Raw genomic sequence first — 137,985 nt, 5'->3', positions numbered from 1 at the left:
GGTGTGAGCAACACGTGTCAATAATCTGTGAATATCACTGACTTTAAAAAGAAATAGACAACATTTTGGCTTAGACTTGTCATTATGATATTGTTCCCATATAAGCCTTGCTTTCAGATTATTCTCCTGGCTACTGAGACGTGGTTTGTGCAGCAAAACAACGATCTTCTTCTTTAGGACAGTGATACCAGTTGGAACCACTAGGGGCCTGCCTCTTTAAGGATTTTTGAAAATGAGGTAGCTGACAATTTGAATACTAATGTCTGGTAGGGCTAAGTTAGAGATATCAAGGTTGACTGGGGTTGACTGGATACAATAAACACACTGAAAGAGACATATTGACTTCACCATAGCTCTCGTTGTTGGGCCGATGGTGGTGCTCATCACACAAGCAGCCGTAAACACCGTCCTTCTCACCACACCACTCATAGTCTGTGCAGTCCAGCTGTTCACAGGGGTTTGACTCATCTGCAAAAACAATGGAGTACGGAGTGAGGGAACTGAAACACACAACGGGTATGAGAGAAGATGCCTACAGCCACCGATTACAAGTTCCACCTTCTTCGGAACATTCTTTTTTCTCCATTATCAACCCACTGCTAACATACCACAGTGTAAAGTCGAGCGCCACTCTGAGACGTTCAATCCCAAAACTGAGCAGGTTCTCTCATAAGCTGAAACAGCACTACACAGCATGCCATTGGCTGGAGTGTAGAGGCAGAGGTCATAGACACAGGAAGTGAAAAATGGCTGTGGGTCAGAGTGCAGGTGGCAGGCGCCGAACGGGCCACTGGTGTTGGTGATGATGTTGCAGAGCTCAGCGTATTCTTCCATGAAGGTACAGTCGTTCAATCCATCACCGTTTTCACCATCTGTGGATCCACATCTAGAAAATGACACACCAAATGCTGTCATTATTTTCTGCTGCATTTTTCATTAAAACTACCTTTTTTTTATAACAGCTCACCCTGGTTGGCTTGTGGATGACTTCCAGCTGTGTCCAAACTCATTGTCATTTTGTGCCTGTGTGCCATTGGGCAAGACTTTGTCATCTGCAGGATCATTGTTGAAATTCCCACACATCCCAGTGACTCTGTTTTGGTGATTTTGGCTGATTCTGACCAGTAAGGTACTTCTGCCATCAAACTGGACTAACAGGTCACTGGCATCAACCACTATGTAGCTTCCCTGTCTTACAACCTGAGCTAAGGTTCCTATGGTGGTTGGAAGAGATACCTCACTTTCATTTACCTAGAGGGATGGGAGAGAGACAGACAAACCCCTGTTTGTGAGCTATACTGACACCAGACACTCCAGACTAACTAGAACATTACATACAATAATGAAATATTTACCTTTACTCTTTTGTTTGTTCCAATCCTGATGTATGCACTCTCTGGTTGATTTGAGAGGTATATATCCACTGCGGATACAAAGGACACAAGGTTGTTGCCACGATGATTATTAGTGCCAACTACTTGAAACTGGGTGTCATTGGTGCTGTGGCTCAAGCTCTCAGTGATGATGTAAGAACATGTGCCCTGAAAATGAGCCAGTGCCCCATCAAAGGTGATGTAGTGTGGGTCCCCCCACACGGTGCAAGTAGACATTGCATCATAACAGTCCAGCTGGCCATTTCTGATGGTGCACTCTTGTTCAGGAGTACAAGATGCAACGGAGCAGCGCAGGTCGTTGGGAGCATGACATTCACATCGCTGGGAGCAGCCCGTTGTCCAGAAGGACTCACCAGCCTGCAACATGTGAGGAAAAGAGATACACACCACATAACATGACAAATTAGTTCACATGCTTTATTATTGGCAGACATGCCCAAGTTATTTGTTTATTAAAGGATTGTGACTTACATCATAGTAGAAGCCATTATATTGGCAGCCACAGTTTTCCACAGGGACACACCTCGTCCCGCTCCTGAGGAACCCTTCATCACAAAAACATCCCTCAGAGCAAACCTGCTCGCAGGTGGCATCAACACTGCTGGCACACGTGTGGCCACAGTCGGTACCACACAGCTGATAATGGCTGTTGGCTGGACAGCTCAGTCCTTTTTAAGTGAGGAGAGAAATGGCAATTGTCAGATATTTTATTTTAGCCATTAGTCTGAAATGGATAATTTAGTTTGAAAAATGGTTGACTTACTGCATGTGGTGTTCTGTCTCCAAGGGTAGATTTGAACATTAGCAGACTGACAGGCACTGACGTAAGCTTGTATGGCCCTGCACAGAAGATCTTGACCAGCATTTCCTGACACACAAACGTCAAACACACAGTCGTTGAAATATGGCGCCGGGTCCACCTGTTCATGGCAGAAGCTGAGGGGGCCGTCAGCTGCCCGGATCACTTCACACTGAGCTCTAGCAGGGAGTTCATTGGTACACTGAGGACAGGAGGAACCACACCCATCACTGCAGGTGTAGTTGCCCGCCACCTTCCAAGACGTCCCAAACTCATCTGGAGTGTTGGCTATTGTTCCAGATGGGGTGAGGAAGTCGTCAGTTTGATTTCCATTAAAGTTTCCACAAAGTCCACATGTTTTTCCCCTGTGAAGAAGACAATATGTAAGGACATGCAGTGTCATAAATGAGAAAAAAATGGTATTAAATGGCTTGAATTTTATTAATTTTATAAATATTTTAAAAAAGTCAAGTCAAAGCATTCCACGTTTAGGTTTGTTGAATGGGATATACCTGTAACTGGCAGGTACAGAGATGAACACTGTACTATATCCATCATAAGTGACACTCAGGCCAAAATCAGCACTGACAAATACTCGAGATCCACTTGCATAGATAGACACCAGACTTCCATTCAAGAGTATAGGTAAATTTCTGTTTATTCCATTGACCTAGAAGAGAAATTGGAAGAAAGATCAGGTGTGCATTTATAAAACTGAATCCGTTTGTTTTTCTAATTGATATCATATGGCCTTGCTATCATCTCTTCATTTTCCCTCGGTATAATTCACTTAGTCATTATAATTTGATTAAATCTAAGTAATGCATAGCAGTTATCGGATGACGAAAATCAGACATGATTCAAACAACTTACTTGAACCACACGACTTCTTTCCCTGGACATACGTAATCGATAGCCCCACACATTGACAAAAACTTCAGCTGTGATTGAAACTGCCAACCCGTTCCACGGCTCATTCTTTGCTTCCACTGAAAATTGGTGGAGTCCATCTGTGTCATTACAAAGGGTTGCTAAGACATAGCGGCAGGTTCCTTGGAAGTCATAGGCCTTGTGATCAAATGTGAGGTAGTGGGGGTCTCCAGAGGCAGAGCAGGTGCCATGGGGGTTGGGATGGCAACCAAACGCACCCTCCACCACACGGCAGGACTCCTGGGGGCCACAGGAGCTGGGAGTACAGTGCACTGTCCCAGTTGCACCATTACAGGTGCATGACCTCTGACATTCCTCACCATCCCAGAACTGTTCACCACCTTGCCGATAGCGTCCATTGTAATGGCATCCACAGGATGTTGGTGGCACACACTGGTTGCCATTGAGGACAAAACCATTATCACACTGGCACCCTTCCTGACACACAGTGTTACAGGTGAAAGGGAAAGAGAGGCTGGGGCAGGTGGAGGGACAGGTGGTTCCACAGAATTCATAATGACTTTTTAGAGGGCAGGTTGGCTCTAGAGATACAAAAACAGGTTGATGAAAAAAATAACCTTACATACATTTATACCATATCAAAGTTATTCCAACAGCAGGAAAAGTGCTTACCACAACCAGTTGCATTCCTCCAGTGTCGCAGCGCTACGCCCTTCTGTTGACATATTAGTGCATAATCTCGTAGGACCTCACAGAGTGTTGATGCTGGATCATTAGAGGTTCTAATGATCTTAATGCACTCTTCCACATGCTGCCTTGGGTCTACTGTGGACCAACACTGGGTAAATGGCCCGGTTCGTGAGCCAATTATTCCACAGTACTCGCTGGAATTGTAATTTGTTGTAGAATTATTATTCACACTTTCTACACAGTGAGCAGCGAGGGAGCCGTCTCGCCAACTGTCTCCAAAGGCCTGAGAGCTGTTGACCAGGATGCCGTTGGGTGTGCGGAAGTCATCATGTGAGTGACCATTGTAGTTACCACAGAGTCCACCCAGTGAACCATTGTAGATACCAGGTGCAGTGACACGCACAAAGTGAGGCCAGACTGTCTGCACAGTCACACCAAAGGAGGTGCGAATGATGATACTGTGAATGCTGCTGTGGTAGATTTGGATTCGGTCGGATGCTGAGCTGAAAGGTAGTCTGATGAGCTGACCGTCAACCTTAAGGGCCATTGAATATTATAGTTTGTAGTTAAAAAGACTTAAACAAAGTAACATGCTGTTTATTCTTAGGAACAATACTCTGTCAAAATGGTGGAAATTTTTGTTTACTTCTAAATTGTGCAAATCACTTACATGAACCTTGCTGCTATTTGCCATCTCAATGGACACTTGTGTTCCCTCGGCCTCAAAGTTTAGCAACCTGGCAAAACCTTGTTTGCCTCTGGGCACTTTCTCTGCTGTCACCACAAAGTGAGTGTGATCAGACGATCCCATCACTTTGGCAAGAGTCAGTCGACACGCCCCAGGATACTGGTATGTCAGTCCATCAAACATCTGATATGACCCCGGGCCCCTGATCCAGCAAGTTGCATAGTTGTTAGGCCTACATCCTCTTTCTCCTTCCTCCACCCTGCAAGATTCAAGTGGACTACAACTATGTGAGCGACAGGTCATGGAGCCATAACTGCAGCGACAACGTCTCCCACAGTCCTCGTCTAGTATCACAGTTTCTCCAGAGCGGTAGTAACGATCCTCAAAGCTGCAGCCACAGTCAGCAAGAGGGACGCAGACCCCACCACTGAGGATGTAGCCTGAATTGCAGATGCAGCTCTCCTGGACAGGGAGAGGGCAGTTGTGGGTGGAATTGGGATTGACACAGGTAGCTGGACATCCTGTGCCTTCTGGCTCAAAGTGGCTGTTAGCCGGGCAGGGGATTTCTAAAAAAAACCCATGAAAATTGACAATGAACTCATGGAAATGCTAAAGTTATATTTTCAAGACTGACATTCGGACATACCACAGAAGCCTGGTCTTCTCCAGCTTGGCAGGTGGATTCCATTCTGCTGACACTGACTTGCATAAACATTTAGGGCTTGACACAGAATGGGCTGGTACCCTTCTCCTACACACAGATCAAACACACAACTCTCCACAAAGGACTGTGGGGGAAGCTGTCGATGGCAAGCAGCAAAAGGTCCAGAACTACTCTGGAGGATACCACAATGGGATACATTGCTGTATAAAGCTGTCTGATGTTCAGTACAGGCAGCACAATCCAGTCCGTCACACTGCGCCTCACATCCAGGCTCATCGTCCCCTGCAGCTTGCCAACTGTTGGCAAAAACCAGATCAGAGCTAACAACTTCTCCTTGGCGAGTTCGAAAGTCATCACCGGGCTGATTGTTGAAGTTTCCACATAGGCCACATGTTGCATTCTGGTAAGTGTAGGGCAACCTGATTCTGACGTAAAAATTAGTGTCATAAGAAACCACCAAGCCAAAGTCAGCACTGATGATCGTAGAAAAACCTGACTGATAAACCTGGACGGTGCCGTTATTGAGGTAGAATGGAGTGGCTGCTAAATTCCCATTGATCTGTAAGCACACAGATATATCAAATGAAGCAAAAGTACATTTGGTCTCTTAAATAAAGAAGTACTTAGTTTAACCTTTGTCAAAATTGCGAACCTTGGCTTTACCAGGATGTTCCTTGACAAGCTCAATAGTGTCATTGTAGACAAACACTTTCACCAGTCCAGTCCAAGAGACTCGATTGCTGCCCCGGTGCTCGTTCTTGGCCTCTACTCGATAGTAGGGCAGCCCACCATCACATTTCTCAGAGATAACATAAGTGCAAGCACCTTGAAAGTGAAACACTCTGCCATCGAAAGTATAATAATGTGGATCACCACTTATGGTGCAGGTGCCTCTCTGCACTGTCTGGCAGGAGAACTGAAAGGTACTTGGGCGGCAGATTTGGGAAAAGGAGCAGGGTTGCCTGAGACACTGCAGGCCTGCTGTGGTGCAAGTACACTTCTGTGCACAGGTACTGTCACTCCAGAATGAGTCTCCCAGCTGCACGGGTTCACCTTTGAAGGAAATCAAAGGAAATGGTCACAAAAAAGCATAAACTATTGTGAGTGGGCACTATTGCATTTAAACCATTTCATTTTATGAGAAAAAGGTTTTTACAGTATGTAAATAAGTAATATAAGTTTCGTGCTCAATATACTGTTTTATTACTGTTTGTCTTGTCAGTATATGGCTAAGGAGTGGTCACCAATCAGTAATCCAGCAGTCTGACCTGGAACCAGTGATTTCCATCATCACATGTTGGTTCAGGGTTTGGGCAGTTTTGTTGCATAAGGCTTCTGGATTGGGCTAGCTTTTTTTCCTATAAGGTCATTTGCCTTCCACTGATGAGCGTGTGGTCTTAATGGATTAAAAAAAAAAAAACTTGCAAAAGAAGTAAAAGGCCATTGCATCGTGAAAACATGAATGACCCTGTGTTATTCATGTTTGACAAAACATCCATGACAAAAGATGGAAACCTCATTGGTGATGTGCAGTGTTATTTCCAATGTTATTCAGACATATTAAATGGGAAAAAGGTCACATGCTCTCTGTAGAGACGTGTTGAATTTGGATGTAAACCGCAGGCGGAGAAACAACATCGTCAAGCTTCATAGCATTCAAGCAATCCCACGTCCGGCTGGGTTCAGGTCACCTTTTTGGGCATTGCAGAATTCTGCTTTATCACTGACAGGCACTGCATTGGTATTGCAAAAAGTACACAATAGTAATAAATCACCCTCTGTGTCTGACTTACCATAAAAAGTGCAGCCTCTTGATCCATAGTCTGTCCGGAAGGCCCAGCGGCCGGGTACATTGACATTGCTGCTCAGGCGGAAATTTGAGTTACTGCCTGTTGCAGAGCTAGACATTGATCCAGGGATGGTGAAATGGTGAGCAGAGTTAATTGTATCATAGCCAGCCTGCAAAAAGAGAAACAGAACATTTTTAAAAGATAAATGAATTAGTATTAGTGAATGTGTTTTTCCTATGAAATACTTAGTTATTGAATATGCAAGATATTAATTTGGGTTTTGTATTTAGTCATGGCAACTAACTATACATATCATAACTGAAATGAATCTGACCTGCACGCTCTTAACAGTTGAGGCTATTATCCCATAGTTCATCAGCACAAATGAATACTGGCCTCCAGAGATCAACACGGCTTGGACAGTGGTGCGCTGGAAAATATGAATGGATTATCATATGTACAGTTTTCTTTTTACAACAATTCAGAAATATTTTGTTTCATCTCTGTCCCGGTGTATCCATTTTCCAGTTTATTGTTTTCACAATGAATCTAAATGACCTGCACTTTGCGGGAGAGCATAATGCCCATTTATGACATTGTGTTTTGCATAAGAAAAAAACTAAGTAAGTACACTTACTGTTCCTGAATTTGGAAAGTAGGCCACCTCATACCATGTTGCAACAAATACCCAGTTCGCATTGAAGCTCATACTTGGAAAATAGGTGTTAATGTCCTGTGTAGCTTGTTGGAGGATACTGCCGCTGGTGTATTGATTGTAGTAGACGTGACCATTTTGTCGGTTGTCCAAATCTGTCCAGAATGGAGCAATGAGATCTTTTGATCCATTTAATGGAAACCGTTGAGGTGTGAAAGAGGTCCAAGCAGCATTAAATGTCAGGTGTCCATTCTGGTTGACCTGTAAATGAGAAAAGGAAACAGATTTGGGGGGGGGGTTCAATCAGGACACAAGAACTAAAAATCAGCTAAAAAAATCTACAGGTTCAGATTTGACCTGCCACCAGGACTAATATAATAATCTATAATAGTATTGTTTGATGTTTCACAATAAAAACTACTGCATTTTATAGTAATCAGGGTTTTTGTATGTAAATTTAAAAAAATGTATGTGCAGTTTTGTTGTATTTTAAGTTGTTTCTACCCAGTGGTGGTGGTTTCATTCGACAGGGAAACATGTAAAAATGTCTACATCATTTTATCAAAGTTAATTTTACAAACATAAATGTAATTATATGTCCGTCCGAAGTAGACAAAGGGTCTCTGCATGGTAATCCTTGGAGAACTCCCATCATCTGATGGAGAACTTGCAGTTCCAGATATCGGGTAGAGGGTTCCTAGGAAGAAACAGTAGGTCAAACAAAAGGGACACAAATATGGTACATTTGTTTAGAACAGGACTCAATAGGTGTTATTCTGCAATCCTTGTCTCCTTGTGTTATGTATTTGATTTCCCGAAAATAGAATGTAAATGTAATGGGTGGCTGTGGCTCAGGAGAGGAGCGGAGAGGATTGTCCACCAAGGTCGGTGGTTTGATACCCGCTTCCCCCAGTCAGCATGTCCTTGGGCAAGACACTTACCCCTAAATTGCCTCTGTCTGCAGTGTATGAATGTGACAGAAAAAGAGCAGTAACTAGCAGCGCTGTGTGAATGGGTGAATGTGACTTGTGCTGTAGAGTGCTTTGAGTGGTCGATAAGACGAGAAAACACCACAGTATATAAATACAGTCCATGTACCATACATGACAATGAATGTGAAGAGTGTAAATTAATGAAAATCTAATTTCCACTCCCTGACATACGTATGTGGTGTAGTTGTAGACAAAATATTAGAAATACCCCTGATCATCATGCAGTACAGTTTGACAACAGCACAAACAAGAGCATTCAGATTACACAAGATAAATCTCTTCAGAACAGTTTTAATAAAAACTGAACATTAATACATTTCATGAAGATATATTTTATTGAAGGGCTGTGGCATCAGATTAGTTTTTGCTTTGTCTCTCAATAATTTTGCAGTTTGTAATTTGTTCTCATTTCATTATGTACTGCTATTTCTTTTTTTATTCCGACTCCACTCCCCGTTCTTTCAGCCCACATTAAAATTCTGTGTAGCACAAATCTTTCATCTTTGCAGGACACATATGAATGATTGAATTACTTTCATACACTGAACTGATGAAGATCAAATTTGAAAAAGACTTAATTTGATGTGAACTTACTCACAACCTGAGGAGTCACCAAACCTGTGAGGGAAACAATGAAGACAGATGAGGAAAATCAATGCAACAGTTCAGGATGATTAGTTAAATAGAATTTAAAATACTTCAAAAAATATATATATTTTTTAATAGAAATGACTTACTTATAGTCCCCAAAAGCAGTAGAAACAAGATTTGATTTGCCATGGTTGGCTCTCAAATCAGATCTGTTCAAACACAAACAACTTTATTTACATTATACAAAGCATAACTTAAGTACTGATTCAAATACAGTTTGCATAATTTAAGTAGGAAATTAATGATTTTTTTAATGTTAGTATGAATCACTTCTGCATTCAAAATTGGACTTCTTGAAATAATCACCTCTTACCATGTAAGGTGTCTCTCTCATCAATGTGGGACTACAGGGCTGAAACAAGGCTTTATATAGAAAAACGCTGGCATGGTTCCATAAACCAGATTTACAAGTTAGAGATTTGTTGAACGTGTGTTTTCTTGTTTCTATTTGGCTTTTTCAATGGTTTAAATGGCTAAAATCAACTTGTCCCCTGACACCCAATTAACCAAACATATCTGTTGTGCTTCAGGAGAGATAAAAAATTTGGTGGAATGTTCAGCATAAACATATAGGAAGATGTAATCTAATACTCCGATATTCTATCAAGTGCTCGAGCCTTTAATGAGTTGTCAAAAGGATATTTCTCAATGCCAGTTTACAGTACAGTAGAATACAGTACGGTAGTGGTTAAAGGCCATGCAATAACTTTTACAGCCATAAAATGGAATATATTGCACCATGTCCAATGATTTACTCAGTGAATAATTCTCAAAATATTAGTGATGTGAAATTTCTTTTCAGTAGTAAGACTCAAGGTCATATTGTCCTTATTATGGGTTTCAAGCCAAATTACACACTGTTGCAAGATCAGGTTTAGATATTTGGAACCTGAGAAACAGCAGCAGTAAGCTTGACGTCAGGCTTTTGTTTTTAACAATGCTCAACTTTCATTGCATGTTGATTAATTTTTAAGGTGAAGACCGATTCAGACATTGTATTGCATTACCATAACATGACAATAAAATCATTTTTAATGTACACGTTTATTCTGAAGGTTTGGTCTGAAGTTGCACCAACAAGTTTCTGTTCCCAGCAAGTTGATTTTAAATATCATAGAAAAATAGCAGGGCAGATGTTGCTGTCTGGAAAGGAGGGAGCCTAAATATGAAGTTCTGAAGCATTATCGTTTCCCCCAGAAGACGCTTGGTAGCAATGTTAAGAAGTGTATTAGGTACAAGATAATAAGTGTCGCACTGATTGTAATAGACAGAACCATATAAATGAGTCTTATGTATAGCAATGTATAGCTCTAATGACACCTGCAGCGAATGTACTTAACTCAGCTCAAAACTGATGTACATCAGTCTGGTAGAGAACATAAATTCCTAGATGCTCCTTGGAAAAAAAAAAAAAAGGGCAACTAAGGCAGCTGCACCTTCACTTTATGCAAGTGCAAAAACATTTTGTCCTTGAGGAATTATTTCTTTTAAATTCCTTCATTATTTGCCAGCTGTGGCTCAGGAGATAAAGTTTCCTTGCGCAAGACACTTAACCCTAAATTGCCTCTGAAGGCCGATTTGACAGAAAAAGCACTGTGTGAATGGGTGAATGTGACTTACTGTATTATTCTTTTTCTTTTTATGTAACATCTATTGCTATCTTTTGTTCATTATGTTGAATCTTTTATAACCTTTTATGGTTGCCTTTGTTATAGTAGTTGAGTTTTTTTTATAATAAACTACCGTTTGATGTGCCTGTGTGCCTGTGGTTAAAGGTAGTAAAGTAGGCAGTAAACCAAATTTTCCTCTCACGGGGCAATTACTACTGGCTTGATTGAACCTGGATTCCCAGCTACCAATATAATTTCATCATGCGGAAAGAACAGGAGCAGATAAAAGATGTTATCGCTTTCATAAGCCACAATCATCCACAGCCAAGTCTGGTCGTGTACTCGAAGATGCCACTTATTTCCTGCTAGCTTCAAAGAAAGAAAGGGATTGTCTGAAGAATTTCACCGTCCCTGTTGTTATGCAGGCGATCTTCGCTAATCTTGATGTTATCAGCAGTGACATCAGATGTGTCTCTAAAATAAATGATTCAACAGGGAAAGACAAGTGAAAAAACATTTGAGTGGAAAGTCAAGGCAGACTAAAATGAGATCTGTACTCCATACTTAAAATGCTTCATTTATTCTTTATTGGTCGTAATCATTTTGTTATAATTATTTTGTATATGACAGAAATTTAATGATGAGAATTGCTACAAAGAAACTAAGGATTCAATCAATAAAAACACAGTGAAAAGGACGAAGGAGGTTTCAACTTTAGCATGCTGTATGTTGGTGCCCCCTACTGTTGAAGAGCAAAATTACTTACACAAATACAGATAACAAGGACAAGGCCTCTGAAATAAAGATACAAACCAAAACCAAATATATCATGTTGTGTGATTTTAAAATATGGTTCATCTTTGGTCTCCCTAGACCAGAGTTTTGGCAAGCAGCAAACTGACAAGTAGGGTCACCAGTGAGGTCAACTGGCCTGGAGCACAGCTTGCTTTCGGTACACCCCTTAAGCGTGCTGGAGAGGAAGCAAAGTTTACAAAACATGAGTTGATCCAGCTCTGTGTCATCTACAAGAATATACAAAATGTGTGAAAAGATTAGAGAGCTGTACTTTTTGGTTCGATCAGGTTTAGTGGTCCTAATGAGATGCCTGTAGTGTCATGGTAGGATACGTCCCTCTCAACTCGCCTGTGGTGACCCGGGTAGCAGTGCTGCAGGAGAACAACATTAGATGATTCTGCTGATGCACCTGTTGTTAATCTATCTATTCATCATACATGCGTGTGATAAGAACTACCGAAAGGGCGACAGAATCCACATGCAGCGGTACTTACAGCTGTGCAGTTGTTGTGTCTCAAAAGACACAGGTGGACCTGGCAGTGCAGGAAGATGGATGAAAAGTTGGTAAATGTGAACATCCTGAAGGAGAAGCGGGCCACAGTGGAGACGCCGTTCTGAACCAGGTCTACTGTGCCATCTGCTGGATTGGGACACCTGGAAGACAGGGGAGGTGGCCGTGTGAGAGTATGAAGTAAGGTGACATGGTCACGTTGTAAAAAAAAAAAAAGAGAATTGGTGGAGCAAGTGAAGAGAGGTCTTTTCTTTTTGCTCCAATTACGTTTTTTTCAGACTTAAGGAATCACGACTCAGAAATTTGCATGTTAAGACAAAATGAAGAAACAATAGCTATTTTACTCTTCACTAATGAGATCCCAGCGAACAGGGTAGTCGGCAGAGTTGACTGGCGTGGCCCAGCAAGTGTCCAGAATGGTGGAGATCTGCCGTGGATCGACTCCTTCTGTCCGCACCTCCACATACATCTTCTGGTCTACTTCCATTTCAATGTCGGTGGTACTGGTGAGGGGGTAGTGGAAGTTGGCGTCCTGGTAGGGGATCATTCTCGTGTGATACTGCCCACGGCCAGTTGGAAGCTTCTTCCTCACAATGCTATGGGGAAAAACCGACACATGATGGTATTACACCTTAGAGGGAACAATTTATCGACAGGTATGTGTTAACTCAGAGAGTCTTAATGGTAAATGCTTTAAAATTTTCCCCAACAGAACAGGGACAGGCTTCACTGATTGATCTTTGTGTTGTCAATTTAGATGACACCTTCGTAAGTGGAGGTGCAGAATGCGTAAGATTTCTGACAAGTAAGGGGCATGTTTTTTATTTGTCACTGGAATCACCAATGTCATCAAAGAGCACCACTGCTGTTGGAGATTAATGCTTAAAAAAGAGTTTGAGGCGCAGATGTAGCACTGTTTAAGAGACCTATTTTGGAATAGGTAATAATTGACAACCCGAAGCATCACATAATTCACAACAGAACATTATAGAGGAATGCTTGATATAGAAAATCACTGTAGTCTTTTTGATTTAGTTAGCCAAACCTCTAAGTCATGAAATTGATCAAATAAAACTTGTAAAGGAGATTGGACTGTCACCTCTCTACAGGGTTAATGCCCACAGCCATAGACAAGGCCTGAGCCAGAGGGTATACACAGCAGAAAAGCAGATGGATGTTCCTTTGGCGGCTGATTAGGCCATCATGAGGATCCACATCCCCCTGGATGGTGTTCTCATAGATGAAATGGCTCCCATTGCTCTTCAAATTGAAATAACAAAATGGCGTTAGATTATTGTAATTGCAGCGTCTAAAATTGTATTTTGTATGTACCGATAACATAGGTGCATGGACTGTACCTTGAGCATCGTGCCGCACAGCTGCTCGTCGTTGTTAAAGTTGAACACCAGTCGTCCGTCCTGTAGAGAAGCTTTACAGGAGTCGTCTTGGAGATGGAGGGCGCTCCGGTGGAAGCCGGCCTCGAACAGCTGGCAGCGCGACACGGACATAGTGCCTGAACTACTGACACAATTGATGGACGAATCTACAGAAGAGAGTTAGACATAAAAAATAGTCTCTGTAATTTTTATTCGCAATGGATCAAATGCCTCCGGTATGTGAAGTTTGAAAGGTGTTGCTCTGGTGGTGGACAGATATTGAAACAATCGTTTCGGTTTATATTTAACTGTGTTTTAATTGTTTGAACATTACTCCTGAGAAGTTAGGTTTTGTCTTTTTGCCTGACAAACGCCTCAATTTAAAGAGCAACATAAAATAATAACCATGAACAGCCAATGAGAAGGGCCCGCGATGGTGTCTTTTAGCTCACTGTTTTAGTTTTACTGCCACAAACTGGTCTCAGGCAGCTATTTTTAATGAATGAACTTTGAGTGGCCAACAAACAGATCTTTTAATGCATGCTTAAAAAGGCAGTTAGTTAAAGTTAGACAATATCTAATAACAATAATATAACAATCTAATATATAACAATGCCTCCTATCACTGTGATGATCTAAGTTGACCTCACCATAGCTCTCGTTGTTGGGCCGATGGTGGTGTTCATCACAGAAGCAGCCGTAAACCCCGTCCTTCTCACCACACCACTCATATTCGGTGCAGTTCAGCTGTTCACAGGGGTCTGTCTCAGCTATGGAAATAGTGGGGAAAAGGACGAGACAAGAAGTAATGAAACTTAAACGGAACAATAAACAAAAAATATATATTTTCCAGAAGTAGGACAAATGGTTTGCTCTTTATGAACCTATTGATTAATTTTCTTATTTATCATCTTATTTACTATTAATTAGCAAAGTGCAAAAGTACCACAGTGTAGAGCCGAGCGCCACTCTGTGATGTTCAACCCCAAAACTGTGCAAGTTCGCTCATAGGCTGAAACAGCACTACACAGCATGCCATTGGCTGGAGTGTAGAGGCAGAGGTCATAGACGCAGGAAGTGAAAAATGGCTGCGGGTCAGAGTGCAGGTGACAGGCGCTGAATGGGCCGCTGGTGTTGGTGATGACGCTACAGAGCTCATTGTATTCGTCCCTGAATCCGCAGTTGCTCAATCCATCACCATTCATTCCGTCAGTTGATCCACATCTAGAAAAGACATTATACATTTAAAGGTTGAAGCGACTTTGCTTGACTTTGTTTATTTTTGCCACGGCATATTTTTCTACAATATTTGTACGTGGGTAATCACAAACATATTGCACATTTGCCAGTACAAAGTGTAGCTTGCACAATTTGCTTTGATAATGTGTCGAGGTGAGGGAACCTACATTAACTAAAGGTAGTGAAAGGTTTTCAACTGACGATAATATATAAATGGTGGAATATCCGACAAAAGTTATTTTTATAACAGCTCACCCTGGTTGGCTTGTGGATGACTTCCAGCTGTGTCCAAACTCATTATCATTTTGTGCCAGTGTGCCATTGGGCAAGACTTTGTCATCTGCAGGATCATTGTTGAAATTCCCACACATCCCAGTTACTCTGTTTCGGTGATTTTGGCCGATTCTGACCAGTAAGGTGCTTCTGCCATCGAACTGGACCAACAGGTCACTGGCGTCAACCACTATGTAGCTTCCCTGTCTTACAACCTGAGCAAAGGTTCCTATGGTGGTTGGAAGAGCTACCTCACTTCCATTTACCTGGGGGGATGAGAGATTAGAGGAATTTGTTGTCAGTTATGTTTGCATCAGACAGATTTAGAGACATGTTCATCTTGAAAATAATTAAGGGCTTACCGTTACTCTTTTATTTGGTCCAATCCTTACATACACTCTGTCTGTTTGATTTGAGAGGTATATATGCACTGCAGATACAAAGGACACAAGGTTGTTGCCACGGTGATTATTGGTGGCTGCCACCTGAAACTGTGTGTCATTGGTGCCGTGGCTCAAGCTCTCGGTGATGATGTAAGAGCATGTGCCCTGGAAATGAGCCAGTGCCCCATCAAAGGTGATGTAGTGTGGGTCTCCCCAAACGGTGCAAGTAGACATTGCATCGTAACAGCCCAGCTGGCCATATCTGATGGTGCACTCTTGTTCAGGAGTACAAGATGCAACGGAGCAGCGCAGGTCGTTGGGAGCATGACATTCACATCGCTGGGAGCAGCCCGTTGTCCAGAAGGACTCACCAGCCTGCAACATGTGAGGAAAAAAAAATAAGCACTAGTAACACAAAAAAGGCTGAGAGGAAAGGAACAGGATGATGAAATCGTTAGTGCCCCATGTTGTGTACCACACATGTAGTCATGTCATTGAACATGAGTTTACTGTTACAATAGTTACATAGGTACTTTGATGGGACACAAACTTGTCACCCATTCTTGCCAGGTTTTCACTCAGTCCTGCTACTTGCAGCTTTGCTAAGATGTTGAATTTCAATAGTACAAAAAATCTTCTTCAGTAGACGTGATGTGTTGTCTCCACTTGTGTATGAAATTTGTATATATATATATATATATTTGTAAATGTAAATTTGTAAATGTAAGCATACTGATATTGATGGTTGACAGGCACAGGAAGTGGAAATTCAGCTATTGATATATGAAATTAAAGAGCTGCTTCATAGCTCTTGACCGAGGGTCAATGGCCAAATGTGCAAAAACTGAAATCTGCATAATTCATCTGACTATTTAGGACAATTTGATTATTACATTTTCAAACATCTGTATACAAATCATTTGTTTCATTCATTAACATCTATATGACTTACATCATAGTAGGAGCCATCATATTGGCAGCCACAGCTTTCCACAGGGACACACCTCGTCCCGCTCCTGAGGAACCCTTCATCACAGAAACATCCCTCAGAGCAAACCTGCTCGCAGGTGGCATCAACACTGCTGGCACACGTGTGGCCACAGTCGGTACCACACAGCTGATAATGGCTGTTGGCTGGACAGCTCAGTCCTTTTTAAGTGAGGAGAGAAATGGCAATTGTCGGATATTTTATTTTAGCTATTATTCTTAAATGGATAATTTAGTTTGAAAAATGGTTGACTCACTGCAGGTGGTGTTCTGTCTCCAAGGGTAGATTCGAACATTAGCAGACTGACAGGCACTGACGTAAGCTTGTATGGCCCTGCACAGAAGATCTTGACCAGCATTTCCTGACACACAAACGTCAAACACACAGTCGTTGAAGTATGGCGCCGGGTCCACCTGTTCATGGCAGAAGCTGAGGGGGCCGTCAGCTGCCCGGATCACTTCACACTGAGCTCTAGCAGGGAGTTCGTTGGTACACCGGGGACAGGAGGAACCACACCCATCACTGCAGGTGTAGTTGCCCGCCACCTTCCAAGACGTCCCAAACTCATCTGGAGTGTTGACTATTGTTCCAGATGGTGTGTGGAAGTCGTCTGTCTGATTTCCATTGAAGTTTCCACAAAGTCCACATGTTTTTCCGCTATAATGATGATAATGATTATAGAAAAATTCAGTGAAATAATCAGGTTTAATCAATCAATGAATCAAAATGTATTTGCATTGCACCTGCAATTAATGCATTTAATGTAGGTTAGTGATAATAACAGATTTCAGACAGGGAGCATAGGGTTGTGAAATCTGACAAGCAATCAACATTAGGACACAGAAATAATTGTAATATGTTTTCTCCTTCTGCTCCTAATCATAACTTGATTTGAGCTGTGCTGATTGGCAGATACCTGTAATTTGATGGCACAGAGATGGACACTGTACTCCATCCATCGTACGTGACACTGAGGCCAAAGGCAGCACTGATGAATGTGCGAGATCCACTTGCAAAGACAGACACATTTCCATTCAACAGAACTGGAAGATTTTTTGTTATTCCATTTACCTGCACCATTCGAAAAGACAAAATTAGAAAAGCAATGCATTTTTACTTATACTGAACAAATCAAATTACACAAATTACACAATGATATCTCGTCTCAAGATAAGGTATAAATTCTTCAACTCACCTCTACCATACCTCTTCTGTGCCTGGACATACGCAGTCGGTAGCCCCACACATTCACAAACACATCAGCTGTGATTGAAACTGGCTGCCCGTTCCATGGCTCATTCTTTGCTTCCACTGAAAATTGGTGGAGTCCATCAGTGTCATTGCAAAGGGTTGCTAAGACGTAGCGGCAGGTTCCCTGGAAGTCATAGGCCTTGCCATCAAATGTGAGGTAGTGGGGATCGCCAGAGGCAGAGCAGGTGCCATGAGGGCTGGGATGGCAGCCAAACTCGCCCCCCACCACACGGCAGGACTCCTGGGGACCACAGGAGCTGGGAGTACAGTGCACTGTCCCAGTTGCACCGTTACAGGTGCATGAGCTCTGACATTCCTCACCATCCCAGAACTGTTCAGCAGCTTGTCGATAGCGTCCATTGTGATGGCATCCACAGGATGTTGGTCGCACACACTGGTTGCCATTGAGGACAAAACCATCATCACACTGGCACCCTTCCTGGCACACAATGTCACAAGTGAAAGGGAAAGAGAGGCTGGGGCAGGTGGAGGGACAAGTGGTATCACAAAGTTCGTAATGGCTGTGTAGAGGGCAGGTTGGCTCTAGAGAAAAACAAGCAGATTGATACAAAAAGGTCATTACGTACTTTTATACCATATCCAAAGTTTTTGCAACAGCAGGAAAAGTGCTTACCACAACCAGTTGCATTCCTCCAGTGTCGCAGCGCTACGCCCTTCTGTTGACATATTAGTGCATAATCTCGTAGGACCTCACAGAGTGTTGATGCTGGATCATTAGAGGTTCTAATGATCTTAATGCACTCTTCCATATGCTGCCTTGGGTCTACCGTGGACCAACACTGGGTAAATGGCCCAGTTCGTGAGGCAATTATTCCGCAGTACTCACTGGAATTGTAATTTGTTGTGGAATTATTATTCACACTTTCTACACAATGAGCAGCGAGGGAGCCGTCTCGCCAACTGTCTCCAAAGGCCTGAGAGCTGTTGACCGGGATGCCGTTGGGTGTGCGGAAGTCATCATGTGAGTGACCATTGTAGTTACCACAGAGTCCACCCAGTGAACCATTGTAGATACCAGGTGCAGTGACACGCACAAAGTGAGGCCAGACTGTCTGCACAGTCACACCAAAGGAGGTGCGAATGATGATACTGTGAATGCTGCTGTGGTAGATTTGGATTCGGTCGGATGCTGAGCTGAAAGGTAGTCTGATGAGCTGACCGTCAACCTAAAGGGCCATTTAAAAATGAATGAATTTGTTTTATTACATTCTTTCATATATCATATTTTTTGTTTTTTATAGGCAAGAAATTTAAAGGGCAATATGTTCTAATTTCATTCGGTAGTGTATCCACAAATTCATCAGCTCTTAAATTTTAGTCACTTACCCGAACCTTGCTGCTATTTGTCATCTCAATGGACACTTGTGTTCCCTCTGCCTCAAAGTTTAGCAACCTGGCAAAACCTTGTTGGCCTCTGGGCACTTTCTCTGCTGTCACCACAAAGTGGGGGTAAGCAGACAATCCCATCACTTTGGCAAGAGTCAGTCGACACGCCCCAGGATACTGGTATGTCAGTCCATCAAACATCTGATATGACCCCGGGCCCCTGATCCAGCAAGTTGCATAGTTGTTAGGCCTACATCCTCTTTCTCCTTCCTCCACCCTGCATGATTCAAGTGGATTACAACTATGTGAGCGACAGGTCATGGAGCCATAACTGCAGCGACAACGTCTCCCACAGTCCTCGTCTAGTATCACAGTTTCTCCAGAGCGGTAGTAACGATCCTCAAAGCTGCAGCCACAGTCAGCAAGAGGGACGCAGACCCCACCACTGAGGATGTAGCCTGAATTGCAGATGCAGCTCTCCTGGACAGGGAGAGGGCAGTTGTGGGTGGAATTGGGATTGACACAGGTAGCTGGACATCCTGTGCCTTCTGGCTCAAAGTGGCTGTTGGCTGGGCAGGGGATTTCTAGAAAAAAAACATGAAATTGAAAATGAACTCATGGAAATGTTGAAAATTCTATTTCTTAATAATGTTGAATGAGTGACAATCAAACATACCACAGAGGCCTGGTCTTCTCCATCTTGGCAGTTGTATTCCATTCTGCTGACACTGACTTGCATAAACATTTAGGGCTTGACACAGAATGGGCTGGTACCCTTCTCCTACACACAGATCAAACACACAACTCTCCACAAAGGACTGTGGGGGAAGCTGTCGATGGCAAGCAGCAAAAGGTCCAGAACTGTTCTGGAGGACACCACAATGGGCCGCATTGCTGTATAAAGCTGTCTGATGTACAGTGCAGGAAGCACAGTCCAGTCCACTGCAATGGATCCCACATCCAGGCTCAGCGTCCCCTGCTGCTTGCCAACTGTTGGCAAAAACCACATCAGAGCCAACAACTTCTCCTTGGCGGGTTCGAAAGTCATCCGTGGTGCGATTGTTGAAGTTTCCACATAGGCCACATGTTGCATTCTGGTAAGTGTAGGGCAAACTGATTCTGACGTAGTGATATGCGTCGTAAGAAACCACCAAGCCAAAGTCAGCACTGATGATCGTAGAAAAACCTGACTGATAAACCTGGACAGAACCATTGCTAAGGGAGAACGGGGTGGCAGCAAAGCTTCCATTGACCTGTCAGCACAGAAACATGCAAAAACATCATTGTTAAAAATACATTAAAAAAAATACTGTATTAACAGGGTATACAATATAGATATTGTGAATTGAAGTTGTAATTGCTCACCTTAGCTTCACCGCGATGTCCTTTGACAAGCTCAATAGTTTCATTGTTGACAAACACTTTAACCAGCCGTGTCCAAGCGACTCGCGTGCTGCCCCGGTGCTCGTTCTTGCCCTCCACTCGATAGTAGGGCAGCCCACGACCACATTGTTCCGACAGAACGTATGTGCAGGTGCCCTGAAAGTGAAACACTTTGCCATCGAAGGTGTAGTAATGTGGATCACCACTTATGGTGCATGTGCGTCTCCGCACCGTCTGGCAGGAGAATTGGAATGAAGATGCCCGGCAGATTTGGGAAAAGGAGCAGGGTTGCCTGACACACTGCAGGCCTGCTGAGGTGCAGGTGCACTTTTGTGCACAGGTTCTGTCGCTCCAGAATGAGTCTCCCAGCTGCACAGGTTCACCTTTGAAGGAAATCCAAGTGTTCTTTGAAAGGCCTTGCACTGTAATGCTATTTGACTAGTGTTACAGGTCAACAAGTTTTGCCTGTATTTTCAGAGCAAACAGTTGAGTGGTGACAAAAGAAGGAGTGGGAGTATCTTTGGTAATCACCTCCTGGTTCTGGTCTTACCATTAAAAGTGCAGCCGCTTGGTCCATGGTCTGTCCGGAAGGCCCAGCGTCCGGGTACATTGACATTACTGCTCATGCCGATAGCAGTAACATTTCTTGAGAATGATCCAGGGACGGTGAAATGATGATTGGAATTGACGGTGTCATATCCAACCTGCAAACACATGTTTTATAGGTACATTATCATGAAATGTATGTGTTATCTTTTTGTACATTGCCATTGCTGCATTCAGATCATAGTACAGCATAGTAATTTAGTCTCTTACCTGTACATTGCGGCTTGTCGCGGCTATTTCCCCGTAGTTCATCAGCACAAATGAGAACTGGCCACCAGAGATCAAAACTGCTTGGACTGTTGTTCGCTAAAAATAATTCACTTGTTTTTATTTTATAAATTCGATTTGGTAAAACACATTTACATAATTATATCATGTATTTGCCCATTTTTAAAACCAGTTGACTTACTGTGCCAGAGGTTGGAAAGTAGGCCACCTGGTACCATGTAGCAACAAAGACCCAGTTAGCATTAAAGCGCAGTGTAGGGAAGTAGGCATTAATGTCCCGTGTAGCTTGTTGGAGGACACTGCCACTGGTGTATTGGTTGTAGAAGATCTGACCAGTTCTTCTGTTGTCCAAATCTGTCCAGAATGGAGCAATGATGTCTCTGGTTCCATGCAATGGAAACCGTTGTGGTGAGTACGAAGACCATGTATTAGCAAAGGTCAGGTGTCCATTGTGGTTCACCTGGAAACACATAAACCAGTTCTTGCTAACAAAGGATTCGTAGGTATCGACTACAGTCGATAACAAATTGCATGTAATCAAACATTGACATGCACATACGATTGCCATAGAAGTTTACTGAATAACGTGATGGATGTAACATTATTGTGACAACAACGAACTCTAATACTTCTCTAAATCATTTTTGCCGATTCATGTTTGCCTATTTACAACTATGAACTTTTGTTGCAGGTCATTTTTTTAAGAAGTGGAGTAAAATGTGTTATTTTTCTCCACAAAATATATGAGAAAAAGTCTTCAAAGGACGTGGATGTGAAGATATGAATTTGTACATACATAAATCTGGCGATAGGACTGTCCAAAGTAAACAAAAGCTCCTAGCAGGGTAATTCGAGGTGAACTTCCATCATCTGATCGAGAGCTTGTTGTTCCACTATTTGGGTAGAGGGGTCCTAGACAGAATAAAAGATGTGACATTTAAAACAAAGAACAAGCATATTGGCCATATAACATACTAGATAATCACACCTAACCATTCATATCCATATTTTATCCTATATACAGAAAACTCAATTAAACACGACTGAATATCTTGTTTTGGCTGAGTGTTTGTAAGGGCGCGTCAGTATGCCGCGTCAGTATCCCGGGTTCAACCAGAAGGGCCAGTAAAACACTGTAAAATCATCTGCCAAATAAAAGGGCACTCGGTGGGCGCATACCTACGCCAAGGTTAAAGAAAATGAAAAAAAGATAGTTCTGGATCTGCCCATTAATCCAGATCTGCACTAAAATGTAACAGATTCTTCTTTGGGCTATGCCCCACCCTTCCACAAAATTTCATGTAAATCAGTTGAGTAGTTTTTGCACAATCTTGCAAACAGACAAATAGATGATGAAAACATAACCTCCCTGGAGTTATCTATTTGACTATGAGTGAGTAAAGCAAATTGTTGCCTGAGGTGTTGAAGTTTGGCGCTACTGCACACTCCACATGCTTAGCTTTTGCTTTGGCGAATGTTGAGTAATTGTCACACTAACAGGAAATGTAAACTGTGTACAATTTTATAAAAAAGGTCAAATTATTAGAAATTTTACCCAGCATTAGATGCAACTAAATATATGTCTATTCTAATTCCTGCTAACAGACAAATACAGTGGTGGTATTAGTTGAAATCCTGCTTTTACTGATGATTGACCTGAATTATGACTGTGAAGAGTATGAACAGACTAAAATTAAGAGCATATTGAAGTTTCAACTCACTTGTCTGAGGAGCCACAGTACCTATGAAAGCAAACACATAGATATCATTGGACAAAAACCTGAGATCCGTTCATGAATTAATATAAAGGCATCAACAGAAATATAAAGGATTTTCATTTAATTACTTACTTATCATCCCCAAAAGCAGCACTGGCAACAAGATTTGACATGCCATTTTCCAAAGCTCAGAATTCAAACCTGATAATCAAATATGATGAATTCAATTCCAGGGAAAACAAAAAAAACACATTAAGAGTGCTTACCCTGCAGCATCCTGTATATTTTCTAAATGATTTCAATGGCAAAAGAAATAAATGCATGATTATCCATTAAATGTCCGTAGTACAAAATAGTGGCATTCATGTGCAACGTTTTTATCGACGTAGGAAAAATTATTTCAGAGAAAATAGCATAAATGTGTAACAAAGGCTAAAGCTTTATGTATATAAGCTACATATAAGTTATTGCCAAAATATAGGTAAAAATAAGCACCACTTTTTAACAAAACCCTATCATTGTGCAACATAGCAGGTATGAAATATTGTTTCACTCATACAAAATAAATTAGTTACCTGTTCACATGTGCTGCTTCCGTTCTTCTATCCCTCATCCCTCATCCCTCAGCTGGGCAGTGAGAAGTTTTTATACCGTGAAAGGTGGCACAGAACCAATGAACATGTGGTCCGACCAGTTTAGGGGTATTTCAGATCCAAAAACTAATTGCTTCCTCATCACTAGTAAATTAAACTAACCCGTATCCAGACAGAACTATGAGGAAAAAGAGCAGATTATAAGATAAATTATTTTCCCACAATTTATTGTTTTATCTCTGACACTTCTACCTCTGCCCTGGTATGACGGAGGTGAATGGAATTTATTTTTGAATAATAAATTATCAAACATTAATTAGAAGAAGAAAAGAAATCAACTTTACTGAGTTAATGTCCTAAATATTCTTAATAATCTGCAGAGTCTGATTTCTTTTTAGCGCATTATATAGTATATAGTAATAATAGTTTAGTAGTAATAGTTTTTAAGGAATGAGACAAGAAGGTTTTTCATGACAGAAACTGAATTTAAATTGAGTTTAAAAGAGAAGGTGTGAGTAGACATACTGTGTATGCCACTAAAATAATTTCTGAATAGGTACCGTCAGATTTCCAGACAATAATTGTCTATAATAAGTGAAAAACAAAAAGCCTTCTCTATTCTGTACCATTACATCTGCTGTTTGTGAACCTTCGTACTGTTTACTGCCTCTTCAGTGTACGTAGTCTGGCATTTATTTGCCCTTTTTCGCTAACACGAAAATGTTTTACATGTTTTTCTGGATCCACATAAGCTTCTGTGCTGTAATAGTAGCTGCTACTGTTGCCGCTACTTCTGTAGCTGCTGTGTGTGAGGTGTGAGGGCCGGCCAGTTTTCCTACTTGATACTTTTTCAAGGGTTCAAGATTTTAGTCTATGTCTAGTTGACCTTTTTTTTGTTCATTAGATTATTTCAGTAAATTACAGCTGCCTTGAAACTAGGTAAGTAAGTAATTACTCCTGATGAACTATTATTATAAATGAAATAATTGATGTAGGTGTGTCAGTCAGCGCTGGTTTACGAGAAATCTCAGCCATGCAAAGAAACAATACTTAAGATGCCTCTGAAAAATAACACACTTGCATAGTTCTCACAACAGTTGATGTGGGGCTGGCACAGTGTGACAAGTTAGAGATTGACAGCTGGCTGTGATTCAAACAAAGGACCAGGAACTGAAATATAAAATACTACAGGAAAAAAAACCACAGCGTTTGCTTGCCAAAGTGAAAGTATTGGAGCTGCCGACGCAGATCGAAAGAAATGGACGCTGACAAAACGTCAAAGTTTCTCAAGCAAAACTGGCAGATTGGCAGGAATTGTGACATGAGTTGATCGTATGTCCACTGAGTGTGCATCGGCTTTTCCACTTGTTTTTTTTAATCTGGACCACCTTTATTAGGGCCCGAGCTCTGACCAGCAGGAGGCTGGCGAAGGCCCCTCTTGTTCCCCAACGTGTTTGATGTGGATACAACAAATGAATGAATGCATGTTCCCATCAGTCACTTAGATGTTGCACAGTGAAATGTATAATATCACATAATAGATCATTAATAGCCATGTTGACAGTGACCATGACAGTGTCATGCTCTAGATCCAGGCGTCACTAAGTGTGCCAATTACCCCACCCATCATCTCCTATTGTTCTCGAAAATGTCCACCCCACCCATCCTGCTGTACTATTCCACCCATTTCTTTAACATGCTCTTTGTCACAAACTGAACAGAACTTACACCCATAATTCACACTGCTGCCAAGATCCTGTAGGCCCTTCGCACCCAACCTCTCGCTTGTGAGCCCATTACACACATCGCCATCTCATTTGCACTAAACATCACTCACCAACTCAACTGACACGTTCCAGCGATGTCCCCTGGACAAAGGTACAGGTCCATAATGTGCGACAAGGACCGCTTCGCCAAAGCCTTCAGCCATAGCAGCACTAAAAGAGACACTAACCCAGCTGTTGTCTGAAGGCCTTTTACTGTTCATCAGTGTGTAATGTCCAGAATGTGTCCCTGTTTGTCAGATATTTATATTTTCTTGCTTTTTAATCATGTCTACTGTTTACTACTGTGGGTGTTGCTCGGCTGTTTGTTTCATGGGTGAATGTCCTGTGCTGTGGAACCAAATTTCCCCTTCTCGAAAATAAAAAAATAACCTACAAACTAACTAAAACAGTATTCTGTCATAGAATGAAACCACTGTAATAATTACATGAATGGAAAGTTGTATACATTAACAACAATTTGCTCAACCTGAGAATATTATGGTACATTCTGCTTCAGCTACAGGTAAGTCTGCGTGAACGTGATAAATAAAAATAGAACACATGATTTATCTCTCTTCTGTGAGCGTTTCTTCGTATTCGTATTGTAGTGATTGTTAATATATCTCACTCAGTTCAGATTTTTAACTTTTGTACTGTACACAAATGGTCACAAAGAGTTGACATGCAACATTTTTGAATGACCACAACTTTCTGGCAGCACAAGAATGAGAATGAGACGACAATGTTTTTCTACATTTGTCAGGACACTACTCCTGACAATGCCTCCCCTAACCCCTTACCCTTACCATCTCTCTCACACACACACTTGCAACACTGCAAGTAGTCCAGCCACTAATGCTTCAAAGGACGGTTTTAGGCTCACGCCAGCAGCAGTGGAATTTTTGCTATTTTCATTTACCGCAATGACAATCATTTTAGTTTTTATTTCCTGTAAGCTGCAGTGAACAGACAAAAATCTGACAAAAACATCATGTGATGTACAATTTGAGAGTAACCTGGTTTGCCTAAAGTTCCCAGGTATCCATGCCCACTTACTGTTTTGTAACACGGAAGGACAACATGCAAACTAGGAGATTGTTGTTTAAATCATTCCGCTGATCATATAAAAAGTCTCTGGCACAGGCATGTTTTGTAATTCGACAGGAACACGACTGGATTATGTCCATTACACACAAGAACTTCAGAGACAACAAAAACATGAAATCCACAACTAACTAAACGTACTGGTGACTTGTGACTCTTCCCAGTATATCCGTTCATCTTGCATAAAGGGTCAACACTGATTCATAAAAAAGCAGAGTATTTTCATGATACGTGTAATTGTAAATACTAAAATGTAAGTACTACCAGTAGTAGTTTTATCTTTCCTGTAATCAACGTTGACATATTCCTAAAACTAAGTATCATATTTCAAATGAGTTTCATGGTCAACAACAAATTTATTGTCATCACAGTGCCAATATTTTTTCATCACTTATCCACTTGCAGACATTTCAACCAAAGGAATTCTGCTCAGAGAATTTTAATCAGAGTTCACCATCTCCCAAATGGCATATCTATTTGAAAGCTGTTTGAAACTGGCAAGCTCAAAAGATTTGTATTTTTCCTTTGGATCAACACAAAATGAACTCAGCTAAAGTAATATTTACTCAATCTATGTAGAAAACAAAAAAGATGAACTCATGAATGACTTCAATTAAAGTCCCTTTCAAATGTGTTGGGTGGCAGGTTTTTGGACTTGAAAAATTACAAAAATGGGCAAAAACTAAAGAGACTGTAGTCTTAGTTTATTTCTCACACACACACACACACACACACACACACACACACACACACACACACACACACACACACACACACACACACACACACACACACACACACACACACACACACACACACACACACACACACACACACACACACACACACACACACACACACACACACACACACACACACACACACACACACACGGGTGAAAATAATACTACTTAATATACTAACCACCTAAACAGTAATTACAAAGTGTTTCATATGGGAAAATGGGATACACATAACGAATTATTAACGAATTTAACAGAATAAAATACCCTATAATAAAATAAGATGATGTTCAACGGTGGAATAACCAAATTAAACCGAGGGATCCAAAATTTATCATTTTGTCACATCCCATAAATGTTTTATCTACTATGAAAGAGAAATAATTTGCTTTATGGTTGAGTTTCTAGTGTGGAGGATTTCCTGAAACCTAAAGTTCATCAGGAAAGATTTTTATTTAAATTCCACAGTAAAAGAATCTAAAATGTTTGCTCGTTGCTCAGTGATGCGCAGCTTGAGGTCCATTTTTTGAGAGCTGACAAGGAAGAGTAAATTGGATATCCTTAACCAGGGGTGACATTTAATCATCTTTTAATCTTCTTCCTTATCGTAAATCAGGGTTTAGGAATTTAATCCAAGAGAAAAACAAAACCTGCAATGTGACCTGAGCCACCAGCAAAGGCAGACCTGGGGGGAGGCGGGTGATTTCCCAGGTGCACATTAATCCTAAAATTAAAGACCAAAATTTTCTCTGCACGACTCGATGAATCACATGCATGGGCTGAAATAAAGCAAAATTGTGTTTTAATGTAAATGATGATAATGAAGACCAAGGTTTTTTTTAAAGGATCTCCATTGGTTCGGAAGTCCAGTTGTTGTGTGACTTCCTTTTACTGTGGTTGCTAGACGATTAAAGCTTCACCTTACTTTTGTTTGAGTAACAATTGCGTGAGAAACTCGTGCAATTGAAGAGATGTCATCTGATTGGCTGTCAGTCACAGCTTCCTGTTGGTTCAGTGGCATGGTACGATTCCTGTACACCCACATTACCACCCTGCAAAGGGTCACCACTAGGTTACATCATGTTATTGGCTGCCTTCGATGTCGCACAAAAAAATCTTGCCCCTGTGTATATTCTCTTCTTTATGAATCTGAAACATTAGACAAAGGTGGAAAGGCCCCTCTGATCTGGCCCTGACACTGACAAAGCGTTTCTATATTACAACATTTCATGATAAAGGATAATGTGTCGTATAGAATTTTGTTGTCACAGCAGATATTCCTCAAGACCATAGCTTGGACTGCAAACTGCAAACTATAATGACCATTTTTGCGAGCGTGGCTTTGGTGTGGGAGAGGAAAGGGGAGCCGAGCAACTGTACACCGAGAACCAGAGGGTGGTAAAGATCCACTGCACATGACTGAGGGAGCAACGTCCCACACACTATAGACACATCTCCTATAGAATACAGTGTATTGAAGTTGATAATTCTAAGCACACGTCAGACTTAATGAGATATTCAGCTGGATCCAGTGCTTTGTATATTGGGGTAGTCATTTGTAGTTGGGCTGTACTTCTTTATCTGACCACAAGGTGGCGGTTTCTTCTGTTTACCTCCTACACAAACATGAAAGTAAATAAAATTCTCATTGTAAGAGTTAATTGATTTTTTTTTTTCCATCACCAAAATGGTAATGCAAAAGATTTTTCAGTGACAGGATATTGGGAGGAGGAGATGCATTGTGGTGTTAGCATTGGATGGGAAGGGTGTGTATGTATGTATGGGGGGGTGCATCAGAGATAGAGGGGCTGAAAGAGAGAGAGAAAAGAGAGGGAATGCAGGCACAGCAAAATCGAGTGTAAAAAAATCTCCACATCTGAGAAAAGCCTCCCAGTGTGTGAGCTGTGATGCTGTGGGCTGAGGCTGCAGCACGAAGACACTGGTCTCCTGGTGGTTAAACTGGTCCCAGTGTTTAATGTGGATGTAGCTGTTCAACGGGGACTTTTTCAAAACTTGGATGGATCTTCTTCTAGGATCGTATGCAATATGGAAATGCTTGTCGGCCACTGCTTTGTATGGATTCTTGTGCAAGGAATCTTCTGTTTGGTGAGTAAAAAAAAAACTGGAGGCACTGAATATGACTTAACTGTATGTCACTTTTTTTTTTTTAAATGAGCAAAGGGAGAAAAGTCATTACAATTTGAAGTGCAATTGTTTTTGCATTGCAAGGCTTCAAAATGATTAGTTACTTAGCAGTTTTATTTGCCAAAATTCTTTGTAAACTAATCAAATATGATGCATTTTTAGAATCTGCAAGGTTAACAGGCAAATGCATGAAAGGGATGCCGTCATTCACAAAAAGCCCTGTTTATTATTGATTTTTAGGAACATTATTTATGCCTGTAGAAAAAGAAAATTGAAAGTGATTATTGTGATTATTTCCTATCCCGGTATTTCTTTCTTTCTTTTGGTTCACATGGCAGGTTTTTTGCTGTGGGTTAACATAAAATATATATCTTTTGGGAATGACATGGCTTTTGATCAATTTTCCTTCTTTTTTTTACCAGCTGTACTCAATGTCTAATTTCTCCCATGGTTTTTCGATCTAGTTGGTTCTTGGGCAACATCATCATGGGAACGTCACCTTCGCCAAGAGAGCATCGCCTGAACTCAAGAGTCAAGACCAAGAGGCTTTCTCACAGAAGAACCGGGCGCATCAAATTGGGAGTCAGAACATCAAACTACCCATCGGTCCCTTATTTCCTCTTTCGAAGCAGGGACTTTGGGAAATACTTGGAGGGAATTCCCAGCCGCATTCCAACTCATCCTCAAAGGTCAAGCTTCAACCGATCATGGAAGCTCATGGAACATCTAAATTCTCCAGGAAGTTCAGTTGGGGAGACTTTTACTCGAACATCAAGACAGTCAAACTGAATTTGCTGATCGTGGGTAAGATCGTGGATCACGGGAATGGCTCCCTTGGAGTTTACTTCCGCCACAACTCCACGGGTGTGGGCAACGTCTCCATCAGCCTCGTCCCACCGGCGAAGGAGGTGGTGTTCGACTTGGAGCGCCAAAGTGTGGTCAACCCCAAAGACTCGAAGACATTCAACTGCAGGGTGGACTACGAGAAAACTGAACGCAACAAGAAGGTGATGCTGTGCAACTACGACCCCTCAAAGACGTGTGCTCAGGAGCAGACTCAGAGCCACGTCACATGGATGTGCTCCAAACCTTTCCAGGTCATCTGCATCTATGTGTCTTTCTATAGCACAGACTACAGGCTGGTTCAGAAAGTCTGTCCGGACCACAGCTCCCAGAATCCAGCCCCCGACCTGCCCGCTGGTTGAACAGGGGACGAGCCAAACACACTGGAGATTAACGTCTCGATAAATCTATGAAAGAGAAATCTAGTTTGAGCAGCTGCGAGCAAGTCTGACAGACTGGTTTTGTGAAGGGATTGTGAAGTGGAGCATTTCTCTAGACATAGTCTTACAAGTCTTACATTTTACCAAACACTGTAAAGTACGTCTTTAGGACAATATATATAGCTTGTTGTAGAGTAGAATAGTTCTATTACCCTGTTTTTTAAAGACATGCATAACTAGTGCTGCAATTTAGGATTGTTTTGATTGCATGGCTTCAATTGTGTGGGGGGCTCATTGCAATCTTCAGATGATTTGTTTTGTCCGACAACAAACCAAAATCCAAAGATAATTGGTTTACTATCACTAGTCCAATAAAAGCTGCAAATACAAGATGGAGTTCAGAGTCTTCCTCCATTAACTGACTGATGTGAATGATTTATCGTTTAATTTTCCATGTACTAATTGAATAATCATCAATAATCATAACAAAGTCATCTCTTTAGCGCTACACATAATGCCTCCCCTTATACTTTACAGAAAACAGACAGTGGAACACTTTGGCATACGTATTAAGACTTGTTAAGTAAAAGTACCATGAATAATTACTAGAATGAATTAGTGTGTAAGTAGCAAGACATTATTGTAACTGGTTGAGGTTTAGTTAATTTTAAGATGATCACAGGTTTCGTACGGAAAAATCGTAATCTGCAAACCAACTAGTAACTTAAGCAGTGAGTCAAAAAAATGTAGTGAGGTAAAAAGTACTTACCTCAGAAGTTGAGTTGTACCTCAGATTTGTTCTTAACGTTCATTGCTTGAGTAAAAGTAATTAGTTACATTTCACCACTGTAAGTCCGTTGCATTTCAAAATAACAATCAAACTTTGGCAAAAAAAAGTCCTTATCCTCTATACCTTATCTATACCACTCCGTCCTTCAAGGGTCGCAGGGTTTCTCTAAGAGATATTGAATTTAAAACCCAGAGGATGAGTTTGAAAAAACGACCTCGACTTCGGGAATTTAGGAAAAACCTGTTTCACTATACTGTTTTAAATAATGCAAATTGGGATTTGAGTTATAAAGCAAAATAAGATGCTGAAAATATACATCTTTTTCCAGAAACGTCTTCACTTTAAGGCATGATCTTCTTGATTTGACTAACATGATTAATTCCAATTCAGTATAATCCAATACAATCACATTATTCTTACAAAAATACCCAGACACAAGTTTGCATTGCATTCAATACAAAATAGTTGTGGTTTATTTTTTAGGGGGACAAAAAATGGCAACAACTAAGTGTCACTTCTCATGACCAGCGATATCTACAGGAAAGAAACGACGACGGTTCCTTCGACAGATTACCATTTTCCACCAGGTTCAAATGATAACTTCAAATAGTAATTCATGTTGGTTTTCCTCGGTGTGCATTTTCTTTCACATTTTGTCTTATCTGAACATTAAAACGTGTTCATTTGAATTTCATTTCCCACTCAGTCTTCATGCCTGCAAAGAAAACATTTGTCCCCATATTCCCCCCCCAATTTCATGGTTGAAAATGCTTTTGTTTTACACAGCTTCAAAAACACTAGTGTCTGTACAAATTCCTATGAAAAAAATAGAAATGACAGTTCATAGGGGGAAAAAAACAAATAAGATCTGTCATAAAAGAACATTAACATGCCCCGACTGAGTCATTTTGTAACCATTTCTTGACATTTTGTTTCTCGACCGTTCGTTGTCTCTTGGTTAGTTTGTCTGTTGACACCTTGGATTTTATTTTCTCTCAAGGGCGGCGGACACAGATCCACACAGAAAAATGCCCCAAGAAGAACATCCAGTTATGCGTTGCAATTTTCTGTATTCTCTCTATACTGCATTTTATTTCTGGCTATTTGAAAAATGAAAACGGACGCAGATGAAGCTTGAAGAGTTTTGTATGGGAGTACACGTTGGGTTGTTTTTGTCACTTGGTGATAAATCTTCTTAAAGGGAACTTGTTCTTATTGGTCCAGTTGGGTCTCTAGTCCATGAAGCTTGCTTCAATTTAGTGTGCTTGCCTACAGTATTTCTGCTTTACTGCTGGTAAGGGTTGACGAGGGGTAACCTGTGACTTTAGTGCAATATTTTCCCAACGTCCTTTGGGAAAATCTTTTTGACGATTTTGTCCCATTATCTGATTCTATTTTTCACTAGCCCTTAGTCGTCTCTCGGTGGGAGGGGCTTATAGTTTGGAACTAACAGGCCCACTTCTTCTTCAGTCACTCACAGGCCCACGTGTCCTTAAGATCCAGGGGTTTCTCCAACTGCTCAACTCCAAACACGAACAAAATGAAGCCTTTTGATAAAACTGACAGTTTATACTTTGTTAATCCGCACGTATCCTTTAAGCCTCGGACACTTGGCTCTTACTGGGTTCTCGTGTCCTTCTGAACGGATTCCAAAGTCGGAACTAGCAGGATGTCGTAGGATTTTGTTTTCACACGGAAAAGAGCACAATGTCAGATCTCACTGCGCCAGAGCCGCGGGGAAAAGGGGAGGGTTGTTGTGGTTCTAAACGACAAACATCCACTCCTCAAGCCCACCTGTCCCTCTTTTCCTCCTCCACCTCCTCCTCCTCCTTCTTCCCTCCATCTTTAGAAGAGACTAAATACAGCAGGTTTGGATGGGGCAGAAGGGGGAGATTTGGGGGGAGGCTGTAGGTAGCGTAGTAGGTAACAGCAAGGGGAAAGGTTGTCCCTGTGTTTGAGAGGGGGGATCTCTGGGTTTTAGTGTTTTGCATGTGTGTAAGTGTGTTTGAGTGTGCCGACGCCTTGCTGTGAGGCTGTTAGGATTGTTTGAGGCGCTTCCGTGGGGGTCCGAGGAAAGGGCACTGGGCTGAAGCCAGGGAGCGGTAAGCTTCAGCCACCAGGTGAGGATGAGACGCTACCATGGACTTCCAGCCGGCTGTTTCCATCACCTCTGCTGCGTGGCTGAAGAACGAGGTAAGAGATAAGAACAAGAAACAAATGTTAGTTCAGGGGAAATCGATTTGTATAAATAAATATAGGGCTGCATTTAACGACTATGTTCATTATTAAATTATTTGATGGTTATTTTCTAGATCACACTACTCGCCAGAATGCAAGATCTCTTTTTTTTTGCTGAAAATTACGTTTGTGGGATTGATTAGGTGTGTGTGTTGCTTTAAGGTTTTGTTTTTTAGTACTTATGTCTTGTTAGTACTATCTAACAAGACTCTTTAAGTCCAGTTAGTAGTCCAGTTGAGTCTTTCAGAGTTGGTTAGCTACAAACATGTTTTTTAGCCTAGTTTAACTTATAGGAGATTCTGAAGGCTCATGTGAGGCGGAAAATAATATCAAGACCAAAGCGTTTGGGGGTGTCTGTTGCAGAAACAGACTTTGGACTGAATCGTCTGTTGAGTAGCCAAGATGCACCACGGTCTTCTGACCAGAAGACAAAAAGTGTGGGAAAAAAGGCTAATGTCTGGAGAATATAATTTGGACAGCTTCCAAGAACCCGACAGTCTGACAAATGGAGAAACACCACAAATGTGAGATTTACACCATGGTTCCATAGTATTATTTTGTGTTCAATTTCTGCGCATATTATTTGGGTATTGGGACTCTGTCTTCCTTGGATTAACAGAACCTCAGGGAAACTTTCCCCAACAGTTCAAATTTGTGTGTTTATATTCAAAATCTCCTAATAATTATGGTAATCTTACATTACGGCCAAGATGGTAATCACCTAATTGTTTAGGAAGTAAAATGTGTGACAATGTCCCGAAGCCCAAAATTAAAAGTCTAAACCAACAATCTAAACACTTAATTTACATAAGTGTAAAGTGTTTCCCAAACTTTTGAGATTGTGAACTCTTTCCACAAAGAAATAACTTTACTTGTGACACCTAACTGCATGCGTCACAAATCTATTGGTGACACATTTTCATATTGTTAGGTCGATATTTCATTTCAAGACATCTAGTCCATCCAGTATTTCACAAAAAGGCAAAGAATGGAAAGAGGTCTTGTAAGTCGTGTAGTACAGGTGTACACCCGTTGTCCCCCTTTTCAGCGGGTATTTCTGAAACCCTCACATTTATCCTGTGACCCATCTGGAGGGATTTCAGTAGAAAGGCAATTGAGACGTTACAGCTAATTTTGGATTGCAAATGATTAATCCATTGATAACATTTTTTTTTTGTGTCAATTCAATATTAAACAGTTTTTTTCAGTTCTGTAAATATAAATAACGAACCGTGTGAAGTAAGGGGAGAGAAGCAATCGGAAGAAGTGCGTGTGAGCTGAACATTCGTATGTGTTCAGAGTTACGCATTATCACACGTCAGCCTTAGTCAACAGAGTCAGGTTGCCCTGATCCCTCAGAAAGCTGCGACAGGATTTAATAATATCAGACAGACTACTTGAGGAGGGGACATGTGAAATTAAATTATTAACCGTGACACCAAGAGCTGAGTCCAGAGGACGAGACCGGGCCCATTACAGTCAGTAATGATGCCGAGGTAAAGGAGAAAGGGATGTAACAAAAATCGACAGAGACTAAATGTATTCTGGGCTCTGGGTCGGAGTTTGTAAAACGCTGCTCGAAAACCCAATTACATGTGTTGATGAGCTCCTTCCTGCGTGTGAACTCACTAGTTGATGAAGTCGACCGCCTGCGTTTTGAGCTGGTCGGCGCTGTGCAGGTCAGCCAGGATGAGGATCTCTGCAGCGTTTTCCACAGACAAACTGGTGCACAGAGCGTCCTCGCACATGACCTTCAGTCTCTCCAGAGCATACTGAAAGAGAGGGGATGCAAGAAGGTGAATACACTTTTCTCCTTTGTTTGTATTCAAGGGATAATCGCTGAGAATGTTCAAGTGATATTTACAGATATTATCTTGAGGTAATATCAGCATGGACAGTACAGTCGGTCATGTCGCAACCTCAAATATGTATTCAGTTTTCTGAGCAAATACATTTACAAGAAGAGAATAAACATTTCAATGCTCAACTCCTGAAGGGAACTGAGCCTCGGAGCGAGACTCCCATTTGTTTTCACAGGCTGAGTGAGATCAGTGTGAAATCATCCAACTGATATTGAAATCCTGACAGCTTACTCGGATATGGTTGAGTGGATTCAGTGCACGTAGGCTCTTCCATCTTGTCACCTCACAGAGAATATGTGAGATCTCACAGTGTGTGCCCGTAATCCCGTACAGTGTGGGGAAAATCTGCAACGCGTGATAACGATGTGACTGGAGATTAAAAACAAACACTGGTGTATATATGCAGGTCCTTTGTCTCCCTCCGTCATTGTGCTAGCTGTTCTCAGAGTCAACAACCAGTTGACACACCAAGGAATGTGACGATAACTGACGGCTGGCTGGGGTTTCATCTGATTGGCCGATTGGTGTGAATACATTGCTCCATCAGGGCATTAGTCAAATGTTCACATGCACCAGCACATGTTTTCAAAAATGTTGACAAATTTGAAGCTGCGGCAAATGAAGTTATTATTCAACAACATACAGAAAGCTTTTATTTCAGCTTGTCCTTAAGCTTGTTGGGCTGACCACAACTGACCATAAGTGCTGGCAACACTTCTCCACTGGTAGTCAAGACTGACAAGACCGGATCAGGAAGCGAACCTCCATACTAATGAGACGTGGAACATCTACAATCCACAACCAAGTCCAGTTGCCCTCAATTCAACTCTTCATGGACAAATATACAATATGTCGTATTGTACCATTGTTATTATTATGATTACCTTGTCAGCTGCTGCCAGCAAGTCGTCGGCCATCTTGTCTAGGTTGGGAGCCTTGTCTGTGTAAATGAAGCACATCATCTCTTTAAAAACCTCGGGCTCCACATCGTTGATCTCCACACGGTTCTGACAACAGACAGAGAATGAGGGTGTTAGATTAAAACATGTCACCATGACACAAGCATCAACTACAGTATGTTCTTTTGTTTTAAATTTTTTTCCCTGTGTTACATGACCTTCTTCAATTGCAGATATTTAAAAATGGGACTGTGAATAAAATCACAGAACAAAATTCTGCAAAAGTATGTTTGGGGAAAGAAACACAATATATTTATTCTTTTATGGAGCTGTAAATCTGCACAGCCAGTAATGCCAATTAATGTTGTTTATTGAAACATGATAACAAGTTATTATTTATCATATCTTTTGAGCTTCGCTCTCACTCTGGTTAGGCAGCTGTTCTTCCTTTTGGTTTATTTGTGACTATTATAAGGACGACCGACATTGAACCACACAGTGTGTGTGATACTGACTGACCTTTAGTGCATAACATTTGATGAATGCTTCTGGTTTGTTGGTGAAAGTATGACCACGAAAAATGATCTTGCAGCAGTGTTAGAATTGAAACCCCATCCTGTCAAGTCTCAGTTTTAGTTGGATTTTCCTAATTATTTGTTTGAGTTTCATGTTATTTCATTGGGATTAACAGCAGACAGTTTGTGACTACTTTTGTATATATTTAAACATAATCAGAAAACAATTTTTGCCTTGTATTCTATCCAATGTTTTGTTGTTTTGTTGAGAAAACACACGTCACTCATCTCTAAACGTTCATTAGCGAGTGAAATTTTTAATCTGGACCTTGGTTGTTTGTTTTTTTTAAACCTCTGGGCAGCACCTCCCGCAATTTCATTTCTTACTGTCATGTGCAGAAATGAAAAAAAAGCAAGAAAAAAAAAAGCAATTCTCTGCCTCTGCAGCTTTGTCAGTGAAGGATGAATCCTGACCCTCAAGTACGGCAGGACAATTTCATTCCAGGTGCGCTATCATTCAGTTTCACCAAACAGCTCTGTGCTGCAGCCATTTGACAGCACACAATCCTTTACTCACTTTAACCCCACAACACAGCAGTGGAAATCTGACCTGTTAAGCCAGAGGAACAAAACAAATTTATTTCTGAGAATAAAAAAAAAAGAAGCTTCGGGACATTGGGCTCACCTTTTTGCTCTCTTCCATCTCATGCTCAAACATGGCGCTGAATACAGGGGAGCGTGCTGAAAGCAGCGATATGGAAAAAAGATTAGGACAACAGGATAAAACTTTAATGTGTGAGTAATTGTGGCATCAAGCAACAGTCAGAGGGCAAACTATGGTGGGTATGTGTGACTCCTGTTTGTACCTGCCAGGATGGCTTTGTGGGCCTGAAACTCCTGGCCAGCCACACACAGTGAACAGTCTGTGAAACGCGAGTTCTCCCACAGGCCCCCCAGCTCATCTGCTAGCCGGCAGTCAGGCACCTTCACCATGTTCATGGTGTTCTGTCCAGATATGTTGACCGAGTCTTGCACCACACTCACCTGAGAGCGAAAAATGCAATGAGATGCAAGACAAAATGCTCTTTGTGCAAAGAAAAAAACAAACTGCTTTGAAATCAGAAAATATATAAAGTTTAACACAAGGACACGGCAGCTACCTCACAAAAGAGCGTGAGCTTGTCGTCGGGTAGAAGACCGTTGGCCTCATCTAGGAGGAAGTCTCTCCGGATGAACTTCTTAAAGCCCCAGTCCTTCCCCTGGACAAAGCGATATGCTCTCTGGCTTTCTGCAGACAGCCGGGACACAGAAGTCACAAAGAGGTAAGTCCAAGCAAAGAGAAAATAAAATTTAAAAAATCCACTGAAGAATGTTTCTACTAGAATATGACTCACCCATGGCTTTGGTCTCCTCTCCCTTAGCATTGAGGATGGAAAACTTGAACTTGGCACGCACTTCAGCCTTTGGGCAGCTGACCAGCAGCAGGTAGAGAGACAGGTAGTCTTTACTCTCCTCATCGAGGCCCTTGGGATTCACTCGCAAACACCTGATGGTGGTGAAAGGTTCAACGATTAAGATCTCTAGTAGAGGGGATTGAGGTAATAATGTGTTAAATATCATCAGTTATATCCCGACTAGACCTTATTGTGATGATTAAATTACAATGAATTGAAAATACTTATTCCTACTTCCCTTAATTGCTTCTTGCTACAAAGTTGTTGCTTAGATGGTGCACATGTAAGGTATAGTTTCATTTCTTGATAAGTTAACAGTAGGTAACCAAATGTTAACTTAATTCTACTTAATATAACATTAAAAAAAGGTTCTGCTTTGCCTGATAATATATTAAAATCAGATGTAGACAGAAAGACAGTTATAAGATTTATGCTTGACTTCGTAACACTGATCAGAAAAAGGAAGGACTTTCTGAATGTTTCTCAACAAATCCACTTCCACTGCAGCCCAGTAAGACTTAAAAATACTGAACATTTAAATATGATGAAACAAGGCAGCCATGTTTCCCACCCACCATTTCAGCTTGTCATTGGCCCCAGAAGAGAAGGTGGAGCTCTTGATGACCTCGCCCATCTCCTCACGACAGAAACTGAAGTTGTTAATGGTCCACATGTAAGAGAACTTCACCACTTTGATCTGATGGGTTAATGCAAAAAGAATGAATCAGCATGAATGGTGACTCCAGACACATTTGACATTAGGACAATAGTGTTCACTGCGGGGTTATTTTACCTGTGTGTAGCACCAGCTCTCGGCCACAGGCCCGCTGGACATTTCCGCAGGGGGAGGGGGACTCGGGACTCTTGACATTGCCAGCGTGACAGGAGGTGTAGGGGGCAAAAGGGTGAAGGGGGGAATCCGTTACTTCCACTCGTCAACGTTTGGTCTTGACGTCCATCTGCATCAGTACACGCCAGACGGAAGCAGCTTGCCCCCTAAAAACAACATTTTTGGGGTGTGATTCACTGATGAAATGAGGATTTAAATACCATCTCCTTGAAAATCTGCCTTTAACACATTCTTCTTACACGGAGAGAAGCAATCACAGATAACCATGCCTTAAACAGAGCACAACACATTGAGATGCAACACACAAACACCTCACGTTTCATTAATTCAGTCGAGACTCTGTGTCGTTTATTTCATTTGGCCACGTTGCCTGCTGCTCAGGTTGGTTGTAATGGGGCTGGGAGAATTGTCCCCGACCCATCTGGGGACAGCAGGAGATCGATGGCCCATGCCTGTTCTCAGATCAATAACCGCCACAATTGCAATTAAGTCTCAGAAATGATCTGTAAATAAACAAGTTGTCTCCCAGGACGTTGGAGCCACTGTCCAAATCCAAGGTTCCCAAATTACCTTCACGGGAAGGCCACGCAGATTTGTCATGCACACGTACCTCCTCAAAATACATACAACACAGACCCTAACTAACTGCAACAGTATTTTTTAATAGCAGACAGTCTACTAAACAGATTTTACAGTTTGCACGTGTCTATTTTTAGTAGCAAATGCTAGTAGAATTGTAGCACTGTCAATTCCTGTATAAAATATTCTTTAGAAAAAATGTATTTGAATTGCGAAATCAAGTGTGTGTTGGGACAAGTTCCAGGCAACCATGGCCATAAAGAGAAAAATGAATTGTACAGTATTTAATAAAGGAATTTGAAAATGATTGCATGGTAAGTGCAATGACTAAGAAATGTCATCCCCTGAAAACAGTGCATTTGGTTTGCTGTTAAAATAACATTGGTCTACCCATATTAGCAGCATGAACAGACATCAACTTCACTGACTCTCCAAAAAATGATAGGACCTATTTCATAGGACAGAAGCTTATGGATTTAGTAGTAGTTACGACAGTATGGACAAAGCCAACGGTTTGCCACAGACTAGAAGGCTGTACATCAGCATCACAGCTTGGTCACCAGATTAAGGTGTTGTACAAGTACTGTATTGCCCCCATTTCTACACCTTTGGTAGAAATAAGGATAAATGACTCTGCACTGGAAACCCTCTTCATCCTGCTACAATGTCATTGGCTGAACAATGCGCTGCATTTCACCCAATCAATTCTATATCATACGGATCAGTTTTGTTTCGCAGTCACCATTCAATATCTTTTCCTTCATTTCATCAGTCCTCTGACTCTCCACACATCACTAGCTGATGTGTGGAGTTAAATCTGGTTAAAGCCCAGGATAAAAAACTGTGACAGCTGGGAGCAGAGCTTTCTGCTCCACATGATTACACCGAATGAAGGTGGTACATTGACGCTGATGCTGTGAATTGCTAAATCTAGATCTGGAGTTAAACAAGTGAATGCATTTGATACTTCACCACACACTTCAAGTCTGTAGCTGTCTAAAATGTGAAATGTTTTGTCGCTGAGCATATATAACATAAAGGCCCCCACAAATCCATGGTGCACAAATGAAGGTTTGGATATTTCTCCCAGCTGATTAAACCAACACTGTGTGGAACAGTAGTGTCGTGGAGGGTATACGCATTTTCAAGTGGCATAGCGAATATCCACTTCTAAATGGCCTCTGTTGCGCATCATTCAGCAGCTGCAAGACATTTTTTTTCCAAGGATAGAGGTAGAATGACCCGCCTTACTCTGTCTCTGACTGGCTAGTACTTGTTGCCTTTGAAGTTATGTCGGTTAGATGTGGAGTGGTGATTGATGAGAGTCAGTATAAGAATATCAGAGGCAGCCTTTGTTTGCCTTCTTGGAAAAAAAATGAATAAATCAACTGACCACTTGCGACCTAATAATTCTCAAATGCAGCTAAATATGGCCTTTATTTAATTCATACATGAAGCGAATTACACAAACAAAGATCTTGTTTCAGCAGAAACGCCCTTGTATGCCGCACTGGTGCTTCTTGCTAGCAGCTTGGGTAGTGATTACAGTTCAGTTGCCGCGCGGTCTACCACCCCCGTCAGAGAGGATGCCGACAGGGACAGAGATGTTGCCTCCTCGACTACAACAACTTCAGGTGAAGACATCATCAGTGAGAACTTTTTAATATCAGCACAATCGACAATACCGGGTTACTAAAGTGCATGTAAATACAGCGACTGACAATCAAACATGATTAGCATCCCGTTAGTCTCATGCCAGAGTGCTCTCGGAGACACCCCCAATTAGAGTCAATGGTGATTAAAATTGTGGATGATAGTAAACTAAATATTAGACCTAAATTCAAACACTAGCTTCTTATGCCACAGCTTTGCTTGTTTGCTTTATGACTACCTCAGCAGCCTGCTTATTGCAATGAAGGTGCAATATTCATGCCTGAGTAGGCTTCATAAAAAGGGTCACTGAGTCTAATCAACAAAAAACATCCCACATGGATCGGCTCAGTACCAAGACCGTCTTTACTAAATCCGATGAATGAAGAACCAACCAATCTTTTAGATTCTTTAACAGTGGAAACTGGTAAGATGGAGTGAGACGACGAAGACAGAGGACGGTGGTACATGGAAAGAAAATGAAAAGTTAAGTGATAGAGAAGCCAAATGGAAAAACAGGTGGTAAATGAAAGATGGGCCACCATCTGTGGGACCGTTCGAAGGGATAAATTGCCACAAAAAGAGGTTAAATGGAGAGAAAGGAAAAATAAAAACAGGAGTATGAGAGAGAAATCAAATCCAGATTGTTGGGCAGCACTCTGATGATGACGCACAATGCACTGAAACGTAAGGCCTCGCACGAAACAAACACTCAATCTGCTCTAGTGTCCAATTCATCAACCCATGGACTGAACTGAACATAGACTTAAGATGGGTAGTCCATTAACAGTGACATGACTGAAAACATATCACAATAAAGCTGTAAGTTATCTTCGTTTTTTTTTAAATCCCATTTAACTAAAACTAATTTTTGATAGTTATTTTTCAGTTTCTACACTGAAGTGTAATTTTACTGGTAGTTTATTGGAGTCCACCATTCCCGCGCTACCAACACCGGGGAGAACATGATCATTGCACTTCAATCAAGTGCAATTTTAATCACGTTTTAACTGAAAAATGCATCTAAAAGGAAAGCATTTTCTGAATTTCAGTTTTTCAGCTTCTACTGTTAGATGCTATTTAAGGGCAGCAGGCAACAGGCTGCACACTTACTGCACTTAAACTTTAACCAACTTTTCTGTGTCCACTTATGTGTAAACAGATACACCACTTCCCCTTCTCTTGTATTTCTGACAAAGTACCTACTCAGGATTTTTTTTGCTGTGGTATGAAACTGCACTTGCTGTTAACACAGAAGTGTCACAAAATCAACCAGAAGACCAATCACAGTTTCCCCCTTGGGACATGTAACCAGCTTTTGAGCTAACATGTCACGCCAGCTGTCCATGCAATGCTAAAGCAAAGTACATGGGAAATACACTCCACAGATGAACACCTACCAGCTTCAACCTGTCAACTATCTCCAGGCTCATTTGAAGCTTCGATATCAGGCAGATTTCATTGGCAGAAGAGTTAAGCTTTTCTCAACTTCTACTGCACACAGCACAGTATAAGCAGAGCAAAGCAATGAAAACCACTGCGAAGTTTGACGACACATGACATCACCACATTCAATGTGAATGAGACATTGTTTCCATTGAAGCCTCCAAAACGGCCATGGGAGTGATCTGTTTAAATAGTTTTTCTCTCCTCAAACCAAGTAACTTTGGAGGATTGAGGACGAATCAATGTCCAAAAACAAAACACAAACTACCACCAGTAGAGGTCAAAGGACGTCTATACACTAATCATCAATATAGAGTACATTGATTATCTGTGTCCAATAATCTGATCTGATTTAAAAATTACAAGGGCTACAATCAAAATCCATCAAACAGTAGACAGCAAACATTTTTAAAACTAGGAGATTTAGGAAAACAATCAATAAACCCATCAATGCTCAAAATTTTACAGTGTAGTAAGCTAAGCTTCTTCTTTTTTTACTTGATTATCCGAACACAAACCAGAAAAAAATATGTATTAACCCTAACAGCACAAGCACAGCCAATTGGTTACAGTGGTTTAATAACATGATGAAAATCTTTTCTAACCAACTGCAATTTGACATTGTATTGGCAGACTTGACTGATATGATGTTGTAATCTTATAACTCCTGCTGTTATTGAAATCAGCACATACCCAACAAGTCTAAGCAACATTTTCAGGACAGCAAGATGATACAGCAACAAAATAAGATGCAGGAGATGAAAGACGAAAAGAAGAACACCGAATGATATTTTAGGTAAAAAGATGAAAGCTAAAATCCTCCATACCTCTGAAATTACAGTTAAAATGAATGAAAGAATGTGTGGAAATACAATACATAAGGTGGCAGTTATGACCCCCCCCCCCCCCCCCCCCCCCACCCCCCACATTTCACTCCACAGACCCAAAAATGGAGGAGAAATCAATCTCTGCTACAAATTAAAGACTGGAGGTGTGGAGGCATTTCAGACGGCAATTTCCAAGGGGATGAAAAAAATTGCAACCCTTGTCGAAGTGTCAGTGAACATAATGTCTATTTCCAAAGCTTTGGTCTTTGAGGACTGCAGTAAGCCACAGCCAAACCTTAGAACTATAATTGGTACAGGTACTGGGGATCGATTGCACCACGCGTGGTGGGCTCTATGGGAGCGATTTCATATTCTGCCCTTGGTCATGGTGATCTTCCTTTCCTAAAAACTCAATCTCAGAAAGGTATGAACTATTGATTTTGCTACAGATTTCAGCTTGCCTCACACTCATCCCTGACTTTGTTCCTGACTCACAATTACACTGAGGGGGATTTGACCGGGCAACAAAGCATTAGCACCCTGGCTTCAACTGCTACCTGGACTTCTTCACTAAAACCCTCCTCACTTCGCCATACATGTGAGGTTAAAGAGTGTGCATAACTTTTAACTAAATGACTTCAAAACTGCTCAGAGAATTTAAAATCAGAGTTCAACATCTCCCAAATGGCATACTCCCATAACTGGCAAACTCAAAAGATTTGTATTTTTTCCTTTGGATCAACACACAATGAACTCAGCTAAAGTAATATTTACTCAATCTATGTAGAAAACAAAAAAAGATGAACTCATGAATGACTTCAATTAAAGTCCCTTTCAAATATGTTGTGTGGCAGGTTTTTGGACCAAAATGGGCAAAAAATAAAGAGACAGTAGTCTTAGTTTCTTTCACTCACACACTCTCACACACTCTCACACACTCTCACACACTCACACACTCTCACACACACACACACACACACACACACACCTTTAAGTTGTAGTTCATGATTTAAAATTCACTACAGTATGCAAGTAAGAAGCCTGGCATGGAGGCATGCAACCTCCTACTGGATGTTTTTCTGGCAGGGATATTGTGGTGGGATTCATCAGTTTATACCGCTGTTCATGTTGATGTGTTCACCAGCTGTAAGGATACATGAGGGGGAAAAACGGCCGTCCTACACACAGGAAGAAATGACGGTATTTGTCATCACATTATAATCACGGTTGCGGTTTTAGGCCCGTTTCCAATGAACCAGACTCACACCCTGTCCACTCTCTCAGGGTCACAGTGATGTAACACTTCTAAGGCTAAAGCTGCTACATCAAATAAAGCATCAAGTTTGCCCAAAGAGGAAATATGATTTAGGCCAAGGACGTATATTCCCTTGTTCCTGAAATCTTTATATTAGCCCCCCCCAAAAAAATAATTATATATATATATATATATAGTACCAAACGTAGCTATATTCAAATTAAATTAAAATTTAAAAAAGCCAACAAGTTTTTAAATTGTAGGAGATTGTTGATGGGAACACGAACTCAGACTCTGCAGTGAATGTAGGCGGTGACAGTAACAGGCAATCAACCTGCTAACAATAATGAAAATCGACAGTGGTGTCTGACTTTCAATTTGCTCTTTACTTTAGCTAGACGTAAACACCAACTGTGCTTCTAAAGGGGAAAAGCATACATCAATAGCAGGCTCCGACATGGTCAATACCACAGTCAAATCATCCAGACAATCTAGCATTAGCACGCTAGCTAACTCCACCGGGCTAGTTGGGCAGTTAGCCCTGTTCCTTTAGCCCCTAACCTAAGCCAAACAAAACGGTCGGGGGAAACGCCGCAGAAGCTGCGTGTCCGTGGACAACACGACAACATTTGTCGTGTGAGTTCAAGTCTTTTGTCCTTATATTGCTGCTTGAGGTTTATTTATCGACAGACTCACCTTTATGTTGGGTTAAATTATAACGGTCGCCCGGGGTCTTGTGTTGTTGTTAGCTAGCAGGCTAGCTGTCTTAAGAAGTGGCAGACATGGAGAGGGTTGTCTCACAGAGAGCGCCCCCTGCTGTATCGGGGCGGTATAACTTCCCTTGAATAATGAAAAAATGTAAATAAATTTTGTTTTCTTTTTTCTTTAATAAAAGAAAAACGACCCAGTGATATAATGTTTGAATCAAAGTGTTATTAATGTTGTTGCATTAGAAAATAAGCAAAAATATGTAGACGTTTTAATGCAATCTATGGAAGCAGTTTGGTCAATTTCTTTTTCTTCTTTTTTTCAGATTTGGCCACAGACCATTCTTTACATACCACTTTTCTAAACAAGAATATTTTTCATTTCCACCTTGCCATCAATCTAATCTGGTTTGGTTTAGTTTATATGGACATATTTTGCAAATTAAAGACCCATATCTTTCTTGTCAGTGAAAATTAATAAACTAGTTATAGCTCCGTTATATAGGTCATTCCCATGGATGAACTGCATGTGTAATTTTACCACTGAAAATTCATTATCTTAATTGAATCAGCAGAGAAGATGAGCTATTGCCTTATGCCAGGATCATTATGCCAAGATTAAGAGATATCGACTGTTGAAGGTTGAATTTAATTAAGGTGTGAATGGGATTAATCCCTGGATTCATCAGCTCAGCTTGTGTCTTGAATACATCTTTATCCTCTCATGTTCATGAATCAACGTTTTTGCATTAACCATTTTCTCCTGATCAATTGTTCAGACAAACTTCAAAATGTGAACCATCGTATTTGGTGAAGTATTCCTTTAATACAGCTACATTCGTTTGTTTTCATCAGTTCAACAGATTTCTGTACCAGGCGAAGAACTGGACAACATGACCTGACAATACGACACGACCCTCTGCAAAAACATTACTTTCTTTCTTCTTCGCCACTCCATGGGGGAAATATTTTAGTAAAGGTGTCGGTTCATCATTGGCTTTAAAAAACAAGTGCAGAAATACCAAATGGGGAACTTTATTTCAACATTTGTTAATTTTTTAAGGTGTATGCACACTCTTGTTTTATACTGTCGGATTTGAATTCTTATGCATAAAAAGATAATAAGCCATAATGACAGCACGGTTACCAGCCAGAGAATGTTTGCACTACATACAAACAACTGAATTAAATTACAGAATGGGAAATAAGAACGGCAGAACGATATACAAACAAAATTCCTGGTATAGAATATGTAAGTATATATTTACAAATTTACACAAATCTTGATAAATCTGATGAACAGTATTACAAACAGACAAATCAAATGCAGTATAGTATGTACAAGTCCAAGAGATGAAACACAGATTTTTTTTAACAATAAAAGCTATACATGAAAAATTCAAATCCCCTTTTTAGGGATAACAACATTTCCACTAGTTGCAATGGGGATCAAGAGCTTGCGCTGCTCCATGCGAAGAAATTTTTCAATGAGCACTTCCACCGGCACCTTGTCATTCACATAACCCTGCCTGCAGAGTGCAAAAAATACACAGCAGTCAAGTTAAATGGAGAAAAAAAAACCGAATGCAATGTCAGGCAGTTTTTACAGTTGGATAAACTAATTAAAGGTGAGAGCGGTATATTAGAGGGATACTTCAGAATCCCTCTAATATACCGCTCCATGTTTAGTCAGACTAAACATGGAGCTCAAGCTTGCCATCTAGAGGTCAGTCAGTATAATCCTTGTGTGGCAGTGTTTGGTTTTTACTTCTACTGTACTTTGTCTAACAGCATTACTGCCATCTCTTTAATTCTTGCTCCTCTTCTTCGTGAATTGATGTGATCTATGCTGAATGTTTCAGAACTGTGGTCATTTAATTTAATATTACATTCAGGACACTCATATCTAGTAAACTGAATTCCATCAGGGTAGTGTTGTCCCAAATCAGGAAACATTTAGCAGCTAGAGAACCACTTTTTTTTCTCCGGAGGTGGCGCTTAAAGCAGATGTTGGATTTACATTCATCACGGTGCAACACAAATAAAAATTAAGGCCAATGTTGCACCATGTCTGCAATGTGTGGATTTTGTTCATTGATTTTATTTAACCCAAAATGGAAAGATGGAGCTGAAACTTTTTTTGACTGAGATATTAGACTAACTTAACCAAATAACATGTTTAACTTAATAGTGTGGGCAACCTTTATGTACTTTTTTGTTTTGGGGAAATACGTCTTATAATAATTTTCTAGGGATGCGTTTGTCAAATTCACAAGGAGTCATTAATCTTGCTCTAAAAGCGAATATTTGCTCACTTAAGCCAACGAGACACTGACCTTTTCAACAGCAGGACAGCATCCTCCACCTCTATGGTTTTTCTCTTTGCATGACCTGCATATGTCTCCAGGTCGCTCGCCAGCCGGTCAAAATATTTATCCATTCTGTCAAATCGATGAAATGCATCAGTTATCTCAACACTGACATATTCACCAAATGACCAAACGGAAGTCAGCAGAATTTCCAACTGGCTTTGAAATCTTTTCCGGACTTTTCAGTTAAGTGGTTCGAAAACACTCACAATCCACTTGTTGCGTACTTTGTTCAAAACCTCTATACTGTAGTCATATTTACTTACATTTCACTTAGGACAGGATACACGTCGGGGGAGACCTTCGCTTTTGCGAAGTGTCTGAACACACTCATAAGGTAGCTCTTAGGAAGGCATGCTGCTTTCTTAGCTGGCCGCCTCTGTTGCACCCGCTTCGGTTTAGCTGCAGGTAAAGCTTCACTTGAACTACTGGTGTGACAGCAGACAAAAGAAGAACTGGTCGGTAACATGATACGTGACAAATAAAAACTCATTCTGACCTTCTAGAGGAACACACAATTTTTTTTTTTAAAAGTCCATTCGGCATTTCACATTCTGCATCCGTTTAAACAGCCCGAGAAACATTTTAATACATCTTGTTATATGTATATAAAACTGCTGGCAGTTTTTCTAATTAAAGGGACCAGAGTTGCAACTTGCCTGGCTTCAATATTCTTCTGGACAGAAGATGAGGCCTGAGGCACAGGGTAAAAAAAGTTCCTTTTCTCTTTGACAAAGGCTGGGGTCTTGCCGCTGAACTCTGGAAAGGTTAGAAAACACAGTAAAACAACATTTTATACTCTCTACTCATTTGTTTGAAATAAAAACACCTTTGTCCTAGGTCACTTTTAGGGAGACTCTAGACTTGTAATCTTTTCGTAGAGACAAACCCCAACTATTTGCTAAACATCAACCTTACCAATGACCCCAAAATCAGCTTCTTCCCAACTGAGGACACATTTTTTTTCCCAAATTAATTTGTTCCTAAAAGGTAGCAGAACCACAGAAATATAGAGACTGACCTGCACTCTCTTCATCTTCTTCATCCTCCCAATCATCTTCCTGTTCAACAGGATCCGGAGCAGCAGCCTCTTCTTCTGATGAGGCATCGCTCAGGTGTCCGCCCTCTACAATATCATCCATCACCTCCAGAAAATGATGGGAATTATCTTTACCGGCATCACACTCGGGATCTTTCTGTCCTCGAGTTGAAGACTCAGCCAAGTCAGATGTCCCGGCATGAGGCTGCCTGCCCTCACACCATCCTACATTCAAACAACAACACTTGAATAAGAAAACTGACTTTTAAATATCTTAAATAACTTCATCACAACCAGCACAATGTATAATATGTTGACAATAAAAAATTGTATTATCTTTCCCATTCATGACATGATTCATCTATAATTTTGATAACCAGTGTTTTTTCTAGTGGATTCTTGAGCCAAAATGTCAAATGTGCCCTGGTCCCAGCTTTATAAAATGTGACACCATGTGTTATCAAAAATAATAACAATTATGAAAGGGAAGGAAACCAAGTAACAATCATAATTTTAGTTGCCTACCTATTATCCAAAGTAAGAGAGGATATTTTTTGACCTTACCTGCCTCTGTGGCATCGGGCAAATACCCCTCTGCTTCTGTAACAGGCATAATGAGTCCACCCTCTGAGCGATGAGCCCTTCGACTGATGTGTTCCGAGTAATGTTCCAGCTGTTCTGATGCCTGCTCACCCTCCTCTTCCTCCTCCTCTTGCTTCCCATCATGCTCATCTTCGGTCTGAGATTCAGTCACATACTGGTCTTCCTCAGATTGAGAATGAGCTGCAGGAACTTCCTGGTCACTTTGATAGTCCTCTGCATCGCCCTGGGCCTCAGCCTGAGACCCAGCTTCGGCATCCTCCTCAGATTGAGAATCAACTGCACCTTCTTCTTCTTCTACAGTTTGAGAGTCTGGTGCAACCTCCTCTTCCTCCTCAGCTTCAACATCCTCCTCTTGAGAATCAACTGCACCGTCTTCTTCAGTTTGAGAGTCTGGTGCAACCACCTCTTCCTCAACCTTAGACCCAGCTTCAACATCCTCGCCAGATTGAGAATCGACTGCACCTTCTTCCTCAGTTTGAGAGTCTAGTGCAACCTCCTCTTCATCAGCCTGAGACCCAGCTTCAACATCCTCCCCAGATTGAGAATCGACTGCACCTTCTTCCTCAGTTTGAGAGTCTAGTGCAACCTCCTCTTCATCAGCCTGAGACCCAGCTTCAACATCCTCCCCAGATTGAGAATCGACTGCACCTTCTTCCTCAGTTTGAGAGTCTAGTGCAACCTCCTCTTCATCAGCCTGAGACCCAGCTTCAACATCCTCCCCAGATTGAGAATCGACTGCACCCTCTTCTTCAGTTTGAGAGTCTAGTGCAACCTCCTCTTCCTCAGCCTGAGAACCAGCTTCAATATCCTCCCCTTCTTCTCCTTCAGTTTGCGAGTCAATCACAACCTGTTCTTCCTCAGACTGAGACCTGCTTGCAGCATCCCCTTCAGTTTGAGATACAGCCATCCCTGTGGGTTTGTCCTGGGTTGCGACCACGGAAAAGCTGGAGATCATGGAATCAGGCTGGGTGTAGAGGGCTGTGTTACAGTTGACAATGTCAGTGGTGATGTCAGGTTCACTGAGCAGGCTGAGGCCCAGCGTGACGCCCTCAGAGAAGGAGGTCTTATTGAGATTCGGTGGCTGAGGTTTACTCTCTCCTGGGTGACAGGAAGGGAGATAACCATGAAGGAAATAAAACCATTGACACTTAAATATAGTAGCTGCAGATAACTTGCTATTCTTTTTTTTATACATAATACACAATTTGCTCATCCCTTCCAAAAAGCAACACGATATCTTTGTTTCCTCCAAACTGCACATGTCGCTAGGCTGAAATTTTAAGTTTACTTTTAAAGATAGTGTATAACATCATAATAAATTAGAGGGTCACTATGATGCATAAAATAGTCTGGTGGTCTAAGTGTTAATCAATCAATCAGTAGAAAAATATCTAAATGTATACAATTAATAGCTTTTTTCAGTTTTAAGGAAAAAAACAATCCTCAGTTACAGATACTAGCTTGCTGCTCCTTGTTTTGAAGCATTAGGCTTTATGGCTGCTGGTCAGTGTCCGGAAGTAAACTCGTAAACCAGAAAATTCAGTAGGTTAAGAAGAGTAGTTTAATCACCTTGATCATCTCCCATCTGCCATTTATTTACAGCTGCGCCAAATTCTTCCTCTGTTATTTTTGGCCGGTTCTTAACTCTTCTCTGCAGGCCCCGGTCCTCAGTCCAAACATCCACAAAGGGTGTTTTCAAACTCAAAGAAGTTGAACTACTAAACAGATTAGACAGAACATGCAGTGATGAGATATTCACTCATTGTGACAACAGCCATCTGAAGATTGTTTAAAAATTTACATGACATTGTAGTTATTATAGTCCGTTTACCTCGACAAAGAAAGTGATGAATGATCACGTAAGGACTCTTCATTTTCCTCTTCAACATCTGTAAACATAAGAATCTATCAGCAAATCAATAAAACATGCAAAGGCGACCGTTGATTGAGCTCAAATATTTCAAAACAACCTTTCCAGTCTTGTAGCAGAAGCAGCAAAAGTCCAGTGAATGCATTTATGAATATATGATTAAGAATCATAGGGATCTTATACAATCTCTTTTAATCATCGGAGCCCATTAGTAGCGGCTTTAACCTACCACTTCCGCCTTTAAGTCGCTTCTCAAAAGCGGTCACGTTGAGGCTCCGACGTGGTCTCTTTCTGCTCAGCCCCTTTGCGATGCTTGCTGCGTTGCCGATAGTTAGATCAGGTAGATCCAGCCCTGAGAGCTCAATGCTTAAAGTCAAGACAAAAAATACTTGTTACACACACACACACACACACACACACACACTTAACTAACATAAATGCTGCTGTTGAAATACTAAATGTCAATAACACCCAGCTAGGCGCACAGCTCACCTCGAACGCTTGCTAGTGAGGCTGGAGTTGGCTGAAGGCAGCTGGGCCTCTTCTGACGCAGCACTGTCGTGAACCACCGGGGACTTCACGGGCTCTGAATCACACGATGGAGGACATGACTTTAAAAGGGCAACAAAGGGCTGCAACATGATGCAGGAAGAAAGAAGTGTCCCATGCACACACCTGTCCGCAGGATGTTCCTGAGTATGTGCCTCGGCGTGTCTCCATCGTCGAACACCGAAGTGTTTATCTTCCTGAGCACCACCGAGGAGGCCCTGCCTGTGGCAGCAGGCAAGGATTTCCTGGTTATACTCTGGCAAAGAGGGAGGATACATCAGCTCATGACACACCAACATCATAATATGTCAGCGTGTTAATTTTCCTCTTCTTCCTCACCTCACGAACTTTGTGTTTCAGGCTGCGCCTCAGGATGTCCTGCGGGGTTTGGGCTCCAGCATCTTTCTTGCTCAGTCTACTGCTGCGCCTGGTCCCGCTGGTACTCTGCACTTTGGAGGTACTAAGACGAGACAGCTCAAAAATGAATTTAAGTCATTGAGACTAGAGCTGCAACAGTTAATCGATAAATCGCCAACTATTTTGATAATTTATTAATCGATTCAAGTCGTTTCAACGCTAAATTCCCTGATTTCAGCTTCTTAAATGTGAATATGTTCTCAATGACCTAGGGAATCCTTGGGATTTGGGAAACACGATCTTCATTTTTCACAAACACTTTATGACATTTTAAGGACCAAACAACTTTGGTCTCTTATGATTATGAAAATAATCGTTAGTTGCAGACTTGATCAAGACTCATTCAATCTAAAAAATCAAGACTGTCTGTGTCCACTTCGTTTGACATTACCCCCCAACTCCTGTCTCAGGTCCTTTTCATTAGTTCCCATAGTTTTACCCAACACAAGCAGCCAACTCAAGCTAGGTCGACACCAGAAAGAAAAGGGTGCTGCCCACGTACCTGCGGGTGATGGGGGTCCGTGGCAGCTCCGTGCTGAGGATATTTTTCAGCAGGACCCGAGCAGATAAATCCTCCGTGTGATCCATGTAGAGACGCAGCGGCTGCTCCTCAGCTGGTCAGCTGCTGCTGCTAGCTTAGCTAGCTAGCTAACAAACGTCTCCGAGCGGTAAACTGGAAGCGTTGACCGCGTTCAATTGCGGCTTCTCACCAAACAGACGATACTTGTCGAAGAGCACCGAGTCCAGCAGACGAAGCGGATTCACGGGTGGTGTCATTTGTTACAGGCTTTAAGCAGTTTAAGTTTTTTTTTCTTTAGCCCTCTGTTTACTGTAAAGCTGTCCGTCTCAACCGACTCTCTCCTCACACCGTCCCGCGGTCTTTTTTTAAGTGAAGTCTCGCGAGAACTTGTTTTTCCCCCTTCGACTCGTTATCGCCACCAACTGGAGAATCGAGGGAGATGCAGGGGAAAAAGCAGTAAAACGTTTTTTCAAAAAGTGCCATAAAGATTTTTGACTATTTTATTTTTGTTTGCTGAATGAATCAAATGAAAATCTATCTCTTCAAAAATATTTAAAAGTTAATTAATTGGTTATGGTTTTATTTTCCTGTCTGGGTGCTGTAGTTCAAAAAACAAAACTTTTTGTCGTCTCAGATGCGTTCAGATGCTCCTATTTTTATGTTTGACTGTGCCAAGAGATCCTCAAAGAGTTATTCTTTAATTAGTCTTTTAAAAGGCTAATCATTTACCAGCATTAGATCTGCTGAGACTTTCAAAGCATCTTTGTGACGTACACTGTCTTTGAAGTTAAATAATAGTTTTGACCTTGTTCAAATCCTGACATGCTTAAACGTTAGTTTAACACTAGAATGATAGATAACCTTGTGCTGGCACTATTAATGATAGTCATAAAACACTAGTTCATTACCCCGTTTGATCACATTTGTTTTCTCTCATCGTGTTCAAACAAAATGTTCGGTACAGATTGCGATGTTATGAATTAGATAAAAGATTTAGTGGTTCAAGTTGGTTTGGTTTAAGAAGTAGTTGGAAGTAGTGGACAGACAGACATTTAACCAGGGTGTTTTCGTTCATACCACTTTTTTTAATAATAATGCGCCTCAAAATACCCCCGTGCCAAAAAGTACTAACATAATCTTCAATTAATGAACCCCCGGAAGCTGTGGTTTCTGAATTTTTCTTTGTCTCTTGGAGTAACAAAATACAAAACAAGTGAGAGGTGGGATTGCAATAGTTTTAATGATTTACAACATAATCAAAAATAAATTGATAATTTAATAAAACAGGTGGCTGCCTGCTTTATTCATACAGTCATTGACAAAGTGGATGATCCCTTCCTCCATTCACACTGGAACAAAACTAGCTGAGTGAGTGTAACGAGCAGCGTGATTCGACCTTCATTCAGTGTCATGGGTTTATTCGTATTTGGCAAAAAAAAAAAAAGAAGTGCAAAGGCTTGTCACACTGACAACAGTGTCAGAGACAGAAATGCGAGGACGCGGTGGCTTAGAAATCAGGTCTGTCCTTCTTCAGCTTGGAGTAGTCCATGTTAATTGCGAAAAGCTGGGAACACAAAGAAACACAAACAAATGTACACAATCAGTCGAAGGCAATATGGACTTTGAGGCAAGATAATAGAAAAGATATGGGTTGTCCTTTACAGAAAGAGGCGGGTACAAGCGGTCACAGAGAAATGTGATAACAAAACAAAATATTTTTTAATGTGTTAAAATAGGTGCAAAGAGAGTTAAGTATTAATTGCAGAATGCTTTTACTTTGTACTGCTGATTGTGCTCCAATTTGTTCCAGGGCTCAGGGTTGTTTGTGCGATCCCATCTGGTGACAAGAATTTTTTTTTAAATTATTACTACTAATACAAGTATTCTTGAGGTTATTTATGTTCCTCGTACAACATGTTATAATCATGAATACACTGAGGTTTAACAAACATTTACAGTTTGTGTTGAAGACAACAAAAAATTGATCCACAGCAAGAAAGTAAAAAAAAAATATTGTATCTGGTACTCACGAGACATCTGGGTTTTTCAGAGCCAGTCGAGCCAAGTACGTGGCGCTCATGGTTACCCCGCCACCGATGAAGATGAAGAGGGGGATCAGCTGGTGGGCAGAGCAGAAAAACACTGAGAAACTTTGTGTCAAGACAAAAAAAACATTTGTCCACATTATTAGTTATTACCACAGTCTACACGAGTGGATTGGAATCTTTTGGGCTTTGGACTTCTTAAAACCAAAGACTTTCAGTTTGTGACCCCTAGTCCCATGCACGTGTTGTTTGGCAGGGAAGCTTGTCTCCAGAAGTGCAGTTTATACCCGTCGTGTGGCTCCATAATATGAAATATATGAATTCCATATTTAGTATATGTTTTATAAGTTAACTACATGTATATATGATTTAAGACACCACATTGTTTCACAAGAAGGACAGTTCACACTTTGTAGTAGTGAACAAACACATATCCAGCCAGTGGCCTATTAATAACTCCCCCTGTGAGAAACAGTACAGTCTCCACATGCGTCGAGTCATTCCGGCACGGAGACCATACAGTACAGAGTACAGTACGTGCTGCAGCCACCTTCATGCATGGCTGTAGTCCTCTCACGCAGACGCACGCCTGTTTCCGCTCTGATCGTTTCCTTCAGATTATCATTACATCAAATCGATCACAATACTGTCTACTGTAAGAATGTTTTTCTGCTTCATCACAGCAGGTGGATTTTTTTTTTTTTTTAAGCTTTCAGTTGGTTTAGAGGGTGACAGAGCAAAACCCATAAATGGATGAGAAAATAAAATTGTGGATTTGGAGCTGGAGGTGGATTCATACGAGCGGTACTGTCGTAAATTGGCCTATATTGTCGATCTAAATTGAAATCTGTGGCCCCAGCTGTCGATAAATGTGACATCAGATGAATATGCCGCATGCTTTCAGCAGCCTGGGCTGTATACCACATGTTTTCTGTCATCGTAATCATTACACGAAATGCAGAAGGCTGTACTTATCAATGTCATCGCAGCGCATCGGATAATTAACCAGCGATCACGGGGTCAGACGAGCACGCGCGCTGCGCTCACACCGCGTCCTCCCCGAGACACATTTCAATGTCACCGGGTCCTTCACACATTATAAGAAAAACGGACACACTGCTCGGGACTTACAGCTGGGTGGCTCTTGAGCTGTTTGGCGACGGTACCAAACACAGACATGGCGGACGAATCTCCCACACACAGAGTCCGTAAAAGCCAAAAACCTGCGGGATGAAGTGCGCGCTGCGGCGGAGAAGAAGGAGAAGGAGAATCGCTTTACGGTTTCCTACAGGCCCGGACGTACAGTGAACGGCACACCACCTCCTCTGCCGTCAGCCAATCCCAGGATGAGACGACACAACAGCTGCACATCTGTGCCATGCTGGTGTTGGCCCATGTAGACATATACGTTTATATAGCATGGTGCAATTCTTGATTATAACTATTTTACAATTTGAAATTTGATCAATTTCAACCTCAAGAAACAAAAAGCATTAACCCCACATTATGCTCACACACTGATTCATAGGTAAAACCCATTTCTGTTTAGGAGCTTTCGATCATATCACATAATCTCCATCAGTAATTCTCCAATTACGGTCCTTGAAATAACTAAATAACACTAAAATGTGCAAAAGACAATGTTCCAGTGACAGAACCCATCTGACATGAGACGAAAGAAAATTAAAAGCTATTAAAAGCTATAAATTGATGCAATGGCACAATACAAAGTGTAAAAAAAACCACCCTGTACTACGAAGAAGGATTTGCAGTTATCAAGGTACCTTCAGGTCTCTGGGTTTTCTGTCCTACGAAGCTGGTTTTCTTCTTACTGGGGTAAATCACCATGGTCATTTCAAGATAAGAGTTCAAAGCCATCACCAGTCCAACTACTGACCAATCAGATCACTGGAAAACCAGAGTCATCATTGTACAGGATCCTGACGGAGACAAGAGTTTCAGAGTGGTATACTTACCGCGAGCCAGGAGGCTCTGAAACAATGGTATATGCACCTGTAGAAGCCACAAGTTTCTATGATATTGACAGTCAGTCTACGGAAAAGGCAGTAGCGTATAAAGATAAAGGCAATGTCACAAAAGTATGACATCCCTGTGGTGCAGAGAATAGATGCGGGGAGGGGCCCAAATCCAATTCGAGCTCAGGCCCCCATAAAGGCTAGGGCAGGCTCTGGATATAATCATATTAATCTTTCTGGAAAACAAAAAGCACAATTTTTGGTTTGATGGTGGATGGTGTGGTCAGTACAGGTCTGTTTAATGTATTGTTGTGTATTACACAACTTCTCAAGAGTCCCTCTCCTTTCCCTGGACCAAAAACCCAGAGTTAGACCTGAAGTTACCTTGATAAGGCACATCCTGCTTTTTAGTACAAAAACCTTAACGGAAATCTGAGATTTTAACAAAATCTAAAGTGGGACAAGGGGAAAAGGCGACTTACATGTCATGAATTGTAACAATGAATTGAATGAAATGAGGTCTGTGTCGTCGTAAATGTCATGGTGTCACCACACCAGCTTTCACACCCACTCTGTTGGTTTGACATTGTGCACGGAAGGCAGTGTTACAAAAAACTGCACACCTTGCATATGTTATCACTGCAGACACTGGAAATTCAGACCACAGCATTAAGAGTTATGACTCAAGATTAAGGTAATAATTCACAAACACAACACGTTATCAATCATGACTTTATGTGGACAGAAGAAAGGACCTGAGATAACAGCACGTCCTCGGCTTCTACGCCGACTCAACAAAACGAAGACATTGAGGCCTATTTGGAAACAATGTTTGAATGTACCGGCATTTCACCCAAGATACTAAAACTAGTAGAACTAAGTCAAACAGAGTAGTTATCTTCCCATCCACGTCCGCACACACAAACAAAACTCCTGTCAGACACACAAACCCCGGACTAACATGCGTTCCTCCACATAAAGGCCTCTCCTGGAAGTGCATAAAAATCCACCTGATACAATATTTGATGTAACACCTGCCTCAATTATACCGACAGAATGAAACTAAAAGTAACTTTTTTTTTTTAGCTTATGTTGCAGGTTATTGAAAAAAAACGGTGTAGAAAATACATATTACTATTCTTAAATTTACAATGAAGTACAAAAAGTGAATATAAAACTAAGAATTGCGACTCAAAAGTAGCAGTTCAATTTTGTGCAAACATGTCTACCAGAAATAAAAACCTCTATCTGAACATCAACTTGTCAGCTTGGCAGAAGAAAAAGAACATCTTCAGAGAAATGCTTAGGATGACAAATCTATACCACTAAAACTGGTTAGGTAGTCAACTAGGCTGTGAAACCTCAAAACTATGAACATACAATCAAGCACACTAACTAGAACATCAAGGAATAACAGGTTTTCATTCTTTAACACGTGTACAAACTTACTTTTTTAAACAAGAGACAACGACAAAAATAACACCTGTAAAACTTTTAAAGCAGAAATGCATGAGCTGAAGCATTTAGGTATTGACGCTACCCAAGTCGACTGGGATATTCCCTTCAGTCTACACTAATCAAAAAGTGATTATATTGAGTCACTTTTTTTCTTTAAATCAGGTAAATTAAAAAAAAGTATCCATCTGATTTGTCATGCTTTTTTTTTTTTTTCCTTTTCAACTTGACCCAGACTCCAAACATTTTGGACAGCGACGGCACACCTGCCGTCGAGAGTTTAAAAACCAGTATCAAATAAAAAGTCTATTTCATGGCTTCTTTGGGGAAACAGAATTATCTGTGCAGCAAGTTACTCAATAGATCAAGTTCAGAGTAAAGTAAGTGAGCAGTCCCTTCACTGGACTGCAACGTCTCGCACACTCACAAGTTTGGCCCAAAATAAATCTTTGGATAATGAAAAGACAAAACTAAGAACAGCTCTAAATTTAGAGACGTCACGATGCCTGGAAACCCACCACAAGTAACTTATAAAGCACACCTTTGGATTGTGTATGAGTATGATAATTTTTCATCAAGATTCATCATCTTTTTTAACATAAGAAAAGTTTTTTTTTTATACCTGTGAAGCAAAGCAACGGTACCTTTCTACAATAAAGCAACAATGACTAATCTGTCACTGAATGATTTACACTAGGCAAACTCGTTTCCTCAGAAAGAGATCTGTAGCGGTGATCAGAAAGCGAGGCCCTGCCCAGCACTTTCTCCCATGGGGCCAGTGGCGACAGGAGGATCGGAAGCAACAGCAGCAGCACGGTTGTCAGACGATGACGCCTGGCAGGAGCTCGTTCCCTGGTTTGAGCAGCCACCCAACGGAGAGACGGCAAGGCTGCGGAACAACAGGTCCATTGAGGGCAGCAGGGGCTTCAGGAGGCTGACGGGGCAGAATGCTGAGCCCCCGTAGGGGGTGAAGTTTACCTTGTTGGGGTCCGGGCAGGAGGAGAGGAGGGTCGGCTTTGATTGGCGTGGAGTGCTACAGAATGAGAGGATAGAGACAACGTGAGCCCAACCTCGTATCCATCTCAGTGTAAGGGTTACAAAATGTGTGATCATATACGTGCACATGTTCAACAGGCAAAATAGCTATATAGAAAATAGCAAAAGCTGTATCCTACTCAAGATCGTAACATGTTTAACAAGCCACAATCCCACAAGAGGAAAAAAACAACAAGGGGAAGTATATTATTGAATTAAACCAAAAAATAACAGAAATATTGAAGATGGGACTGTTAGGGTGGAGGCAGTACTCTTAAAGTGTAAAACAATTATTTTTAAATGTCTAACAATAGTCAAACTTTTTCTTACAGTTTGATGTCTTTATTTTGTATGCATCAAAGATGAACAGGACTTGCAGACAAACGACTAACAACCACCAGAGGGCAAACACTGACTCAGTTAGAACTGATACAGCAAAAACTGTATACAATACTGGCTCGCTGTTACAAAGAGCCCAGTAATACATATTTCTCAGTGTAGAGGAACAAGTCTCACTAGTGTCATGTACCTGGTCTCCTCCCAGACTCGGACCTTTTCGCAGCCTTCTGGAGGTTCCCTCTGGAAGCAGCAACTTTTGTTGGGCCCTGGAGAGGAGGAGATGAGCAGGGGCAGGGAGAGGTCGGCCTCATTCTGGGTAGAGAACGGAGACAGGAGGCACATCTCGGCGCTGTCTGTCAAACCTGAGAACCAGAGGGAAGGACACGTTGAGGCAAGGTGCACACATTTCTTGTGGAGACAGTAATTCATAATTCTTCTCAATATATGAAAGGAGTAAAGTTAATCTCAACTACTGTGGAAACTGAATAGTTTAAAAGTATGTATAGTTAGACATGGTCAAGTCTTTACTTTCACAATGAAATGAAATGTATTCATTTTATTTGATTCTTTCATGTCTCAAATACAATAACACCCTGTGCTGACAAACTAACCTTGGTGGAGGTCCACAGGAACGTCTTGAGAGTTGGGCAAGGAGATGGAGATGTAGTTGGGAGAGGAGCAGGGGGAGGATGAGGATGAGGACAGGGGCGTGGTGGCAGGGTCACTCTGAGAGCCACTGCTGCAGCTCTGCGGAGGGACCGGAGCCCGGTGACCATCTGGAATCTCAAGGAGCTGGCGAGCAGGAAACAACAGTGTTTATCGCCGAGTTATGAATATTATCAACGTTATTTATAGTGTCAAGTGTAGGATTCTTGAGCTTTTTGTAAGTAAATCAATTCCTGAGTTTTTCCATGTGTAATCTTTGTAGGGGCTGAGTGGCAGTCACCCTGTGCTGAGGATGCAGTGGCTGGCAGATAAACATGCCCTCCAGCTCCTGGTTGAGGCCCTCCACACTACAGCGCAGTCGAGGGACCAGTGTAGACAAGGGAGCGAGAGGGATGGGAGTCGACTGAGTCTGAGGACACACAGAGTTAAACAGAGCTTAGACTGCGTCACTCCTGAGGAGCAAGTTCAACACATAAGACACTCGATTTTTCACAGTCTTGTCAGCTATTCTTGTTTCCTCTAAATGAAAAGCACTGTGTGTTACATTATTTGGGAAGTGCTGATCCCGAAGCCTACGTCTGTGATTTAGACAATATAAAAGCATGTGCTGGAGATATTGCTGAAATTCAGCAAATTCCACAATGATAATCACAACTGGCAAGCGTGCACATCCTTATTAAAATCTTATGAAACACTTATGAGATGCAAATTGGGTGTGTAAACTTTGTTTCCACTTTACTATGGTACCACACACTTTGGTCCGAAACCACCTCTGCAAAGTCAAGCGTAACAACATGCAACAAGACAGTGCAGAGCAGCTGTGCTGAAAAGAAGAATTGCGCATTTCGCTCTGAACAGCAGAAGCAGTGAGACGTGGCCGTCTTCCTGTTGCTTCAGGGTTTTATTTCATTCACTTCCTGCACCATTTACTTATTCACTTTGATGAACGTAAGCAGTGCCTGGAGACAAGCTGCACTCGTAAAAGAGGTTTTGAACAAAGTGTACACACATGTATGTATGTATGTATGTATGTATGTATGTATGTATGTATGTATGTATGTATGTATGTATGTATGTATGTATGTATGAAGTAAGTAGCACGGTGTGTTTGTGTGTGCCGATGATGATTAGATACCTGGGTAGTTCCTAGGCTACAGCTCCTCTGAGGATTGCCTCGCTGGCAGTTTTTGTCATGTCCCCCTGAGACTGGAGGTTTGTTGCGCTGCTGCAGTTGTTGTTTTAGTTTAGCAATCTGCAAAGAGGGTTATAATCAGTCCGCAAGACTCGCACAAAGACACAGATCAAGTCCTTAAAACACGTTACACACTTTGCGAGATCCATTCAGTGGGATGGAGTAGGCATTTGTTTTTGGTGGTGATAATCTGATGACATGATGTTCGGATAAAAGATATTACGAGGAGCTAAGCTCTAGTGAAAAACGGGGAAGTTTCTTTGAGATGAGGTCATCTGATCTCCTGTTGCTCAATACTGTCACAATAACTGAGTCAGGCCTTTGTTCAACAGCTCGCACCGTTTGTTTCAAAAACACAAAATTGCCCAGTTTAGCCAACCTGAGTTGAAAAACACACGCGTTGACCGGTGAAGGCAGATACTGACCTCCCGCAGATGCTCAGCGCTGCCCCACGACACAGAGCGTTTGTGGCTGCTACTGCTGCTGCTGCTGCTGCTGGTGCTGCTGCTGCTGCTGCTGCTTCCTCTCCTGCTCTGGGAGTTATCTGACCACGAATCTGGGGTCTGGGGTGAAAGGAACCACAATATGGTCAGCTGCCATGAAAAAGAATACCGTCAAGGTAGAGGAAGCACGTCACTAATGAGCACGTATATTGAAGCTTTGTGCTGAAGCTTGCATATGAAAAACAAACAAGGAAGCTGAGATTGAAGTCACAAATTGAAACAAGACTTCAAACCTATTGCACCAATAGTTTCACACCAAGCACAGATCAGCTTTTCATGCTCAAAAGCAGATGTGCAGCCACATCACATCATCCCCACCCACAGACTCTCTCCTCGCGCTTGTAGAGCAAGACAGCAGGAGAAACTGAAAAACAAACAAGGGGAGGGTGGGAGGATGTGGGCAACCAAAGAGCAGTGGCGAGTGCCTGCACACAGAGCAGAGAGGATGGGTGCAGCCAAAACAGCCTCGTCAGCTGACTACAGGGACTGTTCTCATGGCTGTGGTTCTCAGTGTGCAACAGCTCTGCAAGCACCGGACACTCCCTCCCTCACAGTTTCACATAGAAACTGTGTTCTCTGCAAAAAATGCAAACTGATCTGCCAACCTCACCAGACACCTTGACCATTAAAAAACAAAGTCAGTAGTTCTGACTGAGGGGGGGGAGGGGTACAATTATCAATTCCATTAATTTCGTTGTGACAAAACAGCCTTGATTCTAACTTGCCAGCATCATTATATTCACACTTTTCATGAGGATCAGACCTGAGTGGACTTGTCCTTGCTGCTCTGACCCTCTGGTTCTTTCGGCCAGTGTCCCTGCAGGTACGGCCCGATGATGGCGTCCAGAGACACCGTCCGCCTCATGCCAGAGCTCAGCTGGTGCAGTTTGTCCTTTCCAGCTGCCGGTGTTAGGAAAAAAAACTTGTGTCAACAGGTTAAATATCGCCTGTAAATTCTCAGTTTTCATTGTTAAATAAAAGTTCTGTTGAATTTTAAGCCTAGCATAACTTTACACATGTATCAGAAAACACATGTAATATTACTGCTACACAGTGCTAAACTAAACATAAACATATCATACATGACAATGTCAAGTTAGTCTAAAAGGGTGCGACATAGTTACGATAAGAAAAGGTTTAAGCTACATGACGTCACCATTAACGCATGTAGCTCAAATTATATGTTCAATATTTGATAAATAGACAAATCCTTTGCAAACGTTCAGAAAATCGATTTATAGTGAGGTTGGTGTTTTTTTCAAAAAGGGAAAAATGCCAAAACTTTTGCTCGTTCCAGCCTCTCGAAACACTGTGATTTCCTGTTTTATATACGAGTCTAAACATAATATCTTTGGGGTCCGCAGCTGTCACCCAGGCCTCTGGGAACTTCTAATAGGCCTTTTCTCCTCTATTTTGTGATATTTCAAAAATAATTATTTGATAAATTCACAAGATATGGCCTTCATAAACTCCTGTTTGAGCTATTATTAAATATTAATAAAGAAATAACCGCTAGCCTACATCAACTCCATCACTCTATTTCCATATATTGTAATTGTGTAATTTATTCATTTTATCATAGAAGTCTAATGACAGTATGGCAGACACATACATTAACACTTTAATATCCACGCAGTTAAATTTACGTAGGGTTAAAATACACATTTAAAGTTAATTGCAAGTTGGACAAAACTTGTGACGTTGATAGAGATGCTGCACTGACTCCCACGTTGACGTGGTCGTTCGGTGACAGGACGCTGCCGAAAGATGCCCCCTGACCAACGGGGCTTTCCTCGATCATTTAGTGGCAGCTCATCGATCGGGGCACATGACAGGTGTTGGGCCCATACCTGACTTTCCGACTCGCCGGTGTGACCGGGGCTTGCTGGCCAGCTGATAGGGGACGGTGGCCTTGAGGGGCTGCGGACCCGGAGCAGCCGCCCGGGTCTGGCTCTGCCCTGCTCCGCTTCGGCCGGCGGACATCTCGGCGGCCGCTCGGCTCCTGTCCTGCCCGGGGGAGCTGAGGGGAGGGGAGGGGGGGGCGCTCTGCAGGAAAACCCGTGGCAGTGGCTGTCCCAAGTTACCAGCTGCGACCCCTTCCTCCTCTGGTGGTGGTGGCGGTGATGAGGAGGAGGATGATGATGATGATGATGAGGATGAGGATGATGAGGATGATGACTACTCAAACCCGTTACAAAGAGTCAGACTCGACTCATTTAAACACCACTTCCGAGTGAACACGACCCTCGAGACGGACTACAGTTCCTAACCGCTTGTGTTAAAGTCTTCGGCGGTGATCATACTTCTCTCTCTCTCTCTCCCCCTGGCTTGTGTGCGAGTTAGCAGCCTAGCAGGCAAAAGTTTCTTTGTGAGGAGGTTGAGATGTGTCGCGCAGTTCTCGAACAAGGAAGCGGCTCCAGTTTGGGAAAAAAAAGAGTCACTCTAACGTCAACTGCTGCGTCTCCCGAGCAAACCTCGGAGTATATTTCATTGTCACTCTTCGGGCCGAAGCGTGTTTCGGTGGCCCACAAGCTCGCGAGGTGGTCACGGTTGCTCTGGCCCTCGGTGCTCGCTCGCTCCCTCGGCTCGCCGCAAACTCCAAACACCTCCACCAGCAGCAGCACCACGCTGGTGTGGGTTTAATTATGTCAGGGGGCGGGCCCAGCTGCGAATCTCACTTATGATTGGTTGGCGGAGTTCCGGACTTCAATCTCATTGGACCGCGCGCCATCAATCCATCACGCCTCGGACAATGAAGTTTGCCGTCACCGCCCCCTCTGGCATATCTCATATTAACTTAGCTTCTGAACACTCACCATTAACCTCGACACTGAAAACTTTTTAAAACTCCATTAGCTGTAATTGATCATTTTAAATGTTCTCCTGCAGCACGTGTCTTTAAAGTCCATGATCTGTGTGTTTCAGCTTTTCAACTACAAATAAGCAACATGGTGGAAGACTCACACATATCTTCTTTTTTTTTAAATGTCCTATTTTAAGTATAAAAAGTTTAAGCATCATATACTCAAGAGTACCAAAACTAAAGGTGCTTATATAGAATTTCCTAATTATATCATGATATTATTCAAACTTTGGAGTTAGAATCTAACTTTTTTACTGCCAGAAGACTAATCCATGATAATATATCATAATTTATAATTTCCTTATATTCTTTTTCAGTTTTAATCTAGATCTGACAAAAGCTTTAAAATAAATGTAGTGGAGTAAAACGTATGACAATTCCCTCTGAAATGTAGAGTAGATTTATGAAGTAACATAACATGGAAATACTCAACTTTAGTCCTAGTAACTCAACACTGTACTTGGGTGCATTGCTTGAGTAAATGTACTGTTACAACACCTCTGCAAATCATGCAGCCTTTATGTTTTCGAACATTCTCCTGGTAAGCTGCGGGGTTTTTTTTGTTGTCGTACAGAGAGTTTCAAGAGTCTGGTAATAGAGTTTCATATCATAGAAAAAGAACAAATAGTCACTGGATACCTAATTGTAAAATGTAATGAAATGTTGACAAGAACAGCACTATAGCATTATTTGTGAAATAGTTTGATGTGATATAAAGTATAAGTGATTTGCAGCAAATGGGCTGTAATGCACAAAACCATTGTTTTGGTCTTCAAACGGTTTAATTCATTCATTTATAGGCTATTATTATTATTATGCGTCAACTATGACGAGTGCTATTTAATCACCCCAGCTTGGTGCGTGAGTGTGTGCACCATCTGGGTGGTTTTGGGTGGTGTGTGTGTGCGCGTGTGAGACAGTGTGCATTTTGTGAGAGATAAATGTCCAGATTCTGTGTAAAAAGGGAGTGCCAATGGTGGGACAGGAGATGGGGGCAAAGATAACATGACATGCGGTTTTACAAACAGCTGCTGGACCTGCGCCAACGGGCTCGCCGTGTCATCCCATACAAACCAAACTGGCCCAAGATTACACTCGCTTACGCAGGACCACAGCCCACGCTGGATGACTTGCTCGTGTGTCTGGCACAGCAGACTGGGGCGTGAGAGTGCTTAATCACTCATGGGGGAAGTGCTGAACCATGTGTCCCAGCAGCCTGCTCATATGTGCACCCAGCTATTGATGTCCCTTTTACAAAACGTCCAAAGACAAAAACATGATATCTTAACCAACTTTTTTTTTTTTACAACCCCTCAGTATCCATTCATTTACAGCTAGGCAGTTAATTGGACAGTATGTCGATGAGGAATGTGTCCCCTACATAATGCATTTCCAAAGGGCCTTCAGTTGCTGTTTGTTCAGCTCTGTGCATTTGTCTGTTTTAATGAATGAATGATCCTAACCTATGACCCCACGTAGGCCGTTTCAAACCCATTTGAAGAGAGACAACGTCATGCTTCACAAAATTAAGCTACAGAGGGGGTGGGGGGCATGAAGACAAAAAGTTACCGAGGCATAGGGGGAACAAGCTTGTGTTGGGTTTTTCTCAGACCTACAGTTAATGAAATCGCTGTGACGTTTTCAATTTTTTTCAAGAACAAAATCCATTCTTCTCCCTAGTTGATTGTTTTTGTGTCTTATTTTTTGCAATCAATAATCTTAGACAGTCAGAGTTTGCAGTAGCCAACGCAAATTGTGACGAATATTTTTGTTAGAAGAAAATGTATGTGTATGAAGCTTCTTCTACAGCCTTGCACAGCATTATTTTGCATTCCTATAATACTGTTTCTCAAGATGGCTAAAAAATACACATCCAATTCATACAATGTTTGGAAAAAAAAGGCAGTTTTATTGCAGTTTTAAATTACAAAACATAACTTAACTCTCAACATATCTGCATGAGATTGCAATTTACAGGAAGGTAAATTATACAAGTAAGCACTCAATGTCATAAAATGAATTATGAAGTACAATGAAAATATCAAAAATGAAGACAAAAAACAGATGACACACATACGCACATTGCTCAAACTACTCTATCAAGCCAGGTTTGTAGAAAAAGACAAGGAAAACATTCCTTCTGCATAGTCACAATGCATTTTGCATTTGTATGCAATAGATATTATGTCTGCCTGTTTTTTCTTTATGTTCCCATTGTAGTGCCCCTGCAAACCTTAGTAACCTGACAGGACTTTTGTATCACATCCCCAAATCTGTATCTAACCTACTGTATGATTGAATAAAGTCTATACTGTCATCCATCCTAATATCATGAAGCTGTTAATTTTTTTAAATAATTTTCATCACAAAATCCTCTCTGGCCACATGTTTTGGCTCAGCACATTGAAAGCCTGTGGACAGTGTAATATAATATCGCAAAAATATTCTTCTGTTGTAACAGGTCGTCCATCCGGCCAGTCATTTTGCGATGGGCAGAATAAGACACTGACAGACTGATAAGACACAGACAAATGGACAGGTACATACAGAGCAACCCTACGGTGAGTTTTGCTGAATGTTGCCAGTACAGATACATTACTGTAATTGCACAAAATCAAGTGTCAGAGTGTAAGAGTGGTCAAATATGAACCAGTTGTTTGCATTCCAGGAGGCTTAATCATGTCAAGACAATGAAAGACAGTGAAACTGAAGGAGGCTGTCGGGCAATTCAGCAGCTATTCCTCTGTCTTCGTTGGACAGTCCCACACAGAGAGGGTACTTTTTCTCAAACGCTTATGAGGGTTAACTAGAGAGAGTGCTGGGCTCAGAGCGTAAAGGTAAAGGGACTCACTTGAGGGCCACAAAAGAGAGCGCAATTGACACCTACCAAAAGTAGTCTTTTCGTTTTCATGTTGAGTTGTCTCAGTCCGTGCAGTGGTTGGCATTGTTTTCTTTGGCGCCCCCTAGCTGGGAGAGAGGGCAGGACTGTTTTCTGTGCTGATGTTTACCAGACACTCACTTGACTTGAGGCTATTTAGAGACTTGCAGCCCTGGAGTGAGGCCAAGGACCCACACAGGCCCATCATGGAGGGGGTGTAGTTCTTTTCTGGAGGGGTTGGGGCACACATATACAGGCAGAGTCAGTTGAAATCAGTTTGTGCTTACTCACTTGTTAACTCACAACAAGTTTGCCACTATGCGACTGAACGTCACCTGTGCACCAGGCTCCTCCGTTCTGTTTCCCCTCAAACCTCTGCGAGTCTGAATCCAGGCTGAGCTCCACTGACAGCAGCTCTGTGCTGGGGAAACTCCTCCTACGGGTCAACAGAGGGACAGAGTTAACACTAATGTCGCGCACTTCCAAGGAGACCTGGAAATGTGTGTTTTCATTGGTTGTGAAGCAGAAAATAAATAAAATAAAATATGGCATGTATTGAAATTATATTTAAAAAATGACATTAAATTGACATACGTATTTCTATTGTTTTGATTATTAATTATTCTAGTGGTGCACTGGAGCCTGGTTATGTGTCATATTAATCAAATATGAAATATATTGTGTATTGAAATCAATGTAGATTATGTTTGTGATATGTGCACCGTAATCTACAGCATGTATAAATAGGAATCCTCAGTTATACCAGGAGTCAGACCTGCGGAACAACTTGACATCCTCTTTGTTGTTGTATGGCTGGAGAGCTGGCCACTGGTTGACGAGGGGAATCGAGAGGTTTTTGGCCAGGTGATTGGAGTCACATGGAATCAAGCTTGTCCTGACAATCAAAAGGGGAAAAATATGAGTAATATAAGCATTTGACGACAGGACTAAGAATTTATCAAATCCACCCTTGTGGATCAGCCTTGCCTCAAAAGGTTGACTTTGACTTATAACCTCTCCAAAATCTCGCCTTTTGGTGACATTTTTCCTCACATCTGTTGCACTCACAGTTGCTCCTGGAGCTCCAGGACTATGGCCTCCAGTTCCTTCTTTTCCTGATGGCTCTGGCTCTGCAGCTCATCCAGCCGGGCTTTTAGCCTCTTGTTTTCAGTCTCCGTATTCTTCAGCTGGGACTCGCGCAGGCGCACAAGCTCCTCCAGGTAACCCTGACAACACACATCCACGCTGAGTGAAAAGACACATCCACCCTCAGCTGACTCAAATACACCTATTTTTTTTGTTTTACAGACGGAACAAACAAGTTTGTTCAAACACAAGACGACGGCCGCCCACCTTCTGAGCATTGACGATCTTGAACCTCTGCTCCATCTTGCGACACTTTGTGCTCCAGCTCTCCTCATCCGGGACCAGGGGGATGTAAGGGTGGTCAGGGACACTGTCGTCACTTGTGCTGCTGTCAACACTGTGTCGATCGTCATCATCACTCAGGTAGTCATAGCTATAACAGGAGCAGTCAATTAGATTGTTGTCAAGCATTCAGTATCTTATTGACGTTGTATGTACAGTGTGCCTGAAATAATGCAGATTGTATTTAGTGGGTAGCAATGATCGATTGATTTGTTATTGTGGTATCTCCACATAGATTTAAAAATGCATCAATAGAACAATGTATACTTCATGTTAACATTTATTTGCTATTGAAAATGTGTTGTTATTCAAACTTTGTACAGTTCTGAAAGAGTATAGTAGTTACGACAAAGCTTTTCTCTACGTGTCGACGGAAATACAGTACCTTTGTGTGAATTTCAAGTACGGCGTGTAATCAATCACTGCGGAGGATTTTCCATCCAAGGCCTCCCCTTTCAGACAGAAACTGTGGAAAAGAAATCCCACGGGAATAAGACCAAAGAATTTATACACAACTAAATGAAACTGTATATAGGTCAACTTAAAGGTCACCTGAAGTCTATGGCTCCCAGACCTATGAGCATCCCTGTGAGGACCGTGGCTTCCTCTCTGAGCATGATGGCTCCTTCTGAATAGAGCCTCCTGAAGAACAGACAGGTACGAGCTGGTGGGAACATGGTTCTAGTAGGGGTAGGGGGACACAGCTGTGTAGTTAGGGGTCTCTAACCTGGTTGTTCTGCTGTCCCTCAGGGCAGTAGAGATGTATTCAGACAACCTCTTCTCCATCAGGGCTACTCTTATCCAGGCTCGGCCCTGTAGAGGTCACCAAAGTGTGAGACAAAGAAAACACCTTCAAATTTGCAGACTAGCATTAAAAGAATATACATAACAGAATCATTATTATTATATTGCATTGATTTGTTTTGGTATATGTTTGAACAGTCTTTACTTACACATTTATGATCATTTAACTCGCTGTAGCTACATATACAACTTTCAAAGTGACCAGGTATCGTGATGCACCAATCCATTAGGGAAAAATTTTAAATGATATGATTAGTGCTACATTACACAAAAATTGCTGTAACTCTGAAAATTGTCATAACGATAAAGTCTACAGCAGCCGTTACCAACCTGGGGTCAGGACCCCCACAAAGAGTCCTGACATGAATCTTTAAAGAGATTTGAGCATCAATGGTGTCGCTATGCACTGGAACTCTTCATAGTTTTTTGGTTCCTCTCTCTTCACTTTACTTCATTGATGTCATTATTCATATTGTTATCATCATTACCATTATCAGTGTACAGTATGTAGGACTTGCCTTGGCTCGTGAGGTGCTGATGTTTTCCATGCTCTCGATACTGCTGATGCAACTGTTGGGGACTTTTGCACAGGCCAGGCGGACGTAGTCCCAGTAACTCCTCTGTCCATCGAACCAGCTGCCAGAGCCTAGAGAGAACATGTAACATGGACATTGTGTATAATATATATATAAAGTGCATTACTTTCAGCACAAAGAAACATTACAACAATTCTTGTACTTTTCTTTATGTCCGTTTTAGTATTGACATAGGAATCTAACTTATTCCACTCAACAAATAACAAATAAATATTCATATCTTGCTTTAACTGATTTAATAATGGCAACATTTTTGTGTTGTTTTCTAAATATCCATTTTCATAAACAGCTTTAGAAACTGTTCAATATTATCTATTTGTTGTGTAACTTTTTTTAAGCTTCTTTGTATTTGAGATCTCTGACAATAAAGCTGTTATGGATTTCTTTCTAACATGCAGTCGATCTATACATTTTTCTCATAGGTCCATTACCTTTAAAGCGGTGGCTGAGGATGTGTTCAATGATGGCTGCGAAATTTATGAACTCCTCAGATGAATCATCGATGGGCTCGGCAGTGTATTTCTCCAACAGCGTCTTTACTGAAAACCTTTGTGTGGCAGAGAGAGAGGGAGCAGAAGCAGAAAGAGAGGCTTTAAACACAGAGTTTGGTTGCCAGTTATAAAGTCATTATGGGAATAAATTAGTCAGCAAACAGATTAATGGATTACTGCTTTCTTTGTTTCAGTTCACTGTAAGAGGAACAGATCAAAGATCAAACTGTAATTGCTCTTTTTGCTATCTATACACGATTAAAATGATCATGAAAGTTTTCCGCCAAGGTAATTAATTGAGTGAAAAAAGTCAGGATGATAATTACATATATAAAATGGATAAAAACAAAAGCAACTCAAATGTTAATGTCTATGTTAATGTCCGTCCGTTGGGATTGGTTATGGGTGTAACTCACATTGTGCATCCATTTCCTACCCATCTACTGTGAGGAAGATGCTCGGGGGAGAAGCTTTTCAGGGAGCTCCCACAACTCAATTTACTTTTTACTCTGCAGCTTGAAAGTGTATCAGCATACCGGTATAACTGGGGTGACCTCATGCCGTGATATACAGTACATGTATGCACCACATACCATAACCCCCTGTTCTGTGATAACTCAAATTCCAAGTTTATCTCATGCAAAGCTTCTCCCTCTCCTGAAATTACCACTCCTACATATTTTCCGAGAGACTGAATAATTAAGCAGGTCCACTTGCTGCCAGAACACCTGCCAAACGCTGTTTGTCCTGTCCAGTGACGGAGGGAGATGTGCTGTGTGGTGAAAGGGGCCATATGGGCCCCAATACCTCCTAGTAGACAATAGGCCCTGAGGAGAGCACAAGAAACAACCACGTGCAACGTCAGATACGTTGACAATAAATTCAGATGCATATTACTCATGGTTTGCTGTCTGAGGAATCCGCAAGTTAAAGCTTTAGTGACCAAATGTAAACAGTTTTTAAGTAAAAGACACTTACAGTCCACAAAGTCAGTTTGTGCGTGCGTGCATGTGTGTGTGTGTGTGTCCATAAGACAATGCTTGTCCAGACAAAAGCCACTGAGGCAAGTCATTTCACTCCCCATTGTTCCAAAGGCCACAATGTCTCATTCAGCTGGCCCGACTGTGGCCAGATACCCGACAATAACTGGCTGGCTATTCTCAAAAAACAAGCACAATCCCGTGAGTATTTCACTGCAGACGCACCTGACTGTATGATATCTGTGGTGAATACATCCTTTCAGATCTACGTCAACTGTGACATGGATCCTGTATGACTGGACCTTGCAGTTGTACATGATTTGTTTTACGTTTTAAAAAGACCCATGAAACAGACTTTTTGTGTTTGATTATTTTTGATGGACAAAAATCATGGCGGAACCAGGTGACAACCCACCGTGACCCATTGGTTTGTGAGCCACCGCTCTTTTGTATTGTTTGACATTTTTTGGACATTTTGAAACCAGACGTAACCATATTTGGAGGAGCCGGGGGGTAGGGCCTGACAAAGAGCTTGTCCACTGCACGTCCACCTACACATGCGACCTGAACACATTGGACGGTACTGGCTGTCAATCACGCTGTCCACGCCCAATTGCATACGGTGCTTTGTTGTCTAAGTGAGACCATCATTTACATTTACTGACGTCTTTTTGCAACCAGTGGAGTCGGCCTCTGCCGGTCACTCATGAGAATAAAGGTTTCAGACACTTCAGCATTGGCTTCACTTTCTGGACGATGTGACTATGTCCATTTTCACAAACAGTCTATGGGAAGAACAAGTAGCATATTCAGATAGAGAGCAGACATGCAGCCTGGGCTTACATCACATAGTCAATTGATCCATTGTCATTATAAACATATTGAAGGTTTAGCAGCTGCTTCTATCTAACTGTGGGTGATTTGAAACAGAGGTCAGACTCAGCTACAGAACATCATCTGCGGTCTTCTGAAGGTCTCCTCCACCTGAACGAACGCATGTCTACTGAATCCCACCATGAACACAGGCTGCTCATTGGTGAATGTGTGTTTTCACTGAGAGTCTCAGAGGCGGGATACGGCAAAATGTCCATCTGTAAGTGTTTGAGCTCTTCCAAAGCCCTTTGAGGATATACTTCTACGATGTGCAGGCCATACACTGCCTGCCTGCGCCGTGGGTCCCTGGGGTGCCAAGCTAGTCCTTGCCCCAGGAAGGTTGTCGTCATAGCAACCACGCCATCAGCTTGTAGATCATAAATCGCCCTGGCAAGGATGACAATGCTAAACTCACAGAGGCCAGACTGTCTGTGAGCCCTACATACAAATAAATAGTACTTGTCATGTTAAGTCATTGGTGCACACACTGGCCTCTGGTTCACAGAGTTCATTAAACAGACTTATTACAGGGATCATGACGTAAACGTGTACGTCAAAATACGTCATATAAACATATATTGTCCGTGGGGAGAATAAAACACCAGGATTAAATGTGGTGTAGTCAAACGGACAGAATATATAGGCTACTCACATGGCCACCCAGAATCAACATCTGTCATATCAGAGCGCTGCACGCACTGAAACACAAATCAGCATCTCCGACAAGGAACCGACCTGCAGACGGTGATGAGGTTCGTCCTCTCCGCCGCCACGTTCCTGGCCGAAGCTTTCTTCGAGACATCTCCCATGGCCATCGCTGCCTGCACACAGCCGGGCTCCATCCAGGAGGAGGAGGAGGAGGAGGCAGCCCTGATGTCAGAGGACCCCTCCCAGTCGGACCCCTCCCCTCCCTCCACACTCACCGCCGGACGCCGGAGAAGATGCCGCGGAGGACACGGCTTCAATCATCGGACACGCAGCGACAGCGTTGTTCTGCTTTTATTATAACTCCACTACACAGAGGACTGGATTACAGCTGTGCGTTCTCCATCTCCATCTCTCTCTCTCTCTCTCTCCCTCTCTCTGTCACCGCCCCTTTTCAGTGACCTCATCATGACGTGGCTGGATCGTCTCAGCAGCGTCACTGACGTGTACTTTCACATGATATCGTGTAAAGACCTCAGTCATCGTTCGCATGAGATAGACTCCCCTGGTATGAACATCCAATATAGCTACATACATGTGGCCTACAGCAGACTAGTGCTGTTTATTCAAATGTTACAAGACTAAAATGATAATATAAAAAACATCTGATGGGTCAGTCATTACAGACTTATGCTGTGCAGCCAAACATTATTTGGATCCCAAAGTTTCCAAACATAACAAAAATGTCAGGCTGACTCTTTGGGCAAATGATAAAAATAACACTGAAAACAATTAGAATATTTAAACATAAAGAGACATTGGCTTGAATACTTAGAACAAGAGGATATACAGTCCACATGGTAGGATTTTACTAAGAATTGCTGCTATGTTATGTAATGTAAGATATATTTATTAGAATATAGTATTTTTACCCTATATGAATTATAAAAAACAGTAATGTGCTGCACAATCAAATGCTGTAAGAAGAAAATACAGTACTGCCCTACATATATTTCATGTGCATTCGTCCATGAAAAAACCTTTTTGTAGTATTGTAGTTTCATTTTGTGACAGATATTTCTGTGGTTTCATTTCTGAACATGGGTTTACGGTATAACAGAGGTGATATCATCTACACCACCACCGCAGTCATCATATTGGATCATTTCCTCCCTCTGTGATTTCTGATCAGCCTCCTCCTCCTCATCCTTCAGCCTCTTGTCGTTTTCCTCCTCCAGCCGCCCCCTGAACACATTGTTGTTGAGAATCTTGATCCTGAACCAAGTTGAGTTGAATCAATTGTAAACATGTCATCAACAAGCTCAAAGAGACACTTAAACCTTTTCTCTCAAATGAAGTGACAGTTGGTCGCCACCGCATGTTGCTGGATTGGGGGTGTTGGGGGTTGTGATCTTTTTGTCCTGGTGCAGGAGTAATCACTCATGCATATCTGTGTGTGTGTGTGTGTGTGTGTGTGTGTGTGTGTGTGTGTGTGTGTGTGTGTGTGTGTGGTGCTTTTTGTGTTCCAATGCTTCATATTCCTGTTTTGACCAGATCTGAGCTGTGAAATGGTAAACTGTAGTCTCTAACCAGAAAATCATAATCTCATCTGGGCAGTTTGCTTTATGCATTTTAAGCATGTCTTGACACTGTAACACACAATTTTGAAATAGCATATCATTGAGAACATTTTCACTTGCAATGTCTTTATTTTAACAACAGGCTACAGATCTTGAATATCATTCAAGCACTGGAATCAAAGTTAGGGACAGCTGGGAAGATTTAGTTTAAACCCCCACACCTGCATATTGTATAAGTCAGGTCTTGAACTAAGATAAACCCGATCACATCTTTAGGTTTATTTAATTCAAACTGGTGGGGTGCCCCTTTAACCAATAATCATATCCCCATGGCTCTATACTGTTCTGTCTTGAAAGCAAATTGTTTCTTCACCTCGCTGGATTATTATGCAATGAAATATTTAAATCATGTGGGTCTTTTCAGATTCCAATATGCTGTTGAGTATTTTGCAGATGTGACGTATACGACGCAGAAACACGAGGAACAAAAGATGTCCAGGGCCAAAAAGTGTCAGTATGAATCAATATTGATTTACATCTCCACGTTATCCACTTTACTCAAAAAATGCACTTATGCTCATGTATAATTCAGTATCCTCCCCAGAGATGTCATTTTGAACTTGCTTTTGTTGATTTTCTATTAAGAGTGTCAGTCTGCTGTATATCAAAATAGGTATCAACATAATCTGAACATAATCTTACACTGTACATCATATAAACAGAGAAGCAGCAATATAGATTGCTATTTACTGGCGCAGTTCCCTGTCTGCTAATCGTGCGAATACTGGTGGCTTGTGCTGCATGTTTAGTCAGTCACGCTCGAGGTCTACGAAACACTCAGGTGCCTCCTGCCCCCGAGCCAAGGCCTAAGGGGAACGTGTGAAATTCTGGACGGTGTTGTGAAGGCATTCAGGGCAGAGGTGACACGATGGAAGGAGTTGGGGTTTGACCTGTGAGGGGCCAAAGGTTTGTGTTATCAGCCCTCAGGGTCCTGAAATACTGATGAGTAGACAACATGGAGTGACAACAAAGGTGCAGAGAGTCTGCCTGCCTGTCTAGACGTGACTATATGATGAAAAATAATTCATCTGGGACCATCGGCTTTTTGGGAAAACTGATATTTGTAGTGCAGTGCTTTGTAATGTATAAAATATAATGTGTGGCTGCTGCCTGGAAGTCATTATTTGTAAAAAAAAAAAAAAAAAAAAAAAAGGGAGGATACAGCAGATTCTGCAACACACAGCCGTTTGAATTGGGGTCAGCCAGTCGTGCATGGAAAATCCAACACAGGAAAGATGTGAAGTGGGAGAAAAATTAACCCTCAAGATCTCACTGTGTGTAAACACTGTCTGTACTTTTCTGAATTCTCTGCAGCATCACATCCTCATTTCTTTAACATAATTTCAAAGCATTAAACAAGTGATGTACAAATCCTGTACACTGACAGAAATTCAATAAACCCACAAGATATCCAGCACAAAGTTTCCTCCAATCCTTATTTTGATGTTATTTTGCGAAAATTAAAATGTGTCTGTGACCCGCTGGAACCCACCGACAAAGCCTCAAACCTCTATCATTGTTGACGATCTTCCTCAGCAGCTGTCATGAAGGTGTGCATGTTGGAATGTCCATTTTCCTGAGCACTTTAAGGACTTCTTGTTCAATCGGGCTTACAAGTTGAGATCGAGAGAGATCATTATGACCAATGACCCAGTCACAAGATTGTCTCCAGCTCCTTCAGAGATAAGGAGCTGTCGGCGTCTTCTGCTCCAGGGGTTTGGGTTGAAGGTGCCCCGTGACTTCTCCAGTCATGATTTCCTTTGCTGGTTCTGACATGTCTGGCAAAAACGCCCGAGGTCTCAGTATCACCAGGAACATATCCAGGTAGGCTGGTTTGTGGGTGGAGCGAGGTGTGGCGTGGCGGCCTGACCCCTGACCCGCCGACAGCACCTCCACCTGATCCCATCACGCCTCCTGTGAAGGAAAGCGCTCTGGGATTGGCAGCGGACAAGCTGACACTGTGCATGGTGGTGTGTGACATCATGCCGCCGTAGTAGCAGCTGCCTCCGCCGCCGCTGCTGGTCATCCGGGTTTTCTGTTTGAGGTCAAGAGCGAGGCTGCGTCTCAACCACGCCTTCTTCACCTCTGCCTGCACCTGAGAACAAGAGGGAGGAGGCAAATAGAATGTTAAAATCTATCACAGTCTGAGTTCTTTAAAACTAAATAACAGCTTCATTACCTCCCCATTGCAGAAACAGTAGATAAATGCCACGAAAAATCCCTGGAAAGAGGAAATGGAGATTTTGTTAAGAAGAATTACACCCACATCAGTGTTTGTCATCAGTGTAGGAGTAGGATGGCAAAGAATATTTGCAAAAATACTGAAAAGTCACTGCGTTCTTTCATGTAGAAGGTTGATTTTGTGTATTCTGACCTGGGAAGAGTTGAAGAACATCTCATAATGCATCTGCACCTGCCACAGCAGCCCGGTGACCTCGGTGTAGGGAAGAGCCATGAACACCATGTAGTGAACGCCAAACAAGGGCATGAGGACTAGCGTGGACTTGAGCAGCTTCCTGACCATAAAGAGCAGAAACATTCATGTGGCGATTTGTGAGGGAAACAAATTATTACACGATCAGTCTTTTCAGGTTATCGTTCTTCAAATGAACAATTACCGGTACTGCTGTCGAGGATCCAGTTTACCAGTGTTGGTTTCCCACAGTTTAGAGGCCAGAACTCGGATTATATTGACAAAGAGGAGGAAGTTCACCTGCAGGGGCAGAGAGTCCAACCTCAGTATCAAATATCCATTAACAGTATTTAAATGTTAATTCCTTTTCCTTACAACAATGGCTGCCAGAATGGGAACTTGATAGATCCACTTCAGGTTTCCAGCACTGATGTCCCAGCATCTGAAAGCAGAGACCGAAGAGATCAAGCAAGAATTTGTGACACAGGTGTCAAGTGAATATTAGACACTTGAATGCGTCACACGACTTACTGTGTGTCTGCCATTGATGCTCGTGCACTGACCCAAATGGACACAAACACAGCCGGGACACCTTAAATGATCACAGAGGACGGAAAAAGAGAAATCAGCAGCGTGATGATTAACTCTAGCTCCATGTGTGACAACAGTGTCGCCTGCTTACCCCACCCGATGATGGTGAGGGCCCACAGGTAGTTCTTGTCAGAGAGGAAGGCCATGAAAATGAGGCTATGTAGGTACAACCCCTCCACCAGGATCCAGAAGTGATTGGTCGCCAGGAAATACAGGAAGAGAGTAACAGCAACCTTACAACCGGCCTGTGGACACGGAACAGCAGGTGAACAGAGCTGTCAATAATGGATTTAAGAATACAAGAAGAATAGGTACTGTCAAAAGCATACTGGGTACCATGTGGGGCTTCTGCGCAGTGAACTCAGGCTCAGTCTTACTGTCCTCAGATACGGAGTAGAGCACAGCGTCCTTCACAAAAATGCTGACTGCTCGGCATATGAAGGAGGTGAAGAGGTGAATGTGGATGTAGTTGCGTGTGCAGTGGAGACGCCTGCGAGTGTGTTTGTGTGTTTATGTGTGTGTGTGTGTGTGTGTGTGTGTGTGTGTGTGTGTGAGTTTGTGTGTGTGTGTGTGTGTGTGTGTGAGAGAGAGAGAGAGAGAGGGAAAAACAGCGAGAGATAATTATAATAACGCAATAAAATCATAACAAACTTAATTTCTATAGCACTTTAGTACAAAGTACTTTGCACCACATTTTTTTTTTAATTGAATTCTCATGAACTTCATATTAACAAACTCTTACCGGTTTCATGGACAAAGCTGTATATTCTTTTGAAACGGAAGCAAGTGACTTTGGATGCTTATTATGTGAAGGTGGGGTTAAGGGTCATGTGGTCAATGTTTTCTGTTTCTTACTTGAAATAGCAGAGGATGGAGACTGCCACCAACAGTGATGTGAGAGAAATGGAGTAGCCAACAGTGTACATGAGATGGAGTCTCTCAAATACTTTCTGAAACAAAACAAAAAACATACTTGAACAACATCATGCGTGTGTACAGATAAATACAGAGATGCCACAGGCCAACACCAGGTCAGTATGGTACAGAGACAGTACAGCAGTTTGCAGGAGTCATACTCTATGCTACTGTCAGTACATGTGTGGGTGGCAGAATATTTTTTATTATTAAAAGCACAATCTGTCCACCTTCACTGAGCAAAAGAAAACAATGGCATGGAAGAGGCATCTGCTTCAGCCTCAAATGTCTTCTGACTGACGTATGTAAATGTGCAAATATAATATATATATAAATATGTAATATTTTTTTTGGTGATATATATATACGTAAAAATTATATAAAAATTTAGATCGTCTATATACACATTAAGACAAATGTCACATGGTCACACCTCCTCTTGGCTCCTGTGGTTGGAGGTCAAGTATGTGGTGCACTCTGTGTAGTTGGCCCAAGTGCGGTTGATACTGGACACCTGCTCCCAGTTTCCCCACGCATCACACTGGCGGTAGGCTCGCCCTGGGCCACAGGGGTGACCGGACAGGGAAACATCAAAACAAGTGTGTTTGAAATTAATGAGGATATTTGACACTCTAAAACAGCTCTTTTGTGATTTTAGTCCAGTAAGACACCATGTTAGTGCTTTGCGCGAGTGTGTAGTGGGAATTGTGTGTGAGCTACCTCGGTGGTTGAAGTCGTAGATGTACTCTGGACAAAGCATGGAGACCAGCCGACCCGCTCTGCTCCGTGGCCAGCAGATGATCCCGTCCCACTCTGGGATGCAGTCTCCCTCTTCACAAATAAAAGAAGCAGATGAACTGTGTACCGCCAATGTGTGGACGTTGCTCCATCAAACGTATCGATGGATTTAAACTTCTTCGACATTTTTGTTCTTTTATATTCATTTGATAGGTGTAGTCAAATATGCAGAGGTGGTTGGTTGCCACTTTCTGTTTCAGAAACCAGAGGCAGAAGGATCAGCTGTGTCTCTCTGTGACGGGTCAGGGTTCAAGAACTTTTTTTTCGATTATTCAAGCACAATTAAGGAATATGTCACTTGTCAGATGTTTGTAAGCAATGCATTTTTGCTGCTTACTAAATAAAGATATGCTTAAAAAAATATGGATTGTGATTATGGAATTTCAAATGTCCAGGGGGCAATTGAATAATCTCTCATTATCTTTCAATGTAGGTTATAAAATTATTATGCGAATAGATCATTTTATTCTATTTCATTTGGGATACTGCACTGAATGTCAAAAAAAAAAGCCGCTGCCTTGACCAAAATTTATTTTCAAATGCACCATTGAATAAACATATCTATAGAAATGCTGTCATCAGCTTCTACGTCATTGTTTCGGTTAAAAATGTCCTGCTATTGTCTGTACCTGTAATCACAGCGATACCGGCCGGCGGCAGGATATTGGATGGGTGTTATATCTGATCTAAATAAATCAGCAGTTTCTGGTTATATTTTTGGACATGCACTCACTGACCTAACTGGATCTGCTTAGCAAACCCCTACTCCCCTAATCCAGTCAGCATGATCATCATATTCCCGACCATTTACCTGTAGTGAAGGCTTAAAACTTACTGAAGTCATGGAACCTGTTCACAATCACTGAAGTTTGAAAAAATACATATTTTTCTTCTACATGTGCAGGGGCAGAGTCAACATTTGCCAAATGGACAGAGCTGGTGTCTTAACGTGACTGACACATGCTGCGATCAACTTGACTCAAACAACACGAACCCGATCAGTGTCCTGTCCTTATTTCTGATTGGTATAGCAGCACAGACACACCTTTGACCAGCACCAACTGTGTCCGAATGTTCCTTTCACACCGGGCGTGAGCACCTATCAGAACGTAGATCTGCTCGTCTCGTGTGATGACATCGTCAGAGTCTATCTGGAGAAGAGAGAAGAGAGTTGGATCGAACCTCTTAACGGTGCATTTAAGGCCCAAACGAGTGTTTTTGTACGTTTTAGCTCCTCACATGAGCATTTTTGAAATGTATGCCATGCAATTTTAGATTGTGGGTGTATTCCTACCTCCTAGGCAGCCGATAGCTTTCCATTCATTTACTTAAACTATGTTACAAAGGAAGGCAGTTAATTAATCTCACCATGTATCTATGTGCCATAGCTTTGTAGTAAATAGTTTAACACAAATAAAGTCATTGAGGACATCATCCTTTTCAGAAAGATCTCATTTGCTCAAGCACAAATTGGCTTTAATGTATTTTCGGGCGTCTCACTGGGTTGCTTGTTATTGGTCCAAACCTCAAGGCAAACTACAGCTCATCTGACCACATTTCCCCCTCCCACTTATTCACCTTTGAAGGTGCCCGCCGACAAACTTTCGAAAAATCTCTCTGAAGACTCTTTCCAACCAGGATGATGTACCAACCACAAACGCTCCCGATGGTCCGATGTGCTGCCTCTAGCTGTTGTGAAATAGTTGTGTGAGGGTGCGGTATGTGATGATCCTCCGCCAAACCCCCTTCCTCTGCCTTTGGCCACTTGGGGGCCTTGTCCTCAGGACCACGGCCATTCTAGTGAGAAGTAGCCGACACAAGAAACTTTGTGTTCCGGGGAACATTTCACAACAGAGCAGCAAAACTAGCGGTGAGTCAACCGGAGAACTCGCATGAAAACGCTTTGCCAGACAGAAGAAAACAGTGAGAGAGTGATGATAAGACAGAAACGAGTAAAGAAAAGAAACACGTCACACGCATGAGTTTGCTTCTGTGACTTTGTCCTTTCAGCAGAGCGTCAAGTGCAATGTGGAGCAACATACCGTTTTTATTTTACAAATCTCGTTAATAATTACTTTTCAGATTCTATTTTGCATTAAATAAACTATATGATGAGACTTTATAATAACTTGCATTGTTGAAGATGTAACTTGTGGCCTTGGAAATCTCTAAGTATCTTAGTTAGAGACCAAAGGAGGTAAATACCATTCATTATTCCACAAACATTACAGAATAGTTGAAAAAACGTCAACTATTCTTTCCCTTTACAGTAAATGTCTCTCGACCCCTCAGATTCATTTTCTGACCTTTTGGACCCCTATAGGCTGCGAACCAGTGCATTAAACTACTTACAGTACGGGTGCCTAACTGTGGGAAAATTGTGGCAAGAATATCAATTTATTGTTTTTTATTTAGCTCAAAAGTAATTTGGCTGCTGTAGTTCCTAGGCAAATATCATCTTAATAAAATCTAACTGAATGGTGTCGTTTTTTAAGTCTTTTTAAGATGTGGAATTGGAAATTGGTTAAACAAAGGATTTCAGTATTCAATATTACTTCCTCTACTGCTTCCTCTCACAGCTGTCACCCTCACAAACTAAGCAGCTCTTGTTAAACAGATTAAAATCCCAGTGGAATAATCAATGGATACGTGATAAGTAATATTCTTGGCACGGGCCATTGAGATAAAACTGCCAATGGGTGTGCAGTGTTTACAGTATTGTCTGTATAGCGCAATCATCTCCGCCAGGGATTTGTTTGGGGAGGGGACTCACAGCCAAAATCAATACACACATGTTAGACAGCTCCAACGACTAGTTGTGTTGTGGACTATGGCAGTGATGACAATCCTTATAGTGTGTGTTTGTTTGTGTGTGTGTGTGTGTGTGTGTGTGTGTGTGTGTGTGTGTGTGTGTGTGTGTGTGTGTGTGTGTGTGTGTGTGTGTTTCTGGGGCCATAATTTTAAACATGCTTAATTACACAATGATTGTACTCTAGTTTCAACATGGAGCATAATTCAATACCTGAAGTTCAATTCATTTACTTTTCTTTGAGCGGGGTTGTTTTCTGCTGACGGACAGAGAGTGTAAGCAGAAGGATTGGTCTCAGACGTTCCCCTCGCCTTTGTGTCATAATTGAATTTGTCCTCTCAGGCCTCCGCTTTATGTAAAGTGATTTTCAGGCTGACCGAGCAGGAGGTTGTAAGTCTGTCTGCTGTCGAAGCGCAGGATCGACCCGGGGAAGATGAAGAGAAGAGGCTCAGAGGTGACGGTGGTAAGAGTGAGGACGTGCATCAGTAGGTGAAAGGTTGAAGGGATCAGAGCTGATGGAGGCTTGTGAGGTAAAGTACACCTACAGGTGATCTCTCATTGAGGGACCGGAGATTGAGGGCTGACGTTTCAGTTTCACTACTGCAGACGTGTTGGTGTGATGCTGTGAATGTTTCTTGGAAGAGGCTTCATTGCCATCTTATTTTACATTTGGACATAAACTACATTTACAGTGGGCTCCAAAAAACGTATTGAGTTTTGGATCTAGATTTATCTTTAACTTATTTGTGCTTTGGGAAATATGCCAGTCATTCACAAGCAAAATTTACGAACGACAGACAATTCTTTAACAAATGAAATGACGTGGAGTAACTTTTTCAACAGTTAAAAAAAGAAATGATATAATAATTCCACATCCTCTTATTTGTTGAAAAAGTAAAAGCGTCACCATTCATCTATAGTCAGAGTCTTGCTGGTGAATGGTTGGTATGTTTCCAGAAGCACAAAATAAATCTATGTTCAATATTCAAATGTTCAAAGAAAGTCACAGACACGTGAATTTTTTCTATATTTGACCCAAAGTGCAGCAGTGTGTGGGTGTTACTTCAGATGCACATGTCATAATAAGGTGCATTGTATGATGCTACTGTGTGAAAAGGTTTTCATTCAGAACATGGAACATGCAGCCGAATTAAGAGAATATACTCCATGCTGGGTTTATCTTTTTTGAATTGGTGATATTCCACAAATATCACCCCAATTAAATAAAAATTTCATAAAGATTTCACACAAATCTTTTCTGACCCACTTAAACTTGTGTTTACACAAATTATAAAATATTAAAAGTATATAATATGAGCATATTCTTATTTTGAGAGACTAAATGTAAAAGCAAACAGACAACAAAGTGTCTTACCACTTCAGTGTGGGGAAAGTTTTAGTTTAAACAATTAAAAAATGTAATCTCTGAAGGGACAATAATAGTTATTTTTAACACAATCAATTAATGAAGTGATCATTAACTCAATCACAACAATCAGTAGCCAGGATAACTAGAGTAGACTTACCAGTGCCGTCACTGTCATCAGATGAACACAGTAGAAAAGAGCCACGGTGCCGATTCCCTGCGCACACAACATCACGTCTCTTGTACTGTTGACTTGAACAGAACTGAATGCCAAACACTCTCAGATCATTTGCTCCGCAGGTTAAAGACTGTTCTTCTTCTCTGGTACCTCACCAGTGCTCCATCCGGGGTTATTTTTTTAACTTTATTTCATCAGTCCATAATTATATCCTTTCAAGGTCTTCTTCAGCTTTTGGGGTGTCTTGACATCCTCTCCAGTACCTCTCCTTGATGCTCTATGGATTAATCAGGTTTGGATGACCATGTTTTTGGCAGTGCGTGGTCTGGTCTGAGAAGGTTTCTGTGGGGAAGAGAGAGAGAGAGAGGAGCGCTGTGACGGTAACCTCCTCCTTTTGCAGTTCTTTGGACTGCTGTCTGTTTGGAGATGGGTTGGTCTTGATTGGCTGTGGTTTCCATCTCACTTAACTCTTTGTGCTCCTCTGGTGTGGTCATCTGTCTCTGTCTCAACTCCTTTAACACAATTTTTATGTGGATATTGATCCCACAATCAAATATGTTATACAGGAGCTACGTACACGCAGCATGCTCCTGGTTTCTAAATCAACGTGCCTGAACAATAAAGGCTGGGCCCCATTATAATGCCCCACCATCATAAATAGAAGCAGCAGAATTTAATAAGCTTTGGCCCGGGGGAAAAAGATTTCCTCACTAGTTCCCACGAATGAACGATTCAGAGGAAACGGATTCAGACCAGACTTACTGTAACTGTTTGATCCATTTACAGGATCCTATAATTGTAAGAGCAAACCTCCCTGACTCGATCAGATTTAAAAAGTGATATGGGAAAGGGGCACAATACTTTGACTGGTGTTTCTATAATTTTGAAGACCAGCCGTTAAACTCTATTTTTAAACTTTAAACATTATTCTGCAGTGGTTCCAAAACTCAACCAGAAACACCCAGGGGTCCTTAAAGGGATTTAAAGTTCCCAAGGTTCAGAATTTGTTACACAGTTTCCTCATGTAATACAACTTACAATAACTGAGAAGGACATGCATGAGAATAAGTATATTAAAATGACTCAACTATAAACCTGCATGGGAGAAAATATTAACCTGATTAGAAGTCATCACACAGCTTAGTGCACCCATAGTGCCTGAAAATATCTGCCATCTGAACGCTTTATTTGGTGCTAGAGCTTGTTTTTGTATCTAAATTTGCATAATTTAAGAAAATAATTAACAATATTAACATTAAATGTTAATATTTCATGATTTGTTGAGATTTAGTACGTAATGGGAGAAGAGACACACTATATCACAACTTGATATCACCAGAAACAGAATAGTGTTCATTAGGTTTTGACAAACAAGGAATTTGCTTTGTGTTTTGGTTCATAACAAAATAATTTTAAAAAGCAAGTACTGTAAGTAAGTGAAAAACTATACAATAAAATTATATATATAGTAAAAATATATGAATGTATGTCAATTACTGAAACAAATCCAATAATTTTAGGAAAAATAGGAAACTGGACAAAACACATTAAGAGTAATCCTGTAATTGTAAATATATTTTTGCAAAAAGAAAGAAATACACTGGCCCAAGCATTTGACCACGTCTTTATCAGCGGAAACTTCTCACCTACTACAACAAATCCAAACAGATTTTTTTTTTTTTTAAACAATGACCTCAACATGTGATCGAACTTTTATTTTGAAAGGCGTGTGACGTCACAGCAACCAGGAAGTGCCGGTTCCAGAACAAGGGCAGCAGCAGCTGCGTGTTTCTCCACACACCCGCGACTGTAAGTCCCTCTACTTCCGGTGGTTTCTGTCATTTATTTGATCATTTCTGAAATGTAAGGTCTGACTCTAACCCTCTGATACTTCGTTTGTGTGTGTGTGTGTGTGTGTGTGTGTGTGTGTGTGTGTGTGTGTGTGTGTGTGTGTGCGCGCGCGTGTGCGTGTGTGTGAAGGGCATGCTGGGGGCGGAGGTGTTGAGGGCGGCTCTCCGGGCCCCGCTCCCCCGGACACTGGCCGCCTGGTGCAGGTGCTCGTCCGGGGTGAAGTCGGCCCCTCCGCCGGCTCCAGGCGCGCTGTCTCCCGTGTGGATGAGCTCCCCTGTCCGGACGCTGCAGCTCTGCTCCGCCTTGTGCGCGGGACACAACAAGTGGTCAAAGGTGAAACACATCAAAGGACCCAAAGATGAGGCCAGGGGGAAGATGATCATGAAGCTGGGCCTGATGATTAAAATCGCTGTGAAAGGTGAGGCGGGAGTTAGTGTGGATCTCTTTTCACACTTGTGGACTGTAGCTAATTTCAAATGTGGTTTCATCTGCAGAGGGAGGATCCAACCCCGACCTGAACATCAACTTAGCGCACATACTGGAGCAGTGCAGGAACAAAAACATGCCCAAAGCTTCCATAGAGGCTGTGCTTAAGAGTGCGGTAGGTTGACAACATTATCACTGTGAAAAAAGAATAATAACACAAGTGTCTTTCTGAGCCATCATGAGTCATACAACTAGCTACAGCACTCCTTGACATATAGAGACATTTTAAAATATTATAAATGAATAATTTGCTTCACTAAACTCCATCGTACCTTTTGCTCCTGGCTCTACAGGAAAAGGCTAAACCTGTGTCCCAGCACACGTTTGAAGCCCGGGGGCCCGGTGGATGTGTGCTGCTCATCGAGGTCCTCACTGACAGCATCGCCCGCAGCCACCACGACATTAAACGCCTGCTGAACAAGAACGGGTCAGTAGGAACTTTTTTTCTTTAATACAAGAAATTCTCCATCACAGATATTCCATTTGCTTTTCGCCCGTAACAACGATTCTTTGTGTTACCCTGAGAATATTTGTTACATCAACAGTGCGTAAGAAAAAATGACTGCGTGTGTGCACCAATTTATTGATTGAAAGTAGCTGATAGAAATAAGTTATTCTAAACGAGAATGGCATGTTTTATATCAGTATTATTGTACACAGGTCAAAGATATGGGAAGATTTAGGTGAAAAATGCAACAATGTAATATACAAGAATTTAGGGTATGATACATTTTACGCAACTGTGGATAGCACTGTGTGTTGTATTGCAAGATAGTTTGTGTTGCACAGTAATCTGTTGGCACAGAAGCAAAAAAGTAATGATATATTCAATAAAATCATGCTGCAATATCAATGTGATGATTTTCGTTAAAACGATTTTTGGAAGAATATTCATTACCTACGCAGTTACATTTAAAAAATACAATACTGTAGCTCTGCAGCTTTGCTTGCAGAGTAAAATAAATCACAAACACCCCTTATCTTAGAAATACATGATGAAGTGTATAAAAGGCAAATATACAAGTTGTATGAATTTTAAAGAGAAATGTCCTGTTCAAATAGGTTGAAGAAGATTGATGTGGGATTATGTTGTGCTGAAGGTGTAATTCTTTGCTCGTCCACAGTGGGACGCTGTCGGACAGGCTCCGCCACAGTTTCACCAAGAAGGGGGTGGTGGGTGCGCCGGGCAAGACCATCTCGACGGAGAGAGCTCTGGAGCTGGCCATTGAGGCGGGAGCCGAAGATGTCCAGGAGACGGAGGATGAGGAGGAGCAGCCTCTCCTGAAGGTCAGAGGCATCTTCTTTTTGTTATTAATAATCAAATGTGCCTGACTGTCCTCAGACCGGCAGAGGTGTATTATATAATCCTGAGGAAAAGACACGACCAATCATCTGTTGAATCCTCTGTATAAAATTGTCCAATTACTGTATTTATAAATTTTTACAACACATTTAGCTTAGCATCGACATTATTTCTAAACAATAATCTCCACTGGAGACCACCAGGAAGACGAGGAACCCCTTCCTCTTGTAAAATTTAACACTGTAACACAACCTTTTCATTGGTTAGTGTCGAAAGGCTTTGTCAACAAAATGTTTGGTCTGGGGGTTGAGTGATGTAACATGTCAAAAAACCAAACATTATTTATTTTTTCCTGTATTTTTCCTACTTATGGTTTGACTTTGTTTGATCTGATCTCTCTCTAGTTCATGTGTGACACGACGGAGCTGAATAAGGTGCGGGCCTCACTAGAGGAGCTGGGAGTGCAGGTCGTGTCTTCTGGGACGGAGTTTGTTCCCGGTAACCTCTTGTCTCTGGACCCGAACCAGCTGGATGCTGCCTCCACACTAGTAGATGCTCTCAATGACTGTCCAGACGTAGTTAGAGTGTGGGACAATATCCAGGCGGCCAGCTGAGTACGATCTCTGGACACTGGGTGGACACTGAACAGTTTGCCACGTGGAATACGTCATTTCACGGAGAAAAGGTTTTGACAACGGCCTACATCGCTGGTCATTGACACGACTGCTTGTCGTGTCATTACAAGTTGACAGTCATTGCTGGGTTTAAAAATCTGAGGGTTTTGGACATTTTGATATTATGATGTTTGATATATGAGCTAAAAAATCAAGAGACAATAAACTGTGGTCCTTGTTAAGATGTAAAGTGATGGTCACCTTAAATATTGCCTGTAGTCAAGCAGATGTGCATTAGCAGCCGGTCTTGAGCATATATCGTGAGATGGAAATTTAATAGTTGGAAGAAAGTGTTGTCATGAGATCCCAGAGGTAAGAAATGAAAATGTCACAAAGTCCAAAGGAAAATTAAACTTTAACTAGTTGAAAACGAAAACAAACTGCATTCATTGACAAGGATCAAATTCAAAAAATAAAATAAATTTAAAGGTCCCCTCCAGAGATATTGTTTCACGTTTGACTATTCACTGCTGGATCAATAATTTGTGTCTGGTGTGGTTTTTCCATGACAAAGATTGAACACCTATTTAAAAGGTATTAATATGACATGTCCTCTTTCTTCCTCATTGTAAAATCATGCAGAACTGTGTATTCATGAAATAAATTTAAAAAAAGAATAGACATGACTGAAGGTTGCAGCTGAAGGACGTTTGGAGCCAATGTCATCACAGGTCATTACCCCCTCATATTACTGTAGTGTCAACATCGCAGTCAATAAAATCCCACATTAACAGTATGCATGCAACATATTGAGCAGATACTATACCTTCAGCCATCGTATTCATTTTTTTTGCACCACAGTGTCACGTATGTCACAGCCTGAACTATATTTTAAATGTGCACAACGAAACCAAACTGACCACGAGAACATTGAAAGTATGAATGTTATGTTAATGGGGAAGTCCACTGTAATGGCTCTGAGCCCGTCCGCTCTGTTTATCAATGCTCGACATGGATTTTCCCGTCAGTTCCTCTCTGCTATAGTATGGCATCGATTGTTTTCCAGTGTCGGCCAATGTTGCGCTGTCGCAACATGCAAGCTGCAGGCCAGCCCTCTGCCCTGTTCCAGAGTGGAGGGTTCGACATTGACGTCTGCATCCGCACACCGAAAACCAGAAGTACATTTGTTTTGCCTTAATATGAAGCATGAAAGAGGAGGAGAGTGAACGTTTTTGAACGTACTCTTCCCAAAAAAAAAAGAAGGGGCGTTCAGAGGGATGAATATTTGGACGATGGCTGCGCACTGGTCAAGGCCAAGGAGGATGTGATATTCTGGTTTCAAATCAGGTAAGTTTTGTTTATTACTGGACTTAAAATATCGTGACATTTTTCTGCCACAATTTAAGTGCACGTTCTCTGTGCACTTACACTTTGTGAGTCAAGTATTGAGACGATCCAGTATTTGGGGGCAGAGTGTTTTGGGAGGGGCACAGCTAGATTGGAATTCTGGGAAATGAGGGTAGAGAGGAATATGTCAAGGGCAGTATCCAGTATTAAACGTCACTGGGTAGTTCTCAATTTTTTTGGCATTCATATTGAAAATTTTGAAGAAAAAATAATGAGACCATTCCTATGTAAGTTCAGTCTAGCAAAAAAAACTACATCATTAACACAGTAATGTAGCTAACATTTGTAAGCCAAATATCTTTCCAGAAAAATAAAGAAATAAAAGATTAATAAAGATTTTTTGGGGATCTCTTAGGCCAATATATAAAGTTTGTTTTTTTCCAATCACCGGTAATCCAGCAGAGCTCCATGTCTGATCCGGATCCTATGAAGAGTGGGGGGCAAGGCAGCAGGGTCCCCGAATGCTGCCCGCCTCCAACTCCCAAGACGGAGCTGCTCAGCCCCTCCAAGGTGAAGGACCGCTCTCAGAACGTCACAGAAAAGGTCACGCAGGTACGAGGGCCAAGAACCTCACACGGGCTCGGCCTCTGGCTGCGTGTGTCTATTTATACACTCGAGGTGCAAAGAAAACTTCACTGCAAAATTTCAAGTGAGGGTCTGTGATTCTAATGGCCCCAGCTTAGAGAAGCTTGCCAGGTTCAGTCTCATTTAAGAGATCACATTCATAATGATTTGATTTCTAAGATATGAAGAGGCCCCGGGAGGTTGCCGCGATGGAAGACTGCCGTAAAAATATCTGCTTGTGGAAAAATCAGTAATTGGTCTGTTGTGGCTGAATGTTTTCCTCTTGGGTGTGAAAGGCAACTTTACATTCAGCCACAGTTCAATTCAGATCAACTGGTGTTACTGCTGCAGCCCTGGGGCTCAGCGTTCTGCATCACTGCCTCTGTGGGATGCCGAGTGGCCCATATGAAATAGATACAAATGAATTGTTTGCAAGGACCCGAGTCCTTGTTGCACGGGGTCTTTTGTTGATCCCTTGTCTGTCTGTCTGTCTGTCTGTCCATCTGAAAGCCTATATATGTATCTGATGAATAGAAAGATCGGTCAATCCGCAAGATTAGTGAGATCAGATCCGTCAGGGCAGCAAATATCATTTTGTATTTGGGGAAGAGGGAACGACAGGACTCTGGCAGCACATGAACTCAGCTATGTGACACCCAATTTATCATTACAGCCCTCCAGGCCACCAGCATCCTGCACTCAGTCAGCTCCTGCATGGTTGATTAGAACACACTGGTGCTTTATCTTTGAAGCTTTTTTTTTTTTTTTGCTATTTGGAAATAAGTGTACTAACTGGATGTAACCTCCTCTGAGAGCCACCAATGAAAGGATGGTCAAGGATTTGTTGGACTTACAAGGTTGCAAAACCCGAACACGCAGCCTCCACCAAGAACTCGGTCAAAGCAGTATGTCTTCCAGAAAGGTCTGTTGGATTAGTTCAGAAAGAAAGATAGTTTTGAAATTGACGCCGTTTGTTTTCGATAATGTTTTTTTTATCATGCGATTGCGTAGTTCAGTATCCCAATGAAAGTAGGCAATCCTGTGTTCATACCTGCGAATCATTGCTGCGCTCTTCATGCTCAGGTGCTTTCTCTGGAGTCTGATGTACTTCCTGAATACAAGCTCCAGGTGCCAGAGACAACATGGTGGATCTTGCTTCACTACAGCCCCTTCAAGGCGTTTTGGGACTGGATCATTCTCCTCCTGGTCCTCTACACGGCGGTTTTCACTCCTTACTCAGCCACCTTCCTCTTGGATGAGCATGGGGATTTACGTCAGAGGGGATGTGGCTACATATGTAGCCCTCTTAATATGGCAGACCTATTGGTGGATGTGCTGTTTATTGTGGATATAGTCATCAACCTCCGCACGACGTACGTGGACCACAATGACGAGGTAGTCACGCAGCCGGGCCTGATAGCGAAGCAATACATTAAAGGCTGGTTCCCGATTGACCTCTTTGCAGCGATCCCTTTTGACCTTCTCATTTTCAGATCTGGCTCTGATGAGGTAAGAACTCTGCCTGAAAGTTTTTTTTAATCGTTTGAAGATTTTGAGAAAGGTTTACATTGTTTTTATTAATTCTAAAATTATTTTGGCTTTAATCCTGCAATGGTGTAAGCTTCCAAAAATAATTTCTGGTCATTTCCCTGCCTAACATCTTCTTCCCTATTGTTGTTGGACAACAAAGATGGCAACCCTAACAAGCCTGCTGAAAACAGCTCGGCTGCTGCGATTGGTCCGCGTGGCCAGAAAACTGGACCGATATTCTGAATATGGGGCTGCTGTCCTCTTCTTACTCATGTGCACCTTTGTACTCATCGCCCATTGGTTGGCCTGCATTTGGTACGCCATCGGCTTCGTGGAGAGGCCTTACACGGAGACCGGTTGGCTGGACAACCTGGCTGAGCAACTGGGCAAGGTGTACAACGATAGCGACTCCAGATCCGGTCCGTCGGTCAAAGACAAGTACGTCACTGCCCTGTACTTCACCTTGAGCAGCCTGACGAGTGTGGGGTTCGGTAACGTTTCTCCCAACACCAACTCGGAGAAGATCTTCTCCATCTGCGTCATGGTCATTGGCTGTGAGTTGAATAACACTGTTGGGATGTTTCCCTTTCTAAAAAAAAGAATCCTCACCATTTCCAGTCACGCCAACAATTTTTGTGCAGTCCCTTACTATACAGAACACGAACTCTGCCTGTTTTACTGTTTTCATAACTTTTTTATCAAACATTCCAATTGAAACGACTTTGTTATCTGTTCGTCCTCGTTTGCCTCTGTCTCAGCTCTGATGTATGCCAGCATATTTGGGAATGTATCTGCCATCATCCAGCGGCTGTACTCGGGTACAACCCGCTACCACACCCAGATGCTGCGAGTCAAGGAGTTCATCCGATTCCACCAGATCCCAGGTGGCCTGCGCCAAAGGCTGGAGGAGTACTTTCAGCACGCCTGGTCTTACACCAATGGCATTGACATGAATGCTGTAAGTAAACAAAAAAAATGTAAGAGCGTGATTGTTCGGTGTTCAGTTTTTGCATCTAATCGCTGATATTTTGGTGTTTTTGTTCCTTCCATATTCAGGTGTTGAAGGGGTTTCCCGAGTCTTTTCAGGCGGACATCTGTTTGCACTTGAACAGAACCCTGCTACAGGACTGTAAGGCTTTCCGTGGAGGCAGTCAAGCCTGTCTGCGCGCTATAGCCATGAGGTTCAAGACGGTACACGCTCCTCCGGGCGATACTCTAATCCACTACGGAGACATCCTGGACTCGCTCTTCTTCATCTCCCGTGGTTCGATCCAGGTCATCAGGGATGATGTGGTGGTGGCCATATTAGGTAAGACCTAACTATAATGCAGCGCCTCTGAAATCTTCCAAACCATAAAAAAGTGTGGGTGGTGGCCATATTAGGCAAGACGTAATTCTAATGCAGCGCCTCTGAAATCTTCCAAAACCATAAAAGAGAAATCAAATCAAATGTATTCATGCACTTGCAGAGAAGAATGACATCTTTGGTGAGCCCATTCACCTGTACGATGAGCCCGGGAAGTCTAATTCTGACGTGCGCACCGCCACCTACTGTGACCTTCACCGCATCCATAGGGACAACCTGCTGGAGGTCCTGGACATCTACCCCGGCTTTGCGGACAACTTCTGGAGGAACCTGGAGATAACGTTTGACCTGAGAGACGTGCGTCGGTAGCTCGTTTTTTAGGATAACAACGAAAATCCTGGCCTTTTTCGATTTCACTGAACAGTCATGTGTGATTTTGTCACTATTTCTTTTTTTCTCTTGTGTTTATCAGGCCGATCAAGCGCCGCCAATAATGACAACAGATGATTCTTGTGACGACTGTGAATATCACCACAAGCCGAGACACAGAATCCACACCCTTGACTGCCGAATCAGGCCAGGTGAGATATGTGGTGATCATTAGATTATTGTTTGTATATTTATCTTCTGATAAGCGAGTGCAGAGGATGTACCGCAAAATGCTGTAACTGAGTGAAATGCTTTCCTGTGAACAGATGGAATCGATCATGAGGATTCGTACCCACTTCAGTCCTTCCGTCATCGGCACTCACCCGCCCGGGCCCACTGGGACGACCGCTGTAGCTGCGGATCCCCATGCTCCCAGTCCAGCGAGGACCTGACTAAGTGTCTTGCTCATGGTGCCCGAGTAGAGCTTTATCCACCGGAGGATGCCGCGCGGGACTACTCCCCCTCTGTGGTGCAGGTGCTGCCCCCGGGTGGCACATCAGTGGGGAGGGAAGCAGTGTTGGACAGGGGCCACGAAGGTAGGTGGCCGTGAAATGTCATTGTCCTGGAGTGACAAAGAGGACGCGTTTTAAACAAGTACTGAATGTGGACAAACCGACACGCTCAATGAATTCCTTACCTCAAGACGTGGCTCTACAGTGCCATTAGTGGACAAACGCTTCACAAGCCCCCTTTAATATTAGGTATCTCTGTTTACCATTGTGGACATTCCTATTGCTTCGATCAAATTACATGGGTAACTACTTTACACGTTACTTTCTTCAGCTTCATCTTTGAATGTGCCGGGAATGTATCGATACTGGCCCGACCGACAGTCACAACAGTTTTCCAGTCGCGCATGGCGATCGTCTTCTGTCCGGGACTCGTACCACCCGCCGCCCTTCACAGAAGAGAGGCCCAGTGAGCTGGAGTCTCAGCTGGAGGTTTTACATTCACAGCTCAACAGGTGAGATTTCTGTTTACTTTTCAACCCCTTCATTTCCAGTTTCCTACATTTTTACTCCTTGAGTAGTTCAATGTTTGGAACAATCATTGTATCAGACATTATCTGACAATATCACATATGAGGTATTCTAAATGCTATTCAGCATGATATGTTTATTTTCTTCACTTCGATCTCAACTGGAATTGAAAGTACGATTCTGCGGGACAACTCCATCGGGAGACAGAAAGTGGTGCAAATACAGAGATGGAGAGAGAGAGTGCTCCTTCACGATTCAGCAAAAGAACAATATAATGAAAAATTCTAGCCATATACATATGAAAATCCTTCTGCCACTCCCTTCTCTAGACTGGAAACCCGCATGACAGCCGACATCAACGTTATTCTCCAGCTGCTCCAGAGGCAGATGGCTCCTGTGCCTCCAGCTTACAGCACTGTGTCATCCAGCAGCCTCCCGTCTAACTCACCCGGCCTGTATGGGACCGGCACACCAGTGCTGCACAGCATGTACCCCATTCCTCCCATACAGATGGACGGCAGAGCACCCACACAGGTACAGACTGATACCAATAAAACATTGAAAGTCCCAATCGGTTTAATCTTTAGGATCTTTCTAAAGAAAGTTGAAAAACGATGTGGTTTTTCTATTCTCTAGAACTCGACCCAGACTGACCTTAAATTCACCAAGAGATCCCTGGAGTCGCTGTCCAGTGGCATCCGCGTGACCGCGGCGTCGGACGACACCATGTTCATGACCGTCACCCCAGAAACTGAGGCCCACACAGGGTTCACTTCGCAGCTGCCCCAGCCACCAGCTGCCAGGCTGGGTGGCAGCCTCCGCTGCCCCTCACTGCCGGGGAACCTGGACGTCACGTCCGGACTGGCCGAGATCCAGAAGCACCTGTCGGACCCTGTGCTGCCTGTCACCTGACGACCTTCAGTATGAGAGTCTTCATGGCAGCCGGTGTGACTTTGTAAGAAAAAGCGGTGATGCACTGCTCCTTACAGACTTCAGGTGAATCCAATAATCAGCTATCATTACACATTTCGACAGCGAGTAGCGTCTCAAAATCAGATGGTGGTGGACGACAAAGACTTCTGTCTCACACTGTCTTGACACAGGATTACGCTCAGTCAGTACTGAATGCAACAAAGTTCTAATTCGCATTTAAAAAGAGTGCACAGGAGACTCATACTCATGTTCTACATCTTGCCGTTCCATCGCGGTTCTATATTCTTTCGAAATCCTGATTCAGTTTTAATCCTCGGTGATTGTTTCCCGTTGCTGATCAGTTCTGAGGGGGAAACATCTAATCTAATCTGGCTCTGCCTGAAGATGGAAAAAAAAACAACCTTGGTTTGTTTAATACATCCAAAACATTTGTGTAAAAATGACATGTTGTGGCCGTAGCTTCATATTTACCAGACAATCTTTTCATCTAATCCTAAAAGGAAAAAGCTACTAAATGTCTAAATATTCCCGTAAGAAAATCTCATACCAGTAAACTGATATTCCCTCAATTTTTTCCCCAACAAAAAATACATCACACATACATTTTTGCCATGGATCCATTGAATGTGGTTATCAAAAAATTGTGACCAAGATATATGTTCTGGGTAGGACACTTAACGGTTGAAAATCAAATTTCTCTTCATATTAAAACATCTGTATAATGGTCCAAACTGTAAGGGAGTGTTTATTGCTGTATAAACTAAATATTGTTGCAATGAATAAAGTTGATGTTGCAGAAATGATTATGGTGTTGAATATATTATGAATGTAACACAACTAAGTATCACAAATTATATTCAGTTCAATAAAATATGTTTGTATTAATTACAAAAACAATTGAACACACGAAAAAATGACTTAAATCCTTATTAACATCTTTCAATCCACTTTTAAATATGGCTATTTGAATATTGAAGGATGACGTAACAGCTTAAACAACAAAATAAATAAATAAATGCAGGATGTAAACACATAAAAACATGTCAATGACTAGTCTATTTGTGGATTAGACAACATGTTGAAAGACTGAAGGGTATTGAACCTTGGTTCGTGTCTGGGCAGGACAACAGGTTTCACTGTTTCTTGGTAACTCAACACTTTGTTTTAGTTTTTTCGGGCCTGTTTAATACAGGACTACTCTGTATCACTGTATCATAAAGTCAAACAGTGACATAAATCTCCCACAGCCGACAAAAGCTTGACACACATTCTCTGTATCCTCATGACACCGATACAAGCATGTTGCTTTGTTCTTCTTTAACAATGAATTTCCTTCAATAAACTCATGTCAGCTTGTGAATATCACCGAGAATGTTCCTTTGAGGTGTTTCACGTCTCGTTCCTTCATCTCTGCAGCTCAGACTCGGACGATTGTCCAGGCAGCAGATCAGTTATCCAGTCAGGCTGGGTGGAGGCCCACCGTACATTATTGATCTCTCCCTCTGTATGGGCCAGTATAGGGGCCTCGATGGCCCGCGGCATCGGCGGGATGTCCCAGATTAGAGCCTGGTGGTCGTTCACTAGATGGAGATTAGGGGGAAGAGGTTTGATGTGAATGGATTTATCTTGTTTAGACAGGAGGAAAATAATATTACTAAACACCACATGCTACTGGTTTGATTCTGGTTAATGACCGTTTTTCACCAGGTTTGTTTCAATCCAGCAGGACTGTAAAAAAAAAAAAATTGTGCAAAATACGAACTTGGTGTATGATATTAGCTTCAGCGTTATGGAAATTGGCAGGCAGATCTTTTTCGTCCCCCAGCAGTGAGCATTCCGCTCTGATTAATGCTCTCAACATCAGACGTGACCGATCAATCACTGTGATGAGCTAAATCAGATCCTGGCACGTCTAATGATCAGTTTCAGAACTAGAAGATGATCTTAACAGGCCTTAAATATTTGGCCTTCTCTTTGCCTGTATGCGGATTTCACAAAAGTGTAATGATTTTTTTTTTTTCTGTTAGAAGGGATGGTCTTCATCCTGTTTCGTTGCTATTATTAACTAAGGAAAAGACGACTTTCTTCAATTCACAATTTTAAGCCCCAATGTGTCGGGTCTGAACATTTCTAAATTAGACAATTTATGGTGAAAAGCATCAAGATATACGGTTGCAGACAGGAACGCTTCTTGTCCCCCCAAATTTTACTTTCCAACTTTGATGATGACAAACATTTCCTGGCACAATGTTGTGATGAGCTCCCTCTTGTGCTCAATGACAGCTGCTGCAATAATGCTGAAACGATTTCCTCTCACTCCGAAACGACTACATACATTTTTAGACGAAGCCCGTCGACCTCCAGACAACAAGCAAATGTCTGTGTGAATATATGTTGACTGTCAGTAATTTCTTGCCATTCTTACCTAGCAGAATCATATTCTATTATTATTTGTGTTGTTTTTTTTCCCCCTTATGTCTTACAATTTCTAGATTTGTATACAGTTTAACGCAAAAGCACTTGAAGGCAGCACGACACACACTGTCTGCTCCACAGTTGAACAGCTGTATGACGATCTCAACAAAGAGCAACACGGTAATATTGTGCATCTTCCTGGTCGATTTAATCAATGTTGTTGTTTCCCTCTCCGCAGTTATTTTTGCCTGACTCTCCTTTTTGTCAGACCTCCACTCTGACCTCTGATTGACCTCAGCAACACTTGGAAGATTATTGGTCAGCTGTGACCGCACATTTGTCACAGCAAACCTGAGCCGTGTCACTTAATTTGCCTGTAATGTGCAGGATTTTAATGTCCTTTGTTTCCCCACCCCCCGCCTACTGACGACGACAACAACAACAACAACATCAACACATGCATGTCCATTAATCACACAGTGTGACATATATTTTTCCACAGCACACTGTTTGCGAATACCGACGATATTTGCATCACTTTTCACCTCGAAGCTGAGGATTTTCATTTTGTTTGCTCTTTATTGGCACATGCAGTATTGTAGTATATAATCATCACTAAAAGCCTTTTCATATTGTCCATGCTTTTGTATGGAGGGATATTTTTTATCCAAGGACCACAGATGAAAAATCCTCTGAATTTGAATCTAGTGCCAGCAGCGAGGTTGACAATTTGGGCTTTTAGTGAAATGTCTTATATTGGTTGGATTCTGAAATTCTACATTTTTCTTAAATATGATCCATTGTGTCTGGAGGATGATGGTTTTTCGCTTATAACGTGAAGTATGACAACATCTATGCGTGTGAAGCATGTCTGTGATCATTTTGCCATCAGTGGAACAAAGATTCGACAGACCAAAATTTGACAAACGACAAAAACCCATAGAGTCTTAGAGGGGACGACATTGTCCCATAGTGGGATTCACCTGGTGTGAACTCTGTGAGTTATGGCATTTAAAAAAAAACATTTTTCTTTGTGCTATCATACACTATTGACCTGCTGTTAGGTCAGAAGAGACCGACTTCTAACTCGTGACACAGCATACCACAAGTATACCACAGACTCTGTTTTTTATTCTGCACATTTTCTATCTGCTTCTAAATTTACTTACATTCCTCAGCAACTTAAACACTGTGCCCTGTGCCCATTTGTATATTTTATAATCTTTTATCAGACCTTTTAATAAAGCTGTTATGTTTCTGGTCTTTTCTATTTAAATGTGTGTTTTGTAATTTTGCATTCTCTGCAAACCTCCACACCTGTGGGTCTGCTGTTTTCCATTACTAGGCTATGTGAATTGCAAAACTTCCACTGACACCAAGTCATGAATTTGACTGATATATTAATATGAACCTGTGCAGCATTTTCCACAGATGGTACAACTGCAGCACAAATACCCCAAGAGAACCTCATCGAAAGGTGCAGTGAGTCCGTTTTTCTTATTCACCAACCCACAACTGATGAACTGAACAAGTGTTGAAAAAATAGTGACTACCCCTGACAGTGATACTGTTTGTTTGTTTTATAGCATGGAAGGTTCTTGTCCTCATGTCCTGCATGTGCAATGTGCACTTTTCATGCCTCTGATGTGTTTCTCAGGTCTGCTGCGCTCAGCCATGTTGCTTCAGCTACTCAAGCATCGCTCCAACAGCTCTGGCTCGTCCGGGCTTTCCTTGGAGGTATTTGATTTTCACGCTTGCACACAACTTGAAGGGGGCAAGCACGTTTGGGCACTCTGTACAGTGGTGTGCTTCGCCGTCGGTTTTCCTGCATGCGTTGCCATCCTGTGGGCGATGTTCAAGACACGCAGGGGAGGAAGTCCCTTCTCACCAAACGATTTTTTCACACTGAACCTCTCTGCCATGGATGCTGTCTTCTTGGCCTTCATCCCACCTGGATTTTTAAACTACTACATGTTGTACAATGAGGCGTTTGAGGCCATTTGGAACGGTGTTTATTCCTTAAACACGTGTGGGAGACCCCTCCTGATGGCGTGCGCCTGCGTGGACTGTTACCTGGCCGTGGTCCATCCGATCACCTATCGTCAGAGGAAAAGTCAGACTCTCCGGGCTGTGTTGGCTGGCGTTGTTTGGACTGTGACGGTCGCCTCTGGGTTTGTGTACACCTTTTTTTACAAGATATTCTTAACCATGTTCCCCATGGTGCCGTTTGCTGTGGCTATTGTGATAATTGGAGTGTGTGATTCTTTCATCATTCACACATTGATAAACTCTGATCCGGGCAAAAACAACACCATCCACCCGCAGAAGCAGAGAGCCGTTCAGACCCTGATCAACAGCCTGGTGGTGGCCTTCATCTCGTACCTGCCTCCGATACTTCTCTACACTTTTGGGCTTCCTCTAATCGACGATCCCAATGTGTTCTTTTGCACTATTGGCCTTCCAGTCACAGTGACTTCCACTTTGGGATCTGCTGTCATGCCTCTGCTCTACCTAAATAATCTTGGCAAATTGGATCGTTTCAGGTTCGGATGTTGCAGGAAAACTTGAATACTTAAATTCATGCCTCTTCTGCTAATGTCTGCGCCTCCCTCTCGCCAAACCAGGTGCTGTAGAAGATGTATATATATATTTACACACGCATATGGAGAGAGACAGAGTTTCAGTCAACTCTGACATACAATGACCCCAACTCACTTGTGTCCTATTGTCATGTGTTTTTGTTTCTTTCCTTAATTTCGGTTATTTAACGTTTTGTTGTTCTTATATGTTGTTTCCCTTTCATTCTTACATCGTGTGTTCAATTTTTGCATTAATATTTGGTTTCGATGTTATGAAAAAAAGAAGAAACTGTGGAAAATGAATTAAGAGTGCTCCTATATACTATAATATGTATACTCAAGACTTGAGAATAAATAGTTGTGTTATGAAGTAAAATTTTAATAAAGTTGTTGAATTAGTCTGTGGTGCAACAAGAATCTTATTGGCTTTTGGATACAGATGATACACTGCCGAAACCTAAACATAACCATATTAATACTTAACAATTCTGGGGTCATCAACGAGCAGATTACTACACTAGTGCTTGGTAGTAAACAAATTACTAACATTTTCAGTGAATTTTTCCAGATACTGTAATGAACCACATCTTTTTTTTTATTTCCACATTTCATGCCCTCGCATAGTATTTTGATAGTTTACAGTTTTTGTTGCAGGCTCAGTTGGAACAGACGTACTACGAAATGTGACATTTACCACATTTACCTCTTATTAAATGATTCAAGCATATAATAGTCTCAGGTTTGAATATTTCTTCCGTACCTCAGAAGATGATGCGGTCAGTCAGTGTGGAAGAAGTTTAAAGCTACTTCCTGGGAAATACGTGTAACTTCATGATTCAAGTAGACAAGCGGGTTCAGAGAATTACTTATTCTATTGAGGCAAACAACGAATGTACAGTGTTTACACTGAATCAGTAGAAAACCAGAGACAAGATTACTGAGTGTACTGCTGTCGCAAAGAATTAAAGCTAATTCATGGGTCTTTTAGATGAACATTGGTTGTAGTTCAAGTCATCATCACTGGGTGGCAGGAGCAGCAGAAAGTTCTCAGTAACTTTCAGTGGTAGATAAATCTTTTCACATTTTTGTAGCTCACTGGGTCCATTTTATTATACCATGGTTCAAAGACCTATCGATGTAGATCTGAGATTTAATTTAGTTCCAATAAAAGTTAGAATATGAGAAGAAAGAGAAATGCACACCCACAAAAAAATGATAATCCAGGATCAAAACATGTTGGAAGTTTAAATCTTTTATATGCTTTTGACACACATTGTATGCAAACAATTCCATATAAAAATGACCATTTCTTCATAAAATATTTTCTTACATATTTACCCTCTCCAAAGTAGAGCGACTGGTCACAATGCACAATGTATTTAATCAAATTAGCTACCAAAATGATTGTTTTATTGATACATATACACTTTATTTATATACTACACATGTACACAATTGGGCTTACTGACCAAACAGGTAGGAAAGGATTTGCATTGTAAAACTCCCGATATAATGGCTATTATTCATGTCCTGTCACAATCACACAAACTGTGAAAAAATATTCATGTGACAAGTTAGAGAGATACATTTTTCTTCAAAATGTAAATTACAGATATTTTATTTTATCAGTACCTTCCTGTAATTTAACTGCTTTCGCAAAGGATCACAAATCAGAAAGCTTCAATAACGTTGACAATGGGAGGAGAATGAAAATGTTGCCATGACCACCAGGCCACAGGATAATGCCTAGTCCTCCGGCTCTGTACCAGTTTTAGTGAGAAGTGAATGGTTGAATTTTGAAATAGCTGTCAACGAACTAGAGAAATGGAAATAACACATACTGTATTAAGACAGACAGATAGATACCCCCCCCCCGTCTGTGAGCTTCCTCGGTGATGTGCAGGCAACCTTTAAAACTAACAATACATACAAGAATGACACTGCAGTGTAAACACACACACATTAACTGTGGCCGCATTAAAGCTGTGTGCCGTGGTCTCATTATTTGCAAGGTAAATATCACATTCTTCATCATCTGTGAGCCGTGCCATAGCGTCGTTACCATCCTGTGAAAACCTTGTGTTTCCAGCCGAGGTGACGTTCACATCTGCTGAAAAACGTCCTCACGCCTCACAGTTGAAGCTTTAAAGCTTTGAGGATTTTACTGGCGCTACTGTGTGATATAAAAAAAAAAGTCACGGGGTGCTCCGGCACACACACACAAAATGATACATTCATTAATGTTTTTAAACCTTTTCATAAAATGCCACTGGTTTAATGTAAATGTTAGATGTTCTAAAATCTGGGTTTCTCCTACAATGTAGACTTTGTGGAGATATGAGGTCTTCGACTGACAGCAACGACACGTGAAGGGTTTCATTCCAAAACACTCATAATATAAACATGAAAAACTGAAATATGAATCATATCACTGGAAAATAAATCCAATTCTATACAATGTTAGTATACAATGGTTGCAGGTATTGAAGTTAAATCTTACCATTTTTTCCATGTATATAAAAAAAAGAAGTTATCTTTATGAATGAAATTGTTATCTGAGATTAGGTATCATATTTAGATATCTCATTCTGGAACAAAACTCTTCAAAACCCGTATGAGAACATCAAGACAAAGTAAAATTTGCCAAAGACTTAAAGAGTGAAAGTGAAGTGATGGTGGAGGATGACGGGGAGCTGCACACATTCGACCTCCCACTCATCACAAACACACACACACACACACACACACACACACACACACACACACACACACACAGAGACACACTCTGTTCATTGTGTGGAAATTACACATCTCAGACAAGTACTTCCTTAAAAAATAAGAAAAAGAAAAAGGTTGAATCTCAGTAGTAGCTGGGTGCAGCTGGATGATAAGATGCAGTTTGTTAGGTACACGACAAGATGTGGGAAAATGATGTCGCCTGCTCACTTGTTCGGGATTACGAGCCCAAATTACTGAAGCACATTCTGCTACAGAGTCCCAAAACCTCCGCAGGAAAAAAAAAGAGACCTCGACTTCTGTCTTTTCAAATCTGTGACAACATCAGTCACTGGGACGTGTGAGTTCTGACTTTCCAACAAGGACATGGGGGTCGGACAATGGCTCCATTGACTCGGCTCAACCTCCCCCAGCCCAATACTAGTTAACATGAAGAGAAGAAAAAAAAACTGTCTTCAAAAAAATGCTGTAGATTATTAACTGGGATGCCAGTGTGCTCTTGCCGAATGGAATTTGAGCCGTGCATTTATTATCCAAACCGAGCAGAGGGACGTTTTTCATTTTTCCTCCAGTGCATTGCTCAACTTTTACACAAATACACAAACAACAGAGCTACGACAATGTTTGTTGGTATGAGATTGTTACCAATTAAAAACAAGGGTAACAAACTGATTCTTCACCTCTTTTGGGATATACTGTATCAACCAACAGCTTTTATGCATTCTTGCACAGTGAAAATATAAAATTGATAACACAAGCTTGGGGGGAGGGGGGGGGGCATATACAGTAACCTAACACATTTACTGCATAGTGCATCGTTAAAATGCAAATAATTCTCCCTTATTCTTTTTTGCGAACCCGTCGATCCCTGAAAGGTTTTCTCCACCTTAATCACTCGTCCACTGTGTTTTTTAAACACAAACAGTGTTTTCTGTTATTTGTGCAGTTTTATTTTTCAAATTCTGCCCGTACCTCGTATCTCAGCTGCTGTACCACAAAGAAGCTGCAGCCGCAGACACTAACAACCACATACATCAGTGCAGCACAATGCCTCAATGTCTTCTCCATACAGGAAGCCTTTCTTTCTGGGAGCATATCTACTGGCCAGATGGGCTGCAGGGCCTTCTCCGGCCAAAACAAAATGGCTTTGAGTGTACTGAAGACCCCCATCAGGTCTGGGAGAAAGTGACCAGAATACTAAACGTAATCCCCAATGCATACCATGGCTCACTTTGTCAAAGTGTTCTTTATGTGTTTCCCTGATTAGCTGGACTGAGGACCATATGAGGAATTGAAGGAAAAAAACAAAAACAAAATACTCCACATGTAGAAAAAAAAAAACATAATTAAAACAAAATCAATCTTAAAAATGTGTGAATCCCGCCACATGTTGTATTCTGCGACGATCGGACTCGTCTTGTACCGTGGCGGGTTTCCACAAATGTGAACCCTTTTGCTTATCAAGTACTGGGTCGTTTGCAGCGGCTGGGTAAACTTCTTTTTGGCACTTAACAGTCGCAGGTTGCTGAGAGGAAGACAGGAATACAAATGACGCCCAGGACACCGGATTAATTCCACACTGTGTTGAGTCATGATGTGTCACAACGGGGGGATTTTTGTGACTTCTGCCGAGTATCCTCAACTGGTCTGGATGTGGGTGCTTCATATGATAAGAGAGAAGACTCGGGTCCATCTGCTCATTCCTAATGTCAAACACACACACGGGTCATTTCTGTCACACACGCATCCATCTTCCCTTTCTCTCGCTCCTCTTTTACCTCAGTAGACTCTGTGACTCCTCTTGAGTTCATCACATTACTTCTATTCCCTCTCTTCAAGTATGTCCACTCCAGGTGTCTGCAAGTCCCAGATACTCTGGATTCTCTGCTGTGGACGTCACAAACCCGTTCAGATGCCTGGGCACTCCCCCGTCTCTCTGCGGCCCTCCGTCCCCTGCCAGCGCATTGGCTTTAGCTACAAGGTCCAGGTAGTAGGGGTTGTCGAAGGCCGGAGAGGTTGAGGCCCCGGAGCTCACGGGGACCAAGTACCCTGGGTTTTCTACGCTCTGACCGGTGCCCAGGCCATTTGGGAGGCGTCGGTCTACTCGGGAGCCTTTCCGAGGCAGCGTGGTGGGCCGCTCGGGGACCGCCGGTCTGAAATCCAGAACCTCCTGGTTGACATACTCTGTTCAGGTGAACACGGGAAGAAATGTCAGATCTAAATATTCAGAGATGTGATATTTTATCATACCATTCCTTTCATGCGACTTTTTTTTTTTCAATCACCCACTCACCTGGCAAGGCGCGATTGTGATTATGGCCGTTACTACGTCTGGGCAGTGAGTGATGAAAGGGATGAGGAGGATGAAAGCCGTTCGGCCCATCTGTCTCCAGGTCATCTTGGCTCCCGTCGGGGCACGTGGGGTCTTTGCAGTAGCGTCCAGGGCTGGCCGGGGGCAGCGAGGGGTCGTCAGGAGGCCCGTCCAGGAAGACTGAGTCAGACTGTCCTCCGGTCGAGGGGCTGCGAGCCAGCGTCGGGTACTGAGGAGTCCACAGGCCGTTGGAGGTGCTGGCTCCTAATGGCAGGGTAGGGTACTGGCTGCGGCCGAGAGTGCTCAGGGAGGAGTACATGCTCCGAGGGCCGCCTGCGATGGAGGGTTCGACATCCAAGCCCTGATCTCTGCTCTGCTGGTGAGTGAAGGGGCGACACATGAAAAACAGACGAGGAGAGAGTCTGGATCTCCATGGCGGATACATATCAAAGCAGCCAAGTACAAATGACTTTAATGAGATTGTTCTAAACATTTTGTCATCACCTACTTACCCTGTATGATTGGTGTCTGGACGGCCCGTTGGAATGAGCCCCGTCCCCCTGACCCCGGGGGAAGAGGTTTGGCTGAGGCACCAGATACTCCTCAGCATCCAGCAGTTCCCTTATATTGTTCCCCTCCTCCTCCATCAGCATCCGGAAGAACTGGCTGTCCACTGGGCTGGACATGCTCATCTGCTCATCATTCTGTGAGACAGCGAAACAAGAGCAAGGAGGGAAAAATAGAGTTAAAATCTTTATATACTGTAAGCGACACCGTGCCGAGAACACAGCACAGATTAACAAACAAAGATTTCGACTAATATCGAGAAACATTGGACACAAAAACAAACAATGACACTTTGACAACATGAAACTCGTGTAAGCATACCTGAATGACTACATAGCGAGGGGGATCTCTGGCCATGACACTGAAATCATTCACCAGATTTTTGAACTTCGGTCTGCTCTCTGGATCAATCATCCAACCTGCCATTCAAAGAGGGAATCACAATGTCATACAAGCAACTTTGAATCAAACTACTACTTGATGATGGACAATTCAACACATTTGAGCCGTTTCAGAAAGCTTGACATTCTTCATTGAACTTGCTTATTAAATTATTTCCAAAACTCTTTAGAACACAAAGGTCAACTAAACTGCTCAGGAACATTAACTTCTCCTGTTTCGACCAAACAGAAAATGAACCACAGTGTAAGTAAAAGTCCTGTTCATGTGCCGTTTGCATATTTACCAGCCCGGTAAATTATTGAATTGCTTAAACACAGACTGAAAGCATCATCGATGCCACTGACATTTGACCATGATCATGTAGACGTCGATGGTGCAGATGAGCGGCTGGGGAAGTCGTTCTCCTCCCTCTAAAACTTCTGGGATTTCCCTCGCTGGGATCATGTCGTAGGGCTTAGCGCCAAACGTCATCAGCTCCCAGACTGTCACCCCTGAGAAGGAAAAGTACAATCATTAGATCGTGAGCTTTAGTCCAAAATAAAACATCCACCAAATTTAGTTAAACTTGAAAAATGAACAGTTTGCTAAAGACACTGCCATGAAATTAAGGTACATGTAAAATCAGCATGTCAGTATCCAAAACAACGAAACAGAGACTTCCAAAAGTGGCTCTACAGTTTTTTTAACACTTTGTCACTGAGTGATGCCGACCGTAGCTCCAGACGTCGCTCTGATGTGTGAACCTCCTGTGCAGAATAGACTCCAGAGCCATCCATTTAATTGGTACCTAGAAACAAAGACAAGCAAGTTTAAAAAAAACAAAAACATAAATCAATGAATTGGAATTCTTCCCTGTGCCGAGGCTCTTACAGCCACAGTCCCATCTTACCTTCCCTCCGTCAGCATGATACTCAGTCTCGTCTATGTCGAGCAGACGGGCAAGGCCGAAGTCGGTGATCTTCACGTGGTTTGGGTTTTTCACTAGAACGTTGCGGGCGGCCAGATCCCTGTGGACCAGCCGCACCTCCTCCAGATAACTCATCCCCTACACCAACAACACACACATGCGGATCCGTCACTCGCAAATCCATGTGTCCACAAATACACAAACCGATACCACATCCAATTTAAGAAGAAGAATAAGGTGACAGACACAATCAACAGCAACGTTCACACACTGCTGTTACACTACAGCTGTTTTCAGAACATTTCGTTACAGTCATCAACACACACACGCTTGCTTGCTGTGCATCTTTTCCAGCTGTATTAATATTAAATATTTTCCTGAAATTTTACTAGAGGGCTTGGAGGAACAGTTCCGAAAAATGTTTGCGATATCTTGTTTCGTGACTATGTACCTTGGCAATCTGGACACACCAGTTGAGGAGGAATTGTGAGCCAATGTGGTCCTTGTTCTCCCTGACGTAGTCCAGAAGGCAGCCGTATGGCATCAGCTGAGTGACCAGCTGCACCGTAGAGGTCAGACAGATTCCCAGAAGACGACACACGTAAGGGCTGGCAACCCCCGCCATCACATAGGCCTCCTGGGAGAAGACAGAGGAGACATGTTGGGGGGGTTGTGAACTGTATTTATAGCTCCTGTAAGTGTGCGTGTATCTGGCTTGTACTCACATCAAGGATTTCTTTATTGGCCTTTGGCGAGGTGTTCTCTCGTAATACCTTAATAGCAACTGGTATTTTCACGTTTTCCCCATCAGGAGCCCACACTCCCTGAAACAGTAATCAAAACTATAAAACATATTATCTAAATAACAGCTAAAGCTGTATTTGTTCATCTTTGCAACAGTCAGTTCCGCTGTAGAAGTGGATCACAGACCTTGTACACGGTACCAAAGGCCCCTGCACCCAGCACCCTGAGTTTTTTCAACTCTGTCTCCTTTAGGATTCGCATCTGAGCCTGATTGGGTGACGCACCACTGGGCGTTAGAGGCTCTACCAGCTGTAAACACGGAGAAAGCGCATGGTAGATTCATTCATCTCACAAACAGTACAAATAAACTCCCAGTGAGCCCCATGCCCACCTCATGTTCCTGCAGGATCCTCCTCATGGTCTCCTTCCTCTTCAGCTTCTTCTGCCTCTTCAGGTAGAAGACCAGCAGAGCCAGCAGGATGAAGAAGAGCACCACCCCACCCACCGCAGCCGCAATGGTCGTAGCCGGTCTACACAGACAGAAACAGTTCAACACAGCTCCTGTTTCTCATAAGAAAATTAATAAATAAACCTACTAAGGCACAACACTATCTCACCCTGTCCTGTTATCAACGGGGCAACCTCTGTCATCCATCACAGTGCAGCTAAAATAGAGAAACCTGAGGTGTGAGATTGTTCTCATTGTGCGCTTGTAGCCGAGCATTTGAGATCTGTGCATCCACTCACGACAGAGAGCAGTTGGTGTTGCAGGGCAGACAGTGTCCTGTCGCGTTGCTGTACTTCCACACAGTCTGCTGATCCTCCTTCACGCCGCTGGGACAATGGTCCACACAAAACTCACCGTCCTGGAAGTTTCGACACTCTGTGCAATGTTCTGCACCCTGAAGACGCGGAGGGAAATATTTAAGGTCATTTATACACACAGTTTTAATTAGGTTGATTATTATTATTGATTTTTTTATCTGTACCATTTGGAGGGTTCTTTTTTTTAAGTATAGACAGGCCCGATATGTGGGGAAAGATCAGTAGTGGACATTGCATGTACCTTTAGACATTTAGAGCACAGGGACGTCACCCGGTTTCATTATTTCTGCCTGAATGATTTATTTTTATCACAGTGTGCATTGTCTACGTGCCGTTTTGTAATATGCTCTGAAATGTTTGGGCCACATATTTAAACATTTTTATTCAAATCCACATATAAAGGCATTTTCAGGGATGTAAATAATCATCAATTTGGGATTTTATTTTTCATATGTGTTCAATCAACCAATGAATTGTTAGATTTTTATACTACGTTATACGTTATGATTAACCAACAACACAGAACCTAAACATCTTCAATTTAAAACTTGACTAAAAACAATTAGTTACTCAAAAAGTGTTCACTTGACTAATAAAATTCAGCGCTTGATGTTTGGTTACAAATATAACATTAATAAAACGTTCCATAAGGACCAACATAACATGCTGGTCAGATGAGACATCATTCAGCGCTTATTGAGAAATGAAATCCACCACAATCACACTGTGACTTATCTTACCGGGCCATGGCAGGAGGCAGAGCCATTGAGAGGTCCACACTCTGTGTGACAGGCGACACACAAAGATCCGTCTGTGTATTCACGCATAGCTCTGCAACACAAGCACAAAGTGGTGTAATGTAGTCTACCATTTTGTTAAATGCATTTATCTCAAGCGCCTGACACACCGCTACAAATAAAGTTAGCCCTGAAAGAGGAGCTCTACAGGTCAACTTGTTCTCTGAATCACAATGTCTGTTGTTTATCAACCATAAGGTGAATCATAGTGTGATTACATGATTATATCTTTGACATTGCTCTGCAAGCAAACGGTAATTTTAGACTAAAATAATGCATTATTGTCTTGCCTTAACAATAATATAATGCAGACGTGATTTTAAATACAAATGCACACCAGGTCACTGTTCAAAGAAAAGGCTGACTCCCCAGCGTTATGACATGAATTTGCTTTGTCAATGATGTACATTTGCTTAAGGGCAAAATTTACGTTAAAAGCTTCCAGATTGATTTATTGTGACTCCTTTGGCAATTGCCAAACCAGTCAACCACTCATGTATCCACTTGTTCACACCTTTCTCTCCTATGTTGCACATGCAGGATTACTTTTAGATTATTAACTGTAGAACTTGTAATGACACAGTATACTGAAGTCTTTGGAACATTATCACTTGGGTTTTTATTGATTTAGTGCAGCCACACCCACACACAAACGTTCTTACCCCTGATAGATGTCACACTGCTCTACACACTCAATGCCACGTCGGAAAGCTTTGCAGGACACACACTGGCTGGGTCCCGGACCCCAACAGCCCCCATCACACAGCGGGTGACAAATGCGCCCCTCTGCCTCTGAAAACACATTCAGACTTACTTTGTTAAGTGTGGGTTTCTTGTTACAGTGAAAATTATGAATTTTGGACATTCAAAAAGTACAAGAAATCCCCAAGAAGGACAGTGCAGACAAGCAGCTATCTGTTACAAAGGTATTACACAATATCACAAATATTACTTTAAATATATTTAAATGTATATTTAAATGGGTGGGATTATTGTCTATGGCCAAAGTGTTTAACTTGTATAAAGACAGTGTTCAATCAGAGTGCAGCCCACAATAACTTTGATGGGCCCTTGCCGTTGCTCTGCTCTGCAAACATTAAGTGCGTTTTCACCTACCACAGGCTTCGGGGTCCTGGTTGTGGCTGACGATTCGGTGGGGTCCTTGAGTGGGATGCAGGAGACTCCCCCAGGGCAGTGAATTGGTGTAGCACAGCTTGGAATTGTTGTGCAACAGGACCAAACCTCCACTGACGCTGCGTAGTGAACGCAATCCAAGAGACTGGATGTGTAGATTTTGGAGGGCGAGTGAAAACACACCCCTAAAAAGAGGGAAAAAGCAGCAATGGATCATTTTTAAGGGAAAATCTTTGATAATGATTCAAAAATGTAGCTCCTGTAACAGGGAACAAGGAACTATTTGTTGCGTATTGATATATAAAGCAATCACACCAAACTTGACTTAAACACAGCATCGACAGGTATAGGAATAGTTTGTTCCAATTTGATTAAATATCTAAAACTAACCTAAAGATATGAATGTATAGCACAAGATCTAACGTCAAACTGCATTCATCATTGTTAGGTTCATTACTTTTTAATACTGAGGCCTGGTGAAGTGCTCTATAACCTGAGATTCTCCACCATCACATTTAGACAAACATATGTGAGAGTTAAAGGGAGCAGAAAAGATTGAATCTTGGACAGAACTAAAACAAAAGGACTGCAATTAAAAGAAAGATATTTTGAAAACTAATTGTGGACAGAATAAAGGAGTAAAATGATGAAAGCAACAGCGAAAAACTCATTTATGTCATTAGTAATGATATAAAAAAGGAAAAACAATCCACATGAGAGCAACTGACCAGAAAAGACAAGAAAAAAAGCAAGATTTACACTTTAATGAAAGTAAAGACATAACAAGTCTGCCCTAATAAACAAATTATAGCTTATAATTTCAGATCTTGCTTTAAAACAGTTTCAGACAAGCAGATCTCACACAACGACCTAGTTTGAGCGTGATACAATAGATGGCGTCCCATAAGCACCTTGTGTTATCCTGGCTGACGTGTGCTGCATGTCAAAGCTGCTGCGTTGGCTAATAATTAGACTTTATAACATTGAAAGTGAACAAACTTCCTCAATGGAACCAAACACACATTTGAAAAAAAAAAGAAAGAAAAAAAAAGCGGAGCACCAAAACAGACACAGTGTCGCTGGATGGACATGGTGTGAGGCACAACACAGAAAGAAACTCGACAGTAACTTATGAGATAACAAAAACATTTATCTTTTGCATTAAATATCTTACAGCAGACAGGTAAATGTTCCAGGGTTAATGAGAGAAAGATGGGTAAGACGGGCAAAATCTTACTTGTAGAGCATCCTGCCTCGGATCACCTTCAGGTTCTCAAACACACTCAGGTCAGTCCACTCTTCAGGCCAGGCTTCAACGTACAAGTAGCCTGCAGAAAGAAAGAAAAAATCAGACGGACATAAATACTCAACACACTAAAAACAGAGGAGATGTAGTACGCTGGATATAACAGGCTTCTAAGTTGGTGTTATGGAAAAGTAGATTGAATTGAAGAAACTCTGCTCTTACTGATCTCTGCACATTGAATAAATAAATAAATAAATAAAAGGAGTTTGATCAACACTTGCCTGTTATCTCCTCCAGTTGCTTGAAGGTGCTCAACTGCTCCAGTGTCAGTCCTGAGGTGTTGCTCACAGTGTCCCTGGACAAAAACAACATGAGACTCGCGTAAAGCTTACGTTGACCAAGAAGCCGATTGATTTGATGTTGTGCTCTAATTTTATTGTTAAACTTTAACGCTGTGACTCGAAATACAGCCATCTTTGTCATCCACTCCAGACCAATCTCTTTCGGGTTAGATATGAGTAAACAGGACAAGCAGACTCAACTGTGTGAAAGTTTGTTGTTATATCCCGACACATTATTGTGTAAACTCTCTATTTGCTGTTCCAGTCATGAAGGTTAGCTCAGATTTTTTTGTTTGAATATCAAGAGAAACAGGAGTTTGGAATTTGAAGTACAAGAGAAATCATACTGTGCTTCTGTGGGGGCAATTCTTTTATTTTGTCATTTCTAAAGTATCTTGTAAGCTTAATGTTTCATATGGCCAATGTATTTCTCACCTTGCAAAGCTCTGAGGGAGGAAGGCCAGACTGCCAAAGATCTTCTTACACTTGTTGAACTGCTCCACATTTGAAGACGTTACCATGGCAATGCCATGGTTCTCCATGACGCCAAGGTTGTCCATACCCAGACCATAACACACTGAGATATGAACAGGGATGACAGAGTTCAACCGTTTAGTCATGAATCCAGATAACAACCTAAACTTTCTAAGAATGTCCAAAATGACAGGAAAGGAGTGACTAACATCCTTCCATACAAAACAGGACACCATCAGCATAGTATGAAATATAGTGTTGTATAATGCATTAAACAACAGGGTATAAGGTAATTGCCAAACTGTTCAAGCTAGTGGTTCAAATGTTCCACTTTTTACTATGCACAGATGATCGAACCTAGCTAAATGCACCAATCCTGATTCATGAGATAAATCCCAGTAACAACAAGGCAGTGCAGAAACAGTTTGGTTCACTTGTCATCATGCTATGCATCAGAACATCAGTACGTGCAGCACATCTCAATCATAATGTACAATAGCACCATGTAGGGCACACGAAGACCCCAAAGCTTCAGCCATAACATTATCAGAGCCACGTAATATAAAAAAGTCATTCTTCTGTTGGACTTCTGGATAGCTATTATAAAAATGAAGTATTGTTGTCCAAATGCAAATGTAAACAATGACACCTACTTTTGGGACAGTCCCCTTCACACTTGTCACATTTCTGCGTGTCAGTTCCATCAGGGTGGGAGATGATAACTTCCTTGTTGGCTACGGGACAATTCAAAGTACAGGCCACTTCCATAGCCAGGTAGTTATCTACAGACAGGGACACAAAGGGTTTAAAGGTCATTTTCGCAGAAGGAAAAATGAAACTGAATTACATATGAAGAAATTTGAAGCTAGAAGCCTAAACATTGGCAGGTTTATTTCATGGAGGGGAAAATTAGCAAGGATTGCAAATAAATAACGTTTTTTTCCTGCTCCCTCTGTGTCAATTATCATTAACGTGCCCTACAAAGAGACACGTAATCATCAGCTGCACATCAGCCATTAGCCGAGCACTGTTTTACAGCCTTCTCGGATTGAACAGCGTCGTTTCAAAATTAATTCTCACAGGGACACGTCTTGACGCAGGTGGCTCCAAAGTTGAACTTCTTGTTTGGGTTGGGTTTGGTCTCAAAGGTGATGGGGTCGTAAATCGTAGGGGGAGGGCAGTTCTCCTTACACACACCGCTGTCATTGAAGTGACGGCACGCCTGGATAGGAACAAGGAAACATGTTAGTCCATAACACAGGACGGGGTGCGTGTGTGTGTGTGTGTGTGTGTGTGTGTGTGTGTGTGTGTGTGTGCGTGGTCTACCAAGCAGTCCGAGTCTTTGGGTCCTGTGCATCCAGCAGCACACTGCATGTGACAGCAGTCGTTGGGCAGCGGTCCTTTGCACCGCTGACAGCCAGACGCACATCTAATACGGGTCACTTTGAATGAAAAGTGAAAAAGAAAAGGTTTCAGCTGCACTTCACCTGCTCTGAACGTCTTCCAGTGAAAACCAAACAGTGTCACCTTCATGCTCTGCACATTATTTTAACTCACAGGTTTGGCAGTCCTGTGCAGTTTCTCCCCAGCAGTTTTTACCACACGCAGAGGAACAATCTGGACCTGAACCACGAGAAACCCAAGAACGTCAAATAAGGAGAGTGAAGCACTTAATCCACATTTTAGCAAGAAAATAAAATAACCTCATCCATAAGAATTTATCCATGGGCACTTTGAATATCTGAAGCGAATATAATCTGCACATTTCACCCTGTAGCACAAATGTCGAAGCTCACAGTGACACTCAGATGATGTCTGTCGAACATACAAACTAACAATCAGAACTGCACACCATTTCCTTTTCTTAAACACGGTGAGCTGCTTGCTGTTGTTTCATTATCCACTGTAGCGCAGTGTCATTTCTCTTTCTGCACAGTAACCTATGGGATGCCCAATACTTCAGTCAGTCGTTCTCGCTGCTCACATTTAGCCGCCCGAGGCTGCAGTCGGTGCACCCTGGCGTGGAAGTTCTGCTCATCCAAGGTGTCCCTCCAAATGATGTTCTGGGGGTCTGGGAAGCACAGTTGGGGGTTCCCCCAGATGTACACACCACCCAACAGGATCTCTGCAGGGGACATCAAATATAAGAGAAGCTAAGCACAACATTTTATTATGTTTGATTGACCTTAAGAGCTTCCAAGAATTTACGCTGAATATATTGATGAATATAAGATGAATGAGCCAAAACAAGTTTTACATAGTCCCAGTCCACTCAGGTTATAATGTTTCGGGGGCATCAAATCTACGCTCGACTATACCGTCGTCTGACCTGTGAGGCTACGAAGCCGGAGTGTCCTGAGCCCCTGTCCATCCAGAGTGTTATCCAGCACAGCCAGGGCGAAGCTGGAGTTGTACCGCTGGCTGCCTCGGATGATCCGGAGGTTGTCCAAAGGCACCACATTCACCGACACATGGGCTACGAGTACATAACCCTGCACCTCCACGATCCCCTGGGGAAGAAGAGGTGAAGAGACAAAGGGATCAACTGACGGGGCAGAAAAATTGGTGGATTGACTAAAAAACATACTAACTAATTAAAGACTTGCTTTATTTGTGAGTTCTGTTTTATTATTAATGACTATGCCTCTTTGGTTTCCAGGTTGGAAAAGCCTCCTCAAGTGCCATATTGCTAGATATTGCTCACTGTCACAACAAAATACCTGTAGGAAGGAGAGGTCCGGTTGTCCATGAAGATGTGTAATCTCCAGGTTGCCATGGACGACCTGGCAGCCAGTGTACAGCAACCTCAGGGTCTCGTAGTGGTTTTCCAGGCTGGAGGGCAGTGCCAGCTTCATATCTGTGCCCAGGCACACTGCAACACAGATGACATTTGACCCCAACGTCATATCAGTACACATACACAACAAAAAAATACTACTAAAAACATCTGAAACAGGCATTTTATTTCCAACAGTTTTATTGTCAATCCAAACAAACAGCTAAAATAAACCACTGTCACCTGAGAGATCACAAATCTCCTGACTAAAACTGGAAATGCTCCTATTTACTTACTGCAAAACTCAGACAAACAAATAAAGCCATATTCAGGCCAGAATGTTTTAAAGTGTTTATTTTATACCTTTAAATAAATCCCCAAAACAACTTTGACCTAGAAGAAACCTTAAATCATCGAAAATAACCGACAGTAAGAAATTCGTGTTTTCTCTGCAGGGTAGCAGGGCTCAGACTTAGACGTGGGGTAAGAGGCTCTGATATCCTCGGGGGAGCTCGGAGTGAAATCGCTGCAACTTTGCAACGAAAGAATTCCGTTGAGGTGGGTCGAGCATCCGATTGGGATGCCTTCTGGCCGACTTCCACTGGAGGGTTTCCAAGCATGTGCAACCGCTTGGCCCTGGGGTAGACCCAGAACATGCTGGAAAGAATACATATCATCTGGCCTAGCAACAACTTCAGGATCCCCCAGGAGGAGCAGGAAAATGTTGCTGGGGAAGAGGGATGTCTGGACTACTTTGCCTGAACTGCTAACAGCATGATGGATGGATGTATTTGTGGGGTAATGCAGAAATATTTGCTCACTAAGGCTTACTTGGGGCACCAGCACTCCTTCTAGAATTAAGTCATCAAATTACTTTAGCAGTATAAAGTGTGCTTTAGAATAATGTTTTCATACTATGAAAACAGTGAAACGTATGATAATCACTGCTAACACCATAATCAATAAGAAGTTCATATAAAACACGCTTTCCAAATCATCTAACACCAGAGGTCCCTCACATTATGAACACTGTACACTTCCTGTCCATTGATTGTGTTCGGTGCCGGAATAATGAGCCAATTAATCCAAGTAATGGAGGGTAATTTATTCAGCATAACTGCCAGATATTCTCAAACATTTAAATTTCTCAAATGTGACAATTTGTTGTTTTTCCATATATTTATATAACCAAGTTTTAGAACGAATGTGCCAAATAATGCTGAGGATGACTGTAAAAATTTGACTGCGTAACTGTTTATAAGTGGCCTTGAATTGGCTCTTTGAAATACAAAGCGCATGCACCGCCTTCGGTCTGTCTCTTGGTGCACATGATATATTTTCCACCGGCAGCAGAGAGCACAGATTCCCCACAGTGGGCCACACACAGCATTACTTTAAGGGTCGCACAGCGCTACAATTCACGGGGGGCTCTCTCAGACACATAGCTCCCATGCTTCCGCAGGCGGTCACACAGTGGACAGTCCCTCCTCTGCCGGGGTTATAAATGACTTCCTCTGGCTTCCTTCCAACGGCCCCTCAATGGTCAACCCCCGCTCCTCCCTCCTCATCCCGGTGCTATCTCCGTCGCTCCTTTTGGATCATCGCAGGAACAGGAAGTGCTGGCCGGCATGAGGAAGCTGATTTTCATGATTCACCGAGGTTCGACAAACCTCAGGTGATATGCGCTCATGGTATATAGTATGCTCTTATCAATGTGTAAGGTTTCATGGTGATTTCCAAGCATGCAGGACCCATTTCACAGCTCCATTGGATGTATTGGATCATGAAGTGCAAATAAGATCTGGATGAAAATCTGACAGTGAGCTACTGCAGCAAATGGGTCTCTGATAAATAGTGTGGCTGCCAAAAATACACACCCAGTCGTTGCAGCTTGTGTCAAATATCAAATCAAAGGACTAATCACCGCCTCCTTGAGCGATGTCATCATGGAAAATAGTTTTGCGCCTGGAGCAGAGTGGGAAGTCAGGGTTTCATCCTGGAGCATTTAAATCATTTCTACTAAGACAGTACACCTCAACACACACAGAATTCAACTTCCTGAAACTCCCACAAACTACAACACACACACACACACACTCTCTCTCACACACACACACACACACACACACACACACACACACACACACACACAAACACACACACACACACACAAACACACACAAACACACACACAGACAGCTCCAGCACTGGGGATTAGGTAAATGTGCCGTAACAGAAAGCACATCAGAGAAGATTTTCCATTTCTAACAAATATGCGCGCAGAGCCAGTTCTCAGCTTCCTCTCCTTTTATTCCCTCATTGTTTGCTCTCCAAAAGTCTCTCAGCAACGGCTGTGTGTGTGTGTGTGTGTGTGTGTGTGTGTGTGTGTGTGTGTGTGTGTGTGTGTGTGTGTGTGTGTGTGTGTGTGTGTGTGTGTGTGTCCTTGTGAGGAGCTGCTCACCCCTCCATCCCCTCTGCCTAAAATACTCTCTCTTTTATCACTTACTCTGCTCGACTGCCTGCTGTCGTGTCACTATCGCTGCCTTCCTCTTCTAAAGTCGCTCGCTACATCAGTTTATTAGCCGGTTTTAGGGCCAAGTTATCTCAAAATGTCCCCTTTGCTCCCATTCATTTTTTTCCCTGTCACGACTCCCTCGGTCTGCGAGTCGTTGCCCAATTCTTTTTGGGCTCTGCAAAGTGTCATTTCACAGGAATGCGTGTCTTTGCATATCTCCATGATGACACACGTGTACGTTTTTTTTCACGAGTGAGTGAGAGGGGCTTTTCATTCCCCCTTTCGAGTGCTGCCACTCCACAGGGCGGTGTCTACAACACCATCATACAAACTATCTCTCTTCGATCATACCCCCCGTCTACACCTTCGCTTTGCTTCAACCTTCATCTAGAACAGCAGTTAAACGTTTAAAGTTTCATGACGCCTCTAGTAAGCTCTGGGTCAGGCACTTCATTTGGTAAATATCAGCTGATGAAAAGCAAGGACCAGAAAGTTGATTGTTCAGTCCCTGTTTCAACATATGTCAATGTTAGAGACAGGGAACTCCTACCTGCCTCCTTCTCTGGGAGAGGAGTGCCACCGCTGATTAAACAAGTGGCTTAAAATGAACTGTGACCCCTGTCGAATTTTACGGTATATGGACAATTACGAAAAAATCATGTATCTTTCCAGATGGATCACAGGGAATTTTCTTCAATAACAGCCCGGGTACTTGAAACTACAGGGCCGCAACTGACAATTGTTTTTCCATCTTTTTTTCATGAACTGAAAACTCTAATTGAATCTATAAACTGTCAGAAAGGACGAGTTCTTAAGGCCAAAGCCACATTTTTAAATGTTCCAACCAACTGTCCAAACATTCAACTAATAAATGATGTAAAACAGAGAAAAGAAGCAATACTCAATTAAAGAAAGTGAAAATGTATGAACAGCTTGAAAGCACAGCCTACTTGTACTTTGATTGTTTGTCTTCGAGTTCACAGTGGGTTTAGAAGCCCTTAGGCCCTTGTTTACGAATTAACAGTGACTGATCTGATCTCGGTCTGTACAGGTGAGGATGTGTCGACCGCAGGCCGACTGGCCTGTACCAGTGTGCTGCTCGGTCCGACTGAGTGAAAACTAAAAAGCCAGCTCGACGCCACACCTGTGTGTGGCAGCGTGCCAGTTAGCAGAGGGAGTGTGTACGTGTGTGTTTACCAGTGTGACTACGGTAAGAGTGACACAAACATGGTGGCAGGGATGCTGCGGCAGGAGCTGGACTGACGCGTGGTGCCAAAGCCTGCAGTGACACACCAGAGCAGTCAACAATGATCCTCCGGCCTCCGCTCTGCTCAAACAGATCAGCTCCCGTCAGAGCTCAACACACACAGACCGACCTGATCCAACAGGACATTCTCAGCCCTCGAATTTAACGCGTCAGTCCTGATTCGAATGCAGTGCTGATCCTCGCAAATGCGTCTTGCATAAACCTCAAATTTCTCCCAACCTCCCCGAACACATTCTTCTCTAGCCCTTCACTGCACGGCCGAGTACGAAAAAACAGGTATTGCTCAACAGACAAGCAGAACAGGATCCGTGCTGTTCTGGAGCTACAGGCGGGAACCCTTCGCTCACTCACCCTGTCACAGAGAGACAACAAACACGTCACAGGTCTCGGGCCTACTTTCTCGCACGTCTACTACAATTTGTAAGCACCTGCAGCTTGCATTTACAGTTTCTTTACATAAAGACTCCACAAAAAGTGCCGACAAATAAATTTAAAAAATAGTAACTTACTGTTTCAAAACTAAAGAATCTAAAATTGGGTTAGGACTAGATGAATAAAATCGAGCATTGATGAAAAGTGTAGTAGTTGATTCTAATCACATGGACTATGTGATATAAATTAATCTGAAATCGAAATGTTCCTACAAAACTATTTTGTGTCATGATTCAGGTTACAGGAAAAAACATATATCATTTTATGAAGAAGAAATACTGGTATATTGACAAATCGACACTGGGCAATAACAATATCTGTGTATATTTTTAAGGTGTTGTTTTGGGGGGGGGGGGTTGTTTTTTGTTGCTTTTGCCTCAATTTTTTATAGTGTCAGAGAATAAGGGGGGAGAGAGGAGGGGTGAAATGCAATGGAGGTCCAAGCCAAGGATGTTGCAATTACAAGGTACGTGTCATAAACAACGAATGATAATTTCCTTTTCTGAATTACTAGATTTTTAACTACAAGAAAGTGTCCCACTGATACAGGATGAAAACAAAACCAACAACTTTCCCCCCAAAATAACAGACACGTAGAAACGTGGTCTCTGCAGAAGAGGAAATCAAAGAAACAGGAAAGAAACTCTTTATTCCTGGCAAAGAAGTGATTTCTTCTACAGATTTGTGTCAGAGTACTGTAAATGAGGTGTTGCCCCTCAGGCCTCAGAAAAAAGGAGACTCAAGAAAGTGTTGCTGACAGTTCCCTGTCAGGCTGGTTGAGTGAGGCCCACCGGTGGCCCCCTCCTCGGCTCAGAGAGTTAGATCACTAACAGACTGGTGACTCACGGCTGGCTGAGTTAACCTGCCACCGAGGCCAACTCGGTAGGACTTAATCACTTCACAGTGAGCTCTACTCAATGGGTGCACTGGAGCGTGACAAGGACATGAACTCTGGGGGCTGCACACACACGCACGCACGCACGCACGCACACACACACACACACACAGGGGCATGCTGCTGAAATAATATTCCAACCACTACAGGAAGAACAACAACACAGATGCTGACCTTTGGAGTCATACACTTGTTGGCCACAGTGTGTGTGTGTGTGTGTGTAGACAAAAACAGTGACATAACCATACTTAGTGGCCAAAAGTACAACTTTTACAAAGATTTGTCCATGTGTCGGGGTTTAATGACCAATCAGAGCGCTCACACTGAGCTGATGCTTTCGGAGCATCGACGCTGTGGAGGAAAGTGCACCAACCTGTTCCCACCAACAATGCAGATGTATTTGGGAATTCACTTTGCCTGTGACTGTTGGCTTTGTTTGTGTGTGTGTGTGTGTGTGTGTGTGTGTGTGTGTGTGTGTGTGTGTGTGTGTGTGTGTGTGTGTACTCGAGGAGGCAGCTGATTTTCAGCCAGTATTTCTTACTCATTCTAATCATTTGAGGAGTTAAGAGAAGTTGAATTAATTATTCCTATGTAGACATTTGATATAGACGCTAAATGTTATTACTCTGCAAAAGCCGTTCTCCGATGCAGCAGGGGGGTCTGATATTTTCACAACTGCATTTTAATTTAAAAAAACTGTCAAGTGCATGTCAATAAAGAGGAATTTCTCAGTGTTATTGATGTCAATATTTTTGCCCTGAGCTTTAAAACCATAAAAAGGCTTTTTAAAAAAACAGCTGATGGGTTTATTGATAGTGCAGCTAAAACAGATTTTTATCCGATGCATCTGATAGGGCTGCAACCAACACATTATATTGTCACGATTAATACAATATTTATTGGTTCAGACCTATTCTTTGACTAACAAGTCCAAATCACTACAATATTCATGTTATTTCTTAAGTTTAGGAGGGTCAATAACAAGCCTCCTATTTGAGGGGATGCATCAAACATTTTACACGATTGCTTTATGACTTATTATTATTATTTATTATTATCATTATTATTTAAAATGACTATTTTTTTTTGAAAGGCTTGAAAAGAAGCAACCCGCTCAATTTGATCACACATGTATCCCCTGCCCCTTTATGCTCATCTTTAATAACCCCATTTTTTTTTTAATTGTGTTTGTATTACAACAGTTTTGTGGGACGACGCCGCACAGCACTTGGGTCAGTGAGGCTCTCGTCTCGCTGGCAAGTGGCCCCTCGATCAGACAATGTCCTCTTCGGAGGCAGCAGTGAATGATTGACATCGTCATGATCCTGGGCGAACAATGCGCTGCCCTGTGGTGCTGCTGCTGGTGGCTGTTGTTGTTTGGTTCTTCTGTTTACGCGCAGGGCGACGCGCGTAACGCCGCGTCCGCGTCCGCGAGCTGCGACGCAGCTTCGCACATTTGGAGCCTGGTTTTTTTTGGTCTTTCTGGAAGTTGTAACAAAAGCGGGCTGGGTCCTGACTCCTGAACTCAGTGTGACAGGTGTGGGACCCCCCCCCCCCCCTTCCTCGACAGAGTGACTGAGGGGGACAGACACGAGAGAGAGAGAGAGAGGGGACGAGGGCAGCGGACCCGCGGAGGAATGTGCTCCCAGAAATATCAGCCTCCTTCGGCCCCCGGCTCGACCTCAGACGTTCACCCAAATACGCACACACACACACACCGCTCAAGCTCCGACACACGGTCAAGGACGAGAGAGGCTCTGGAGAAAGACAAAGTGACCCACCTTCTCTGGCCAGCGCGCCCGTCGCTCCGAGCAGCACGGCCCCCACGAACACCAAACTTCTCGCCGCGTCCATCTGCTGCGACCCGCCGCCTCTAGTCCATATTCCAAAAGCTGGAGGTTTCCACTGTTCCCGACGAGGAACCGCTGTCTTCTCTCTTCTGCTCTCCCCCCGAGATCCCGGGTTAGGGGGTGTTCTTGTGTGTGTGTGTGTGTGTGTGTGCTTTGGTTTTTATTTTGCAGAGTTGTTGCGCGTTTCCCAATCTCAGCGACTTCCTCCCTGGAATTCCGAGCCTGTTGGTTGCGGAGCGTGACAGCGCGCAGCAGCAGGCGCGCTCCCGCGGAGGCCTGAGCGGGGAGTGGCAGGTTGAGTCAGCCCGCCCTCACTTCAAACTCACTTCTCCGCCGCGCCGCGCGAACTTTCTGCAAGAGAAAGAACATTTCACCCACCCTCAGTTGATCCTCCTTCATGTGAGCAGAAAGTTTATAACCACTTCTTATGTAGCCAGTCTACTTTGTGCTATTTCCTTCGGGTGTTTGACCTAGTGGCCGCTGTGCAGTAGGCCCTAAAGGGAAGGACGCTTGCAAAAAAAAATGTTGCCACGAATAGCTTTTATTTAACAGTTAACTTCATGCAAAGTGCGGTCAAACATCGAATCAATATTTGCCCCCCCCCCCGCCCCCTTTGTCTGTTTCTACACGGTGCACCTGCTCCACAGTGTCCCTGGGTCATCGGTGTCTTCGTGGAATCCCAGACCGACTCCATGATGTTGAGATCAGGGCTCTGTAGGGGCCATCGCCATCTGTCGCAGCAGGACTCTTTCTTGTCGCTGGAGATCGTCCTTTATGGCTTAGATTGTTGCCCTGAATGAATGTAGGACTGATCAGCCACCTCCTTGATGCGGCTGCTCGATGGACAAGAATCTAACCATCTAAGATTTCCGGGTCCGGAAAGCGAAGCCATTGCGTAAAACCTGTAGTCTCTGGAATGACCAGTAGAGGGCGACTCCACTGGTTGCAAAAAATAGTCGGTTTCTATTGAAGTCTATGAGAAAATGACTCTTTTTTTCCCCACTTGATTTATACTGTCAGTAAAAAAAAAACCTGAGGAGGTTGTGCTCTCCTTCTCCAGTTTCTAGTCTTCTTCATTACACCATGATGTTCATTTTGTGAATCAATGGTTCCATTTAGAGTTAAATAGACGACAATCATGCAGCGTGATTGAAAGCTATAGTACCATCCAGTAGGTGAAATATTGCAGGTGCCTCGCCGGGCCGGGTTGAGAGGAAAGGAATGGGGGCGAGAGGAGAGGTGGGAGAAAGGGGGTTGGTTGGTTGGTTGGTCAGCATGATTACACAAAAAGTGGGGAAATGGAAGAACCATTAAATATTGGTGCACATTCGTTTAAAAGGGCAGATCTGGGAACTTCCCTGAACACTGCAAGATTTCTCAGATCGTGATGTAAAAAAAAATCGGACATGTTTTGGACTCTTTGGCCTTGGTGGAGGTATGTGCTCTTCAAGTTTATGACTCTGTGATTCAACTTGATCAGTTATGAATGGTTCAGAGCATCCAACAGTTTTACAATGATCTCTTCAACACTCACCTCACCCCACAATTCCTCTTGACTTCTCTCAAAACCCCCCCTCACATATGAGGCCTTCTATCTGTACGTAATCAAGCATAATTATGGATTTTTCAGGTCAACTTTTTTATACAAATGGATTTTTTGTGCGTCATTGAATTTATAGGAAAGGAAATATGCATGATACCAGGCCATGCTCAGAGCGTCTTCACATTTTCTTTTCACTTTTCTCATGCCCTTCACATTCACAATCACAAATCATGAGTTGAAGGAGGAAGAATAACCTCTATTCATCCCAATCTATCCACTCTCCCCACCCACGGCAGCCAGGGTCAGAGTCCAACGTGCTGCACAGAGCTACCAGGAAACAACAACAGAAAGCTTCTCACTGAGCCAGACAGAACACAAGTCCCAGACATAGGGCCAGTGGTTCTGGTCCTGTTTAAATGTTTGGTTCCCACAAACATAAGCCCCCTTCTGCATTCGAGTGCTGCTTGTGGCCTTCGAGGGATGGAGTAGTAAACATCTGTACAACGAATAAAACCAAGTGTTACGAGTTCTCAGGAATTGATTCTCGGATAATTCTGGAGAAACCTTATATAAGCCATTAAAAAATATGTATTTGGAAGTCAGCTTTGCAAACCATAGTCAGCTTCAACAGGAGAAATCGCACAGGGACGGGTTGCAAAAACTTGGCTATTATTGTCTGGGACACATAAACATTGATATTCACTTGGGGGCTTTGTGGGTTGAAATGTGAGGAGGCCGCTGAGTTGGTGAGAGACACTGAGTCCAAGGACAACTGCTACACAGACAGAGAAAAAAAATGAGTTCCTTCAAGTGTAAGAAGGGCTTGTTTTGGACGCTCTGTATCGCAATTTTGACTTGAGAGGCATAACAAATATGGGCCTGGAGGAATGTAGTAGGAATCTAATATGTGATATTAGAAACCTTAGAAAACAGCCTACAAAGAAACTGTGCCTTTCATTCGGGCAAAAATGGTACAAGGTCAGCATGACCTTCAGGCCGCCGAGGAAGAGGGGAGGGATGATCCGCAGATGATACACGTCACTTACTCTGTCAGCACCTTCGTCAAGTACACTGTTAGAGAGCCTGAAGACATAGGCCTCATGCATTTAAACAGTGGCGGAATCAAATTAATTTCAACCATTTAATATTATTCATTTATTAAATCCTTTCATTTGAGTTCTGTAGTTAAGTACACTTATGAGGTAGCAGTTGTAATGTCAGTGAAATAGTCTTAACATTTTTATAATGTCCCTTTTAATTGACAAATATTGTCATTAGTTACTTTGCAAATTAATATTCCCGGTAAAACAACACATTACATATTACACAGGTGGATTTTTAACTTTTAACTTTAATTTCAAGAGCTGCTGCCCCTGTGTCAGATTCCGACGTCTGGGTTGTTATCAGACTCATCAAAGACAAAAGTAAATGCAGATTTGGGCAGCAGAACTTGTTTTTACGTCCTTCCTTCCCCAATGATGCTCTGACAACCTCCCAGGTTCCCACAACTGTTACCTCCCTCCCACAACTGTTAAATGTAACTAAGCATTAACCCTTAACACTGCTTTTATTTAAATGGGGGTGTGAATGCAGGGCAGTTTCACATTGTTGTCTCAGTCCTATTACTTTAAATAAAGTGTGTGAGAATACATGTTGTACCGCTGTATTTGTTTTTGAGTAAATTAAATAAATTGTGAGCAGTGCACAGAGAAAGCACAGCAGCAGGTCTGAAAAATACAGAGCAGGAGCAAAGAAAGTGGAAGAAGTACAAGATTGTGAAGTTTGTTTTGATGCCATGGTCCAGAGATTCTGGTGGTTGGTGGCACAAGTACTTTGACAAAAGACAAGGTTAAGTTTCTTTAAATTACTTGTTTCCTGTGGCCTTTGCCAACTGTGTCCCATAGTAGAATACATTATTTCTCTTTTGTACCTTTATGGGACCATTCAAATACGTCATCGAAGAGGAGAAATACTCTTACACGACAAGTGTCTCACATAAGGGGGGGAAAAACACAGCAGAGCCCAATTCCATAACAACAAATAACACGTTTATTTGTCCCATTTCTGTAAGATTGTCTTTTTTTTGTTGTTGGTGTCAAATAATCAATGTGAGGTGGAGGAGAGTGCACTCAGTAGGAGAGTCGATGGGGCACAGGGCAGCAGGCAGGGGGCAGCAGATGAGTGTGGGAAGAGAAGGCCCGTGGCAGGAAGAAGGAAATGAACAATGGCGTGGACACAGAGCAAAGAGTGGAGTTCTATTCGTGATAATTCCTCAGGGAACAGATGCCAATGGCTTCATATATTGTTGAAGTTATTTCCTCAACAGTAGACAAAGTATTTGTAATAGAATATGATTTGTTATAAATTGAAATTATATTTTGATCAAATGGGCATTTCTTGTTTTTGCTTTTTAGATGTTTATTGTCATAACTGGGTCTCAGATGAATGTCCAAAAACCTTTATCCAATATATGCACATTTGCCAATTTGATCGATTTGTTGTTGTAGTTTTTTTCTATCTAGTAAGACCAAATATCTCTTCCATGATTCCAGGAATCTTTTTGCCACTCAGACCAATATCAACCTCTCCATGTCTTTCATCCTCTGTCTTCCCCCACCCCCATCACAGGCTGTCAGCAAAGCTAAATTTACCCAATCGTCTCACACACATTCACGCGGCAAACCTCCAACACACACACACACACAAGCTCACACATCAGTACTATTATAAAAGGGTCGAGCACAATCTAGTTCTCTCTTGCTCTCTCTCTCACGCGCGCGCACACGCACACACGCACACAGTTTGTGATGAGGAAAACAACACAATGTCGAGTCAAGGCAACGTGTACACACATAGTGGTCATTGTTCGCATTCTCACACAAGAATACAAAGGCATAGGCAGCATTTCCAAGTGAAACGCATGTAAATGTACACGCACATACACACACCCATAAAGTGCACGTATGGAGGGGAAACTCTGAGGGGTAAAGACGAACATGGAGTAAATGAGTTTTGTTGTGAAGAAGAAAAAAAGGATTTCATACTAAAAAGTAGAAACGTGCTGATTGACAAGAAGGTTTCGATGTAAGGCAGACAGTACGTAAGGCAGACGTACAGTGTTTTACATGATGGGGCAGTTTCCTGTAAAGCAGCTGGTTGTGTGTGTCATTCTAGGGATATACTGCAGCAAGAAATGCAAGCAAAAGAAAATAGGGTGTCAAACAAAAACACAGATTCTCTCTCTCTCACACATACACACACACACTCACCTCCTAACTCCAGGATTTATTAAAAAAAAGAAAAACACTTCCTTTTGCATTGCTTATGATTCCCTACCTCACAGTAAAAAGGCAATCCAGGTGAATAAAAATTTGATCAGAAAATCAATATCTTGATCAGAAACACCCCCACCCAAATTAAAAATCAAGTAATCAAAGTTAAAGTGTCAACAGAATAAAGCACAAACTGGTCAGCAACAATGGGAATTAAAACGACTAATGGGGCTGGAGGAAATCCTAAATGAACAATGAGGAATATAAAAGCAGCGATGGAAACAACAGAGGCACAAGAATAAAAGGTGTGATGGTGAGAAAAGAGAAAAAAAACCCACAGTCAGCTAGAATGGCCTCCAAACATAAACCCCCTTCTCACTCTCTCTAGATCAATCTGCTGGCAGCCAGCCATCCGCAGCCTCCACTGCCCCATCTATGTGTCTGCCAGTCCACATTTGGCACAGACGGACCCTGCCTCATGGCATGAAACAGGTTAACGACGGCCTGGCAAGTGATTTGGTGCCATCTATTGTCAGCCATGGCAAACTGACATCGGTGCAGAGCTAAGCGTGTTGGGACTTCCACAAGAGGTTGGTGAGAGTGAGCTCGAAGTTAAAATATGGTTTCAGGGAATCAATTTTACAGAAGTAACGAAGAGTCAAATAAAGAGGATGAAGCATAAGACACGTCAAAAACTGGTTGTGGCAAAAAATACAAAACGTTATTTTTTTTTTCCTTCATCCTGTTTTGCAGTTTCAAACGATGGCAAAAGAAATCTTAGCAAACATGGCAAAGTTAAGTAGAACACGCATCAATGGTGAGGATTGTCATTAAAAAAAATAAACTAAAAATAAATACAAGAAATTTAAAACAGTAATATGTAAACAAAGGCTGCTCCGATGGAAGTCATTTCGGTGTCATGCATGTCATCTGGGAGGCTGAGCTACTTCCGTGTTTGGATTTCCAGCTGCCCTGATCGAAGGGGTGCGAGGGTGCGGTTGAGGTGAAGAGGCGACAAGCTCCTCCTACTCGACTTTCACGCCCATCTTCTCTGTGTTTAGTAAGTAGAGGCTGTCGTCGATCAGGAAACTTGAGGGAGAACAATTTAAAGGATCATTTATCAGGTAATAATCTCTAGTAGTCTCTCCTTCCTTCCACACACACACACACACACACACACACACAGACACACACACACACACACACACACACAGACACACAGACACACAGACACACACACACACACACACACACACACACACACACACACACGCTTAATGGGGTGAAGGTCGAACCTGTAGAAAAGGAAGTGCACCGGGATGGTGCTGAGGTGCCACACGGCGTGAGCATCCAAGATCCAGAGCATCGGGGGGAAGTCCAGCAGCTCCAGGAGGGCCAGGCCGTGAAGCAGCATCACCACCAGGCCGCACTTCCACCAGTACGGGAGCGTCCGCCGGTTCTGCCAGCACCAGCACAGCCACCACAGGAGGTTCACCATACCTTGGAAGATGAGAGAGAGAAAGAGAGAGGTGGAGTCAGGGAGTGGCTGTTTGGTGGAAATAGGGAAGCAGAATGATTTGACAAAAAGGTTGAGGCCGGGCAAATAGAAAATATACCACTTTAAGAGTAAAAATAATGAGGCATTTGAAGACATGATACTGTCTTAGCGTACCGATGGTGGCATTGGCCGCCATGTTGTAGCCGTAGTCAAAGCTGACGAAGGTCAAGTACGACACATGCGACGTGAAAACCAAGATGAGCAGGACCCCCACCATACTGGACACCCCAGGTCGCCTCAGGCCCAGTGTTCTGGCAAAGAGAGTGTGTACAGAACGTGTTATAATAATATACCCATAAGCACATTTTCTTCTCAAGTCTTAGTGTCTCTAGTCTCTATACTCTTTATCATGAATATCAAACTTTCACCCACAAAACACTTCCTCCCCTATTAAATGCATTGTCTCATCCTCAGTCTCTGGAATTCTTCCCTGTTACCGTCACTTCCTCATACTTTATTCTGTATAAATGACGTCCTTTGTTTCCCCTAATCCCAATGTTTTTGCCAGGCTTTTCACGAAAGACTGAACTAAAGTCATATTCATATCTAAGTTAACGGGGATCGATAACTAGACTTGAATATGATTTTAGTTCTGACATGCGACAGAAGCAGTTCACGTGGAACGCCTGTGTTCTAGCTCACCTCACACAGCATAGGTAGATTGAGTAAAGAATGACTGCCGTTGCACAGAAATAGTCCATTTTCTGAAAGGGAAAAAAAAAACGCAGAGACGTTTACTGACGTCAGAATTTATCATCAAGATCAAGAAGAAAAAACCTTGTTGTAAAATATGTTCCAGAAAATACACTGCACACAGCTGGAGAGCAAGTCAGTAATGCCATTAGGATGTTACTGATTAGCTGAGCTCATTAGCTGATAAAACTGCAAAAGACTGATCTCAGCAGGTGGCCTGGCAGTTGTAAAGATATTTTAGCAGTTAAGTGAGGTTCTCTTTAATTACAAAATGAATCAACTGACTCCCCTTAATGTAAAAACAAAAGGCTGCTTGTAGCTGCTCTTATTTCATCTGTTTAAGTTTGCTGAAACCAGACATCTCAAATCAACCCTCCATATAAACAGCTGCCTGCTCACAATTTATATTTTTCATTTGCAGACATTTGCATACTGACAAAGAGCATTGCACGTCTGCAAGTTTGTCATCAAATGGACAAATAAATCCCTTAATTAATGCAGCTTCCAGCTGATCGAGCCACTAAGCACCTAACGTCCCTTACCTCGGTGAGATAGGTGTCTCGGGTGTGAAAAACTGTGGACCAGAACCAGGCGTTCAGAGATACCTAAAAGAAACACACACACACACACAGGCCCTTGTAACATACTCATACTGTAAAGACACAGCAGTATTGGGTGCATTTCCGTGTGGACCTCGAACCCACCAGAGAGAAGGCGTTGGTAGTGTGGTACATGGGGCTCTGGCGTGGCACCGTGCTCCTATAGCGCAGCAGCATGAGAAGGCAGGCCAGGCCATTGAGCAGAGAGGCCAGCGCCGACGCCGGCTCCTCGAAACACAGGAAGCGTGTGAATGGCCACTGTGAGAAATTATACATATATATTTTTGAAATCATATCTAAACCAGAGCTAGAGCATTTTGCCTCCGTCATGAACACGAACCTTGCCATGGAACTGCGGGACCCTGTAGCCCTCGGCCTGGTAAAGGCCCACCGTGGTCCACATGCACTGGTAGCGACAGTCGTCACGGCATGTCCAACCTGCAAAGGGGAAAAGGCCTGGCATTTAAAAAAAAAAAAAAAGATCCACTCATGTCTTCAACTTACTGTCTGGAATGCAACAACTTTTTTTTCGATTGATGTGCCGATTATTATTTTTTGGGATGAATTGGTGGATTGTTAACATTGTGCAGTGTCAAGAGGTTGTGACACATCAGGGCTCAGGGCGACGTCTCCAAAATGTGATTTACAATAATGACATGGAGCGAGAGGAGGATCAGTGTTAGAACAAATTAGAAACATTACAGTTGTTTGCAGTAGCAGAACTGGGGGACAACACTTCTCAGTTTGAGCTCGATCGATCTGTTCCTCTTATTAAACAGAGTGAGAGTTCGTGGTGACAGTAGGTGGAGTTGTGGTTTTCAACCCCACGCTGTATAATTGTTACTGATGGATGGGCAGAGGGAGGAGTAGCAATTGGCCCCTTTCGTGACACCTTGCCCAGCCTGAAAAACTGGCTTTCGACTCTCATGGCCGTTTCAGTTTAATGAAAAACGTCAGAGATGAAGAAACACGTCAGATCAAAAAGCCATGTCCCACAAAGCAGAGGAGTTCACAGTGTGAGTGGATGTAAACTGTTAGCAAAGACAGTCGAGCGATGCATTTCACACATGTTACTGATACCTTATCAGCTTACCCACTGTCGGGTCACCGTGGGGGTGCTAGCCAGCTGAAGTTAGCCCAACTTTACCTGCCAACAGCGACAACTCACCTGTGAGCGCCATGTACTGCGGCTGGGCAGACTCGAAGCCCCGCAGCCGAGCTCCGGTGCAGTTGGTCCGGACACACTGCTTCACGCAGTCTCGGTAAACCGGCTCCTTGTCGCCTTGAGAGGACCGGACACTGGTCACCGACACCAGGAGCAGGACGACGGCGGCCACAGCGGAGGGTCGTCCGACAGATGTGCAGCGCGGCACCGCTGAGGACATGGCGCTGGCGGTGGGTCTCGGTCTCGGTCTCGGTCTCTGTCTCGGCCCGGTCAGGACGCACAGAGGCACACGGCTCTGTCGAAGGCTTCCCGCAGCCGGCGGTGCACGGTTAGCGTGGGGCCATGTCTGCTCTGCGGCGGCAAGCTGGGGCCTGTAATGTTTTACAGTATCACCACTGTATCGTCCACTGCTCCCCCTGCCCTCTCGCTCGGGGCCAAGTAACACACTCGCACGCCGTTTCCGGTTTCAGTTTTCAGAATAAAACAAAGAGACTCATTCTTGTCCGGTTTGGTGCATTCTGTTCATTTTGTGCTTTTATTTTGAAGCCAGAACGTTGGTTTTGCCATAGGAGATGTTACTTCCTGTATCGGTTGGCAACGTCACTAGGTCACGTGATACGATGATCTTTGTATATTTCTTATATATATAGGTTTTATGGTGTTTGTTTTTTGCTTATTAAAATATAAAAATACGCATATGCAAGTATGGGCCAACTGTCAAATATGTGTGTGATTATTTTGTATTAATTCAATTCAATTTTGTGTTCCACATGAAGATTTCTTGCTTTTAAATTTCCACCCCAGGCCTGTGTATTCTCTCTGAGCTTTAAACCTTAAAAAGGGAAAAAACTAAATTAGGTGCGTTGTTCAAATTTGCCTAAACAGCAGAATTTAATCTACAGTAGCAACCCTTTATTCACACGGCTGAAGGATTTTTTCCAGAATCCCAACGTAACTCCATATGAGTTTAACTAAAGTTTGAAGGCTGTTGACATCAGTGTTATATTTGGAGAAAAAGGTCAAACATTATTAAACTTTCGTAATAACTTTTGTAGCATCCACATTATGACATTGGTTTGCATGTTGTCCAGGTTATTTGTAGTAGTTCATTAATGGTTCATGACTCCGATGGCACTAATTCGTGAACTGTTAATCTGAAGATGGCGTGTAGTCCTTCTCAATTACCTTTTGTTCTTGTATCTTTAGTTGTTTCCATTATTTTGTCCTTCTTTTCTTGTACATTTAGGGTCATGAGTTGATCCTGCATGGGTCTGCGTGGATGTTGAGGCTATGAATAGACCTTAAAGTTTAGAAGTTTGATTAGTGCTTATCTATGGGTTACCTAATAATCAGCATTTAAAAGTATCCCTATCAACCTTGATAATGCTTCACCATGTGCATATTACAGTCAGTGTGCAGTCAGTGCTCTACAGAGCTGTCCACAGTCAGCCCAAAGTGCTCTCTCCCACACCCCCACTTAAACCAACAGACACAATGTCGTACGAAACATAATGGGTTTTATTGTGCTTCTCTATTTGTTACAGTGGAGACACAGGCACAGTCACAGCAACAGGAGAGAAACAGAAGTGAGAGGGAGGAAGAAGAGTCAAAAACTGAGATTTATTTTTTACTTCTGTTTATTTCTTCCCTGCCTCCCGCTCACCATCTTTCACCATCTCTTTCTCTATTTACAAGAATAAAACATTCTTTCCTCTTTTTACTGCAACTTTTCCGTTTATACCTGTGTATAAGAGAAGGAGAATCAGATTTTGAAAAGAGACGGGGTAGGGAAACTATTATAGTTCAGTACTCCCACTCTTAAACTGTGCGCTCCTCTCAAATACATACAAAGGGACAAATCCATTAAACACTCTGTGTCAGGTTAAGACTAACAGACCACTCGGGTCAGGCTGCTTACTTGTTTCAAGCAAGTGACTGTGCATGCGCCACAGCACCCAAGAGACTTTTTCTGACAGACCACTGTATACACTGGACTGCATATGCATACACGCTGCACGTAGGCATGATGCATGCACTGTTGGCCTCAACACAGACGGAGAGAATGAGTGATGGGAGGGAAAAGGAGGAGGAACATGAGGCAGGGACAGAGATGGGGAGAGTGTTTCGGTGTCACAAGATTATTTTTTTATTTTGAAAATAATCCCGTGTTCCCCTGTTGGTACTCACACACGGACACCCCCACGGCCTTCAGTCCTCTCACTGAGTATCTCGATAAAGGAGACAAGTCTTTTCGTAGTGAGCTGGCAAGCGGAAAGAGAAGGCCGGGGACGCGAGCGTGTGCAAGGAAGCAAGGGTGTTGGAGAGGAGGGGGTGAGTAGATGGTGGAGGGCGGATGGGTCTGAACGGAGGTAGAGATCTTGAAAGAGGGAGATGATTTACTCTTCCTTGTCTTCTCCGTGTGTGATGACGTAGCAGATGTTCTTGTAGTCCACATTGCCAGCCACATCAGGGGGGAAAGCAGCCCACAGGTTGGTCATCTACAGAGGGGGAGGAGGATTAAAGAATTGACTTACAGTACAACCCCTGAACAACTGTTGGCAGTGACAGTGTGAATACCAAGTGAGACAAAGAACTGTCAGCTCACCTCCTCAGCGGTGAACCTGTCGCACTGGGTGGTCAGGAGCTCCTCGAGGCTGTAGAGGGAAAAAAGGGGGGGGAAATAAATATGAGCTGTTGTGTCCAGACATAAGATTGTGCCAGCTCAAAGAACCAAGAAACCTGTGAATAACAGTAAAAGCCCTCACAATTCCTTCTTGATGGAGCCAGTGGCCTCGGGGTCCAGGACCTTGAAAGCGCTCACGATGACGTCCTCGGGGTCAGCACCTAAAAGAAAAAGCACGTCAATTAGTTTCAATTTTAAAGAATTAAAAAAACAACCTTTAAATCATATCAAGCATGTAATGTGAATTGTTTTAAACAAATGAGGAGAAAACCGTGCTTCTGAAGTGCTAAATATAATAAAAGGCAACAAGACCGGGTGAGCTGAGTTTAGGTTTCTAAGTCAACATACCCTTCAGCTTCTCGCCGAACATGGTCAGGAAAACGGTGAAGTTGATGGGGCCGCTGGCCTCCTTCACCATGGCCTCCAGCTCCTCATTCTTCACATTCAGTTGGCCCATGGTGGCCAGCACGTCCCTGAGATCGTCCTTGCTGATGATGCCATCTCTGTTCTGGTCGATGATTGTGAAAGCCTGCCAGGGAACAGTCAGATGAGGTGTTAAAAAAAAAAAAAAATCATCCAGCCGGGCTTTAATGCCTCAGCCGGCATTCATGAGCTCACAACAACTATCAACTCAAACACAGGTAATAGAAAATAAAAATAAAAATTGAGATCCTCCCATTTCTCACAAGTCCTTATCAAAAGACTTGCTCATGTTAATTATTTAGTGCGTTAGGGTGCCAACATAACCGTGTAAATGTGGAGCTGTTGTCCACCTCTCTCTCCACATAGCTGGGCGCAGCACCCAGTGAAACCAAAGATGGCATTGGAAACCTTTTGGGACTTGGCAGCTGGTCCACCACTTGTCTTTCTAAGGTGTAAAAATGGTCTCGGAATTCGAGACAACCCCTTGCGACATTTAAGGCGAAGGTATTGATGACAGCTGTCACATCTCTCCACCCCTCTTCTTTTTTGCCTCATGACTAAATCTTCTGACCCTGTCCCAAATATTCTTTCACCTTTTGATGCCTCTAGGCTACTGTAGCCATTTTATTCTCTTTCATTTTCTACCTGTATGCTGGAGGAAAGCCCCAGTGAGGCTCCTGATTTGTATGATCTACCAATGACGTTGACTACCTCATCGAGCAAAGTGCCACATCCTCAGACATTATGAAAAGACTTTCTCCAGGTAGCAAAACAACATTATGTTTAATGTAGACTCAACATAAGATCTGCTGCTTCATATTATGTTTATGGTCTTTGTACCAGGAGCCCCTCTTCCCTGCTTTGATCAATAATACTGTCCACCAGCTGTTGGGCGGCATTCCAGTGGGGTCACAGAGCAAGTGTTTCCAGCCTCTGAGGTGGATTACTGAGCTACCAGAGAGGAGAGGTAGCTGCTGTCACCAGAAAAGCTCAGATTTACTGTCCTGACATGCTCATGAGGACATTTTTACCGTCATGCAGCCCGAAACGATCGGGTCTATATCTTTCAGAAGCTTCCTTGCACTACCTCTGAGGTCAAATGACACGTGGGGCCATCAGTTTCCATGGTCGCCACTGAATGTCCCTTTTGCTCACCTGGCCCTAAAGGACTTCAAATTATTTTAAGTGCATGAGATGTGATGAAGACAACGTTACCTCCTTGTACTCCTGGATCTGGCTCTGCTCAAACATGGAGAACACATTGGAGGATCCACCCTCTCCCTGCTGCTGCCTCCTCTTGGCCTTCTTGGGTGCCTGGGAAAGGATGAAAGGTAAAATATACTTTGAACATCATGAACCAAAACAAAAACAAAAAAAAGATCCTGGCTGACTCGGAAAAAATGTAAAGACTGTGCATGGGTGTCCTGTAGGCTGTCCAAAAGGACACAAAGGAGCTCTCAACTCCAGGTTTTGGTTACATCTAAATAACAAAATAAATGAAATCTGCCCATTTTAAATCTCGGTTTAGGTTAAACTACAATGTAATATCTTTGGGGACTATATTCATAAAACAACAGTTTGTGGTTCAGCATTTCATCCTGGTTAAGGATTGAGATGTTAACTAAATGTCAGCTCAAGTCAGCAGATAAAAGTAAGACTGGGTCCACATCCACAGTTTGGGAGGCTCAGCTTAAGAGACTTCCACAATTTCAGTTCATGGGATGTTGATTATCCAGATAACAAATGCATCAGTGATGCCTTCATCTCATCAGCTCTATAGTGTAGAGAAGATCCCCAATCCCTTGAGACTGCATCCCGAAAGTGTGGCAACACTCACCATCTCTCAAGTTTGTGGGGTTGTTGGTGGTCAAGAAGAGAAGCCTACGCCAAGCCGATGTGACTGACATGTAAGCAATGGACCCTTGGGGTCTTATATACTAGCCCATGGGGGCTAACTTTAGGCACACCATCAGGTTTGGCAGGAAAACAGAGCTGAGGGAAAGTAAGAGAAAGAGGGAGGAGCTAAGAGGTGGCGGGACGGATCAGCTTACCGATACTCCAAAATAGTACCCAGGAGTCTTGGAATGAGGTGAATTCAATGCCAACAGAGGCCTGACTTTGGTGTCATCAGTGGACTAATATGGCCAAACTGACAGACAGGACACGCTGAGGGACAACTGAACCCCCCCCCCCATACCCTTCCTCTCCCGGGAGTCTTTGTCGTGGCTATATCTGTTTCTTTTCAATTTACCGTGACAGAATAAAAACCTGGTGTATGATGACAGGTTACTGCTGCTTTACTCTCCTGAAACACAAACACACACACACACACACACACACACACACACACAGTTGGGACAGTTATCATGCAGTCAACCAGATCAACACTTTCTATTAATTAACTGTCCTGATCTCCCCAAGGTGCCGACGTGTACTTGCAGTCAACATATCCCGAAGTCATCACCTGTTTAAATGATAGGTTTGGTCTTAGGTTTGCGCGCGGCAACCGATCAGTAGTGGCCAGCGCGGTTTATAAACAGTCATGAAATTTGAAAACAGTTGGCCGATAGGCTTTGGTCGCACTCCAGTAGTGACACTTGACAACTACTAGGCTTCGACAAACAGTGACCTTGCATCAAAGAGAAACGTAAACAGTTCTTTAATACTGACGCAGCCGGTGGGAAAGACTTTGTGCGAACGGGAACAGATCTGTAAAATTGTAATACACATGACAACAGAAGTGCCCAGCACCATATAGTTAGAAAAAACAACGTGACATAATTTTCAAATGCTTCACTTCTGTCTGTAAACAGGCGAAGTTCTGAATGTCTGTTTCTGTTAGGTTTAGTCAAAATCATGATTGGACCAAATGAGCAGCTTTCCCACCACGGATGCACTAATTTTGGAGGTTCCCAGTATAGTTCCTTTAGAGTAGGAGGACAGTGGCCCACCCACCGAACTCCTTATATGAGCTCCATAGGCTGCCATCAATCACACCACTGCACAGCTAAGGTATGTA

At 42.4% G+C, this 137,985-nt stretch overlaps 14 protein-coding genes and 1 long non-coding RNA gene across 26 annotated transcripts in view; 4 read left to right on the top strand and 11 right to left on the bottom strand.

Moving 5' to 3' along the window:
- LOC118287480 (alpha-tectorin-like) overlaps positions 1-9,595 on the bottom strand; it is a 12,101-nt gene extending 2,506 nt beyond the window's left edge. The window contains exons 1-19 of one of the 2 annotated variants that reach the window (XM_047327579.1): positions 9,528-9,595; positions 9,301-9,363; positions 9,158-9,181; positions 8,153-8,268; positions 7,554-7,832; positions 7,251-7,346; positions 6,920-7,085; positions 5,779-6,179; positions 5,109-5,685; positions 4,445-5,028; positions 3,757-4,309; positions 3,067-3,665; positions 2,706-2,863; positions 2,158-2,558; positions 1,866-2,062; positions 1,356-1,751; positions 968-1,251; positions 609-886; positions 349-468 (exon numbers count right to left, since the gene is read on the bottom strand). In XM_047327579.1, the coding sequence (XP_047183535.1) occupies positions 349-468; positions 609-886; positions 968-1,251; positions 1,356-1,751; positions 1,866-2,062; positions 2,158-2,558; positions 2,706-2,863; positions 3,067-3,665; positions 3,757-4,309; positions 4,445-5,028; positions 5,109-5,685; positions 5,779-6,179; positions 6,920-7,085; positions 7,251-7,346; positions 7,554-7,832; positions 8,153-8,268; positions 9,158-9,181; positions 9,301-9,343 (5,272 nt within the window). In that variant the 5' untranslated portion in view covers positions 9,344-9,363; positions 9,528-9,595. Of the gene's footprint in view, positions 1-348; positions 469-608; positions 887-967; positions 1,252-1,355; positions 1,752-1,865; positions 2,063-2,157; positions 2,559-2,705; positions 2,864-3,066; positions 3,666-3,756; positions 4,310-4,444; positions 5,029-5,108; positions 5,686-5,778; positions 6,180-6,919; positions 7,086-7,250; positions 7,347-7,553; positions 7,833-8,152; positions 8,269-9,157; positions 9,182-9,300; positions 9,364-9,520 lie in introns of both variants that reach the window. The other variant, XM_035612735.2, reaches the window with a different exon arrangement.
- Positions 9,596-11,388: 1,793 nt separating this feature from the next.
- On the bottom strand, positions 11,389-23,569 carry LOC118287481 (alpha-tectorin). The gene is made up of 25 exons (XM_035612736.1): positions 23,498-23,569; positions 23,055-23,123; positions 22,926-22,946; positions 22,001-22,116; positions 21,386-21,664; positions 21,187-21,282; positions 20,921-21,074; positions 20,353-20,753; positions 19,664-20,240; positions 18,988-19,571; positions 18,275-18,827; positions 17,585-18,183; positions 17,306-17,460; positions 16,646-17,046; positions 16,354-16,550; positions 15,381-15,776; positions 15,001-15,284; positions 14,453-14,730; positions 14,157-14,276; positions 13,489-13,673; positions 13,230-13,390; positions 12,475-12,726; positions 12,114-12,273; positions 11,891-11,990; positions 11,389-11,794 (listed from the first exon to the last, which is right to left on the bottom strand). Exons 2-25 carry the CDS (start codon positions 23,098-23,100, stop codon positions 11,694-11,696), a joined length of 6,216 nt encoding a protein of 2,071 aa, XP_035468629.1. The 5' UTR covers positions 23,101-23,123; positions 23,498-23,569; the 3' UTR covers positions 11,389-11,693.
- A 5,354-nt stretch (positions 23,570-28,923) lies between these two features.
- Positions 28,924-30,886, top strand: LOC118287502 (neurexophilin-1-like). Its single transcript, XM_035612776.2, has 2 exons — positions 28,924-29,234; positions 29,738-30,886. Exons 1-2 carry the CDS (start codon positions 29,175-29,177, stop codon positions 30,476-30,478), a joined length of 801 nt encoding a protein of 266 aa, XP_035468669.1. The 5' UTR covers positions 28,924-29,174; the 3' UTR covers positions 30,479-30,886.
- An 845-nt stretch (positions 30,887-31,731) lies between these two features.
- On the bottom strand, positions 31,732-45,774 carry LOC118287501 (speckle-type POZ protein). Of its 3 annotated transcripts, none has more exons than XM_035612773.2 (11): positions 45,558-45,774; positions 39,048-39,250; positions 38,830-38,951; positions 38,195-38,346; positions 37,961-38,088; positions 37,667-37,844; positions 37,486-37,541; positions 36,271-36,393; positions 35,618-35,731; positions 35,154-35,296; positions 31,732-33,467 (listed from the first exon to the last, which is right to left on the bottom strand). In XM_035612773.2, the coding sequence occupies exons 2-11, from the start codon at positions 39,123-39,125 to the stop codon at positions 33,323-33,325; spliced, it is 1,239 nt and encodes a 412-aa protein (XP_035468666.1). In that variant the 5' UTR covers positions 39,126-39,250; positions 45,558-45,774; the 3' UTR covers positions 31,732-33,322. The 3 variants fall into 3 exon arrangements, with proteins under 3 accessions (XP_035468666.1, XP_035468667.1, XP_035468668.1); XM_035612774.2 differs by lacking the exon at positions 45,558-45,774 and adding an exon at positions 39,421-40,909; XM_035612775.2 differs by lacking the exon at positions 35,618-35,731 and having other exon boundaries at positions 45,558-45,744.
- On the top strand, positions 41,180-49,317 carry LOC124849415. Its single transcript, XR_007029810.1, has 2 exons — positions 41,180-41,317; positions 49,010-49,317. It is a non-coding gene; the product is annotated as an uncharacterized LOC124849415 (long non-coding RNA).
- On the bottom strand, positions 46,375-53,305 carry cenpt (centromere protein T). 5 transcript variants are annotated; one of them, XM_035612770.2, is made up of 14 exons: positions 52,918-53,305; positions 52,338-52,458; positions 52,125-52,254; positions 51,942-52,035; positions 51,679-51,815; positions 51,411-51,468; positions 51,149-51,297; positions 49,920-50,677; positions 49,541-49,829; positions 48,959-49,201; positions 48,597-48,696; positions 48,204-48,365; positions 47,905-48,009; positions 46,375-47,097 (listed from the first exon to the last, which is right to left on the bottom strand). In XM_035612770.2, exons 1-14 carry the CDS (start codon positions 53,001-53,003, stop codon positions 46,968-46,970), a joined length of 2,562 nt encoding a protein of 853 aa, XP_035468663.2. In that variant the 5' UTR covers positions 53,004-53,305; the 3' UTR covers positions 46,375-46,967. The 5 variants fall into 5 exon arrangements, with proteins under 5 accessions (XP_035468663.2, XP_047183397.1, XP_035468658.2 ...); XM_047327441.1 differs by having other exon boundaries at positions 49,541-49,916; positions 50,274-50,677; positions 52,918-53,304; XM_035612765.2 differs by having other exon boundaries at positions 49,541-50,677.
- Positions 53,306-54,156: 851 nt separating this feature from the next.
- ndufa4b (NDUFA4 mitochondrial complex associated b) lies at positions 54,157-56,801 on the bottom strand. Of its 2 annotated transcripts, XM_035612865.1 has the most exons (5): positions 56,765-56,801; positions 56,112-56,222; positions 54,966-55,054; positions 54,712-54,772; positions 54,157-54,499 (listed from the first exon to the last, which is right to left on the bottom strand). In XM_035612865.1, the coding sequence occupies exons 2-5, from the start codon at positions 56,157-56,159 to the stop codon at positions 54,443-54,445; spliced, it is 255 nt and encodes an 84-aa protein (XP_035468758.1). In that variant the 5' UTR covers positions 56,160-56,222; positions 56,765-56,801; the 3' UTR covers positions 54,157-54,442. The 2 variants fall into 2 exon arrangements, with proteins under 2 accessions (XP_035468758.1, XP_035468757.1); XM_035612864.2 differs by lacking the exon at positions 56,765-56,801 and having other exon boundaries at positions 56,112-56,364.
- An 873-nt stretch (positions 56,802-57,674) lies between these two features.
- Positions 57,675-64,772, bottom strand: LOC118287559 (protein FAM117A). The gene is made up of 8 exons (XM_035612862.2): positions 63,997-64,772; positions 62,910-63,046; positions 62,069-62,206; positions 61,587-61,703; positions 60,732-60,860; positions 60,397-60,577; positions 59,976-60,147; positions 57,675-59,444 (listed from the first exon to the last, which is right to left on the bottom strand). Exons 1-8 carry the CDS (start codon positions 64,127-64,129, stop codon positions 59,147-59,149), a joined length of 1,305 nt encoding a protein of 434 aa, XP_035468755.2. The 5' UTR covers positions 64,130-64,772; the 3' UTR covers positions 57,675-59,146.
- Positions 64,773-66,897: 2,125 nt separating this feature from the next.
- rundc3ab (RUN domain containing 3Ab) lies at positions 66,898-74,144 on the bottom strand. 3 transcript variants are annotated; one of them, XM_035613852.2, is made up of 11 exons: positions 73,795-74,144; positions 71,147-71,262; positions 70,638-70,765; positions 70,043-70,128; positions 69,868-69,957; positions 69,701-69,781; positions 69,241-69,406; positions 68,956-69,113; positions 68,651-68,782; positions 68,223-68,323; positions 66,898-68,115 (listed from the first exon to the last, which is right to left on the bottom strand). In XM_035613852.2, the coding sequence occupies exons 1-11, from the start codon at positions 73,899-73,901 to the stop codon at positions 67,973-67,975; spliced, it is 1,308 nt and encodes a 435-aa protein (XP_035469745.1). In that variant the 5' UTR covers positions 73,902-74,144; the 3' UTR covers positions 66,898-67,972. The 3 variants fall into 3 exon arrangements, with proteins under 3 accessions (XP_035469745.1, XP_035469746.1, XP_035469747.1); XM_035613853.2 differs by having other exon boundaries at positions 68,663-68,782; positions 73,795-74,143; XM_035613854.2 differs by having other exon boundaries at positions 73,712-73,827.
- Positions 74,145-75,103: 959 nt separating this feature from the next.
- Positions 75,104-84,812, bottom strand: pth3r (parathyroid hormone 3 receptor). The gene is made up of 13 exons (XM_035613896.2): positions 84,397-84,812; positions 81,107-81,212; positions 79,984-80,094; positions 79,697-79,821; positions 79,204-79,298; positions 78,685-78,838; positions 78,440-78,593; positions 78,289-78,349; positions 78,133-78,199; positions 77,963-78,057; positions 77,719-77,860; positions 77,524-77,565; positions 75,104-77,439 (listed from the first exon to the last, which is right to left on the bottom strand). The coding sequence occupies exons 1-13, from the start codon at positions 84,466-84,468 to the stop codon at positions 76,999-77,001; spliced, it is 1,665 nt and encodes a 554-aa protein (XP_035469789.1). The 5' UTR covers positions 84,469-84,812; the 3' UTR covers positions 75,104-76,998.
- Positions 84,813-86,107: 1,295 nt separating this feature from the next.
- LOC118287835 (translational activator of cytochrome c oxidase 1) lies at positions 86,108-89,169 on the top strand. The gene is made up of 6 exons (XM_035613405.2): positions 86,108-86,223; positions 86,395-86,683; positions 86,760-86,866; positions 87,045-87,178; positions 87,876-88,038; positions 88,459-89,169. Exons 2-6 carry the CDS (start codon positions 86,398-86,400, stop codon positions 88,666-88,668), a joined length of 900 nt encoding a protein of 299 aa, XP_035469298.1. The 5' UTR covers positions 86,108-86,223; positions 86,395-86,397; the 3' UTR covers positions 88,669-89,169.
- Positions 89,170-89,874: 705 nt separating this feature from the next.
- On the top strand, positions 89,875-96,620 carry kcnh6b (potassium voltage-gated channel, subfamily H (eag-related), member 6b). The gene is made up of 12 exons (XM_047327800.1): positions 89,875-90,015; positions 90,475-90,585; positions 91,723-92,148; positions 92,330-92,723; positions 92,928-93,127; positions 93,226-93,478; positions 93,639-93,832; positions 93,948-94,056; positions 94,171-94,440; positions 94,688-94,868; positions 95,214-95,418; positions 95,521-96,620. The coding sequence occupies exons 2-12, from the start codon at positions 90,484-90,486 to the stop codon at positions 95,794-95,796; spliced, it is 2,610 nt and encodes an 869-aa protein (XP_047183756.1). The 5' UTR covers positions 89,875-90,015; positions 90,475-90,483; the 3' UTR covers positions 95,797-96,620.
- A 5,427-nt stretch (positions 96,621-102,047) lies between these two features.
- erbb2 (erb-b2 receptor tyrosine kinase 2) lies at positions 102,048-123,243 on the bottom strand. Of its 2 annotated transcripts, none has more exons than XM_035613049.2 (27): positions 122,962-123,243; positions 116,016-116,167; positions 115,625-115,805; positions 115,280-115,420; positions 114,853-114,918; positions 114,622-114,737; positions 114,376-114,517; positions 113,949-114,077; positions 113,257-113,398; positions 112,762-112,835; positions 112,472-112,562; positions 111,217-111,419; positions 110,763-110,892; positions 110,044-110,134; positions 109,226-109,380; positions 109,096-109,143; positions 108,870-109,008; positions 108,665-108,787; positions 108,460-108,558; positions 108,186-108,371; positions 107,717-107,872; positions 107,539-107,614; positions 107,172-107,318; positions 106,747-106,844; positions 106,371-106,562; positions 105,841-106,234; positions 102,048-105,731 (listed from the first exon to the last, which is right to left on the bottom strand). In XM_035613049.2, exons 1-27 carry the CDS (start codon positions 123,032-123,034, stop codon positions 105,382-105,384), a joined length of 3,894 nt encoding a protein of 1,297 aa, XP_035468942.1. In that variant the 5' UTR covers positions 123,035-123,243; the 3' UTR covers positions 102,048-105,381. The 2 variants fall into 2 exon arrangements, with proteins under 2 accessions (XP_035468942.1, XP_035468943.1); XM_035613050.2 differs by having other exon boundaries at positions 105,841-106,231; positions 122,962-123,242.
- A 3,356-nt stretch (positions 123,244-126,599) lies between these two features.
- Positions 126,600-132,326, bottom strand: pgap3 (post-GPI attachment to proteins phospholipase 3). Its single transcript, XM_035613080.2, has 8 exons — positions 131,864-132,326; positions 131,036-131,133; positions 130,801-130,953; positions 130,639-130,701; positions 130,046-130,107; positions 129,518-129,654; positions 129,141-129,345; positions 126,600-128,934 (listed from the first exon to the last, which is right to left on the bottom strand). Exons 1-8 carry the CDS (start codon positions 132,078-132,080, stop codon positions 128,871-128,873), a joined length of 999 nt encoding a protein of 332 aa, XP_035468973.1. The 5' UTR covers positions 132,081-132,326; the 3' UTR covers positions 126,600-128,870.
- Positions 132,327-133,360: 1,034 nt separating this feature from the next.
- mylpfb (myosin light chain, phosphorylatable, fast skeletal muscle b) lies at positions 133,361-136,953 on the bottom strand. The gene is made up of 6 exons (XM_035613097.2): positions 136,804-136,953; positions 136,182-136,280; positions 134,892-135,072; positions 134,626-134,704; positions 134,466-134,514; positions 133,361-134,358 (listed from the first exon to the last, which is right to left on the bottom strand). Exons 1-6 carry the CDS (start codon positions 136,804-136,806, stop codon positions 134,257-134,259), a joined length of 513 nt encoding a protein of 170 aa, XP_035468990.1. The 5' UTR covers positions 136,807-136,953; the 3' UTR covers positions 133,361-134,256.
- Positions 136,954-137,985: the final 1,032 nt, after the last annotated feature.

Source organism: Scophthalmus maximus, chromosome 16, assembly GCF_022379125.1.
Source record: "Scophthalmus maximus strain ysfricsl-2021 chromosome 16, ASM2237912v1, whole genome shotgun sequence".
In the NCBI taxonomy this organism is placed as follows: domain Eukaryota; kingdom Metazoa; phylum Chordata; class Actinopteri; order Pleuronectiformes; family Scophthalmidae; genus Scophthalmus; species Scophthalmus maximus.
Note: the sequence above shows the minus strand (reverse complement) of the source record. Positions and strands in the feature narration are given on the sequence as shown.

What these genes read in the sequence shown, in the direction of transcription:
- LOC118287502 (XM_035612776.2), top strand. Translation starts at nt 29,175, where the DNA reads ATGGAAATGCTTGTCGGCCACTGCTTTGTATGGATTCTTGTGCAAGGA. An exon ending in TGCAAGGAATCTTCTGTTTG is followed by an intron (nt 29,235 to 29,737) that starts GTGAGTAAAAAA and finishes TTTTCGATCTAG; the next exon opens with TTGGTTCTTGGGCAACATCA.
- LOC118287481 (XM_035612736.1), bottom strand. Translation starts at nt 23,100, where the DNA reads ATGGCATGTCAAATCTTGTTGCCAGTGCTGCTTTTGGGGATGATAA. An exon ending in ACAGAAGAGGTATGGTAGAG is followed by an intron (nt 17,461 to 17,584) that starts GTGAGTTGAAGA and finishes CGAATGGTGCAG; the next exon opens with GTAAATGGAATAACAAAAAA. An exon ending in TGTGCGGCACGATGCTCAAG is followed by an intron (nt 13,391 to 13,488) that starts GTACAGTCCATG and finishes TTCAATTTGAAG; the next exon opens with AGCAATGGGAGCCATTTCAT.
- cenpt (XM_035612765.2), bottom strand. Translation starts at nt 53,003, where the DNA reads ATGGATCACACGGAGGATTTATCTGCTCGGGTCCTGCTGAAAAATATC. An exon ending in AGAAGATGAAGAGAGTGCAG is followed by an intron (nt 48,697 to 48,958) that starts GTCAGTCTCTAT and finishes TAACCTTTCCAG; the next exon opens with AGTTCAGCGGCAAGACCCCA. An exon ending in TATCCTGTCCTAAGTGAAAT is followed by an intron (nt 48,010 to 48,203) that starts GTAAGTAAATAT and finishes TCGATTTGACAG; the next exon opens with AATGGATAAATATTTTGACC.
- LOC118287501 (XM_035612773.2), bottom strand. Translation starts at nt 39,125, where the DNA reads ATGTCAAGAGTCCCGAGTCCCCCTCCCCCTGCGGAAATGTCCAGCGGG. An exon ending in AGCTCACGCTCTTTTGTGAG is followed by an intron (nt 37,845 to 37,960) that starts GTAGCTGCCGTG and finishes TTTCGCTCTCAG; the next exon opens with GTGAGTGTGGTGCAAGACTC. An exon ending in GCGGTCGACTTCATCAACTA is followed by an intron (nt 33,468 to 35,153) that starts GTGAGTTCACAC and finishes CTCGTTCTTCAG; the next exon opens with CCACGCAGCAGAGGTGATGG.
- pgap3 (XM_035613080.2), bottom strand. Translation starts at nt 132,080, where the DNA reads ATGTCCTCAGCGGTGCCGCGCTGCACATCTGTCGGACGACCCTCCGCT. An exon ending in GAGACACCTATCTCACCGAG is followed by an intron (nt 130,108 to 130,638) that starts GTAAGGGACGTT and finishes TTTCCCTTTCAG; the next exon opens with AAAATGGACTATTTCTGTGC. An exon ending in GTGCACTTCCTTTTCTACAG is followed by an intron (nt 128,935 to 129,140) that starts GTTCGACCTTCA and finishes TTCTCCCTCAAG; the next exon opens with TTTCCTGATCGACGACAGCC.
- LOC118287559 (XM_035612862.2), bottom strand. Translation starts at nt 64,129, where the DNA reads ATGTCCGCCGGCCGAAGCGGAGCAGGGCAGAGCCAGACCCGGGCGGCT. An exon ending in CACTGCATCCTCAGCACAGG is followed by an intron (nt 60,578 to 60,731) that starts GTGACTGCCACT and finishes CCTGCTCGCCAG; the next exon opens with CTCCTTGAGATTCCAGATGG. An exon ending in CGAGTCTGGGAGGAGACCAG is followed by an intron (nt 59,445 to 59,975) that starts GTACATGACACT and finishes CTCATTCTGTAG; the next exon opens with CACTCCACGCCAATCAAAGC.
- kcnh6b (XM_047327800.1), top strand. Translation starts at nt 90,484, where the DNA reads ATGTCTGATCCGGATCCTATGAAGAGTGGGGGGCAAGGCAGCAGGGTC. An exon ending in TAACGTTTGACCTGAGAGAC is followed by an intron (nt 93,833 to 93,947) that starts GTGCGTCGGTAG and finishes TGTGTTTATCAG; the next exon opens with GCCGATCAAGCGCCGCCAAT. An exon ending in TTACATTCACAGCTCAACAG is followed by an intron (nt 94,869 to 95,213) that starts GTGAGATTTCTG and finishes TCCCTTCTCTAG; the next exon opens with ACTGGAAACCCGCATGACAG.
- mylpfb (XM_035613097.2), bottom strand. An exon ending in AGATCCAGGAGTACAAGGAG is followed by an intron (nt 135,073 to 136,181) that starts GTAACGTTGTCT and finishes GTTCCCTGGCAG; the next exon opens with GCTTTCACAATCATCGACCA. An exon ending in GGCTCCATCAAGAAGGAATT is followed by an intron (nt 134,515 to 134,625) that starts GTGAGGGCTTTT and finishes TTCCCTCTACAG; the next exon opens with CCTCGAGGAGCTCCTGACCA.
- ndufa4b (XM_035612865.1), bottom strand. Translation starts at nt 56,159, where the DNA reads ATGTCTGTGTTTGGTACCGTCGCCAAACAGCTCAAGAGCCACCCAGCT. An exon ending in AGCTCAAGAGCCACCCAGCT is followed by an intron (nt 55,055 to 56,111) that starts GTAAGTCCCGAG and finishes TCTGCCCACCAG; the next exon opens with CTGATCCCCCTCTTCATCTT. An exon ending in CTGAAAAACCCAGATGTCTC is followed by an intron (nt 54,773 to 54,965) that starts GTGAGTACCAGA and finishes TCTTGTCACCAG; the next exon opens with ATGGGATCGCACAAACAACC.
- pth3r (XM_035613896.2), bottom strand. Translation starts at nt 84,468, where the DNA reads ATGTTGTGTGCGCAGGGAATCGGCACCGTGGCTCTTTTCTACTGTGTT. An exon ending in CCATTCTGGCAGCCATTGTT is followed by an intron (nt 78,058 to 78,132) that starts GTAAGGAAAAGG and finishes CTGCCCCTGCAG; the next exon opens with GTGAACTTCCTCCTCTTTGT. An exon ending in GATCCTCGACAGCAGTACCG is followed by an intron (nt 77,861 to 77,962) that starts GTAATTGTTCAT and finishes CTTTATGGTCAG; the next exon opens with GAAGCTGCTCAAGTCCACGC.
- LOC118287835 (XM_035613405.2), top strand. Translation starts at nt 86,398, where the DNA reads ATGCTGGGGGCGGAGGTGTTGAGGGCGGCTCTCCGGGCCCCGCTCCCC. An exon ending in CGCCTGCTGAACAAGAACGG is followed by an intron (nt 87,179 to 87,875) that starts GTCAGTAGGAAC and finishes GCTCGTCCACAG; the next exon opens with TGGGACGCTGTCGGACAGGC. An exon ending in AGGAGCAGCCTCTCCTGAAG is followed by an intron (nt 88,039 to 88,458) that starts GTCAGAGGCATC and finishes ATCTCTCTCTAG; the next exon opens with TTCATGTGTGACACGACGGA.
- rundc3ab (XM_035613852.2), bottom strand. Translation starts at nt 73,901, where the DNA reads ATGGAGCCCGGCTGTGTGCAGGCAGCGATGGCCATGGGAGATGTCTCG. An exon ending in TACTTGAAATTCACACAAAG is followed by an intron (nt 69,407 to 69,700) that starts GTACTGTATTTC and finishes CTCCTGTTATAG; the next exon opens with CTATGACTACCTGAGTGATG. An exon ending in CGGAGGAGCCTGGTGCACAG is followed by an intron (nt 68,116 to 68,222) that starts GTGACGTTCAGT and finishes CAACCCCTCCAG; the next exon opens with AAAAGAACTACACCCCCTCC.
- erbb2 (XM_035613049.2), bottom strand. Translation starts at nt 123,034, where the DNA reads ATGGACGCGGCGAGAAGTTTGGTGTTCGTGGGGGCCGTGCTGCTCGGA. An exon ending in CCAGGACCCCGAAGCCTGTG is followed by an intron (nt 110,893 to 111,216) that starts GTAGGTGAAAAC and finishes ATGTGTTTTCAG; the next exon opens with AGGCAGAGGGGCGCATTTGT. An exon ending in CTACATGATCATGGTCAAAT is followed by an intron (nt 106,845 to 107,171) that starts GTCAGTGGCATC and finishes TTTGAATGGCAG; the next exon opens with GTTGGATGATTGATCCAGAG.